At 33.5% G+C, this 119,774-nt stretch overlaps 3 protein-coding genes and 2 long non-coding RNA genes across 7 annotated transcripts; 3 read left to right on the top strand and 2 right to left on the bottom strand.

The window, feature by feature from the left end:
* Positions 1 to 17,872: 17,872 nt before the first annotated feature.
* Positions 17,873 to 18,752, bottom strand: LOC134237329 (uncharacterized). The gene is made up of 4 exons (XR_009985810.1): positions 18,653 to 18,752; positions 18,474 to 18,528; positions 18,108 to 18,224; positions 17,873 to 17,994 (listed from the first exon to the last, which is right to left on the bottom strand). It is a non-coding gene; the product is annotated as an uncharacterized LOC134237329 (long non-coding RNA).
* An 85-nt stretch (positions 18,753 to 18,837) lies between these two features.
* Positions 18,838 to 20,540, bottom strand: LOC134237334 (uncharacterized). The gene is made up of 4 exons (XM_062719440.1): positions 20,328 to 20,540; positions 19,571 to 19,612; positions 19,318 to 19,425; positions 18,838 to 19,206 (listed from the first exon to the last, which is right to left on the bottom strand). The coding sequence occupies exons 1-4, from the start codon at positions 20,343 to 20,345 to the stop codon at positions 18,838 to 18,840; spliced, it is 537 nt and encodes a 178-aa protein (XP_062575424.1). The 5' UTR covers positions 20,346 to 20,540.
* Positions 20,541 to 31,094: 10,554 nt separating this feature from the next.
* Positions 31,095 to 33,754, top strand: LOC134237317 (uncharacterized). 2 transcript variants are annotated; one of them, XR_009985803.1, is made up of 5 exons: positions 31,095 to 31,470; positions 32,982 to 33,087; positions 33,196 to 33,303; positions 33,408 to 33,513; positions 33,659 to 33,754. It is a non-coding gene; the product is annotated as an uncharacterized LOC134237317 (long non-coding RNA). The 2 variants fall into 2 exon arrangements; XR_009985804.1 differs by having other exon boundaries at positions 32,982 to 33,098; positions 33,209 to 33,303.
* Positions 33,755 to 38,381: 4,627 nt separating this feature from the next.
* LOC134237318 (roquin-2-like) lies at positions 38,382 to 80,877 on the top strand. 2 transcript variants are annotated; one of them, XM_062719422.1, is made up of 21 exons: positions 38,382 to 38,513; positions 49,009 to 49,068; positions 49,248 to 49,357; positions 49,572 to 49,875; positions 51,060 to 51,311; positions 51,628 to 51,803; positions 52,154 to 52,354; positions 52,661 to 52,793; positions 53,108 to 53,336; positions 53,895 to 54,062; positions 54,270 to 54,604; positions 54,799 to 55,088; positions 65,423 to 65,693; positions 66,205 to 66,329; positions 66,567 to 66,733; positions 74,547 to 74,688; positions 75,363 to 75,514; positions 76,347 to 76,476; positions 78,112 to 78,252; positions 78,845 to 79,484; positions 79,731 to 80,877. In XM_062719422.1, the coding sequence occupies exons 3-20, from the start codon at positions 49,283 to 49,285 to the stop codon at positions 78,923 to 78,925; spliced, it is 3,372 nt and encodes a 1,123-aa protein (XP_062575406.1). In that variant the 5' UTR covers positions 38,382 to 38,513; positions 49,009 to 49,068; positions 49,248 to 49,282; the 3' UTR covers positions 78,926 to 79,484; positions 79,731 to 80,877. The 2 variants fall into 2 exon arrangements, with proteins under 2 accessions (XP_062575406.1, XP_062575407.1); XM_062719423.1 differs by lacking the exons at positions 78,845 to 79,484; positions 79,731 to 80,877 and having other exon boundaries at positions 75,363 to 75,443; positions 78,112 to 78,251.
* A 17,752-nt stretch (positions 80,878 to 98,629) lies between these two features.
* LOC134237328 (LIM homeobox transcription factor 1-beta.1-like) lies at positions 98,630 to 108,502 on the top strand. The gene is made up of 8 exons (XM_062719434.1): positions 98,630 to 98,817; positions 106,590 to 106,810; positions 107,054 to 107,190; positions 107,278 to 107,355; positions 107,479 to 107,599; positions 107,797 to 107,832; positions 107,919 to 107,990; positions 108,295 to 108,502. Exons 1-8 carry the CDS (start codon positions 98,630 to 98,632, stop codon positions 108,471 to 108,473), a joined length of 1,032 nt encoding a protein of 343 aa, XP_062575418.1. The 3' UTR covers positions 108,474 to 108,502.
* Positions 108,503 to 119,774: the final 11,272 nt, after the last annotated feature.

The following is a 119,774-nucleotide window of genomic DNA, read 5'->3' as shown; positions in this document are numbered from 1 at the left end:
GCATGTATGGAAGCAAGGCGTCGCTATCTTTCAGAATAGTTACGCCATTTACATGTGTTTTTGTCAAAGGACCTGTTAAATGTATTCATGTTTAGTTCACATGAGCTAAAAAGCTCAGTTAAGCTTTTCTGATAACATTCTGTCCGTCCATCCGATTGTTAACGTTTCACATCTTCAACTTCTCAAGAATCACTGGGCTAATTTTGACAAAAATTGGTACAACGCACCCTTAGGTGAACGTTATTTAAATTAGTCAAATGAAGGACCAAGTTTCTTCACTTGGTGAGATAATGAAGAAAAGTTAAACAAGAGGCTTAGGGCCACATCGCTCACCTGAGTACTGTGGCTAGGAAAAAAACAAAAACCAGTTTAGTATTCAAAAGCTTCAATGCATGAGTGGTCCCAACCTACTCCTAAAAGACAGAAGGGATAAAGGGGAGGGGTTATGTTTTGAACAAACTTGAATTTACACTATCTGAGGGTACTTCCATGTAAATATCATAAAATCGTGGCTTTGCTGTTCTTGATAAGACGATTTTTAAAGATTTTACCTACATCTTCCTATGAGAAACTTTGATAGTCCATTGTGGCCCCACCCTACCCCTGGGGGTCATGTTTGAAAAAAATTTAATCTGCGCCACCTGAGGATGATTCCACACGAGTTTCATCTTTCCTGGTCCACTGGTTCTTCAGAAGAAGATTTTTAAATTTTTCCATGAATTTTTTACTTATTCATAATTATCTCCCCTTGGAAGAGGTTGTGGCCCTTCATTTGAACAAACTTGAATCCCCTTTTCCCAAGGAGACTTTGTGACAACTTTGGTTGAAATTGGCTCAGTGGTTCTTGAGAAGAAGATGAAATGTAAAAAGTTTACGACAACGACGACGCCAACGACGACAGACAACGGACAAATTTTGATCAGAAAAGCTTAATTGAGCCTTCGGTTCAGGTGAGGTAAAAATAAGGTGGGGTCATTAAAAATCTTCTCAAGAATCACTTGACCAGAAAAGCTGAAACTTAATAGGAAGCATCCTGTGTTATCATTTTTTTTTATTCATACACGATTTTTCGAACTTTTTTGACGGTTTGGTCTTTTGACATGTCAATATCGTGCATATTTCTCAATGATAGCTTGTTTGAAAATCGACTTTGCAAATCAGTTGTTATATTCTACAAAGCTTAAGACATCACATTTTATAGTAACTGTTATATTTTTAGAACAAGTTATAGTGCATGTCGTAATGCACCCTTATTTTAATGCCTTTAAGCGTTCTTCATAATTGTATTTAAAGATAAACTTTGTTTTTTAAACCAAAACTTGAGTTCTTATGAGGGACAGTCCTAAAGCCCAAGTTCTGTTTCGTATTTTGCAAACTCCCGGTCTCAAAAGGGATGCATCAATTCATTTTCATTTTCTGATCCCCCGGCCTCCACAATCAGTACTGATGTCCTTAAATCTTCAGAAAGTCTGTTAGCAAGACCACATCCCGCTGACCCTGCTCCAACTGAAATCAAAGTACTGAAAGTACTGTTAGACGGAGGCTTCATGTATGAGAGAACACAAAAGAAATATATTTGTCATACATAGCTGTAAATATATAGAATATTATGAGGAATAATGTGCATTTTTTTTTCAATTCAACATTTTTTAAAATGATACTCCAATATTCATGAGGTTGTTGGGATATTATAATTTCATCTTTGTAATGTAAACTTCACCTTGATTAAATCTCACTGTTATTTAGATCAAATACTTTCAATATTAAACACTTCAACGTAAGAAACAGTAATTGACTAGGCCTGGTTGACATAAAACTTTGACGGGCTCACGTTTTATCTCAGTCTCACTTAAGGAATATATAGTGGAAAAGTGAGACTGAGATCAAAAGTGAGCTTGTCTAAGTTTTATGCCCCCAGGCCCGGTTTGATGATTGTAGGTTTAGTATGTTCTAGTCATGAGCCCACTGGCAGATTTGGAAGGGGCCCCAGGCCCCCTCCCTTTTGAGTCCAAAAAATACACAATATTTGATAAATGAATGTTTTAATTGTGGCTGTGGGCCCCTCCCCGACCTCAAACTGGTTCCCCTTTTTCAGAATTTCTGGATTCAGCACTAGGCCTCAGCCAGTCAGGAGTTTCCATATTTCAAGATATCTTATTTATAGGTCACAGAGACCTGCTGTTAACATAATTATGACATGTAACAGATACCAAAATCAAAATTTCTCGGCCTTATTGTAATTATGTTATGATATGAGCCAACATGGAAAAAGAACAAGCCAGATAATTGGACATGAACAACATAATATAGTACAGTTTGTCTTAAACCTTTGTGAAACAAAATGGGGTGACCTAGCTTGAAAGCAACACACAATTTTTTTTAAGTAATACAACTTCATTAACATGCAATAAATGTTCGTGCCAGAACACAATTTTTGAGTGGAATAAAATATGCTTTCTTACTTTATGTAAACAGAACAATAAAATTCATAAGACTTGCTATTTCACAAGTTTTTGTTTTTGGAGAACTAGAGTATTGCTTACAATAACAAAGATATATCTTGACAAATTTGACAACTAATATTTCTGGAAGTATTTAATGTAGTATTTTATCATATGACAGATTTAACCCAAAAAATGTCTTTCTTTACTCGTATACCAGTGGAAATGGTTTTCCTTTTCAGTTTATCTGTTTAAAACAATCATTAACAATGAGACATGATTACAAATTATGTAGAGAAAAAGTTATAAATATATAACTATGATTTCTGCTTTTCAGTAACTCTGTTAAAACAATCACTTTACCAATGATGTAGGGTAAAAAAATTGACATGAATACCAATGATAAGAAATACATGTAATCTTGTATATAAAAAAATTATTAAAGTTTGAGATGTGAAAGAGGTAAAACACAAGTATCAAATGCAAATAAGGATAAACGAAATGACAATAAGACAACTTATTTCAGAAGATATAATTTTAAATTATTAATCAGGAGACAATGTGATAAATCATGTAAATCCTATGAACCAAGATTTGGGTTGTAACCAAGGGTCAAACGTAACAGATGCATATTGATCTCAATATCAGAGTTGCCGTTTGTTTCTCTCTTATCTTATGTGAGGGTACGCCAAACACTCAAACCGCTTGTAGAAAGTGTAAATTTATTTTTTATTTGTATTATTGTATAATTTCCTAAAATTAATTATACATATCAAATAAACAATTCAAAACTAGTCTGTAAATATTCCTAAAGATAAAAATACTATGCATTTGTTTATTCATCGATCCTTGTCAGATTACAAGCCTCACAAGAAACCTATTGACGCAAGCGTCAAAAATCGGCCGCAAACCAATTTATCGGTCCTTTCAAAAAGAAATTAGACAAGAAGCCCATGGGCCACATTGCTCACCTGAGAAGCTTTGACCATTCTGTTCTTTACCAGATATCCCCCTTGTAATACATAATGCATCCCCACCCTACCCTACTGATCATAATTTAGAGAATTTAAAATCTACACTACCCCAGGATCCTTCCATGTGCACGTAAGTTTCAGCTTTTCTGGCCCAGTGGTTCTTGAGAAGAAAATTTTCAAAGATTTTTCCTATATATTTCTATGTAAAAATTTGATTACAAACTGTGGCCCCGCCCTTCCCCCGGGGGTCATGATTTGAACAATTTAGAATCTACACTAGCCCAGAATGCTTCCACATAAGTTTCAGCTTTTCTGGCCCAGTGGTTCTTGAGAAGAAGACTTTCAAAGATTTTTCCTTTATATTTCTATATAAAAATTTGATTCCCAATTGTGGCCCTGCCCTTCCCCCGGGTGTCATGATTTTTACAATTTAGAATCTACACTACCCCAGAATGATTCCACGTAAGTTTCAGCTTTTCTGGCCCAGTGGTTCTTGAGAAGAAGATTTTCAAAGATTTTTCCTTTATATTTCTATGTAAAAATTTGATTCCCCATTGTGGCCTTGCCCTTCCCCCGGGGGTCATGATTTGAACAATTTAGAATCTACACTAGCCCAGAATGCTTCCACATAAGTTTCAGCTTTTCTGGCCCAGTGGTTCTTGAGAAGAAGACTTTCAAAGATTTTTCCTTTATATTTCTATGTTAAACTTTGATTCCCCATTGTGGCCCCGCCCTTCCCCCGGGGGTCATGATTTGAACAATTTAGAATCTACACTACCCCAGAATGCTTCCACATAAGTTTCAGCTTTTCTGGCCCAGTGGTTCTTGAGAAGAAGATTTTCAAAGATTTTTCCTATATATTTCTATGTAAAACTTTGATTCCCCACTGGGGCCCCATCCTTCTCCTGGGGGTCATGATTTGAACAATTTAGAATCTACACTACCCTAGGATGCTTCCACATAAGTTTCAGCTTTTCTGACCCAATGGTTCTTGAGAAGAAGACTTTTTAATGACTCCACCCTATTTTTGACTTTTCTTGATTATCTCCCCTTGTGAGGGGACTTGGCCCTTTATTTTAACAATTTAAATTTCCCTTTACCCAAGGATGCTTTGTACCAAGTTTGGTCAAAATTGGCCCAGTGGTTCTTGAGAAGAAGTCGAAAATGTGAAAAGTTTACAGACGGACAGACAGACGGACGGACAGACGGACGGACGACGGACAAAATGTGATCAGAAATGCTCACTTGAGCCTTCGGCTCAGGTGAGCTAAAAAGGAATGAAAAATAAGATTACAAACAGCAATCAAGCACAAAAAATTCCATTAAAACTGAAATGCTTGATCTATTATTAAAATATCTTATATTTATCCCTGTGACATAAAACATTTGCATGCAACATTGCAGGATTTTCTTCAATACATAATACAGGTACATTGCATAGTCATCTGCGTCTCCACACTTAGTTTGATACAGGCGAATTCTGGTGGAAGTTTTTACAATTAAATATAAAAGTAAAGTTTAAACTTATCTGTAACTAGAGAGAGTTTTTACTTTAATAAAAGAAGCAATTGATAAGTGGGGCTCCTCGATCACTCTCCGCGGATGTTAAAACCCCCCAAACTCCCTCTAGATCTGCCACTACATTTCTTCTCGTTCTTGTTTTGGTGTGAGAATCGGTGGGAAAAGGCTCGGCATATTGTAAAACGCGCTTTATCATCGTCTGTTGGAACAAAATCTCCCAATATTCTGTCTGATAAAAAATTAACATTAAATCACATTTTTTTTTACATATTCCGTAGGAAATGTATTTACATACACGTCATTTTAAATATATTCGACAAATCCTGTTTATTTAGAAAAAGTAGAACTGTTTGTTTATACTTGTATGTGACGCGATCTTTGCTTTAGACTATGCCTATCCTGGCGGCCTGTTACCAGTGAAACTCAGAGTCGCTCTAAAAATAGAATTCCTAAGGTATCCACTGATAGATGGTGCTTGGTGAATCCTCATTATTTACGTCATGGGCAAGACAATCCCTATACCCGGAGGCTGTCATACAGCCTCCGTCTAAAAACCAAAAACACTACCTTAATTTTGTTACTTAGTACTTCTTCTCGAAAAAGAATAGACACTGTCGTGATCCCGTGCCGGATTGGACAAAACAAGATGGCGGCGGGAACAAATCGAAAAAGGTAGGTACCTGAGATTTCGGTAAATATCCCCCGTTAACCGTCAGATATGCTTGATTCGAAAATACTGTCGAATTCCTAGTAAAATGCTTATTAGTGTGTTTAATTGCTACTTTTCCTATCGTCTCTTAAACTTGAACATTTAACGACTGAAGACTGCAGAATTTCTCCGATTGAGTTTGAAGCGGCGCGGAGTTGTTTTTTCTTCGATTTTGACAGTTTTATGCATCCAGCAGCAGGAGAGTGGCTAACAAATGATACTTTGGAGTAATTCTGAACCGTTGTTATATGTTTATTTGTTATAACCCATTTTATTACAAAAATATTTCGATTTAAAAATGTTGACATGTCCTGGATTGGAATCGGTTAATTTTAATGAAAATTGTGCCGGATAAGACTGCATTTTTGGTGCCGGATTGAATGATGTTCATTTACGTAATAACTTTTTTTCTCTTTTATTTTTTAAGCTATGGATGCATAGTTCAATGAAATACCAGGAGGAATTTAATAAAGCTTATCTAAGCATCAGCACTCAGGAGTTTTGTAGAGATGATACTTTACAAGCACATAAAAATTGACCATGAAGCAGCAGAGAGGTATCGATGCATTATCTACGGCAGCTGCTACAGGTGGAAGTACAACCTACAACGGTACATGTACATCAAAAACAGGCATAGAGAAATTCAGAAAGTCCGAGGAACAGACACTGACCAAAATATTTTTAGGATCTTAGATAGGTATATCTGTGATTATTTCAAATTCAAATAATTGTACTGATTTCTCTCATTCATATTGTTTCAAAGATTTTTTATATTATTTTTCTTTCACGCATTTTATTTTTTTTTTTTGTTTGTTTGTTATGGTTAGACACAAAAAATGTTCATGACTGTTATTTTATTAAATTTTAACAAAAAATGTCAGAAATTTTCGTCGTCTTTTTTGAATATCTCTTCCCCGTAGTAGATAAAGGAATGCATTTGTCCCCATTGACACTTTTTTCTAGCAAGTCACTATTTTACTAAAATTTATTGTTAACAATTTTACGGTAAGTTCATTTAATTTGCCGTAACAGAAGAAACATTTTGATTTTGTCTTCTGAAATACAACCAAATCAGAAATTCTACTCGATCATGTTCATGGTTTTGTACAGTACATCCACGAAGCATCGTTTTTGAAGGGGGGGGGGGGCAACCAGAGAAATTTCAATTTCAAAGCCAACTTCTTTCAGTAACAATTTTTTATACTACATTTACCTTATATCATAAAAAGTTGGGGTCATCCAGCCCTTCAATGAACATTTACTATAGCATAAGTAATGTTGTTTCAGACTGATCAATTTCAACTTAATTTTAATTCATCAAAAATTAAATTAATTGCATTACTTAAAATGTAATATTTTACACATTAACAACGAAACATTTGAAGTTAAATTACATCGATATCGGGATCAAGCGTTAAACTGTCATCTGAAATCAAAAATTAAAATAGGTCTAACTTCGAAAATAAAGAACACATACACATTTTATTTAAATGATTTGTTTATTATGTTAAACTAATTTAGAAAAACATACAGAAAGCAGTTTATTTGCATTAAATTATAAAATTGTACTAGCGTACCCTAAAGCACTCTTTTGTACTAGCGTACGTAGGTACGCTGTTAAGTAGGATTCCTCTGGCATAGTTACTAACGGTTCCTCCTTTCCTTTTTTCTGGCCCCACGAGCTCTTTGGGGTTTACCAAAACAGTGGTCTCTGTAAAAGAAATATGGGTACAATAAAATTTGAGATAAAAAGAAACGGGGGGGGGGGGGGGGATTTTTAATCGGGGGGGGGGGGGGGGGGGGTTGACCATAACTGATAACAATCTTACTTCGGCAAGATAAGCTATATTATTTAAATTCCTCCTTCTCGTATATTTCATTAAACGATGCATCCATATCTTAAAAATTAAAGAGAAAAAAGTTATTACATAAATGACCATAATGAACATCATCTAATCCGGCACCAAAAATGCAGTCTAATCCGGCACAATTTCCATTAAAATTAACCGATTCCAATCCCGCACATGTCAACATTTTTAAATCGAAATATTTTTGTAATAAAATGGGTTATAACAAATAAACATATACTGAAAGGAAAAAGAAACGCAGGGTAGCATAATGTTCGAAAAAAGTTTGACCACATGACCGAAAATTACAAAAATTGGTCAGAAGAGAAATTTAGTTACTGTGCACCAAAATCAGTATTCAGTATTACTCAACCGTAAAATTTATGACGTCACGTAGGGAAAACGCTAAAAAGCCCAAAGCACGTGCAATTTGAAAACGACGAGTTTGTCAACAATTCTTGTTTCATTATTTGATGCATATGAGGTATGCACATCGTTTTTCCATATTAAGAGACATTATGAATTCCTTGCAATCTTGGCACAGTTTACGGAAGGTCAATGGGGTCTTGTTTTCGAATTGCCGATTTAATGAAAAGGGCAACAACGGTTTACTAAGAAGTTTCTTGTAAATTTTTCCCCATTAAACTTGTTACCCGTTGTCAGAGAGGGTCTGGAATGGTTTTCAATCAACCGTGACGATGACGTTAATGCGAAACAGAGCCATGTTACGAGCGGGTTATTCGTCCTGCCATCTCTTAAATCGCCACCTTACTACCATAAAAACAGCCATTCATACAGTAGACGATTATAATCATTACATTCGTACGAAATTAAAAGAAAACAATTCCGCAACTTGATTTTATGAGCCAGTCAACTTACTGTTCTATTCCTCTCACTGGCGCATGCGCGCGCCGTTTGACTTATGTTTTTGCGTGGTTTCCCATGCCAAATATAGCCAGGGTCTGAGAGATAAACACTCTAATGAAATTCCATGCAAAGGAGAAATAAGGCTCTGACAGATGCACGGGAAAGACTTTGAAGATAATGAGAGTTTTCGATTTTCACTTTTGGGGGGTATCGTCATTTGAGCTTCAGTAACTCATGAATTATTAGACAAAATCAAATGGGAATTTGGTTATATCCTTTTGAAAGATTATATTAAAAGTTAGATATAAAAACTAAAACATATTTTAAGAAAAACAAATTTAATTCACCTCAAAAGTTTACCCTGCGTTTCTTTTTCCTTTCAGTATATAACAACGGTTCAGAATTACTCCAAAGTATCATTTGTTAGCCACTCTCCTGCTGCTGGATGCATAAAACTGTCAAAATCGAAGAAAAAACAACTCCGCGCCGCTTCAAACTCAATCGGAGAAATTCTGCAGTCTTCAGTCGTTAAGTGTTCAAGTTTAAGAGACGATAGGAAAAGTAGCAATTAAACACACTAATAAGCATTTTACTAGGAATTCGACAGTATTTTCGAATCAAGCATATCTGACGGTTAACGGGGGATATTTACCGAAATCTCAGGTACCTACCTTTTTCGATTTGTTCCCGCCGCCATCTTGTTTTGTCCAATCCGGCACGGGATCACGACAGTGATAGAGGTGAGCAAAAGCTCTTTAAATGATACCCCCGTTGAGTAGGGGCATTGAGGACATACGCAAAGTACTTAGTAGTTTTAAACTTGAATTTCTTTTTACCTGTATAAATTTAAAGTTTCGACCATTATTGAATACCCTTCTTGCATTTATCATGCCTAACAACACTGTATACCTCCTGTAAATCAAATTTATGGAAAATACCAGCTAAAACCAAATTTTTATAAATTGTTTTCAAAAAATAACAGGATGTTCGTCATTTTATATCAAATTTTTGTGTAAGAATATCTTATGCTTTTATGGTTAATATGATTTAAAATCGAGAATATCTAAGAAAATTATCAATGGGAAAGGTAAGTTGTACCGTTTATGTACATGTTGGTGGCGTATGTCCTATCTTAATAACAGTTTGAAACGTGGAATGTTTCAATAAAATAAGTTTAAATAAAATCAAATGAATATTGTATTATTAATTATGCAGACAGACTCTTCTATCTTACCTATTATATAGTCGTATGTGCTGTTGAAGTCAAAACTTGCCTGTTCATTTATTTGGTTCTTTGGGTACATGAAGTAGTATACAAAGACAGCAATTAATACAGCCAAAACATTCACTGACCGATCCATGCCTAATGTAATGAAAGAAGGTATGAGAACTCGATCTTTTTTCATTTCAATTATTGAATTTTAAACAGGAGTATGCTTTGCAATTTATGCATTATTTTACTTTTAAGATTAACGTAGATTGTTAAGAACTCTTTCGGATATTGAAATCAAAATCAGATAAAAAATTAAACCTGTGTTTGAGAATTTCCAAAACAAACATTCAAAAAGTTCTTGTTCTTTTATTTAGATAAATAATATTACATGTAAAGCTGCAGACTTTAATCATAGGGTATAGATACATTTACAGTCAACATTTTTTTATTGGAATAACATCAAGCAATAATGACTGTTTCTACGCTGGATGCATGCTTGCATCATTTAGAGGGTAATTTAAACTAGATGCTGTCATGAGACAGTAATACCCGCACTAAGGTGTTTGCCTCTAAATGCACACTCTTCTAAAATTAGGCTTTATCAAAGAAAAAGTCAATATAATTTAATAATTTACATAATAGGGCCTCCATGTACTCATCAAATTGAGCATAATATTCTCAAGTGAACATGTGACCCATGGGCCTCGATCTTATAGGTACATGTATTTCATATTCATAATTCATTACCAGTCTGAAATTAAACAACAGAATTCAATTAATGATGTAAATTAGGTTTGAAACAAGGGGGGGGGGGTTAAATTTTTGGCCCATAATTGGAACTTTTTAAATCTATTTTCTCATATAGATCAACAACAAATATTATTCAAATTAGTTTAAAGCGTTTTTGATGATTTTTTCCAAAATGTACAAACTTTTTTATACTTGATTAGGCAGAAACACCTTGAAAGCTGCCATATACCATGTATACCCAATCAATTTAGTCAACCCCCACCCTTCTCCCATCAACACACACACGCAAACACACCCTATTTTCCTGTTTTTGGAAATAGGCCTAGATGGCAAAGTTAAGATAAAACATCTTTTGTAAATAATAATTTTAAATTTGTTCTTATACTGTAAATGTATCTGAAGACTTGCATCACATTGGGCTTGCGTCACGTACCTAACTTAAGTACTAGTTTTACCATTATCATTTTTAGATCTATAGCACTGCACGTGCAGTACTAGGCGTAGTGTTGTGTACACATCATTGCATGTATGTCAGTTGGAATTATTTTGTGTTTAATTGGATTATATTTCATGAAGTTGGAGCTTTGGCAGTCGGTAAGTACACGTTTTGGTATAGATTTGGGTAAAATAGTCTGAAATGCAACTGGTTAGGTTAAAGTTTAAAGGATCAAAGGTCATCCGATGCTGCAATAAGACGAATTTCACATTCTAAAGAGTTATCGCCCGTTATCGACGTTACATTCAGTTACAAAATACAGAATTTTTTTCTGAGAGGGAGGGGGGACTTCCAGACCAGAATTTCCTGAGAAGCAAATAAAAGGAGAAGTTATGGTGGTGTCTGTTTTCTAGGGTGGAGGGCATCCAAAGTCTTTTTTATATTATAGTCCTGCAAATTCGGGGGGGGGGGGGGGGGGGGATCTCAAGATACACTTCCAGTCCCTGTAAACAGTAATGGCAAATGATCATGTGACTCCTAAATAGTGGGAAACTTTTTCCATTTTACCATACATAATTTGAGCTTTTTGTGTTATTATGTTATGTAAATTTAATGGTATAAAGGTTTTGAACCCCCTGGAGGTCATCCCCACTCTCCTAATGATTCTAACTGGAAATGTTCACAATATGACTGCATTAAATGAAATAAAAGTGCATCAATGATAAGATTGCTTGACATTTCATTCATCAACCTATCCTCCTAGAATTAGGAATGAAAATCATTCAAAAGAGATGGACCACATTAAAGTATTTGTATATAGGCTATTAACATATTTTTTTAAAAATGTAAAACAAGCAGTAGTTTGCATACATGTCATGAATATAAACAGGGGTCTGGGATGGGGTGAGGGGAAGGATCGAGTTCCTGTCTCTTTACGTCTTAATGGTTGAAAACTCATAAAATGAATGTTGACCTCAAATCCGACTTGTCCTCATTATTTTTCAAGTGGGGGTGTCTCCATTTGAGTGAAAAATTCCTGAGAGGGATGTTTAACAACAAACAAACAATTAAATGACATAAAAACACAATATTGATTTGCGTTAAGAAATATGCAGGGGATTTTTTCCATCATAAATCTTCTTCTCAAGAACAGCAAGGGCATTATTGTCCCCTGTTTTGGGGGAAAGGGAGGGAACATTAAATCTTATTTGTCTGTCAGTCTGGCCATCTTTGACAGTATGTGCATCCGTCACAATAAATTTAACCTTGATCATAACTTTTGAATAATATGAGATAGGGCTTTCATATTTCACATGTACATTACCACAAAACTTTCTAAATGTACTATGATTTTTTAACCCAAGTGAGACCTTGACCTCAAAATTTTACCTACTTTCCAAAAAATAACATTTTAAATTAATCATTTTGAAAGAGAAAAGATATGGCATTTAAATTATACATGTATATTACATGTGAAAAGACTTTTCTAAATATATCATGACTTTTGACTGTCTGATCTTGACCTAGAAGTTTAACCTACTTTTCAAAAATATTATATTATATATTTATATATATATATATAACTTTTGATTGAAAAGAGATGGGTCTTTCATATTTGACATGTACTTTACCTGCAACAAAATATTTCGAGCATGCGATGATTTCCCCCCTTTGACCTAATTTTCATAAAGTGACATATGATAGGGATGCATATTTGATACACAATCTGCCATAAATTATGGCATCCCATTCACTTAAACACAGAAAGCAAAGGACCACAATTCTTTGAATTTGCATGTATAATCTTGATATGGAAACATCCTCATATAATGTATATTCAAGTTTTTTATGCTACGCCATGATTAGGAATACATGTATTAGTTTTTGTCATGTCCGTCCTCCACCCTTCCATCTGTCTTTCCATCGAGCTCAAAGAAATTATTTTCTAGATATTTTATCAAAGTTCATATGCTGATGCATATACTGATGTAAACTATCCAACTGTGGCAATATTTTTTATGCGCCCGGATCGATAGATCCCGGGCATATATTGTTTTTGTCCTGTCTGTTTGTCTGTTTATCTGTTTGTCTGTTTGTCTGTTGTCAACTTTAACCTTGGCCATAACTTTTGAACAATAAGAGATAGAGACTTCATATTTGGTATGCATACTCCACTATTAAAGTCCTTTCAAATGACATCAAGGTCAATGACCTTGTGACCTTGACTGTGACCTATATGCTAAAAATAGCTTTTTCCACTGTTTGTCATAACTTTTTAACCATAGGAGATAGGGACTTGATATTTGGTATGCATACTCCTCTAATAAAGCCCTTTCAGTTGACAACAAGGTCAATGATCTTGTGACCTTGACTGTGACCTATATGCTAAAAATAGCTTTTTACACTTTTTGCCTTAACTTTTGAACCATAGGAGATAGGAACTTCATATTTGGGATGCAAACTCCACAGATTAAGTTCTTTCAAATGACACCATGGTCAATGACCTTGTGACCTTGACCGTGACCTAGATGCTAAAAATAGCTTTTTACACTTTTTGCCATAACTTTTTAACCATAGGAGATAGGAACTTCATATTTAGGATGCATACTCCACTGATTAAAGTCTTTCAAATGACACCATGGTCAATGACCTTGACTGTGACCTATATGCTAAAAATAGCTTTTTACACTTTTGGCCATAACTTTTAAACCATAGTAGATAGGGACTTCATATTTGGGATGCATACTCCACTGATTAAGTTCTTTCAAATGACACCACGGTCAGTGACCTTGTGACCTTGACTGTGACCAATATGCTAAAAATAGATTTTTTGAACTTTGTTTCCGCCGGGCGCATAGTGTTTCACAAACACATCTTGTTTACCTTTACTTTCCTTTGACCTTTACTTAACTTTTCTTAAAATTAGTGTTTAGCTTTATTTTAGAGAAACCATAATGATTCAAGTTGTGTAATGAAACTTCACATGATGATACATACTGATGTAAGCAATTAAAGCTTTACAATGCTTCACTCTTTTTTACCTTGACATTTCCTGTGATATTGACCTCACTGTCTTAGACTAGATCAGTTTTGAATAAACAGTTCAAGATATATTAATCAAACTTCATATGCTAATACATACTGATGAGAGCTATTATTGCATTAACTTATTTTGACCTTGAATTTTCTTTTGACCTTGACCTCACTTTTTAAAATATGTGTTTATCTAAGTTTCAAATAAACCATTAATTATATTTTTATCAAAATTCATATGATAATAGTAAATTCACACTGATGTAAGCTTTTCAGCTAGAACAACATTTTGACCACAACCTTTCCTTTGACTTCTCTTTTCTTAAAACAAAGTGTTAAGCTCAGTTTCATTAAATCATTCAAGATATTTTTATCAAACATAATAAGCTAATATGTATTAGTGAGAGCTATTCAGCTGCATCAAAAACTTCATCTTGCACATTCCTGTGACCTTGACCTCCCTCCTCTTTAATATGTATTTTGCTTAGTTTTTAAGAAATAATTTAAGACATTTTTATGTTTAACATGCACTTATACATAATTTGATGAGAATTTATTATCTATATCCAATTTATTTATATTTTAGTTTCAATTCTGAAAAAAAAACTGTTTAAGATATTTTCATCAAACTTTATACACAAATACAAATTTTAGTTTTTAGTTTTTAGCTCACCTGAGCCGAAGGCTCAAGTGAGCTTTTCTGATCATATTTTGTCCGGCATCCGTCTGTCTGTCTAGCTGTCTGTAAACTTTTCACATTTTCGACTTCTTCTCAAGAACCACTGGGCCATTTCAACCAAACTTGCCACAAAGCATCCTTGGGTGAAGGGGATTCAAGTTTTTTTCAAATGAAGGGCCATGCCCTCATTCAAGGGGAGATAATTGGGAATTAATGAAAATTTGGTGGCATGTTTTAAAAATCTTCTTCTCAAGAACCACTGTGCCAGGAAAGATGAAACTTATGGGTTAACATCCTCAGGTAGTGAATATTCAAATGTCTTCAAATCATGACCCCCGGGGGAGGGCAGGGCCAAAATGGCCGACCAAAGTTTTATATAGAAATATATTGGAAAATTCTTTAAAAATCTTCTTCTCAAGAACCACTGTGCCAGGAAAGATGAAACTTATGGAGTAACATCCTCAGATAGTGTAGATTCAAGTTTGTTCAAATCATGACCCCCGGGGGTAGGGCAGGGCCAAATTGGCTGACCAAAGTTTTACATAGAAATATATAGGAAAATTCTTTAAAAATCTTCTTCTCAAGAATGACAAAGCCATAATTCATCAAATTTATATGGAAGCATCCTCAGGTAGTGAAGATTCAAGTTTGTTCAAATCATGACCCTGGGGGTAGGGCGGGGCCAAAAAGGCCGACCAAAGTTTTACATAGAAATTTATGGGAAAATTCTTTAAAAATCTTCTTCTCAAGAATGACAAATCCATAATTCATCATATTTATATGGAAGCATCTTCAGGTCGTGTAGATTCAAATTTGTACAAATCATGACCCCAGGGGGTAGGGCGGGGCCAAAATGGCCGACCAAAGTTTTACATAGAAATATATGGGAAAATTCTTTGAAGAAAAGCAAATCCATGATTCATCATGGGATTACTTTTGGATTTTAACTTTTCAATAATAAACCAATTTCTACTTTTTCTTAGCTTCAGTACTCAGGTGAGCAATGTGGCCCATGGGCCTCTTGTTTAATGTACCATTAGTAATACACATCTGGCGGGACATTCATGTCCTATAGACATATTTCTAGTTTTTCAAATCATCACCTCAGGCTAGGGTCAGGCCACAATTAGGGATCAAAGTTTTATTAAGGAATAAAAGGAAACACATCTTTAAAGTTCTTTTCAGGAACACCAAGAGCATGATTAATATGGAAATATTCTCAAGAGGTGTAGATTCAAGTTTGTACAAATCATGACCACCAGGGTTAGGGAGGTGCCATATTTTTCCAGCCCCGTTTTGCCATCCATATGAAAATTCAAATTTTAAAACCATTTTACACATACACAAAACAAACCAATCATTTTCTAAATGATCATGGTTTAAAGCTATTGCAGCATAAGATATTAGGGAAGTTCTTGAATGCAGGGTGATTAAGCATGTCAAATATATGTAAAAAAATATATATATATAAAAATTCTACCTCGATTTGATCCCCATCCCCCCCACCCCCCGGGCAAAATGAAAATTCCGAAACCTTACTGCACATCTACATGACACCACCAACCATCTCTTAAAAGATGATAAGGCTGCTGAGTAAAATGTAGAAGGAGTTCAGGGAAGAAGGGGCTTTTTGTATAAAAAACGTCATTTTTCGACCCCCATTTGATCCCCCGGGGCAAAATCAAAATTCCGAAACCTTACTGCACATCTACATGACACCACCAACCATCTCTCAAAAGATGATTAGGCTGCTGAGTAAAATGTAGAAGGAGTTCAGGGAAGAAGGGGCTTTTTGTATAAAAAACGTCATTTTTCGACCCCCATTTGATCCCCTGGGGCAAAATCAAAATTCTGAAACCTTACTGCACATCTACATGACACCACCAACCATCTCTCAAAAGATGAATAGGCTGCTGAGTAAAATGTTGAAGGAGTTCAGGGAAAAAGGGGCTTTTTGTATAAAAAACATCATTTTTCGACCCCCATTTGATCCCCTGGGGCAAAATCAAAATTCCGAAACCTTACTGCACATCTACATGACACCACCAACCATCTCTCAAAAGATGATTAGGCTGCTGAGTAAAATGTAGAAGGAGTTCAGGGAAGAAGGGGCTTTTTGTATAAAAAACGTCATTTTTCGACCCCCATTTGATCCCCCGGGGCAAAATCAAAATTCCGAAACCTTACTGCACATCTACATGACACCACCAACCATCTCTCAAAAGTTGATTAGGCTGCTGAGTAAAATGTAGAAGGAGTTCAGGGAAGAAGGGGCTTTTTGTATAAAAAACGTCATTTTTCGACCCCCATTTGATCCCCCGGGGCAAAATCAAAATTCCGAAACCTTACTGCACATCTACATGACACCCCCAACCATCTCCCAAAGGATGATTAAGCTACTGTGAAAAATGTAGGAGGAGTTCAGGGAAGAAGGGGCTTTTTGTATAAAAAACGTCATTTTTCGACCCCCATTTGATCCCTCGGGGCAAAATCAAAATTCCGAAACCTTACTGCACATCTACATGACACCCCCAACCATCTCCCAAAGGATGATTAAGCTACTGTGAGAAATGTAGGAGGAGTTCAGGGAAGAAAAGTGTGACAGACGGACGGACGGACGGACGGACGGACGGACGGACGGACATGAGTAACAACAATATACCCGAACTTTCTTTCGAAAGTGCGGGTATAACAATAAAATACTTTCTTTGGTTGTTAGTACGGGAATGAATGACGCAGCGGTTGCAGAAAAAATACATAACCCGCTTACGCGGGTTATGTAAATTTTTTTCTGCAATATAGCTGCGACATTCATTACCGTACTAACAACCAAAGAAAGACATTTTATTGTTTATATTTGTATCTGTTTAAATAATCATTTAAAGTAGGATTAAAAAGATTAATTATTGTATTGATGATACGTCCGTCTTTGTATGTTTCATTGATGGAACAGCCACTGATCAAGAAATCTTTACAGGTGATATGCTTAGTGTTGTTCACGCACTGATTAACGGCAATGGGTTTTCTTAAGAAATAAAGAAAATATTCAGTGGATGTAAATATAGTGTTTTAAAAAATATTTCTCGACGAATCAGATTCAGCTTATATAATTTAATAATATACTAGCGTTTCCTTTTTTTTAATAAAGAATGGTGATCGTGAGAAAAACATAAAACAACAAAAGCCTGCAAATGCTATTTAATACCAAAAACTGCTATCCTGCAAGATTGGTGAATTCTAAATAAAATAACTGTATATTTATTATTTTATCTGTCATACCTGGCAGGAAAAATGAATTGCAGACTTTTGAAGAAATAGTCAATAAAACCTAAATAAACAACATAATGTAGGTACATGTATAAAGATAAAATTTAATAGATTTTCATACGAAAATATCACAGATTATAGCTTCTTCTTTTCAGATATATCAAACAATTAGGTAAGTTCATTCAATTCCTGCGGAAAAATTTCCTTATTCTCTGGCACAGTCCAACTTTCTCGGTTCTCTTGGTTTTCTCTTTTTTCTGGAAAAAAAAATGGAATATTATATTTCAGAAAGCAAGGCTGTATAAATTAACAGATAAGCCATTCAAATACAGAAGATTTATACTTCAAGTATTCAGAAACATGAACTCACTGGGCAGCAACATGCTCCACAAAGGAATAAGCGCATCAGTGGGTGTCTGGTGAAATAATCGTTTTCTGCATGTACAACACTCTAAGACTCTGGTTCGTGGGCGGGGGAACCAATTATCTGTTAAAAAACATAATTGAAAAATCTTCTATAACAAAATAATGATATCGGTGCAATTCATAATGAAGAAACGTGTTTTTCTTGAGGATTGTATTTTATAAAGTACAAACCAAAAAATAAATTTATAAATTAAAAAAAGAAACAAATAATCTGCACTTATGTTGTCTTTGGTCTTTTCTTCGTTTAAAACATTTTAAGAAATGAAGGGAAAATATTTTCAGAGATCATCTGACTAATTTCCCCCCTTACCTCCGTTGACAGAAGCGTTATTTCTGTATCAATGACTTCCAGGCCAAATATATTTCTGTAACAGATATCAATCGTGTTAATTTTATAATCAGAAATATCAATGCAAATTGTTGAATTATTCAAAGTGGATATTTAAAACCACGTCTTTTTAAGGTTTTGTTTTATTAACACATTCTTACTTTGTTCGATTCTCGGTGCTGCAAGAAGGAATATTTCCATCCTTCATGGTGGTTTGCGAACTTCCTGCGACATTTGAGCTCTGTAATTAGAATTAGACATAGGTAAGTAAAAAGGTAAGTAAATGATCATATTTTATTTGGTGGAATGATATTTTACATGTACCAAAACTTTTTTTTTTTAAATATTATCTAACCTGGGACTCATTGGGTTCTTTTGCACTAGTGTTTGTTCCACTGGTATGGGTTTCAGCTGTGTTTATCGCTGTTCTGTCGTCTTTGTCCAATACGCGGGGAAGGTACTGAGCGTGAATCTCTCCTATAACAATCCCAGATTTCGCATCAAAAATGGGCGTCAGTCTCTTCATATGTTGTATCACAGAGTCGTCGATTTGTGGTTCCTCTTCCAATATTCCAGGTAATTCATTGCAGCTTGTGCTGGCTCCAGCCCCTTGAATCTCTTCTCCCAGATCCAATAACTGACTTTGTAAGTCTTCCTTAGGTATCTTTGGCTCCATGAAGTGTTTGCCTTCATCACTCAACTGAAATGCAGAAATCTAAAAACAAGTGTAAGAAATATTAAGAATTCTTAGCTCGTAACGATGGTTAAAGACTCATTGTATCGATATACTATTTCTTGTAGCATTAATATTTTGTTTAATTTTTACCTTAGAATTGGTCACTTCTGATGTTGAGGATTCGGTTGCTACATCTGCAGCACCTTTGACCTCTGCCTGACCTACACGCTCTTGGGGCACAGGGACATCTTCCTTACTCTGAAATTCAATGAACTTTTTAAAAAAAGATTTTGTTTTTTTTGATGAAAAAGGAGAGAAATACATTTTCAAAAACAAAGTTAGCTGCGTGAAATAAAAAAAACCTAATAAATTCGTTTTAGTTTAATAAGTAAAATACACCAACCACACTAGTCACAGGGTCCTCTCCAAAATCCAAGATCTCGTTCTATAAAAATCATAACAATTAGTAGAAATGATTAAAACCTTAATAAAAAGCTTTATGTATCAAAGAATGCTTATTATTCTAGGTTTTCCTAAAATGTTTTCCCTATATATCCTTTTTTCAAACATTACAATAACCATTATCAAGCATTCTTTTTTGATGATTATGTAACTGACGTCACAGTTGCTATTATATCGCAATATTAATTTTATTACGGAAATGTCTGCTTTAAGTTATTCAACTGTACATTATATTTGCATGTTGAAACAAAAGCAGAATCACGTTCATAACATATTGAAAACGTACTGTTCTGCAAAAAATAATATATGATTAGTCGTAAAAATCGTAGGAAAAAAAAACATGTCCCCTATTTCCAAAGCAGCTAAGTTAAAATGTTTTGTTTGTTTGCTTGTTGTTGTTGTTGTTTTTTTTGTTGTTTTTTTTTTGTTGATGTACAAATCTTAAAGCGCATATTTTATGTAGATGATATTTTGATGACTTTATGAATATATTTTCTCTATTTATATTTTTTTACTAACACAATTAATATCCGACCACTGTTTCTTTCAAATAATTTTCTTATTTTGTAAAGTTGATGGTGGACTCTGCTTCTGCTTTCACTATAAAATTAAATGATGCAAAAGAAAATGCACTGGGTATAACTGCAACATTATACGCACCTGTTCTTTAACTAAGTCTGTACAAAGTTTCTACTCACCTGGTTATGGGTGTTCATTGTTTTCAAGTACAAGGCTTTGCTTCTGATCAGATGACAACACTATTCCGACATTCGTTGCTAATAGTCTAAGGTATAATGACGTCATAATTGCTATTGTGACGTTGCAGCTTTCTGTGACGAATAATTCTTTCGGAATTTTGTTAGGGCCTACTTTGGGTCTAGTAAAATAATACAAATACACAATTTAAAGAAGTAAAAATAGATTGTTTTTATAAGACCACTTTGACGCGAAATTTAAAATATTTTTAATAAATTAATAAAATCAGTTCAAGTGTGGACTTACGTAAAAATGTCCTCTTATAGGTATTGTTTTCCCAATTTTTTTATTAACATAAAAGATTTGGTTTATTTTCCTGTAGTAAACTTACATTTAGATGCCCCTCTGTGGCTCACGCCCTCGTTTCTGTTGCTGTAAGGTTGCGCAATTACAAGGTTGGGGGGGGGGGGGGGTACTTCGAAGAGAAATTGGAGTTTTGACAGATTACTCTTATTCATTTTGTGTGATTTTTTTTTTGGGGGGGGTAGCTTTCTTTTAATACTATTGCTTCTGATATGTTTTTTTTTTTCAAATAAAAGAAGGAGTAGGCATTTACTTTTTTTGTTCACCTGTCCCACCCTTATATTGAATATTACTTGGCAGAGCTGAATTTCCAAAAGCCAAAAAACATCAGGCCGATATGTTTTTATTTACAATTCTTTAAAAGACTTACAAGTATAAAAGTTACAAGAGGAACAACTCTTAAAGTTTAGGGAATGCCCCATCGAGTTCTCTCCCTTTGTTCTGTCATTCCACCATGCATCTTTTGATTTACAGTCGGGAATATTGTAGAAGTAGTTTTACTATAACTGTCTGTAGATTTAACTCATGCAAAGTAAGTACATGTACCAGTGTTTGAGAGTTTAACAATCTTTGAAACAGTTAGTCTCACTGCAAACCAATCCAATTTTCTGACATGGTCCTCGAAACAAAACATGATAGATTCTATTCAGGGCCGGGGCGATCATGAATCGAAATGAAATTGACAAGGAATGGATGAATTATAAGTATTTCTTTTCGTATTTGCACTATAATAATTGATATGTACAAGATTAACAAAGTGCGCGGGGACTCTCTCTCTCTCTCTCTCACGCTCTGCTTTGGATACATACTTCCAACTATATCTGTATAGGCCTATAGTGTAACATGCGTTGCAAAGATGTGTCCTGTATTTGAAACTTAGATTTACATGTTTGTTTGTTGTTTAACATCCCTCTCGAGATTTTTTCACTAATAAGGAGACTCCCACCATTGTCCTTTAATCCTCTACTCGGCATTCATGGCCATTGGACAGTGAGGGATCTTTTTCGTGTAGCACGTGCTGCGATACGGGATTTCGGTTAATACGGTCTCATGATTATGACTTTAGACTTATCTTTTTAAAAATCGAATTGGGTACCAATATCTACATTCATTCGTTGGTGTTCGACTGTTACGGAATTGACTGAATTAAATCTGCATTGCAGGTAAATGCAAATTTTGCCATCGGCATCCAGTGCAAACATGGATATCATAGGAAGATTTTTGAAGGGTGTTACAAAACATTTTGATACACGAACCCAGAAAAAAAATGGGATATTTGTGAGTTTTAAAACGGTTGTTTTTTTATATACGGGATTTCTTGGAGAAAAAACAAGTATGTGAATGCCATCGCAAAAAATCTGGGGTTAAGTACATTTGTATGTAAATAATAAATATATGCCGACATTTAAAGTCTATAAAAAATTATTAAAAATACAATTTTAATATAAAAGTCGTATATTTGAAAAAGAGAGAGAATGGGGGGGGGGGGTTAGATAGTGGGGGTGAACACAGCAATAAAGATTCATATTCTAGAAAAATTGAAAAAAAAAAAAAAAACATTTTTATCATTTTATGTCAGAGTTTGAAAAATTTTTCTTTATCTTTGATTTTTATGAACTTACATTTTTTGTGTGTGTATGAAACGTGTTTGTATAATTATACACTTCCGGTATCGTACGTGAACAGTATTCTCAGTACTGGTGAAATGGCGGTTAGACCTATACCATAAGTTTAACTGATCTTGAAGATTTCAAGATAAAAATCACCCTTAAAGAAGTGGAATATGGTTTAGTGTAAGTATTTTTAAAAGAGTAAAATTTGCATTTTAAATGAATTCTAACAAGGAGGTGGATTAATTTAAAGTTTAATGAACAAGCACTAACGGCTTGTTGAACAAGTGGAAAATTAAAAAGTAAGTTTTTCTTTGTGAAGACGGTTCAGTACGAAGGTACAGGGACGTAGCAACCGGGGGGGGGGGGGGGGCCAGGGGGGGCCTGCCCCCCCCCCCCTTTTTTGCCAACAATACTTTTACTATTGAAAATGTTCATTGAAAGGCTGGTTGGCCCCCCACTTTATACTAAAGTAAAGTATTATGAAGGAAATATAGTATTGTAAGCTTAAAAAATGGATATCGAAAGGAAATGATAGTGAAAAAAGTTTGCCTCTATCCCCCCGAAATAGGATTTTCGACAATGGGCAACTTTCAACTTTTCCCTTTTTTTTTTGCTTGTCAACTTTTTCAGGTAAGTAAAAAGAAAATTTCAGTGGCTGGCCCCCCACTTTCAAAATCGATGCTACGGTCCTGAGGTATGATTGATAATAATGGAGTAACCATGCAGGATCAAAGCATCGTTTTCGAGGGTGGGTGAGGATTAGCTGCAATAATGTAGCCCTCTCCCTTTTTTTTTTTTTTTGGGGGGGGGGGGAGAGGGCTACAACTCCTTAGGATCTTCCTAATGGTGCAGCTGCGGGTGTGATTCGCTCCCGCACGGATTTCGGCTCAAATTATCAGTAAATGGCTATTTAATTAACATTTCTTACCTTGACTCCAAATAAGTAGTCATCCAAGACGTAAATCAATGCAAAAATATACAGAAAGATCCCTATATCGCTTATTTTTCGTGTATGTCAACATCACAACTCGAATTTATCCGCCATGTTTACTGACCTTGATAGACTGTATTTTGGGACAGCCAATGAGAATTTAGGTTCTATAGGAGCGGATCTTTTTGGAATTCCCTTATTTTAAGCATAAATATCGCTGCTTGCATAAAAATAACACTTAAAATAGTTTTGTATACCTATGTTTTTGTGATGAAATTCAGCACAATCATTAATAAACACCGATAATTGCTTTATTCAGTTGTTCTAAATTTCAAGCGAAAGTCTCATTACGTCACTCGTGAACTGTCACGGCTGCTGAAGTAAACTACAAGGAAACTTGCAGAGTTATTTTACAAGTTTTTTGCATTTAACGGGATATGTTGTTGACAGTGAATAAAAATTTCGTCTTATTAGAAGTAAGTTGAATGTAAAAATAATTTATTTTGCCTGCAGTCGCTCATATTAAAAAAAAATATTTGCACCATTACGGAGATGCGATGGAATTGTAGCCCTCTCCAGAAAACATCAGATAAAAAAAAATCGGAGAGGGCTACATTATTGCGGCTAGGTGAGGATTAGCACTAAGAAGAGAAAAAAATTTTAACAAATGAAAAAGGTATCTTAAATAAATTTGACAAATTGATAAATTTATCATGTTTTTTATGCTATACCTCCTTGTCCATACTTATCCTAATGAACACAGATGTTGGACCAGTGTTAGATGAAAAAACAGAGGGTTTTATCCCTCGTACTGCTTTGCCTGTTGTCTAATCCATATTTGTTTTATTTCACAGTAGTAATTAAATATATTCAAATCAATTTTTGTGATTTTTGAAGACCGTCGTGATATCAGGAGTTTGGTTTCATTCATAGGATGAAAACCAAGTCAGTTCAAGATTATAAAAATGATCAGCATTTATTCAGATGTCGTTTATTGACCCATTTTCCTTGGTTATATTGGGGATTTAAAAAGATATTGTTATTTTTATAAAATTGTGAAATATTACGGCGATTTACGATGACCATGCAGCAGCAGTGTTTTCAGTACTATAAGCTTGCTAACGGTTTTCAATTTGATCTTTTACACTGTAACTGACGTCTGAATTCTGGTCATGAAATCACTCATGTGTGACGTTGCTATTCGCAGGGAAATCTGAGTTGATAATGCAAGGTAAGGGGGGGGGGGGAGCAAAGTTTTAGCTATTTATTGTTGATCTTTTTTCTCTATATTGATTTTATTACAGTAGGGTGATAAATATAAAATAGAATAGACGTTGGAATAAGAGTATAAGTGGGGGGGATGTAATATAGGCAATGAAAATTGTGGACTGGATACCCCCAAAAAAGAACGTTTAAAAAACTTTTTTGTTGGTTTGGTTGCCCCAAGTTTCAACTTGCTTCCGACGCCTAATAATAGATACCAGTATATAATTATTTCTCTCTCTCTCTCTCTCTCTCTCTCTCTCTCTCTCTCTCTCTCTCTCTCTCTCTCTCTCTCTCTCTCTCTCTCTCTCTCTCTCTCAAATCACCCTTTCTTCAAATTATTTTTATGATAAAACAGCAACAAGCATTTAAGAAAATAATAAAGTATTAAAACTTGTGATTTTAAGTTACATTGTGTTTTCTGTTTACTACTAAAAATGCGCATCTGACAACTTCCGGTATGGTGAACATTTATATTATCGGTGTAATCAGTAATGGTGTAAGTCCTTTTCCAACTATTTCTTTTATTCTGAAGATTTCAAGATAGGAATTGCTCATAAGAATAGATTCATGCATGTATAGGTTTTGGGTGAGCATTTGTAATTATAAATTATCCGGGGGGGGGGGGGGTAGTTCGCGTATAAATCAGTCAACCTAGCAGGCTTAATGGTAAAATAAACCGAACAATCATACGATCATACGACTGTACGAATCTTACGAGTGGCCATTGAAAATTGTGTAGATGATTTATATAGCTATAGGGCCTGTGATTTGTCCGCAGTTTTATATTAACACTATACGATGGTAAATTTTTGTGATTTCCCGGGACCTGTCTTGATTTTATGAGGATTTTGGTTCATGACTCAGCAAATCTCACGCCTCTCACTAATTAATAAAAATTATGTCCAAACAAAAAATAACGAAATTTTAACTCACATGAGCTGAAAGCTCGAGTGTGCCTTCCAGATCACAATTTCGTTCGCCCTTCTGTCCGTCTGTTAAACTTTACCTATTCTCGACTTCTTCAGAACCATTGGGACACTTTTAACCAAATTTGCCACATAGCATCCTTGAATGAAGTGAATAAAAGTTAATGGGTTTGAAGGTACACACCCTCTTTCTAGTGTAGATAATGAAGAATAATTAACCATTTGGTTGCGTAAGCCGTCATTGAAAAATATTTTCAAGATCCATTGGTATAAAAGGATGTAGTTTGTACATACTAGTAAGTATTTACGTTTGTACATATGCAGTATACATGTAGGTACATGAATATGTTAGTGAAAAAATTATGACTACCCCAGGTATAAGGCGGAGCGACAATGAGGATTAAAGTTTTAAACATGAAATTCATTGACTATGTAGGAAAATTTTTGAAATGTATTTTTCAATAACAGCAATGCCCTGTTTATTCACATTGCATTGAAAGTATCTTAAGGTTGTGTAGATTCAAGTTTGACCAAATCTTGTTCCCCATCTTGGGTTAGGTACTTTGAGGCCACAAGGGGCGGGGTCATTTGAAATTCTCTGTTACCCAGTAAAGAAATGGCAGATTCTAAATATATTTTGATAAGCAAAATAAAATACTTTGGATTCATGAATAGATCTTCATACCAATTCATAAGTGTTTTAGGATGCGTACTAATTAAATATTTTATTTATTTGTATAAACTCTCATACACCCTTAAATTACTAGTATTATGAGCCAAATACAGACAAAAGATACCTTATATTATATATTATAAATAAGCATTTAATAGCTTTGTGTTTACATAAGATGCTTTTACACTTGGGGATTATGGCATGGGTACCCAGTTTTCTATAATTATGCCCCACCATGAAAATGGCTGGGGCATATACAGAGTTTGTCATGTTTTTCTTCCTTCCCTCTATCCATTCTTCTGTCTCACTTTGTTTTTTAAGCACAGTTCAATGCTCAGTTTCAGCTCAGTTTCAAAGAAACCATTTAAGCTATTGCAATCAAACTTCATATGCTGACACATACAGATGTAAGATATTCAACTGCATTTATATTTTTTACCTTGACCTTTTCTTTGACCTTGATCTTTCATTTCTTAAATAAGTGTTTAGCTCAGTTTAAAGAAACAATTCAAGTGAATGTTATCAATCTTCATAAGCTTATACATATTATTATACTTTCATGTTAAATACTAAAATCTGATTGGTTTAGACGCAGTTAACAATCCGTTCGATTACCCTGAGCCTTAGCAACACACGTGGCAACGGGTAACACAACGGTAATGCCACATGCGTGGAAATTATGCGCGTACGGTTCACCGTAGAATTCTCAAAACGTCAGTTGCGCGTTTGAAAGAACCGGAATAAACTTGACGTCAATAGAAGCTTGCGTCCGATGTAGCTTACTTGAAAACAACAAACGACAGACGAAACATGCTTGCGAGTGCAGAAATAACGAAACTTTAGATGATAAAGGACTCGTAGAGTATCAAATAAACAATACAGAGGTCAGTAAATCTTTTCCGAAGTAGCGGGGAGTTTGAAAGCTTTCTAAACGTGAACGAAAAGGCTATCGACGATTTGTATTGCTGACATAGTAATTTAATCAAGAAGACATTCAGTATAATAAAATAAATGGTGCCTGTTTTGGAGGGTAACAGTTGAAATTGACACCCCTCGGAAAACCATTGTCAACCTCCGCTGACGCGTCGGTTGACAATGGTTTTCCTTGGGGTGTCAATTGCAACTGTTACCCTCCAAAACAGGCACCATTTATATACTGATATAAGGTATGAAACTACATCAAATTCTTTTTATACCCTCCGCAAACGAAGTCTGGGGGGTATATAGGAATCACCTTGTCCGTCTGTCCGTCTGTCTGTGCAATCGTGTCCGGTCCATATCTTTCTTACAGAGGGACATTAGAATCTACTACTCCACACTAAGATTGCCCATGACCCAAGGGTGTGTCATGACCTTGACCCAAGGTCATTTGGGGAAGTTCAAGGTCACTGGAAGAAAAATTTCATAATTCGTGTCCGGTCCATATCTTTCTTATGGATAAACTTGGTGGGTTCTCATTTCACACAAAGATTGCCCATGACCCAAGGGTGTGTCATGACCTTGACCCAAGGTCATTTGGGGAAGTTCAAGGTCACTGGAAGAAAAATTTCATAATTCGTGTTTGATACATATCTTTCTTATGGATAAACTTGGTAGGTTCTCATTTCACACAAAGATTGCCCATGACCCAAGGGTGTGTCATGACCTTGACCCAAGGTCATTTGGGGAAATTCAAGGTCACTGGAAGAAAAAAATTTCATAATTCCTGTCCGGTCATTTCTTTCTTATGGATAAACTTAGTAGGACTCATTTCACACAAAGATTGCCTATGACCCAAGAATGTGTCATGACCTTGACCCAAGGTCATTTGGGGAAGTTCAAGGTCACTGGAAGAAAAAAATTCATAATTCGTGTTTGATACATATCTTTCTTATGGATAAACTTGGTAGGTTCTTATTTCACACAATGATTGCCCATGACTTTGACCCAAGGTCATTTGGGGAAGTTTAAGGTCACTGGAAGAAAAATTTCATAATTCGTGTCCGGTCCATATCTTTCTTATGGATAAACTTGGTAGGTTCTCATTTCACTCAAAGATTGCCCATGACCCAATGGTGTGTCATGACCTTGACCCAAGGTCATTGGAAGATAAATTTCATAATTCGTGTTTGATACATATCTTTATTATGGAAAAACTTACTTCTGAAAAACCCAGCGGGGGGTATTTTGTCCCGTTTGGACAGTTCTAGTTTACCTTGACCTTTCCTTTGACATCTTTCCTTAAATTACTCCAAAGCTCAGTTTTAAGAAAAACCATTTAAGATAATATAACAAACTTAATAAGTGAGAGCTATTCAACTGTATATTTTTTTTAATCTTCCACTTTCCTGTGGACTTGACCTCTTTGGTTTTAATCTGCAGTTTGCTTAGTTTAAAAGAAACCATTTAAGATATTTTTATGTACTCTGTTGCACTACATAATTTGCTGAAAATTTATCTTTTATATCCATTTTTTTTTTTTTTGAGATTTCAATTTCAATTTTGAAGAGCCTGTTCAAGGTATTCACACAAACTTCATAAATTTATAAATTTTCTTGTTTCATTACTAATAAACACATTCATGTCCTATGGACACGTCTACTTTTTATAATCTGCCATGATAATTGCTGGGGCATGTTGTGTAAAATTGTCATGCACATCTTCTGTCCTTCCAAACTCAACTATTTTAACATTTTTAGCTCACCTCAATGAAGTTGGGGGAGCTTATGTAATACCCTCGGCATCGGTGTCGGCGTCACGGGTTAAGGTTAAGTTTTTTGGAGCAGTTTTCCTTTTAAGTACTTTTATGTCCTATATTGATTAGACATGCATGGAAGTTGTTCCTAGTGTGTTTCATTGTACTAGTCACAGTTTCAGATGCTGAAATTTCAGCAAAGGAATGACCAGGTTCATGTTTTTGGTGCAGGTTAACATTTTTGGTGCAGTTTTTGGTGTAGGTCTCATTCCCGAGTAACTATAAGCCCTATGTTGACCAAACTTGCATGGATGGTACATCTAAGGATGCATACTACCAGACTTGCTTCGGATGCTGAATCTGACCTGCATTTTCCGGTTGAGTGAACAGGTTAAAGTTTTTAGTGCAGGTTTTATTTCAAAGATACTATAAGCTCTATAATGACCAAACTTGCATGGATGGTACATGGTAGTATGCATCCTAAGATGTACCATCCATGCAAGTTTGTTCATTATAAGGCTTATAGTAACTTGGAAATGAAACCTACACCAAAAACTTTAACCTGTTCACTCAACCGGAAAATGTAGGTCAGATTCAGCATCCGAAGCAAGTCTGGTCTTATGCATCCTAAGAAGACTTGCTATGGATGCTGAATCTGACCCACATTTTCTGGATGAGTGAACAGGTTAAAGTTTTTGGTGCAGGATTCATTTCCAAGTAACTATGAGCCCTATATTGAGCAAACTTGCATGAATTATACATCTTAGGATGCACACTAATGGACTTGCTTTGGATGCTGAATTCGACTTACATTTTCCAGATAATGAACCAGGTAAAAGTTATGGGTGCAGGTCTATTACCAAGAAACTGTAAGGCTTATATAAACCAAACTTGTACAAATGATGCATCAAGGGATGAAAACTCTCAAACTTGCTTCAGATACTGGATTTTAATTATGTTTTCATGATAAAGAACTAGTTTGAAGTTTTATATACATGTAGGTCTATTCGAAAGAATCAGATCAAAAGTGCATAAATTTTGTATTTTTGGATGTACACCTTTTGTTAGTTTAAATTGTGTGACTTTGCCTTACTTAAAGACAACATTCGTTGAGGTGAGCTCTGTAATCTCTGATTACCTATGTTTCATTTGAGTGATCAGGTTCAAGATTTTGGAAGCAGGTATCATTTCTAAGTAACTATAAACCCCATGTTGACCAATCTTGCATATATGATACATCTGAGGATGCAAACTACCAAAGTCCCTTCAGAAGCTAGAGCAGACTTACTTTTTCTGGATGAGTGACTATTTTGAAGTTTTTTGAACAGTTTTATGCTTAATTAGGTAAACATAAGCCTTGTGTTGACCAGGCTTGCATGGATGATGTATCTGAGATGCTTACTACAAGAGATGCTTCAGATGCTGATGCTAAATCATTTTCTGGATCAGTAAACAGGTTTAAGTTTTTTAAGCAGGTTCATTAACTAACATTAAATCCTGTGTTGACCAAACTTTCATGGATGATACATCTATGGATGCATACTTGCAAAGTTGTTTCAGAGGCTGGCTCTTATCTGCATTTTCCAATCATTGGAGTAAGGGTAACATTCAAGTGTTGACACCTGTTCATTGTTGATTCAGTTTTTTTCTTGTTCTCACTTCATAAATGTTGTGATTACTCAGTTTGTGTGTTGAGGAAATATCTAAGTGTTACATTGTCTTTGACCTGTTGATGTCTTTGTTACCAGGCATGGGGTAGAAAAAGACTCATTCCAGGGAAAAAGGCAGACCATCACTGTCAGCAGGAGTTCAATGATGACTGTGGCCAGTTCCCAATGTAAAGGTAATTATAAGAGGCAGTGTGCAAGTACATGGTTCACTCTGTCCACTGTCTATTCTCAGTGTCTGTGTTAATTACTGAAATGTCTAAAGTTTAGTCTTCTTACTGAGTGAATACAGTGGACCCTCAGATATCCGGACGCCAGATATCCGGATGCTTCAGTATCCGGACGATTTTTCATCGGAACGAAATTTTTAAATGTCATTTTGTCTTGTTTAACTGGTGATTCAGATATCCGGATGCTTCACGGACAAATTTACTGGGAACCAAAGCGTCCGGATAAGTGAGGGTCCACTGTAGTTATAATTTAAGTTTTATTGATGTCTTGGTTTTTCTTTGTTCACAGATGGATGTGTATGCAACCATAATGAGAAGATGCGGTAGCATTCAGAATCTACTTACTTCTTGCACCATTTCATGATCATTCACTTGTTAATCCATGTTAACTGTATTGGTCCCTGACCTCTTGACTTCTCATTGACAGGAGGAACAGCAACTAGCAGAGCCCCGCAGACGTTGCAGCAACCAGGATCCAATTCCTCAGCCAGGAAGCCTAATAGAGAAGCATTTTGAACTTTCTTATCATCTTAATCTAACATAGCTAACCATTCCCCTCCCCCTCCCTCATGTCTTCTCTTGACCTAACCGTCTTCACTTGCTAACTTCTTTTTGTATTAATTTTCATGTCATGTCTCTGAATTTCTGTGATTTGTTTGATTGTTTTGAATTTGTACTAATTTTCTCTTAGTTGTGTACTTTCAGAGACTGGGAGGTGGTACGACGCTGGAGCAGCAAGGCCGGCCAACAGATGAAGATTCCATTGCCCAGTTATGTCCGTCGGCCAACATTGGCCAGAGCGGTAAGTTACATGCTTTCTTCATGAGATTTTTAGCTCACCTGAGCCGAAGGCTCAAGTGAGCTTTTCTGATCACATTTTGTCCGGCGTCCGTCCGTTCGTCTGTCTGTCCGTCTGTCTGTCTGTAAACTTTTCACATTTTCGACTTCTTCTCAAGAACCGCTGGGCCAATTTCAACCAAACTTGCCACAAAGTATCCTTGGGTGAAGGGAATTTTTTTTTATTCAAATGAAGGGCCACGCCCTTATTCAAGGGGAGATCATTGGGAATTAATGAAAATTTAGTGGTATATTTTAAAAATCTTCTTCTCAAGAACCACTGTGCCAGGAAAGATGAAACTTATGGGGAAACATCCTCAGGTAGTGTAGATTCAAGTTTGTTCAAATCATGACCCCTGGGGGTAGGGCGGGGCCAAAATGGCCAACCAAAGTTTTACATAGAAATATATAGGAAAATTCTTTAAAAATCTTCTCAAAAATGACAAAGCCATAATTCATCATATTTATATGGGAGCATGCTCATGTAGTGTAGATTCAATTTTGTTCAAATCATGACCCCCCGGGTAAGGGCAGGGCCAAAATGGCCGACCAAAGTTTTACATAGAAATATATAGGAAAATTCTTTAAAAATCTTCTTCTCAAGAATGACAAAGCCATAATTCATCATATTTTATATGGAAACATGCTCAGGTAGTGTAGATTCAAGTTTGTTCAAATCATGACCCCAGGGGGTAGGGCGGGGCCAAAATGGCCAACCAAAGTTTTACATAGAAATATACAGGAAAATTCTTTAAAAATCTTCTTCTCAAGAATGACAAAGCCATAATTCATCATATTTATATGGAAGCATGCTCAGGTAGTGTAGATTCAGCTTTGTTCAAATCATGACCCCCCGGGGTAGGGCGGGGCCAAAATGGCCGACCAATGTTTTACATAGAAATATATAGGAAAATTCTTTAAAAATCTTCTTCTCAAGAATGACAAAGCCATTATTCATCATATTTATATGGAAGCATGTTCAGGTAGTGTAGATTCAATTTTGTTCAAGTCATGACCCCCCGGGGGTAGGGCGGGGCCAAAATGGCCGACCAAAGTTTTACATAGAAATATATAGGAAAATTCTTTAAAAATCTTCTCAAGAATGACAAAGCCATAATTCATCATATTTATATGGAAGCATGCTCAGGTAGTGTAGATTCAAGTTTGTTCAAATCATGACCCCGGGGGGTAGGGCGGGGCCAAAATGGCCAACCAATGTTTTACATAGAAATATATAGGAAAATTCTTTAAAAATCTTCTTATCATTTTCTAAAAAATAGCAAATCCATGATTGGTCATGGGACTACTTTTGGATTTAAACTTTACAATAAAAAGCCATTTTATACTAGTCCTACCCTTGGTGCTCAGGTGAGCGATGTGGCCCATGGGCCTCTTGTTGAATTTCTGTTTTCCATTATGACATTATTTAAAGCAGCTTGGGTGCTCCTTTTCACTCCTTTCTTTCTGTATCATCAGGAAAATGGTCAAGCAAGCGTCGATCCCACTGTGACATGCAACTCCTTGGTCTGTCTGCAGCAGTCTGGAGAGAAGGGACCGACTGCAGCCAACCATTGAAGAGAGGGTAAGAATCAAGTCCTAACACCTGTCCTGTGCTGATTCCGTTTTATGTCTCATTCTCACTGAATGAAGATTGTGACAACTGTTGATGTCTTGTCTTCGTGCCTCAGAGATGCAGTGCAAAGTGCAGCCCTCTATCCCCAGCTCAGAAGGGGAGCCTGTCACCTGAAAAGCAAGAGTGCTGAAAGTTCCGGAGTCCACTGTGGCCACACCAAGGAGGGTAAGATGCTATGCTTGTGCCTCGCACTCTGTGGCTTTCTTTATTTCCACTCTTTCATTAGTCTTGACACACTTCTTTGACTTTTCCACCTTCGTTATTGACAGGTCAAGGTCAGACTATCCTCATTCTGGAGACAAAGTTCGGACCGTGGCCTGCTAGAAGGAGTGGAAAGCCTTCAGGGATATACTGCAGCCAACCCAAGCATCTGAGGTAATAAGACATGCACTGTATACATCTTGTCCTCTGTTAGCACATTTTGCACTCTCTACATCTTGCATTCTGTGTGCTTGTGTATCTGGTTTTGTGTTGAGTGTTGTTTTCTTAGCCTTTGACCAGTTGACGTCTCTGTTAACAGGCACAGGGTTGGACTGATCTCCTTCCGCACAGGTGGAGCAGACCCTCGCCCGCCAGCAGGAGTTCGGTGACTGCAGCCAATGCCCAGACATCAACAAAATTACAGAAGAAGAGGAGAGGATTACAGAAGAAGAGGAACAGAAGAAGAGGAGTCCATTGGCCGAAGCTGTATAACAACTAACTTTGACAAAAGTTGTAAGTAAAGACGCTCAGCAGCTTTTGTTGTACTTTTTAATTTCTTTTTATTTATTCTTACTTGATTAAAGGAGCTTCTGTCTTTTTGTGTTATAGAGATTCCATCAAACCCACTGTGACGTACAACTCCTTGGTCTGTCAGCAGCAGTCTTTTTAGCTGGGGTTGACTGCAGCCTGAACCATTGAAGAGAGGGTAAGATTCAAGTTAAAATACACTATAGTACCAAAGTACTGTGTTGATTTTTATTGTTTTCAAATTTTCACTTGGTATGAATTGCCACGTCTGTTGATCTTTGTTTTAGGGTTTCTACCATAGATATCCAGTGTAATTGCATCCCTGCATCCCCTTGTGAACAGTAGACGATCATTTAAAGCTGGAGCAATGCCTATAAGTAAGGTAAGAAAGAATAACAAGCAGGTTCATATACAATCTTATTTTGTTTATTCCTGATCATCTTTTTTCAAGTACTTTTGGACAACGTAGCATTATCCAATAAGCTTATTTTGCTTTATTTTATATTAAATATTTGGATCCTGTATAATGTTAAATTATATTCAGATTACCATTAAGGCTTTTGAATGTTTTGTTAAAGAATGCAAATATATTTGATTTCCTCTTTTGATTTCTATTAAATTGTAATCTGATTGACTTATTAACTGTTTTTCCTTCTTTGTTACATGTAGAAAACAGGATATCCCATAAATCATCTGAACCATCTAACAACATAGAACAAAGAAAGCTGTGCAATACAACTGAATAGATTTATACTAGGAATAGAGAGAATTTTTGCTAAAGAGATCAACAGTATTCTGTCGTAAAGATCTGTGTGTTAATCTGTGACCTTGTACTAAAGATCTATGACTCATCATTATGTGTGAGGGATCTGTGACCTTGTTTGAAGGATCTGTGACCTTTTGTAAAGGATCTGTGACCTTGTGGGAACGACCTCTTACCTTGTGGGAAGGATCTGTGACCTTGTGTGTGAAGGATATGTGACCCCTTCCTTCAATTTCTGTGTCCTCAATGTGTTGAGGATTTGTGATTTGATTTAAAATACAATTAAGTTTTTTATTTACAATCTGTGACCCTGAGTTGGGGATCTCTGTCATTGTGATAAGGATCCTTGCAGTATGTGTGAAGGATCTGTGACATTGTGTTAAATATCCATGGCCCTGCATTTTTATAAAGGATTTGTGACCTTGTTTTAAGGATCTGTGACCAATCAATAAGGATCAATGATCTTGTGTTATGGATTCATAACCCTGCAGTATGTGTGAAGGATCTGTGACCTTGTGTGAAGGATCTGTGACCTTGTGTTGCCTACTCAAATTAAATAATATGTTTTTACATTATCATTAAGATTTATACAATCATATAACTTACAATAAATTATGTCAGCTTTCTTAACCTTTTCTGAGTTTTGTATACAACTAATTGTCATGGAATATATTCTTTTTGATGTGAAATCCAGTTAACAATGAAATATAATTTTTCTGAGTTATGTATAGCTATTTTCAAGCATTCACCCAGTAAACAATAATTTCCACTAATGAATAGCTTCACAATGAGACTTAACAAATAAACCAAGATAATTATAAATCTGAGCATTTTGTTTGTATTATGCATCCATCTTAAGGAGAATAAAAGTAAAATGAAAGTGAAATTTAATGGTGTTTATTGGTATTTAACCTTATTTTTTAATATTATCTTTTAATTCTTCACAATATTAATGGAATAAACAGAATACAGCAATTAATTGACTTAATCTGATCAAGTCTCTTGTTATACTTTGGATTATATAGCCATCTACAAGAGTGTAATAGTGTAATGACTTTGAAACATACTGTATACTTATAACAAATCCGATATCTCTATTACTGTAAATGACTTCAAATAAACAATGGCATAATTATGAAATCTGAGTTTTATTCTTTCATGTCATCTGAGTCAGTTGACTATTGCTTATCATGTTTTCTGCCCCATGATCAAGGGTTCTGAAGGATGGTTGGGAATATGCTATATCAATTGATGATAATTAAAATTGTATGATGAAGGTGCCTCTTCCATAAATTAATTGTGAATTTCATGGCCCCTGGGTCTAAGGCAAGGGGCTCTTGTTTATAGAGTGAAAATGTCAATCAATTCTATAAAAATCTTATTCTCTGCCAATGGGTATTTAGCAGATAAAATTAGTGCATGGTTTTGATCTTCCAAATTACCAAATTATAAATGAGTAAAGAGACAGGAGTTCCTTGAAAAGGGGGGGGTCTATTGATTACATACTGGTAGTATTTAATATTTCTTTGAAAATCTTCACCATGCATGGGCGGATACAGAATTTGTGATTAGGAAGGACGTGGATAACTTAGTTCAGGCATACTTTGGTTTTATGACCAGAGTTTACTGTGATGTGGATCAGCACCAAGGTTAAAGTTTTTGTTTATTATAGTGGGTCCAGCTGTAAAGTCAAGGTTAAAAGGTCAAATATACATGTATCTATCTATATATATACTGGTTGAAAGGTTTTGTCACAATGAATACAAATGTGAAATATTAAAAGTCCAAGCTCCAACTGTTTAAATGTCATGGCCAGGATTAAAGTGTTGTATTTTTTTGTAAAAGTGTCACTGTGTGTCAAACTCCAAGATCAGTAGGTCAATTTTGGTGGTACCAGAAGAAAAGTCTTGTCACAAGGAATGCATATGTGAAATATGACAGCCATAATAGCCCCACCCACTAAAAAGTTATGGGCAAGATTAAAGTTTTTGCGGACAAACAAACAGACAGATAGATAGACAGACTGATGGACTGACAGAGCAAAAAATAATATTGGGGGCATAAAAAAACATTTGATGCATGGATTTATATAAATTTTTGGACTACCCCCCCCCCCCCCACTTTCAATACGCACAATTTGCAGTGTTTTCAAAAAAGGGTAAGTGGTGTGGTAGGGTTTTGATAAAAAAGGTACTGAAAGATATGGCACGCCAAATTCACAAAAATGAGATAAACCTAGTTTCACATTTGATAAACTAGGTTTATCGACTGTAAACTATAGTTTACAAACCGTAAACTATAGTTAACGATTCTTAAGCATAGTTTTCATCTGTAAAACTATATTTAACGGTTGTTAACTATAGTTTACGAATGCTAATCTAAGTTTATCTGTCTGTAATAAGCGTTAACAATAGATTTTGTTGATAAACATAGATTCACGTTTGTAAACTATAGTTTACAATCGTAAACTAAAGTTAAGAGTTGTTAATCAAAGTTTCACAAATCGTGAAACTATATTTATCAGATCATTAACTATAGTTAACGGTTTGTAAACTATAGTTTACAAATCGTGAAACTGTATTTATCAGATAATCTATGTTTTGCAATCGCAAATGATTGTTTTCGGTGATAAGTATAGTTTACGGTTGTGAAACATAGATTATCGCGTTAACTATGGTTTACAGATGTAAAATATAGATTAACGTTGTTAACTATAGTTTAAAGTCCGTAAACTATAGTTTACAACCGATAAACCTAGTTTATCGATTGTGAAACTATGATTTGCTCATTTTTGTGAATTTGGCGTGCCATAGAAAGAAGTTAGATCCTTAACCCCCCACCCTGGAAATAGGATGTTTGCGTTTTGTTTTCTTTGCTTGTCTATTTTTTCAGGTTTGATTTTTATTCTATGACACTATGTTAATTAACAGTAATTAGTGCATTATTTCTTTGAAAATCTTGATTGATTTCTGCTACTAATTAAGCATCTACTCACTGGAGACTGAAAGAATTATTAGTCGTTCCCCTTTGCTATTTACCTAGATGATAATTAATCACTAGCCTAAATAATAAAATTGATTAATGTCAATCAAATAATAGAATAATCAATTATAAATGTAACATTTTTGTAATATTAAATAAATACAAAAAAGTACCTTCCACAGGTTTTTTAAATGGTTAAGGTCAGACGACACGTTCCTCAAAAATATATAATTTTTCTTAAGAATTTGTCATTGAAGTATAGGCACTTAAACAAGTTATTTCACAAAAAATTAGGGTACCTTACCAGACGTTTGGTCAAGATACCATAGGGTCATATTTCTTATATAACCCTTATGGGTAATATTCTAAATGGCCTAAAACACAATTTTTGGTGTACTTATAATTAAAAACATTTTAAAAACAATGTAGAAATCAGGAGAGAATGACAAATATGAATTTTTTTATATAATACCATGAGATACAAAACATATATTTGAGGAACGTGTCGTCTGACCTTAAGTATATTACTTAGTAAGACTTGTAAATAAAAGATCAATAAAAATAATGGGACAAACTTACTTTATCTCAGACTCTGTACATTAAAAATTATTTAAAGACTAAATGAGACATATGAGAGATCAAATGAGATGAATTTAGTAACAGATTTTAAGAACCATTGTCTTCTTTAGTCCTTGAAAAGGGGGGGGGGGGGGTGCAAATGGAGGCACATTGGATCGGGATCGAGATTCAAGATTTTTTGCGCTTGCGTAGTAAGCATCACTAAAATTCAGGAGAAAGAAAATGGGGTGAACAGTCAACGTCGAATACTTTTAGAAAACTGTATAGTTTTGAACTATTATGCCCAACGCTTCGTTTTAGAAGCTTCATGATATAATATACGGTGAGTATGCAAGCATTAAGAGTGTCATGACATCGCTGCATGGCAATATTATACGGCAAGCGGTATATCTAGTCTTCCCGACTCCCGACGCCCGACTCCCGACGGTCCCGGATTTGGGATTTTTAGCGATTTCTTTTTTACAGGTGCACAGATTTTATTCAAACTTTTCAGGCACATTTTCTGGGTTTATATAAATTCATTACTGCATAAAAACTTTATGAAACTTGTCTTTTTATTACTGAATCAGCAGTATCACCTGCCAAAAAGCGGTAAATCTAGTACTCTGTTATAAATGTTAAAACCAAAAACGGACACCGATGTTTTCGTAGAATCGGGATTAAAACAACAAAATGAAGAATATATTTTTTAACAAATAACTGGAAAACCTCATTAAATTGTTGGATAATTTGTACGCACTGAAACTCAGATATTTTATTTTTGAACGCACTGAAACTCACGTATTTTTTTTTAAATTAAGGGCTATGCATTGCTTATTAATTATCGATACATAGCGATGAGCGGAGACGTGAGGTTTCGTAGATCTTAATATTGATATTATTTGGGAAGATATTTCTTCTTCTAAAAAGATAGAATCAGTGAAATTGAAGTTGTTAGAAAAGTATGAACAATTTAATTTTATAGATTCCAAACTCAAAATGACTTTTAAAGTCGGGTTCCTTTTAAACCTGTTAATGAAGATAATCTCTTATTATAAAAGCTTTATTAAAGCAGTGTTAGCTTTGGTAAAATAATTAATTTCCTTATCACCTGGCTGATACAATGAAAGTGGAGAAATATTCTGTCAAATTAAAAGAAATTAATTATGTATTGTAAACTCCTTCTAAATAAAAGCAATTAGCATGATTAGTATTAACCATGACTTGTTAACATAACATGTAACCGTGGACAATATACGATAAGTAGAATTAAGAGTATCTTAAAATCAGTCAACAAAAAGTAAAGTTAAAATAAAAATAAATTAATTAATAAAGGGGGGGCTCCGACGTATAAATGTCAATGTCGTACGTAGAGCCTGTGAACATAATGTGACAATGAACGATTTATACACGAAAAAAAGAAATTATATGGGTGTTTTTAGGCGTACAAATTATCTGGTATGTAAATGAGGTTTTCCGCTTATTTGTTGAAAAAAATATTATTCATTTTGTTGTTTTTAATCGCGATTCTACGAAAACATCGGTGTCCGTTTTTGGTTTTAACATTTATAACAGAGTACTAGATTTACCGCTTTTTGGCGAGTGAAACATCTGGTTTAGTAATAAAAAGACAAGTTTCATAAAGTTTTTATTCAGTAATGAATTTATATAAACCCAGAAAATGTGCCTGAAAAGTTTGAATAAAATCTGTGCACCTGTAAAAAAGAAATCGCTAAAAATCCTAAATCCGGGACCTTCGGGAGTCGGGCGTCGGGAGTCGGGAAGACTAGATATACCGCTTGCCGTATTATACAAAATCAAGGACTGGTCTAATCCAGTTCAGGGGTCTTGTACTCTAACAGTTGAACAGCGTAAATAAAGGTGAACAGGAGGGATCTGGATCCCTTACAGAGAAATTCAAATGAGACAATTGTAAAAATGTGACGAAATTCAAAAACGTAAGTAGGGATTGAATTTAATTAGCACTACTGAGGTCTGGTACAATCACTATCCTGGCGTATTGTATTTTCGACCTATTTAGATGTTCTTTATTAATTTATCGCAAACATTATAGAATCTAAAAAAACAGGGGCTTAAAATGTTAGCATATGTGTCGATAAATAAAATGATATAACCCAAATTGCAGTTTTGTGTTTATTTTACTTATATGCCATAATATGGATAAGGTACAATTTTCCTTACAAAAATATTAGCGTCTTGTGTTTTCGACCTAAATATAGTATCAACGCCAAATCAGTATTGGCTATAAATATCCATTGGATATTCCAAAAAATAAAAATACGATTGTCTGTCTCTCAAAAAAAAAATTGAACAAGTTGCATATTTTGGTTGCAAATAAATTTATTCGTTGGTTGAACCTATCTGTTAGTTGCTGTGCATTTCCAAAATAAATCAATAAAATTACGTTGCATTTTTCAGTAAAATTCTGTAAGAAAGTGCTGATATTTAAGGAAGAATAAAAATTGTTTGATCCATCCATTTATTTCAATATTCATGCGTCTCTTTGACAGAGATCTTAATTTTCTTTCGGAAAAATGTCATCAAAAAATCTTAGTAATGAACCGATTACGGCTTTGATTAATCAACAGATAAAATGTGCATTAGGAAAAAGACTAGAATTTCTGACATCGGTCTAAAATCGTCGGGGGAATTCCATTTAATTAATTATTTTGGGTATTTTCTCTACAGTTGTGCTTCAAAGACATTTTTCCAAGTGTAGCAACCGAAAATAATGTTCTACCGCGTAGAATCTGCATGGGAAGCCGATTGGGAAAAATAGGTCGAAAATACGAGGGTTGTTCGAAAAGTTCGTGGACGATGTCAATAGTCGTTATGCTACTCGCTAGAAATTTAAGATAAGCACATTATAATATGTAAAAATATTTGTTTTGTTGATGTGTAAAGTTTCATTCCATTCGATTTAACAGAAATCAATTTACTTCATTTAAAAATCCACATGTTTTGTACCCGCGGAGCACACTTAACGACAATATAACGTCAACGCATAGCGTCGAGAATTTCTTAAATATACTATCCTTATATATTTTGCACAGTGTAATCCAATGTCCATTAATTTAATCATTTTTCTTATACTTGAAATTCTTTTTTTATTGCTCTCGTTATATAATTTCCTGTGTTAAGGTTTTAATTTCTTTTATTACTTAAGTCTCAGGATACATACGCAACTCTGATTTCCTTTGTCTTTCCTTGACGTTCCAACTTTTTAAAGTTTTTGTTAAGAATGTTACAGTTAAATCGTAGCTTCACAGATTGTCTTCATCCGATACAGAGTCTATGTCACTCAAATACTGCCTGTACTATTTGTACACACACAGGCAACTCGCTTGTGACACATTTTCTTGATCCCTTCAACATTTTTAGAGTTTATTCAGGATTTTTCCTGAGTAAAATACAAAATTGCATTATTATCTGCTGCTCCGTGACGTTCTAAAACGTTATTATTTTTGTCGCTTTATATAAGGACAACTTATCTTCTCAAGGTGATTTCTTTTCAACAAAGCAAAATATTAAGCCAAAATTTGGTATACGAATAAATGTTACAATGTTTAACTTGAATTTCTAGGTTGGTTTTCGTTTTTGCTCTATTTTACAAAGAATATGACTTCAGACATTATATAGTGTATTCTCTGTAACTTACTAAATTTTGACCTTGCTCCGCGATCCGATTTTTGCATTTTTAAAATCTGGATAAGTTCTGAATAAATCATAATATTTTTAAAAAATTTAATACAAATCATTTGGATTTATTGAAAAAATATTTCTACCAAATTTGGATAGCATATGACGTCAAAGAAAAAAAGATATGACAGTTGTCCACGAACTTTTCGAACAACCCTCGTACAATACGGTCGAAAACAGGATACGAGACGATAGATTTAGCTACGTAACATGATTTACCTACTTAGCTTATTTACTCTGGGGTAGCTTTATTTAGCTACCAAATCAATGTATTTCTATAAAAATGCATTTTTCTCAGAGTGTGCAGAAAATCTCATTTTGATGCAGTGATCATTTTCAACTTTGAACACATCTGAAAACAGTTCATGAAAAAACCACTCTTGAAGAAATGTCTTTTTCTGCGCAATTGCAATCAAAGTTCTGAAAGTTTTGGGGCTATGTATGACTGTTAGAACAGTTACTCCTTGAATAAAATGACAAAGAAGTCCAGTTCCAATTAACATGATAATAGGTCGGTAATTATTCAGCACAATATAAGGTAATCATACTCAGTTATGCCTTACCGCACGCAAAAGAGAGGACAGTTGCCCAAACAATGGAATTACATGTTTTGCTCTTAATTGTTCAAACACAGCAATGTATAAACTCTCTCTGCTTTGGATTGTTTTTTTAAACCTCCCTAGTGATAAATATTAATAGTCATTTAATTGCGGTTTTTTGTCTCTTTTTAATGAAAAGAAAAAAATTGTAAAGCTGCATAGGTAATTCTTCCTACGTAGCTAAATTTAGTGATTGCACTAGGCCTGCTACTAATATTATTCCTACTTTTACAAAAGACACTACAATGTAGTTGATAGGGGGATGGAAGGGTGGGCAAAAGGGTGTGCTGTAGCAACATTTTTGAGAATATTAAGAAATTCCCTGAAATTGACCACCAAATTCATTTTATGAGCTCATGTATGCTTCGTACCACCTTAGAAATAATCCATTTCAAGAAAAAACTGAACAGATTGGGTTGACTTCATTTAATTTAATGATTGTCACAGATCAGTTGTCCTACATGTACATTATTATCAAGTGCTTCATAAAACACGAAGCCTTTTCTGATGGGTTTTAACCACTGATTGAGATTTATTTACATCTTAAAGAGAAAATTTTTCAAGAGAAAATAAAACAAAGTTGTACACAAATTTTAATAGAATTGAATACATTCTTGGGACTGCCTATAGTTGATTTAAAGTGTGCAAAATTTGGTTGTGTGGTGCTACTGGTGCACACCTTCCTCCCATAGGAATGCGCGATTTTATCAGCCGGTATATCGCGATTTTTTGTTGTGTGATACGTATCGTGATACGGAGACCTAAATACCGGTATTTAGGTGCATATTTATAAAGTCCAAAAATTATTCATTTATTTGTTCAATCTTTCAAATCACAATAACAGAAAGTCTGCAAAATGTTGTTGTAAAAGGTGAAAAAAAATGGCATCTTACCATCCAAATATGATTAGTTTTATTTACATAAAAAATTTTAAAAAGTGAAGTTATGTTTTTCTAGCATATTTTAAAGAAAAATAATGACTATTCATTTAAAATCATTGTAAAAATTGCTTGTAAAAATATCATATTATCTTGATATTTTGGGAAAAAATCGTGATATATCGCGATACGAAATTTTTAGCGATACCCATCCCTATCCTCCCAATCAATGTTTTAATAGACAATGTGTCTAGGTGAATTTCCCCTTAATGATCTGATGACCTGATGTTTGTTACATGTATTTATTTTGACATTATTTGTTTTAACTTCAAACCATTTCCATCAAATCCTCCTGGAAATCTTGATGTTGATTTCTGAACAAAGTTCATGTATTTTTCTCATTCATAAAATCAAACACATGAAAGAATATTCAGATTCTCATAGAACCAGGGTTCAACACTAACATATTTAGGCTTTAGTCCGGCTGGACTGGTGCTTGTTAACTTTTATTAGTCTGCACACAATTCAATGAGTCCATCCAAAAACAAAAAATCAATGTTTTAAAATGATATATTTAAAAATAATTATTACAATGTGCTTTTAAATTTTTTTTAGATAAACAAAGAATTTAGGTGAAGTGTTTTATCCACAGATTCTTTGAAAGATCGCGATAAGGAAGAATGATCATATTCTCTCTCTTTTTCTCTAGGCCTATACATTACATCCAAAACATCTGACATCTTACTAAAACATGTTCACAAAAATGTTTGAATTCATATCAATCAGTCCTAAAAGTAAGCGCTGAATTGACTCAGAATTATCTAACTACCCCAAGAAGCTAACAAAATACTTGTGGGTTTTTCCAGTAAAGTAGTCGGGAATCGCACATTTTTGTTTTCCAGAAATTTTTATTGGTCTGTTTGGACTAATTAGCCAAAGTTTTTTTTTAAGTCTGAATGAAAATGTATTGGTTTGAGACTAATGGACTGATGTTAATGTCTGACCCAGAACCCTGAGAATTTCGTTCAATTGCTCCCATGCTTCTTTGCAGAAAATTTGTTACTCTTGACCGACAGGTATTCAAAAATGATGAACAAGCTTTATATTGCATGTAATTTTGAAATGTTCACATCTGTCTTTGCACAAATAATCACATTACTCAATTAAGACAAAAATATTATTCAAATATGTAAGTGATAATGAACAGTGATGTTTTTCTCTTTCACTAGAGAGGTCATTTAATCAAATGTGAATAAACATCAAAGTAGTGAAGTACACATCTTATATATATGCTTTTTTTTCATGATTTAGATTTCGTGTACATATAAGGCCATCTTTTATAATGAATGTTTTTGTCCCTTTCCCGACTCGTAAAAAAATTGGTTGGTAGGTAGGTGGGAATTTTTTCCAAGATACTTTGTAAAAAAAACATACTTATTGACCAGATGAAAAACTTGTGAGAAAAAAGAATTTTAAAAAATATGATTTCTTGCAAGTTAAATAAATGTTTTGAGCTGTGCCATTTTTAACCAATCCACCGGGAGTGGACAAACAAGTTTTTAAAGTTGGTCTAATGACCAAAACTAGAATCAAAGGATTGCTTGTAAAATCCTTGTGTTCTCATCAACAAAACAAAGAAACAGTAAACACTCTCTCTGAAAGTGCCACTGACCTTGTATATCTTTTCAGTGCAAGAAGGGTAAACATGAAACAGGTGTACATACGTAATTGTTTTGTTTATTAAGAGAAGAAACTTGGGAAGTAATTAATTTTCATTTACAAATTTTTAAAATGCATAGGCCTGGAGAGATTTTTTTCTTGTAGCTGAATACAATTTTTGTAATTACATGTATCCTCAGAGGATAGTCTTAAAAGACAGAAATGAAATGAAAATCTATTAAATCTGATTATCATCCTTAGTTTGTTCCAATGTCTTTGAATACAGAAAGGGAACTACATGCAGTAATGTGTGTGTGTGTGTTATTTTAAAAAAGTGTCCTTTGAATAGTTGAATTAAAATGAGCAAACTGACAAATACATGTGATCAACCTTTTATGTAAGTGGGATAACAAATATCAGTAGACTTAAGTTTATTACCCCTATAAATATATGTAATGTATATAACCTTGGATTGTTTTACGTGTAGCTCACCTGAGCCAGTGATTTTCTTATCAGAGCTTGTCAATATAAGGAGGTGAATGTATGTAAGTCTTTATTTCCAGTGAAAATTTGTCATATTTTTATCAGTTTTCTCTTTAAAAATCTCTGGGTGAATTAGAACACCCCCACCCCCCAAAAAAAACATCTTTGGATGGATGGGATTTGAGATTACAAGTTTATAAGCATGAAAACGGTATATCATTACAAGGATGTTTACTTTGAATGAATTCCTTAGAGTTATTTCATATATCCCTTCCCTGCAGTCCTTCACATATGAATTATGGAATATAAATTCAAAAATAGCTGTGGTATGGGCCCACAATGAGGGTCAATTTTTTACATGGAAAAATATAGTGTTTTATCCAGATTTTTTTGTTGTTGTGTTTTTAGCTCACCTGAGCCGAAGGCTCAAGAGCTTTTCTGATCAAAATTTGTCCGTCGTCTGTCGTTGTCGTGAACTTTTCACATTTTCATCTTCTTCTCAAGAACCACTGAGCTGATTGCAACCAAACTTGCCACAAAGTATCCTTGGGTGAAGGGGATTCAAATTTGTTCAAATAAAGGGCGTAGCCCTTTTTCAAGGGGAGATAATTATGAATTAGAGAAAAATTAATGGCATTTTTTAAAAATCTTCTTCTCAAGAACCACTGGGCCAGGAAAGGTGAAAGTTTTACATAGGAATATATAGGAAAAATCTTTAAAAATCTTCTTTTCCTGAACCACTGGGCCAGGAATGATGAAACTCATGTGGAATCATCCTCAGGTAGTGGAGATTCAAGTTTGTTCAAATCCTGACCCCCGGGGGTAGGTTGGGGTCAAAATGGCCGATCAAATTTTAACATAGGAATATATAGGAAAAATCTTTAAAAATCGTCTTCTCCAGAAACACTGGGCCAGGAAAGATGAAACTCATATGGAATTATCTTCAGGTAGTGGGTAGTGTAGATTCAAGTTTATTCAAATCATGACCCCCGGGGGTAGGGTGGGGCCAAAATGGCCGATCAAAGTTTTACATAGGAATATATAGGAAAAATCTTTAAAAATCTTTTTTTCCTGAATCACGGGGCCAGGAAAGATGAAACTCATATGGAATCATCCTCAGGTAGTGTAGATTCACATTTGTTCAAATCATGACCTCCGGGGGTAGGGTGGGGCTAAAATGACTGATCAAAATTTAACATAGGAATATATAGGGCAACCTTTTAAAATTTTCTTTTCAAGTATTTCAAAACCATGATTAGTTAAATTTATATGGAAACATCCTCAGGTAGTGTAGATTCTAGTTCGTTAAATTAATGTTCCCCTGGGGGGTGCGGGGGTTTAACCAATCCCCCCCCCTCCCCCACCTCAGTAAACTTTTAGTTCTGATCTGATATGTGCTTTTTCCTAGCCGATGTGCTCAGGTGAGCGCTGTGGCCCCTGGGCCTCTTGTTATTGATATGCAAACATTTCCACATAGTGTAGATGATTTTCAAAGCATAGCTGTAAGTCTTAAGTGGTGCAACAATAAAAAGATTTTTTTAAAAAAAATTAAAAGCAGTAAAGAAAGCTTTTGTTTCTTGTTGATATCATAATGAGGCCCATTTTACGGTGTTATATTTAACATTTATCTACTTTACTGCTTGTCAGAAAAATAATTGAGATACAGGTGAACCACGTGTAAAAAACATGCTGACATTATTGTTGCTAGATTTCGGATAGAATGTTATTTTTATGATGTCATAACTGACTTGGTAATTGTCTATTCTCGGATTTCAATTAGCATGTCTTTTGTAACTGTTATCTCTACCTATTTTAATTGAAATTCAGTTTACCCACACTATTTTTCTCGTCCTTCTCTATTTTTTTTAAAACTTTGCATAAGTACGGGAAGGTGATTTTTAAATGTGGGGGTCAGAAGGTAAAAAATACTGGTATCCAAAGAAATGTCTTATCTCAAAAATAAACAGGTGAAATATGAAAGACCAAGCTCCAACCCTTCACAAGTTATGAGTATAATGTTAAAGTTTTGATGGGACACACAGATAGACAGGCAGATGGGCAGACCAAAAGCTCAATGTCCCCAAATCTTTAATAAAAAAAAACCCATGCAAATAAATTGTCTAATTATTAACTAATCTGAACATTACAAATTGTAAGAAATGGTTCATTTGAAAATTCATTATACCCCCCGCAAACGAAGTTTAGGGGGGGTATATTGGAATCACCATGTCCGTCTGTCCGTCTGTCTGTCCGTCTGTCTGTAGACGAGATTTTGTCCGGACCATTACTCAGAAACTATTGGAAGGATTTGTCTGAAAATTTGTACACATATTATTCACCATATGAAGTTGTGCACCTGATATTTTTAATTTTGATTGGATTATTATTTTGAATTTTACAGGTGTTTTTTCATTTTTATTTTGTGGTTTTGTCTGGACCGTTTCTCAAAAACTATTGCAAGGATTAATCTGAAAATTTGTACACTTATTATTCACCATATGAAGTTGTGCACCTGGAATTTTCAACTCTTTTTGTTCATTTTTCTGCATTTTACAGGTTTTAAAAAAATTCTATTTGACTTGTTCATTTTGGGCTCATGTATAATGTTTGAGACATAGAATCTAGAATATCTGTACAAAAACGTGAACTACAGCTTAAAACTACTCATAAAAACTTAAAAAAAGAAACATCATCAAGTGTTAAAAACAGTTTTTACATTGCACAGAAGCTAATGTAATTTCATTTGTCTCTTGGGAATAATGACTGGACATGCATCCAGTTAAAGATAAATTAATGAGTTTGGTGTTGGAAGTCTCTTATCAAGCGTGTGTGTGTTATCAAATCTCCAGGGAATAAGGCACAAGAATTAAAGATCTCTCTTCTCTTATTCTCTTAATTGTAATTTATTGTCTGTCAAAACACTTCATTACTGGATGAGCACACTATTTTTCAAGCTCTTTATTTTCAAAATGCATTTCAAATTGATATATCAAGATTAATTTGATTTTGTATAATGGTTTTTTTTTCAACAATCTGTTTGCAGAGTGACATAACACATAATTGCAATAATTTTTTTTAATGCAGTAATAAAAAAAAAATTAAATGAAAAGATTAAAAAAAAATGTTACAATGGAATTACAATGTATTATTATTGATGTTTCATTTGGTTGCACCTCCGTTTCATTCATTAAGAAACATGATGAGCAATTATATTTCACTGCAAATTTTTGTATTACTAAGTAAATTGTGAACATGTCTAGATCCATAAAGTATTTTTGAATTGGCACCTTCTCTGAAAAACCCAGCGGGGGGTATTTGTCCCTATTGGACAGTTCTAGTTTATTTTAAATGAAAGTTATTTTATTTTGGATCTAACAGTAGATCACTTTTATTGAACTCTTAAGTGTATTGTGAGGGTTCTGAGGAGGTACCCAGAATTACATGAATTCATTTTCAAATATGAATTCTTATGCTTATAATTTTGTATTTATTGTTTTAGTTGATGTTTAGCACTTGCTATTGAAGAAAATTGCAAAAAACCAAGATGATTTGCTTAAAGGTAATGTACACACCGAAGAACTATAATTTGACAGGATATTTAAAAATTCATGATTGATAAAAAAAAAACGAATTTATTTGCCCACTTCAGTACTGGTTTGATAATAAAATTGAATTTCTTTGCCCATTTTGGTACTAATTTTCAAACACAAGCCTAAGTGAGATTGCTATATATGACAGATTCTTCATTTTTGGTGCACTGTGGATCCCACTTCATGTCGGTAGCTCGGAGTGAGAGGGAGAAGATGCCAGCACAAGCCCCTCAGTGGACAGAGTTCCTATCCTGCCAGGTACAGTATAATGAATATTGATGATCCTTAATATTGGTTTTTTGACATGTTTAGAACAAACAAATTCTAGTCTTGAGATGTACAACAGTCTTAATTACAAGAACCTACTCTGTTTTATCAGCTCTGAAAAAAATTTCATTCTCATTGGTTCATGTATTTTACCATAGATAATTACAGGTAGAATCTAAATATTTTCCTTACATTTGTTGTTTAGGTGTGTTACAATGTCTTCAATGAGACTGACCGTCGACCAGTCAGCCTGGCATGTGGACACACTGTCTGCAGAACATGTCTGCTCAATCTCCCCCAGAAAAAGTGTCCGTTTGACCAGTGTGCCATTACGAGGGACGTCAGTGAGCTGCCTGTTAACTACGCCCTGCTCCAGTTGGTGGGAGCCGCAATACCAGCTGAGAGTGAACAGCCTGCTCCTATCCCTATTCCAGAGAAATCGAAACATTATGAGTCAGCAAAGCACTGTATAGAAGAAATAGCTCTCTATCTTAAACCAATATCTGAAGGTAGAACTTTAAGTTGTGATTAAATTTAAGGGGTGTTAAGAAAGTTCATTCCATGAAATATTTTCAAAATTTTCAAAGTGGTGCTTCACTAAAGAGATGAATTTTCAATTATGACACAATCACTAGACTGTGCTTTAGATTTATAGCAATTCATTTTTCTTTCATAAGAAAATATATATAACATATTTAAATCACCTTAATGATAGAAATGCTGCTCAATTTGGATGAAAATAAGGATAATTTACTTTTGTTTCTTCACAGCTTCATTTTCATTAGACAAGTTGATGAGCATAGGTATAGGAACAATAGATCACTTTTTAAAAGAATAGCTTTGTCATTTTGAAATTTTTCACTGACTTGATAATTTTTGCATGGTATTTGAAAGGATGTTTTGACCTTGTGGTTTATATACATGTATGTCACAAATATGTGTCATCCCTATTTTTTTTTGCAAAGACATCATCTGTTTTAATACTTGCCCTCCCCTTACCGATTCAACAAAAGACAGTTAAAACCATATCAGAAGCAAGAATTGACCATGTTAACATGAAATATCATCAATTGTAAATATGTTCTCATTGTATTTATTTTCGAAATAAAAGAAAAATGTGGAATGAACTTTCTTAACACCCTTTATATTCATACATCATTAATTTTGAAAAAAATCTTTGCTTAGGGAATGAAAATGAGAGTTCCGTTTTACAATATTTATGCCCCCCTTCGAAGAAGGGAGGGCTATTGCTTTGCTGCTGTCTGTCACTTAGTTTGTCGGTCCATTTAGTTTCCTTCATTTTCTTCACTTGAAATTTGGTATACAGATTTATCAGCTGAATATCTAGGTCAAGTTCTGTTTTGGGTACGATCGTGCCATTTTTGACAGAGTTATGCCCCTAGGACTTAGAAAAATTCCAATTATTTGCAGTTTCTGTTCATTTTCTTTGCAGAGATATTTTGGGTATGATCGAGCCATTTTTGTTAGAGTTATGCCCCTTGGACTTAGAAACAATTCCAGTTATATGCAGATCTGTTCATTTTCTTCACAGAAGCTGCACATACTGAAATGAAATTTGGTATACAGATTTATCACCTGAATACTGTTTTGGGTATGACACGGCCATTTTTGATAGAGTTATGCCGAGGATGGTGGCATTAGTGTTTTACAAACATCTCTTGTTTCTGCACAGGTTGTACAACAGCTGCAGCAATAAGTTCTGGAAGTAGCAGCATATTAAGCCGCCCAATGCAAAGAAAGGTTGTCTCCCTTGTGAGTTGTCAGCTAGTGGAGGAGGAGGGCAGAGCTCGTGCTGCTCGAGCAGCCCGCTCGCTCGGTGAGCGGACAGTTACAGAACTCATTCTTCAGCATCAAAATGCTCAACAGTTATCATCCAACTTGTGGGCCGCTGTGCGGGCTCGTGGATGTCAGTTCCTAGGTCCTGGTATGTATCTTAAGATAAAAATTAACATTGTGCCAAAAATGATTTATTTTGGATATTCACAGCCATTGCTATATCGGAGTTAAACATTCAGTTATAGGACACACTATTTAAAAAGGAGAAAAAGACAAACAAATTATTTCAAAAAAGTATCTTGTTATATGAATAAAAAATAAAAAAAGCTAGCATTTAAATGTTCTTGTTTGCCTATTAAGAATTATTGATATCTGTATCTCTCATTTGGACAACAGCATTTTTGAAAAAAAAAATATATAATGGGTGTCATGTTCCTAAAATAAGGATAATTGAACATTTTCAGCTATGCAGGAGGAAGTTCTTAAGCTAATTTTGTTGGCTCTGGAGGATGGTTCCTTACTGTCAAGGAAAGTCCTGGTGTTGTTTGTTGTCCAGCGTCTGGAACCTCAGTATCCCCAGGCCTCTAAGACAGCCATAGGTCACGTGGTGCAGCTGTTGTACAGAGCTTCCTGTTTTAAGGTGGGTCAGACGAACCAACTCATCATGATTATAATTTTTCAGCAATATTGCAAAGGAATGTATGTTTAATACATTTTTTATAGGTTTCATATTTTAGTCCTTGACAGACCTCAAAAAAGGAACTGTCTTTTACAATTCAAGAAAAAATAAAATTTTAAAAAATCTGAGCTACATGTAATTTATACTAGTCAATTATGTACCCTTTTTTCACCCCCCCCCCCCCTCCCCAAATTTTAAATTTTGAGTTAAATCTGGTAAGTGAATAGAGTTAAAAATCTAAAAAGTAGATTTTAAGGCAGTATTTGTGATATTCAATACAATAAGAAATCACAACCTCATTTATCTTATAGGTCACAAAGCGAGATGAGGAGTCCTCTTTGATGCAGCTGAAGGAGGAATTCCGATCTTATGAGGCCCTGAGACGAGAGCATGACTCCCAGATCATACAGATAGCCATGGAGTCTGGTCTGAGGATTGCGCCGGACCAGTGGTCATCGTTACTGTACGGAGACACCAACCACAAATCACACATGCAGTCTATCATTGACAAGGTAGGACAGGAAAACGGAAAAAAAATGCCACAGTGTATCTTTTATGTTTTGCATGTATTATCAACCCTTGTTCAGCTTGAAAAAAAAAATCTTTTTCTTTAAAACTGAAAGTTCTAATTAGCTTGTTCAGAGGAAAGCTTGCCCATGCATTGTTGATTTAGATATGATCAATGATCCTGGGAGATAAGGCTTGGTTGAATCATATGCATTAATATAAACAATATGAGAACTACTGTTTTTTAATCTGTCAGATTTCTACTTGTAGCTAAAATTAAATCTTACAAATCTGTATTTATTTATTTACAGCTTCAGACTCCCCAGTCCTTCACTCAGAGTACCAATGAACTAGTGGTGGCCCTACAGCGGAGTGGTGACCCGTTTAATCTACAGCGACTCCGCCCACATTTAGAGTTCCTGGCCAGCATTGATCCCAGTCCTGGTATGTCTAACAAACTGGTATTCTATAAGCCATAACCTGAATTCTATAATCCATAACCTGTATTCTATAATCCATAATTTTGAATTTGCATTTTTGATCAAAGGTACAATTTAGAGACCATTAATCTTCACATATTTTTGTAAATTTTTATTTTGTATATAATCACATCTGTGTATCACATTTATTCTTGGACTTGAATACTAAAAAAAAGGTGTGAATTGCTAATCTCTTAATACAGGAAAACAAACAAGATTTAAGGATCAAAAGTTAGATTTTTTAACCAGAAAACTAAAATGTATTATTATTGATAACAGAGGCCCCTACTCCATCTTGGGAGAATTTAGAAGCAGTGATGAAAGCTGTGAAGACAGTGGTCAAGGGTCTGGTGGACTTTATACAGAGTAACGGAGCAAAGAAAGTGGACAACTCAGCGTATGTTAATGTCCGTTACAAGACCAGCATGTGCAGAGATCTGTCTGAGAAAGGGCGCTGTCCAAGGGGAACTAACTGTACCTTTGCTCATTCGCAGGAGGAATTAGAAAAGTAAAGAATTGATTTATGTTAAAGGGAACAACGTTCTGAAAATGTAGATGACTTTTTCATTTCTGATGACAATTGAATAGATGAAAATGAAATTCAAAGAAATTTAATGTATAGTATGGGGGTAAATTTGAAACAGTAATAATTAACCAGTCGAGTTGTCTCTCTTTTGATCTTTTGAAAGGTTGATTTGTCCTTAAAATCAATTTTACTATCATTGATAAGAAGTCATTTTATTTTCAAATTTTGTGTATAGAAAATGTGCTACCTTAAAGATCAGCGAGGCTATTCTAAATTACAAGAAAGTTAAAGAATAAAATTTCCATATATCCTTGTATGCTTACATGATTGCTTGATAGTAAATAATATGTATGCTATTGCAATATTGATTCAATTAATGCTAAGTGTTGGCCAATTATTTTCTGAAGCTGTATTCTATCAATGCATGATTTGGTTTTAGAAAAGAGGAAGTGTGTTTTAATGTTATAGCATATGTTATACAAACCCTGATAATATTTTCACACATGTCATGTTTATATTGTCCATATCTTAAAAAAAAAGGTTCAGAGCAAGAAACAAAAGGTCTGGGAGAAATGCTTGTCCCGCTAGTGATACTTCGACCTTGACCTTAAAACAGAAAGTCCAGTTGGACCATATCACAAGAACATCTCTGGAAAAGCAGAGACAGTTGAGCAGCAGCAGTTCTGATCCGGCCATAAAAGACCAAAAGTAAGTGGATTTATCAAGTGGTAGAAAATTTATGAATAAACGTAAAACAGAAAACATCATTGGAGAAACATTTCTGAAATTATGTGTCATGACTGACACAGTAAAAACAACGATAACATAAGTAAAATGTATTCATTCCTTTAATGCACCTGAATGCTAGACATAAGTTATTTATATATATATATCATACTGTGCTTGTAAATGTAGTTCCATACCCCCTGTTGCTGGAGCCCAGGACCTGACCCACGGGATGAATTCTCTGTCTGTGATTGACCCAGTTAAGGTGGGGGACAACAATGCCATGTCAGCTGTTCATGTCCATCAGCCTCAAATCAACTTCCAGAATCTGCCTCCTCAGCCGCCTGTACAACCCAATGTAGGCTCAATGGTACCACCTCAGTTTCCAATGTATCCCAATCAGTACCACCCCAGCATGTTACAGTCAGGGATCTACCCCAGTGCTCCACAGGTGCCCGTGGGTAACGGAGGAGTCATGATGAATATGCAGGGAGTGGGGTACTCAGATATGTACCAAATGGAAGGTTAGTTTGAATCAATGTACTACATTTGTGTATAAGATCGTCAATAATGAGTTTGAAAAAGTTTTAATTTTATTTTTTTCTATAAGATACATAATTGAAAGTTTTGTGCTTTGAATTCATTGATTTATATGAAAGTAGATAATTATTTGTTGGCTAACAGCACTGTTTAAAATGGAACTTTCTTTGTTCTTCAGTCAATAGAGGTTGTGTACAGCACCCATCAATCCCTTCACCGTATCCCATGATGCAGCAGCCACAGTACCCCGGGGTCCAGTATCAGCAGTTTGTACCTGGATATTTCCCACCTGGATACATGCCTTACACACAGAATCCAGGTGGGATCCCACCTTACATGGACTCCCACAGTGGTGTACAGGGTCCTGTAGAAGTTTACCTTAATGACCAGACAGCGACTTCAACTTCTTCATCCATTGCCCAGGATATGGGAGCAAGAGCAGGAGGGGATGTGGCCCCTATAAATCAGGTAAGAAAAATTTTTTTTATTAAACTTTGGGTTTGTTGAAAAGATCAGTCTTTAAAATCACTTATTTTCAGGGGGGTGACAAGTTGTGTGGTTTGAGGATTTTAAAATTTATTGGTACATGGGGATTGGATTTCTTGGTTGAATAGGTGTAAAGTTTATATCAAGAATTTGAAATTTTAACCATTTAGTTAAGAATTTTAATTTGTGGGTCTTCTCATACCATAAAAGCAATGCAATTCAACCCCCACAAAATAAGTGATTTTATGGTCTGAAAAAAGGTAAGATTTCTTTCTTAAAAGGTGTAGGATAGAAGGTTTGAAAGTGATGACATGTACAAAATGTATTTAACAACCATGTTAACTTACAACCATGGTCACTTACGATGTTTGTCCAGTGTAATGTAATGACAATTGTTTTTTGGTTACTTATTATTGCTGTAATAGTTTTTTTATTTGTCCTTATACTGAATGTATTATGTCCTACCCCTCCTATCTCTATTTTTATTCTGTTCAAAATACACTGGTGTTTAAAATTGTACCAGTCATATAGGCCAGCCAAAAAGTACTTGATAAATCTTTGTAATAATCATTTTATTGGTATTTTAGAAAGAGGCATGTAGGTTTTGTTTTATAAGTGGTTTTATAAATACAGTTTTATAAACCTAAGAAAAATAATAGCTGCCTTTCGGCTGATTTATATGACTGAACTTGAAAACTTGATTCCCCTTGTAAATCCATTCACACTGCTAATGAGTTAAATTTTAGCAGAACATATATATCATTCTCATATGTCAGTCCATTAATTTCAGCATCATTCACCTATTTCACAGATTTCAAATATTTGACACATGGGCATCTGAAGTAACATATGTAAGATAATGCATTTTCCCCCCTGAAAATAATCTATTTGATGCAGTATATTTCATTTTTGCTTTTGGGCGAGTCAACCTGTATATGCCCATTTGTTGAATAAAAATCTTTTTAAAATTGGGAAGAAATAACAGTGTAGTCTCATAAAAGTGAGAATGATTTTTGTTCAAAAAAATTTACCTCGGCAGGAAATCAGAAACCAAAATGGGAACTGGCAAAGGAGGTTGGTAGAAGCCTGTGAGGACTGATGCACCAGTCACTATAAGCTTTGTGGGCTGTCTACTGGTTTATTCTGCAGGCTACAGGCTAATAGATGTACCTGTCATTGTGTTAAAGCAGGGGTTTTGTTGGAAGTCTACAGTGTATAAGCATTATATGTATCAACAGATTTAAAAGGAAGAAGTAAATATAAAGTCAGTAAAATTGAATCATGGGACATTTCAAATTAAGAAGTCCTAAAAGGGGGGATACAAGATTGTTTGGAATAATAAGGGCCATACTGAAAAGTTGATTAACTGCCAAAAATTTAAAAAAAAAAAAAAAAACATCAAGAAAAAAAATAAAAGTAAAAAAAGAATAGAAATGCTGCTTAAATGTTCTCTCCATGTAGTTCACATTTTTATTTTTTTAATTTATTTTTAAAAATGAAATTTTTATTATTGATTGGTTTTGTGTAAAAGAATTTGCCATAACAAAGCTTATTTTGACATGGTTCATTGGTTCATAGCTAATACACATCAGATTTACAACGGAATCCTGGGATAGGTCCGGCCTTCCGCTCGATTCTAGTCTGTCAGAACCAGCGTAAATCGGATTGGTAGTGGCTATCACCTGTCCATCTACTGGACCTTTGTAACGGGGTTAGCATTACATTCCATGATATTGTTTTGCAGGCTGTGCCAGCAGGCTTCGTGGGCAACGATTAGCTGAATGGCCATTTCAGCTTTTTAGATTTTTAGTTTTAGTCAGAGGATGAGTGAATTAAGTGTGACTTAATACGTGAATCATGCTCTTTAAAACAAGAAAACTTTTTATCTTCATGTATGTATTAGAAATCATGACAAGGCACTAGATTTTTTTTTTTTTGCATGTATATTGTAATTAATGGAGAAAAAAAGAGGAAAACAGCTTTATTTCATTTCAATGTATATCTATATAAGCTAGTATATCTGTAATCTTATTTGGTGATGATGTCCTAAGTCTGCATTGAACGATCAAGTATTGTATAGTCACTGTGAGTGAGATATGGCCGAGCCATGCATACACTTCGTATTTTATCCCCCGATTTATCATGTATCTGTGGAATTGGTATGTGTTCATGTTTATATTACCGGTATACCGGTGAACTATACAAAGGAGCATTGACTGATTTACCTCAATATGATTGTATGTGAGCGATGAGGCTTTCAATCAATTAGTCAAAGAAGGTGTCATAAAAACATTTGTTAAAAAGAAATTCCATATTTTGTCCATGACTTTGTTAGGTCACCTGAGTAAACTCAGGTGACCTATTGCCATCTGTTTTCGTCCGTCGTCGTGCGTTGTGCATTAACATTTGAACATTTTCATCTTCTTCTCTGCAACCACTGAACCAATTTCAACCAAATTTGGCACAAAGCATCTATGGGTGAAGGGGAACAAAAATTGTGAATTTCATGATCCCTGCCCCCCTGGGGCCTGAGGGTGGGGCCAAAACCACTAAAATTAGCGCAATCTTTGAAAATCTTCTTCTTTACTCCTGGACATCAAGCAGTCAAACTGTTGGCATGATTGTAAGCAGCATTGATTCTCTACCAAAATTGTGATTCATGGCCATGGGGTCAGGGGTTCTAGTGCTAGGACGGGGCTAAATTAGTATATAGGGAAAATGCATTATTTCTTTGAAAATCTTCTTCTCTGCTCCTGGGTATTAAATAAACCAACTAAGTGCATAGTTATAATGAGCAATAGTGCCTCTACCAAAATTGTGAATTTAATGGCCCCAGGGTCAGGGGTTCTGGTGTTAGGGCGGGGCTCTATAGATTATATAGAGAAAATACATGAATTCTTTGAAAATCTTCTTTTCTGCTCCTAGGTATTAAATGAATAAACTAAGTGCATAGTTATGATGAGCAAGAGTGCCTCTACCAAAATTGTGAAATTTATGGCCCCAGGGTCAGGGGTTCTGGTGTTAGGGTGGGGCTCTATAGATGATATAGTGAAAATACATGAATTCTTTGAAAATCTTATCCTTTGTTCCTAGGTATTAAATAAACTAACTAAGTGCATAGTTATGATGAGCAAGAGTGCCTCTACCAAAATTGTGAATTTTATGGCCCCAGGGTCAGGGGTTCTGGTGTTAGGGTGGGGCTCTATAGATGATATAGTGAAAATACATGAATTCTTTGAAAATCTTATCCTTTGTTCCTAGGTATTAAATAAACTAACTAAGTGCATAGTTATGATGAGCAAGAGTGCCTCTACCAAAATTGTGAATTTTATGGCCCCAGGGTCAGCGGTTCTGGTGTTAGGGCAGGGCCTCTATTGATTATATAGTAAAAATACATGAATTCTTTGAAAATCTTCTTCTCTGCCCCTAGGTATTAAATAAACTAACTAAGTGCATAGTTATGATGAGCAAGAGTGCCTCTACCAAAATTGTGAATTTTATGGCCCCAGGGTCAGGGGTTCTGGTGTTAGGGCAGGGCTCTATTGATTATATAGTGAAAATACATGGATTCTTTGATTTTTTTTCTCTCTGCTCCTAGGTATTAAATAAACTAACTAAGTATATAGTAATGATGAACAAGAATGCCTCTTCCAAAATTATGAATTTTATGGCCCCAGGGTCGAGTTTCTGGTGTTAAGGCGGGGCTCTATTGATTTTATAGTGAAATTCTAATAAATTCTTTGAAAATTTTCCTTTCTAGGTATTAAGCAGGTGAACATACCTATATATAGTTATGATGAGCAAGGGTCCTAATCTTCCAGAATTGTGAATTTCAAGGCCCCTGGGTCAGGGGTACCATAGGGGGGGGGCTATACTTATATACTAAAAATGAATGAATTGTTTGAAATCTGCTCCTTGGTATTAATCAAATATTTTTGAAAAGCAAGGTTTGCCTTTTTAAAAATTATGCAATGTTTGGATCTAGGCCTAAGGGTCATTCAGTAACCAAACTAAGCAACTGCTAAGTGTATTGTTATAATATGATCAATGGTGCCTCTTTCAAAAGAGCATAGCATCTGGCTTAAAACATGAATCAAATTCAGTCACTAGAAAGTTGTTCCATAATGCTCAGGTGACCTATAAGGCCCATGGGCCTCTTGTTATAAGTATGCTGGGATCTACCTGTGGGTGAGTGATACTGCATTGAAATAGTGTTTAACACTTTTAAGTGCAATATTTTGTCCATGGTAAGCTTCTGAAAGTTTGTTTGAAGGTTCATTTACCTAGCTTTTAACAGTGGAGTTTGGTCATTAATGACAGTATATTTAGTCTGTGTTGTACAAAAGCACACACAGAAGGAAAAGTTTAGACGAATAATTATCAGAGAAAAGAGGTTTTCTTCCAAAAGAAATACATTCTGTGCACAACAAACTCACCTGCTCAAAATTTGTTTTATTGTTGCTTAGTTATGATCAATAATTTTACAGAGGGTTAAGTAATGTAAACCCCACTGAGATCAGGACCTTATTAACTCCCTTGAATGGTGTAGATCCAGATAGCTGAGGTGAAGAGCAAGTCTGATTTCAGTGTTGTGACCATACGTTAGTATTTACAGTGAATTAGATTATTATATCTATTAAAACTTTTTACTCGATCAAAATGAAATATAGGTGCCCACAGTATTTATATATTGGTTGTCTGAGAACAGAATACAACAAAAATTATTTAGCAGTTAATATTTTTTAAATGTACATTTTAAATGTTACTGCATATTGTTTTGTAAGTGATTTATATTAGTATATACAATGAAACATGTTCTTATTGCAAACACGCTTACGAGTCATTGTTGCTTAAAGGATGTGTTTTGCATTCCAAATGGCTCTAAAAAATATTTTGAACATAATGGATATAATGAATTTCCTTTATAACAAAGAAAAATTGTTTTTTCTAAGCATTTCATTATAAGCATGTTTTACTGTAGATGGACTTTTTAGTGAGATGCAAATTTAGCAATTTATCTTTCAAAATCAGTATTTAATTTTAACGAAAAGTAATTTTAGCAATTTTATTGTAAACAGATCTTAAAAAATACAGATTTAATATTTAATGATAATTCTGGAAATCTCAATACTCTCACTAAATGTGCAAAAATTGAATCCTCACTAAAATTTTTCCTCCAATGATTTGCAGAGTGTCATATGACTGTCTAGTCGCTTAGTACGTACTTGTATAATCATAATAATTAAAATATTCTACATATGGTTCAAATTTGGCCAACCAACTTTTTTAAAGGCTAAACTTATTGTATTCTCTGCTTTTTCCATACATATGTATGAATAAGTATGTAAGTTATCATGAAAGTTTGAAAGGAAGGCTCTGTAATTGTTTTATTTTCTGGTCAAATGTACATTTGGATGATTGTTAAGTCAATGGCTCATACTTTACTCACAGAGTGCCACTGGTCAATGGATGTGCACTGACCTTGATTGAAGTTTTTAGGTCAGGGTCATGGTCAACACCCTTTTATCTACTTTACATTTTTATGTTCATTTCTGAAAGCGAAGCCCTTTGAGATGGCCACCATCTCTATGATGTCTAGTTTTTGTTTATCAAGCTTTCACAGTATCTGCAACAAAGACACCTTTAAAACACATACAATATGGTACAGGAATTACTTTCAAAGAGAGAAGAAATTGTGAATCATGACCCTGAACCTAGGTCATCTGGACAAGGTCATAGTTTTGGAAGTGTAAAATTATGCAGGTTGTAATAACTATGCAATAAGATGTCACTTTGTCCAGTACATAAAATTTATGATACAGAAATGGAGGAAGCTCATATTTGAGATCATTTGCTCTTAAAGGTCTTGACCCTTGATAGAGGCCAAGGTCTTGACCTGTGATAGAGGCCATTTGATAAAGGTCACAGAGTTCAGAAGAGAAGATAAGTCCAATTCATAAAAATAGCAAAAGATTTTTATGATTAGAGACTGGAAAAAAGACTAGCTTTCATTAATACTTGCAAAAGTGCAAGACTGGTGTTTTAATTACAGTGTAAATGTCTTGTAATGCTAAAGAATTAATTCAAATTTTCAAAAGGTGTATAGTTTGGGTGTGTTAAACCCATTTGGACAATTCTAGTTTTGTATTCCTTTTGAGGAAAGATCCATTTCCTTTTATTATTTTGTCGTTATTTATAGGCTGCTTAAAAGAAAAAAAAAGAGTTGAAATTAAAATCACACAAGTTGCCATAAATTTTATGATAACAAAGTACTCATTCCAATGCTATGGTTTCATTTTTTATGGCGATAAAATTTCATAATTTCCACAAAAATACATTTTCATTGATATTATCATGATTATTATAGTGAAATTTTTTTAATATTTCCTTGTCCTCTTCTATCATATTTATTCTAGTAAAATGTGTAATTTGTTGAACATTTCATTTCTTGGTCTGGCTTAAAATACCAAGATTGATGTTAAATGTAAACACCTAAGGGATCTATTAATATTGGTAAAATGGAACTTGGGTATTAAAATTATCTGTAAATAAAAGATCTTGAGAGAAAATGGAACTATTCTTTTATTTGTTTGATAGGAAAATGTTTGTCATTGTGGAAAATGTCATCAGTTTCAGAAGGTGATGAACCATACCATCATGATTTGAAAAGTCAAATAACGCTTGGTGAAATCAGCAGTATCTTTCCCCTCCCCCAACCCTCAAAGAAAATGATGGGTATACAATAAAATTGAGTAAAACCAGTTTTGAATTTTTTTAATTATTCTTATTTTTTTTGGTTTAATGTCCCTTTAGAGAATTTTTCTCGTTTGAAGACATCACCACTTACGCTGGGGAGGGGTGTGTGCAAATTTTGACCTGCATATGTATGCTTGGCACTCGGGCCACTCAGCAGTGAGGGGTCTTTTCTGTGCCAACACCTACATTGACACAGGACATACGTTTACCATATATACTCACCTATAAGTCGTTTTTTTTGGGAGTAAAATTGTAGTCCAGAAGTCTGTCTGACTTATAGGCGAGTCATAACACACTGGTATTTTTCTGGATGGCGAAACATAGAATTCTCTAAATATATTCAACAGTTATTGGTGAACAAAGTCTGGATTTATTATATCTCATTTTTATTCTCAGATTTTACATTAATTACAAGTATTAATATAGTACAAGTATTTAATAATTTTATTTTTTAGCTCACCTGAGCCTAAGGCTCAAGTGAGGTTTTCTGATCAAAATTTGTCCGTTGTCTGTCGTCGTCGTTGTAGTTAACTTTTCACATTTTTGAAGGGATTCTGTGTTGAAATGAACCGCCCTTTTTCAAGGGCCAATTTTAATGAAAATTTGCACAAAGTTTTAAAAATCTTCTTCTGAAGGGGACTGTGCCAGTTTATTCAAATTAAGGGCCACGCATCCTTTTTCAAGGGTGTAGATTCAAGTTTGTTCAAATCATGACCCCTGGGGGTAGGGCGGGGCCACTTCTCAGAAGAATGAAAGATTGAATGTTTAAAATCTTCTTCTCAAGAACCACTGTGCCAGGAAAGATGATACTTATAGGGAAGCATCCTCAGGTAGTGTAGATTCAAGTTTGTTCAAATCATGACCCCTGGGGGTAGGGCGGGGCCACAATGGCCGATCAAATTTTTACATAGAAATATATAGGAAATTCTTTAAAAATCTTCTTCTCAAGAACCACTGTGCCAGGAAAGATGAAACTTATAGGGAAGCATCCTCAGGTAGTGTGGATGCAGCTTTGTTTAAATCATGACCCCTGGGGGTAGGGCGGGGCCACAATGGCTGATCAAAATTTTACAATATAGAAAAATATAGGAAAATTCTTTTAAAAATTTCTTCTCAAGAACCACTGTGCCAGGAAAGATGAAACTTACAGGGAAGCATCCTCAGGTAGTGTAGATTCAGGTTTTTTCAAAGCATGACCCCTGAGGGTAGGGCGGGGCCACAATAGCCGATCATAGTTTTACATTGAAATATATAGGGAAAATCTTTAAAAATCTTCTTCTCAAGAATTGCAAAGACATGAATGTTCATATTTTTATGGAAGCATCCTCAGGTAGTGGAGATTCAATTTTGTTCAAATCATGACCCCTGGGGGTAGGGTGGGGCCACAACATGGAATCCAAGTTTTACATAGAAACATGTAGAAAAAATCTTTAAAATTCTTCTTTTCAAGAATAGCAAAGCCATGATTAGTTCTGTTCATATGGAAGCATTCTCAGGTAGTGTAGATTCAATTTTGTTCAAGTCATGACCCCTGGGGGTATAGGGTGAGCCACAAAGCAAGTTCAAATGTAAAGGGTAATAAAACCACAGGAAGTCAAAGAAATATGCAAGCATCCTAATAGTTAGTGAAGATTCAAGTTTGTTCAAATCATACCCTCTCCCTTTTAAGGATTGGTTGGGACCACTATTGGGTTTGATCTTTTCAATAATAAACTGATTTCTGCTTTTTTTTCTAGCCACATTGCTCAGGTGAGCGATGTGGCCCATGGGCCTCTTGTTTAATCTTAAGAGGGCATTTTCTATTTTTCAATTATTAAAAAGTTAAAAATTGACCTACATTTCTAAAAATATTAATAAAAACCATGTTAAAACATCACAGAATTTATTTGAAATTGTCTTCTGATTCTGGCAAAAAGTTGTACCGACTTATAAGCAGGTCAATGGCAAATCACTTCAGTATAACCTCAAAAAATACAACCGACTTATACGCAGAACGACTTATAGGCGAGTATATACGGTATATAATCTTATCCAAAGGAACAGTCTCTGCTTCCCACTGTGGGATTCAAACTTGCAATGTAAGGATCAAATCCTTACTACGTGACTCTATAGACCAGGCGCCCTAACCACTGTGCTACATGGGCCACTTGAATAGTATTCAGTTCATAGGCGTCGGAACTGGGGGGCTAGGTCTAAAAAAAAATTCTCTTACACTTAGCCCCCCCCCCCCCCCCCCCCCCCACTTTCAATTTGCTTCCAATGCCAATGCAGTTGGAATGGTAGAGGCCGATTTTTAACTTTTTCGAGAAGGAATACATGCACATGGAGAGAAAGTTAATGAAAAATTTATTTTCCCAGTAGACTAAGTAGCGTATCAGTCCATGAGATTATAATTAATTATCTTGGCTGCTGCAAAAGATCAACAACTTCATCTTGTTTTCCCTCTCATTTGAATAAATTAACACCCCTTACTGCAAGTAGTTTGAAAATTTTAAAATTTATTATCACCTCTTCCTGCAAAATTATGTTTTTGAGGATAAAAGCTTTGAAATAAATTAACACTGTTCATGAAAGTCATGTTTTTGAGGTTCAAAAGGTCTTGCGTGGGTTAAGTGGTTTCCACTGAGTGTTTGGCCTTTATTTATTGAATTTTTAGATTTGATTAAGGAGGCATATAAAATTGAAATATAATTTTTCAAATACCATGGTTTAATTATTTTCTGTTAAATGCCAATTTACATCATTAATGTGGTTGAGACAGACCACAAAATTACCTTAATGCCATTTAAAAAATAGGTCCAAGTAGCAGTCAACATATTGGGTGAGAATCCAGACATACATTGTATTAGGCAAGATTTCCGAATACACAGTATTTGAATTAGACAAGTTGCACTGTATATTGATGTTTGGTTTTGTGTTCACATTACATCACAGAATAATAAAATGCAATTTTAGTCCTATGACCATGGACTCTGCTGATTTTTTAGAATTTCCATCTTGATATGTTTTAGAAAAAAAAAATACGTTATTCTTTATGTGATTTGTCTGTAAAAAGCGTTTGTTAATCTTTCCATCACCAAAACGTGCACAATCAAGAGACAAGAAGGGGTGTGATGCACATGCTTGCCAGTACATTTAAAACACAAGGGAATTAAAGACATTACAGCATCAAGGGTAAGAAGGTGGAATAACTGCTGTTCAATACAGAAGATGCATGAAAAGTATGTAAGAGTCAGGCACATAAATGTGTTAAATGTTTCCTTGTTGTGATTTATGTATTTTGTACAATTGTTATACCATAAAGGAGATCATGTCTTTTATGAAGAAAAAGGGTGGTTTAAAGATTTCCTGTGTCAGAATTCAGATTTGGACAAATTCTTTTGTTATAAAATTGTACATGGAATGGGAGAGCATTGTTTAGAATTCTATCAAAATAATGCACTCTACCAAATAAAATTTATTTCAGTTACTAGTCAATGCTTATTGTTGAAAGTATACATGTAGGAAATCTAACTGAAAGTAATAATAAAGGTTTTTTTTTGCATTTTTTGTTCATTTAGACCAGAGTTCTTCACAATCTACGTAGCAGAAGGCAAGAGATTTTGGAAAAGATTCAGAATATCCCCGCGAGCTCTGGGGGAGGTACAGTGAGTAACCCCCTCCTGAAGGGATGCGCCTCAGTCACCCCAACAGTGAGGGAAATCATCAAGGACCCCTACAAGTCCTCCAATGACAAATTCATGCTGTCCACAAAGTCCACCTTGAACAAGGCTGTCAGCGATACACTGAATGCCAATCAGATCACTTCACTGGCAGAAGTGCAGAAATCTAGTGAGTTGTCTTGGCCATTTATCTTCTCACAGGAAGAATTTGGAGAATATGATATCTGAATAACTGTGTGTACAGAAAGTGTTCAAGACTTTTAGAAGAAACATTGAGATTTTCATTTCCTTTAATAAGTAGCAAATTTCAATTCTTTCAGCCTCATATCTTTGTGACAGATAAACATTAGGAACAAGTACTTCATATGCAGATTGTCATGATCTTGACCAAGCTCATCTGCACAAGTTCAAGGTCACTGAAAGAATTTGAAAAATTCCTTTCTGGATAATATGTTTGTAATGGACAAACATTGAAAGTCTGAAATAAGAAAAAAAAATAGAAAAAGGAATACACCTGTTTACTTTGAGTTTGAAATGTCAAGGTCACAGAGAATTTCCAATAAAAAGTTGAAAGAGTAGTAAGCAATATAAAGAAAAAGCAGCCTGATTTTATACTAAAATAAAATGTTTAAGTTAAACCTTTCTTTGATTGTACATGTATTTTTCTGTCTGTTTTGTAGGTTGGAATCAGGATTACATCCCCTGGTCCAGTGGCGACACAACTTTGTCCGTTTTTACGTCATCTTCCGACACTATGGCTTCGTCTTCTGACATACTAACAGACAGCGGGGACATCTGGAATGAGGTGAGTGGAAATAATTAAATTTAAATTTAAAAATTAGCTCCTGAAATTTTGATTGCATTCAAAGTTATTTGACAATGTCCGTGTACTAAGAATATCTATGTGGTGCATGTACAAACATTTTTCTTTGGAAAAATTGATGGCTGTTGCACAAAAAAATCTAGTTTATGAATTGATTGAGGTCTATATTGCTATAAAACATGACAGCAGGCCTAGATATGCTGTACATTGGTATTGTAGAGTAGTTCAGATAGCACAGAATTCATGTTAAACTGGCTGAAGGACATACCAGATGACCCTGTACCAGTAGAAAACAAAGAGGACACAAAATGGTGGCTGAACAACACAAGTATATCAGCATCATTAACAACCAGCACCGAAAGCAGAGCCATGGATTCATATCCAAGGTAACAAAAATGAACCAAATAGATATTTGATTATTTGCTTATTCAAACATGTCATTTTGAGGAAGAATTAGGAATTTCCATTTGTAAGTAAAATCTTGATAAAAAAAACCAGGCTATTGTGACATCTACTTCTCTCGGGAGTTTTCTTTCAACGAATGATAATAATAGTTTAGGAAAATGCACTTGGTATCCGAAGAGGTGGAATATGAGGAAAAGCATGTCGACAACTGTGAAATATGAAGTTTTATGGCCCGATCACTTGATAATCTGGAACCAATCAGATAACGCGTTGTGTAGAATAAGAAGAAGGTATGGTTTTAGCTTTCTTGCGCCCTAAAAATGTAATGACATCAAAAAGTTTTGAAACTGGCTTAAATATTAGTTAAATAAATGACTCTGATAAATCAGGAAATCTAATTTAGGATGTAATAGCACATAATTTGTGAAGAATTTCTCTATTTTCATTAAAAAAGCCTCAAAATGGCACATTTCAAGGGTGATTTTCCAATAAAAGTACAGCCGTTGCACTACATATTTTGAAAATATATAACAAATAAATATCTAAGATTTTGTGGGCGATTTAATAGTTTATTACAACAATTCCATTAAAAATTGGAAAACTTTTTAAGAAAATAGAAACCTTGTTTGACAAACAGCATTTAAAAACACATGTGAGAAAAATGACTTGTATGATTTTTCTGCATTGAATTTCAATTATTTAAAAAAATAACTTGTTACACCAGTTATTTTTTAGAAAATCACAGGGCAAAATTTGAACAAACCCGATATTTTTTTAATGAGGTATAATAATATCATATAGGGCTTAATATATCTTATAAAAATTAAGAAAGTAATTGAATATAATCCACAGTAATTTTTATATCAATATGCACATTTAAAAGAATAAAGGAAAATCAGATATTTTAAAGATTTTTTTAAAGGAAGTTTAATAACGAAGGCTAAAATATTTTCTATGTACAGGTATAAGTACTTCGTTGTGATAAAAAATGCTCAGGTTTGTTCTTCATAATGAGATATAAGCGATAAATTTAATTTTTCAAAGGTGATTTCAAACCATTGCAAATAGCGATATCGTCATGGGATTATTTTTGGTGTGACCCAATAAAAATTATTTTTTTAACTTTTGAATTTTGGTATCTTTTAAAAGAAAAAGACTTTGGGGATATAATTTGACAAAAGTTGAAACAATTCATGGACAATCATTTTTCAAGAAGAAAAACGAATATATATTTTTTTTGTGATTTGAATTGGAATAAGCGGCTTTAAGAAAAAAAAATTGGTTTGAGGGGATTTGATTTTGTGGATAAAAGAGAAATATCAATTCACAGTATAGGATTAAAAATTTCCTGGGGGATATGCATTAATTTGTGTCATGAAAATGATGAAAATTACTCATGAAAAAATTAGTACTGTAATTTACCATATATACTCACCAATAAGTCGGTTTTTTGGGAGTTAAATTTGGTCCAAAACTCTATGTCTAACTTCTAACAGTGAATTGTAGCATTTTATATATATTTCTGACGATTATTGAAGGACAAAGTTTGTATATGTATATTCATTTATGCATTCAAAATTACATAAGAAGCAGTTACTTATTTTAGTAGTTTTATTTTTATATTAAGTGTGCAATTATTATTTGCTTAATGATTTAAAATTAAATATCAGCATTATTTCAAAAGAATATTAATGGAAACCAGGCAAAAACATCAGTATATTGATTTAAAATGTCAAATGATTCTAGCAGAAAGTTGTACCGACTTCTAAGAAGAGAAGAAGGGCATAGAAAGCGTGGACAATACCCTGCTCTGAGATAATATGCTTCTCAGTTTTCAAAATTCACGGAAAGGTTATATTTTTCTTAAATCATGTTCTCAGTAATGTCATCTTCAAAACATTGTAATAATTATTTGAGGAAACGACTTATCATCATTTGACAGTCTTTTTTCAAAGTTGACAGTTAAGCATATTTAGTGGGAAATGAGTCTACTAGAGCCATAAAAAATGAATTTTGAACATGAATGGGTCAAGTCTCCATTCTTCGTTAATGCTTAAATGATGGAAACGTAAATGTGAAATCTATTTCATTTGTACATAAAATGGAATCTAAACCCATTCTATATGAAAATCAAACATTTCTGAAAAGATGTATGCATCTACAAACCTTTTCATTTAAATCACACTGACAGACATGTATAACACATATACTTCAATGCGTAGTGGTTAACACAGTTGGTCTTGTGCCAAACCCTGCGCTATGGAGAGAGTTCGAATCATACGTGACAATTTTTCTTTTTTGTTTTCATATACTGTAAAACGAGAATATTTAGCGCACTACTAATTGCGCCTTTGGCGCAAGAGCCCCTGAACGCTAAAATTAATTGTGCGCTAACGGAATTCTATAAGTATTATTTTGTTGTGTATGTTCAGAGCTTCCATATAAATACATGTAAACGGGAATGCGCAATTATGTAATGTCGAAGGGTCATTGGATTTTATATACACACTAGCAGTGTACATGGTAGGACCAATCAAGAAAGTTCTGCCAAAACAATTTATTTAATTAAACTATTGTTAGTTGTTACCCGATACTTATCATTAGCACCTTAAAATTTTGGCTTCTCGGCGTGTTAATCATCTATCGCCTCGAGGTGCAGACAATACCTGGCTGATTATGATTACCGTTTATCCAAGTAACTTTCCTTCGAAGCATGCATTATTTTTTTTTATGAATATTATGCGTGAATACTCGATTTCTTTTATTTAAAAAAAATTTAACATTGTGCCACGTCTATCATGTGATTGCAACACTGCGTTAAAGTTGACGATTGTTTACTTATATGTATGGGAGTGCTATAATTGTGTTTCCGTGCTTGACTAACCAAAAATCAAATACGGCGTTGATTAAAATAATATCACATTTATATATTTTAAAGACAAGTGCAAGCGCTAATATTTATTTGCGCCAATGTATTCCCAATTGCGTTTGCGCTAAAATACGTATGCGCCAAATTTTCTCGTTTTACAGTATCTTAAAAACATGAGTGAAAAAAAATTATTAATAAACTATTAAATAAATAAATACAGAATTAAATGTCTAAAGATGATATTAACCATATAATTTTGAAAAATATAACTTAATTTTCATAAACTTCTAGAATTGAGAAATGTTTATTTTCAGAGCGGTGGATTGTCCTCGCCATGTACGCCTCCATTCTTAACTTTAAAAAATACAGCAGACTTAGTAATTTATTCAAAGTTCAACTAAATCCCCTGTCTCAATTTTTCATTCTCTTTGCAACAAAATAGTTAAATTGAAATCATTTTTTATTGAATTATCACTTTTGAGTAGTGCCCTTATTTTGAACTGTGATTTATTTAAAAAAAAGAAATGTTGATTCCTATTGCTTCAGTAAATCTGAAATAGCCTTACAAGTGTATGAACAGGTAGGACACAGTTCTTTTTTGGGGGAAGTATTACTATAAAAGGGAACTATTACTCTTTTCAGTGATAAAAACATTACTGTGTTCGGGAATTTTCACTCGTTGAGCCTCTTATTTTCGTGTTTCTTTTGAATAAAAGTTAAAGTGCAAGAATATTTTCACATCCTCTAAATATTTATTGTTTTAAGTGTATGTATGCTCAAAACTACAATATTTATTGCTGCAAAAAGCTGGAAAAGAGTAATGAAATACTTCTATGATATACAGTAGATTTCTTACGGAAGCTTACATGTGTTAAAATTATGAGATTGAATACGTTCAGCACTTGCTAACTCGTTCATGAAATTATTCGTTCTAATTTTATTTTCTATTACAATTTATTTAAATGACATCGTAAAAATAATTTTAAATATCACTGCTTCTTTTACAAACAATATTCTTTTAAAATGGTTTTAGAATGAATGCCCTTATTAGATTCCATACTTTACGTACCATTTGTCAACAAGGAAAATGAAAGTAAAAGTCTTGGATTAATGCTGCATGTGAGTTTAAATTCGCGGTCTGTCAGCCATTTAGTTTCCGTTCAATTTCTTCACTACCGTAGCACATATACTGAAATGAAATTTGGTATACACATTTATCAGATAAATATCTAGGCCAAGTTCTGTTTTGTGCTAAAATTTATTCACCTGAGCCCTCAAGTGAGCTTTTCTGATCCCGTTGCGTTTGTCGTCTGTCTGTCTGTACTGTATGTCTGTCTGTCCGTCCGTCTGTAAACTTTTCACATTTTCGACTTCTTAAGAACCACTGGGCCAATTTTGACCAAACTTAACAAAGCATCCTTGGGTGAAAAAAAATTATTGTTAATAAACCAAGTCCCCTCACAATAGATAAAATACAGACAAAAATATGGGGTCATAAAAAATCTTCTTTAACCACTGGGCCATAATTTTGTGGAGAAATATAACTTTAAATTGTTCAAATCATGAACTGGGGCATCAAAGTTTTACATAGAAATATATAGGAAAAATCTTTAAAAATCTTCTTCTCAAGAACCATTGGGCCAGAAAAGCTGAAACTGATGTGGAAGCACCCTGAGGTATTGTAGATTCTAAATTGTTCAAATCATGACCCCCGAGGGTAGGGCGGGGCCACAATGGTGAATCAAAGTTTTACATAGAAATATATAGGAAAAATCTTTGAAAATCTTCTTCTCAAGAACCACTGGGCCAGAAAAGCTGAAACTGATGTGGAAGCACCCTGGGGTAGTGTAGATTCTAAATTGTTCAAATCATGACCCCCGGGGGTAGGGCGGGGCCACAATGGGGCATCAAAGTTTTACATTGAAATATATAGGAAAAATCTTTGAAAATCTTCTTCTCAAGAACCACTGGGCCAGAAAAGCTGAAACTGATGTGGAAGCACCCTAGGGTAGTGTTAATTCTAAATTGTTCAAATCATGACCCCCTGGGGTAGGGCGGGGCCACAATGGGGCATCAAAGTTTTACATAGAAATATATAGGAAAAATCTTTGAAAATCTTCTTCTCAAGAACCACTGGGCCAGAAAAGCTGAAACTGATGTGGAAGCACCCTAGGGTAGTGTAGATTCTAAATTGTTCAAATCATGACCCCCGGGGGTTGGGCAGGACCACAATGGTGAATCAAAGTTTTACATAGAAATATTTAGGAAAAATCTTTGAAAATCTTCTTCTTAAGAACCACTGGGCCATAAAAGCTGAAACTCGTGTGGAAGCATCCTGGGGTAGTGTAGATTCTAAATTGTTCAAATTGAGCCCCGGGGGTATTTTCGGGGCCACAATATGTATTACAAGGGGGAAATCTGGAAAAGAACAATATGACAAAAGATTCTCAGGTGAGCGATGTGGCCCATGGGCCTCTTGTTGTCAGAGTTATGCCCCTTGGACTTAGAATTTTTTTTAAATTTTTGCAGTTTCCGTTCATTTTCTTTGCAGAGGTTGCACATATTAAAATGAAATTTGATATACAGATTTATCAGCTTTATATCTAGGTCAAGTTTCGTTTTGGGTACAATTGCACCATTTTTGTCAGAGTTATTCCCCTTGGACGTAGAAAATTTTTAAAATTTTTGCAGTTTCTGTTCATTTTCTTTGCAGAGGTTGCACATATTGAAATGAAATTTAATATACAGATTTATCAGCTTTATATCTAGGTCAAGTTTTGTTCTGGGTACAATCGCACCATTTTTGTCAGAGTTATTCCCCTTGGACTTATAAATATTCCAATTATTTGCAGTTTCTGTTCATTTTCTTTGCAGAGGTTGCACATATTGAAATGAAATTTGGTATAAAGATTTATTTGAAATATTAAAAGTTCTGTTTACAATGATCGCACCATTTTTGATAAAATGCCCCTTTTTGAAAAAATTCCAATTTGGGAGAGGGGGGCATAAGTGTTTTACATACATCTCTTGTTTATGCACTTTTTATTTTAAAAAATGGAAAATTGAAAAGATATGACAAAAATTCCTGAATTCAGTAATGTTTACTATTACTGAAGAGAGGAATAATCCCGTTTTATAGTAATACTTCCCCGAAAAAGAAACTGTGCCCAACCTGATAAAGGACAAGTGCACTTAAGCAATACTTAATGGGCCCTTTTTCTGTGCTGATTTTCTTAGGAATATATTACCGAATCGTTCTCTTTTGGTAATAGTTAAACACTAGTGGATATTTCTAATTAAACAGTGTGTTAAGCATCACCCAAATCAGCATAGATTTGAAACAATTGAATATCTTTGGATGCCTCTATATACCCAAATCCGGAATGTCGTACCGAACCTACTTTGAGTTTCATTTATTTAAATCAAGGGTGGAGACATTTAAATCGACACTTGTACAATCTGATGGCGAATCATCGATGGATATTTCTAATTGTTCAAAAAATCAAATGTGTGTTGCGTGAAGCCATCAAACTAAGAAAATTGCACGCTTGCATTTGAAAAAAATACAATAAGCATTGATATTAGTTTCTTTGAATTTTGAAATTAAAAAAGAGTATTTCGGTGGACTTCAATACTGTCTCATTGTCTTGCATGAATGATAAAAATGTTAACACTTTTATGAACGACACTTAACTCTCTTTACCATTTAGTGTTTCTAAAACCAAATGCATACAAACATCTCTAAGTGACACAACTTTCATGATACAAAGTCTGGCTATACAGTGAGCACCTTTGAGGAATGTTTACTTGAGTAGAACTCACGTGACTATCAGTATTTTAAATAATTTATTCCACAGGTGGCTTCTACATTGGTCATAAAAGTAAATAGCTGTCGTTTCCTATAAGAGAATTTTTATACATTTTTGATATTTTAGGTACCAGCCTAATCTTGTGCAGACTTCCTACTTTCACACAAGTTGTATTATATTAATATTGCATGTAGTTGAGTGTAACATTGAAAATTTTCACCCCAAGAAAACCATTGTCAACCGAGGTGCAGCCGAGGTTGACAATGGTTTTCGAGGGGTGAAAATTTTCAATGTTACACTCAACTACATGCAATATTTATTATATTATACTGAATGTTTTATACAAATACATATAACAGTGAACAGTGCGCGCATAAATTCTGTGCAGTCGCTATTTTTTGGAATATCACCCGTTGTCAAGCACTGTTGACTGTTGCTACGCTGGAGGGCATAGCTTCATTATTCAGTGGGTAATATTGTTTTTTAACAAATGTTTATCAACCAATCAGATTCAACTAATTTACATGAAAGTATAATATAAATATATAATGCCTCTTTTGTCATTTGCACAAGTTTGCACAATGTTAGGCTCATAGTAAACAAAAGCTTAGAAATGAATGACTGTTCTCGATTTACTATAGAAAATCACAAATGTCGGCTGACCCCTACAACATTGTATGGCTTTGCTCTTGGTATATTCATGAATTTCTGTGGTAAAATTTGTTAAATCATATGGTTTAGATATCAATTAAGTATTTGAGATGAAAAATTTTCCTTTATTTGATTCTTTATTTTTTCACATTTTACTGGGGCCCATAAGTGCACTCATTCTTTGATCATGTAATTTATACTGGTTAAAGAAACGTGTATAAGAAAATGGTGGGCATATTCTATCTTTTTCCTGTAGTTCTCCTACCCACCCTTAGATAATTTTTTAATGGAATAATTTCCATAAACATTTCGTTTTCCATTAAATTTCTGTGATTTTTATCAAGCAATCTGACAGCAAAGCTAGCATCTGATACAGAAAATTATTGTTACTTTCGAAAAATAATGGCATGGTTGTTGATTCCTAGCATTCGTTCAACTGCATTATATGTGTGTAATTTGTTATAGGAGCAGTATGTCTGTGTGCTCTGACAAGACAGATGAAGAGATTCCTTTTGATCCTCCTATTGTCTCCAAGTTTGGACCAATTTCCAGGTCCTGTAAGACAAAGTACAAATTCTCTGATCCCGTACAGGCTACAGCCAATCAGGTAAGTGTTAACAATTTTCATTTGATGTACCCTGTACAGGTTACAGCCAATCAGGTAAGTGTTAACATTTTTCATTTGATGTACCCTGTACAGGCTACAGCCAATCAGGTAAGTGTTAACATTTTTCATTCGATGTAAGCTGTACAGGCTACAGCCAATCAGGTAAATGTTAACATTTTTCATTTGATGTACTCTGTACAGGTTACAGCCAATCAGGTAAGTGTTAACATTTTTCATTTGATGTACTCTGTACAGGCTACAGCCAATCAGGTAAGTGTTAACATTTTTCATTTGATGTACCCTGTACAGGCTACAGCCAATCAGGTAAGTGTTAGGATTTTTCATTTGATGTACCCTGTACAGGTTGAGCCAATTAAATAAGTGTTTAATTTTTCAGTTTTTCGAACCTGTGAATGTTTGTTTGAATGTATAACATACATTTTATGTTTATATATGTAATATAAGAGGCAAATTGGATTGGATTGATTAATGATAAAATTAGAAAATATATAGTTTTAAACTTCCATCAGATTAAAGGAGCTAGTGAGGTTTGATTTTAATCAGACAGTTTTTAATATAGCAGTGTACTGGTAGATAGGTTAGGTACAGGCTTGTTACCAAGTTGAGGTTTTGACAACTTAAAATCTAAGCATCCCTTTGGAACTTTATTTCAGGGTCATTCCACGATGACCCCAGTGACAGCCATTACACCTGTGAGGCGGCCTCAGACGACTGCTTTCCCACAGGAAACTAAGGTGAAGAAATCAAACGAGGTCCATATGCATGGTTACAATCTCCATGCCATCTCCACGGGATGTTACGACAAGTAAAGCATTATTTTATTGTTTCTTGGTTGGTGTTGTGGGCCTAGTGGTTGAGTGAAAATACAAACAAGTAAAATCCACCTGTGATGTCATTCTTTTGTTTGAGCGCTCCATTACTTTTAAGGAATGGAGAGTTGCAAATTACATTGAAAACAGAATTTGTTATGGTCTTATTCTCCTTTCTGTGCCTCTTCCAAGGAAGGAACGTAGAAAATTTTAGAGAAGAGTTTTAGAAAATTGTAAAGGTTACTTTTACATTAAGAAAATTAGATCACCCATGATGAGAATCGAACCCGGTACCCTCACCATAGCAGTCCGATGCTCATTTCACTGAGCTAACGAAGCTGTTGAGAGACTTGTGTTTAGATTAACTTCAGTACACTTTTTCTAGTTTTTCTTTCTATATTATATATAAATAATACTACTAATATGTAAAAAATATTTTCAATGTATCATATAAATATTCTTTATTATATATTAACAAACAATAAAAACAAGCATTCAGAAAGGCGGATTTTACGCTGGTTAATATACTCGTAGTGCTCCATGCCTTAAAAGTAATGGGCCTCGGCCCCTTTGGGGCCTCGGCTCCATTTCTTTTAAGGAATGGAGCGCTACTCGTACATTAACCCTTAATACGTAATGCATATCATCTCTATAAGCACAGTCATCTGAGTTAGTGTTGGTTGGACTTGTTTTACAATTTGTTTTAAAAGAAGCTTGACAGCAGAGATCAAACACATTTTCTTGGCTATGTATGTAGTCAAAAAGAATTTTTAAAATGGACTACAAGAATTTTTCTGAAATTAATCATGTACCATCTTTGAATTTAAGGTCCGAGATGGGGCTACAGGACTACGTTAGACATGAGCTGTCACGTCTGGAGAAGAAGGCACAGAACGCCTACACAGAGGGGGAGGCTCTTAACTGTGAACTACAGGCCGTAGAACTCCAGATCTCACTGGTAACACTTACACTGTACATGTAGAACAAGTACTTAGGCCAAAGTTTTTATTTTTTTTGGTTTACGATTTTTTGACACAAAAATATGCATTGGGTGGTCGAAAAATAAAAATATAAATAATTTGGAACCTTGTATTTTTTCTCGGTTGAAATGTATTCAAATAAAAATAATAAACACACAAGAATTTTCAACTTTTAGAATTATTTTTTCTTATCACTCGTTTTAAGTCAAGAAAAATGAATCACATTCAAATGACTCAAGAACAGAAATGGGAGTATCAACTGTTGACATTCATTACAAGTCTCCATGATAGACACATATATTGCACTGGGACAAATATGGGTAAAATTAAGCAAATTGGCTTTTCTCTGGTCAGCCTTTCCACTTACGAAATTTTTTTTTGGAAACTCCAAAAGTGATTGCTTTCACAATTTTACCTTAAGATATGTGTGTCCAGGGACCAACCTAGACCCATCCTAGAAGGAGACTTCACTTCTCCCTCAAAGAAATTTAAGGAGAAGTATTGAAATTTAGAGAGACTTATTGGTGCGTATACGTGGCACACTTTAATCGTTATAAAACTATTTCATTGTTTAAAACTAAGATTACATTTCAAAAAAAATTCTGTATAAACAATATTGTATTTAAAATGATTAAAAAAGATAAAAAGAATCTTAGAAGATATTTCCCCAATTACAAGGTATATAAATATCTAGTAAAAATAATAAAACAGCATTGACATTACATAAAATTTACTACTACTACTATTAAATTGTAAAAGTTTCTTGTTGTCAGATTAATTGTTTACTAAACATTTTTTTTCATATCTTATATAGTAGTAAAATCTTAAACTTCTAAAATTTCTCTTCTCATTAGATTTCCAGGCTTTTGGCAATCCAGGCATAGTCATAATTTTGTTAATTTCTCTTCAAAATTGTTTTCAATATAAAATTCTCTTTCTAATAAAAGTTTTGATGCACACCTGCATGCCGATTGAACAGCTACTTATGTTTATCGAAACTGTCTTCTGATGTGTAACTTCTTAGAAAGCTAATAACTTTACAATTTATCAGTAAAATTATGTCTGTATTCACAGCATGAATTAATTATTTGACAGTAATAAAGATCTAAAATCTTCTCCATCATCTTTGGCATGACATCAATAGCTGTCCAGCTGTTTTGCGTCTTGTTCAGTTGTGTATAACTTGTAAAGATGGACTTTTTCATACCCGGAAGTGTAAAATCTAGAGGAGTTCACGGAGTATTCGACATTGGTCATTGGCAATGTGGTTTGACAATTATTGAATTTGTGAGATTTTGGGTTAATGATTAAGATGTGTTGTATATCTTGGTTTGGTCAAGAAAATTTCGATTATTTTTATTTTCGTAAATAGGGAAAAATAGGGTCGGCGGAATCGTAAACCAAGAGAAAAAAAAACTTTGGCCTTAAAAGAAATAACAAGAGATGTTAATTCAAACTCTATCAATAATTTGTCAACATGTTGATATATATGTCAAACAGCAGATGGAAGTTGCACTTCGCAAATCTGTTTTCTTTTAGTTGAATGAAATTAAAAATGTATTTTTTGCATAATTAGACATAATTGTACCTTTTCTCACTGTTGTGGTTCACAGGAAGATGGATCCATGCTAGAAGCTCCACCAAACAAACCTGAGAAGACAATATTTGGGTGGGAGTTGGAATCTAAGTTAGAGAGACCCCCAGGAGCATGGAGCAGCTTTGAGTTATTAGCTGCAGCCACTACCAAAGGAATGGTAATTATTATTCAGCTGTTATTATTATCTGACATTTTGGCAGAAAATTGGGAGGAATTCACAATACATTGTACTCATACCATTAAATCAAGAGAAATCAACGATGAAGAGGTGCCTTTTTAAGATAATATTTTGAAAACAATATTGTATTCCATAGAGTGGATTGAAGTTTAGGTTGATGGAACGAGGCAGTCTGACTAAAGCCAGCCCCTACTATTTCACTTCGCTCTACAAACAAAGTGAAATAGTAGGGGCTGGCTTTAGTCAGACTAGAATCAAGCAGAAGTGATGTACTACCGGTATAGTTCACTAAATTTTCATGATGCCTTTCTTTCACAAAAAATGCATTTCAATTCAATTTTGGGGATCATGATGTGCTGAAAATTTTATAAGATGTTGACTTCAAATCAGTGTCCAAGTCTCTTTAAGACTAGGTACATGTAATTATGTGTAAAAGAAATTTATATGTATTAAAAGAAGGCATTAGAAAGAATAAGAAATGAATTCTTTTTTCTTAGACCTGTCAATAGAGAAGCGCATGTAATTGCATCATTTATTTGACTTGCTTTATGTTTTCATGTCTGTATTACAGAAATTGGATGACATCCACATGGCATTAGATGCCCAGAAAAAGGCAACACAGTCTTTACGCAGCAAGCAACAAGAAGATTAGAGGGCAAAGAAAGGTGTTAAAAGTGCTTTTTCAAGCTCTGAACATATCACTGTCTTTTTTTCACAGGACAGGGGAGTGTTTTTTTACATTGTATTGTGTTTTAAATATACTGAGTGTTTTATTTTTAGTCTTATCTGGCAATAACCACTTGTTAAACAAAGTCTGACATTTGGACATATTCTCTACAATGTAGGGTGAAGGAAATACTATGTATCTTCTGAAGTTTGAATTCATTACAAAGAGCTTATTATTCACTGTCTACCATGTGGACTCAATATGTCAAGTTTTAGATTGTTTGGAATTTCTGTTCTTAAGTGGTACATATTGTGCACTTCTGTATTATTAACCTGTTCTATTAGAGCTACATTATACCTCATTTTCTCATTTTCATGTTTTTCTGTAGTATTGTTGTTGATATGGCTTGAATTTTTTTCAAAAATATAATGACATTATATCCCTGATGTATATAGGGATTAGGGACTGAGGGAACATCACTGTCTAACATGTGTGTTTTGTTTATTACACTGTAATTCACTGTTAAATCAGTCATCATCTAATTGTCATTTTTTATACCCCCCGCTTGAAAAGTGGGAGGGTATATAGTAATCGTTAATTCCGTCCGTCCGTCTGTACGTCTGTCCGTCTGTCCGTCCGTCCGTCTGTTACGCTTTGGGGTACCCATCTCTTATCCGCAACTCCTCTAATACCACTGAATTTTGATAACTTTTCTTTATTACATATTGCCATTGTGCACCTCCTATTTTATTGAAGCAAAAAGAGATAACCATGCTTTGGCTCATCACAGTACCTCTAGTTTTTAATTGAAGCAAAAAGAGATATGCTTTGGCTTCAGGTCAAGATCTATCAAATGAGTTTATTCCTTTTGGTACTAAATTCATCATGATGGAAGAAATTTAAAGTTACTTTTCCCACGCTTAATGGCTACAATTGAATTACATGTATGTAGTTGATCAGAATTGACAGTGAAACTGTGTCAGATTAGATAGTTTTGACTGGACCTTTACATAGTTTAATAGTTGTGTAAAGAGGTTAAGAACTTGATGTAAAGTACAATTTTCTGAGAGACTATAAGCAATCGGGGTAAATTTCCTTTGACTGTGAAGCCTATTTTATCTAGTTTTCTTAGTTTTTCAGTAAAAAAGAAATTATCATCAATGAGGTTTTTTCCTTTGAGTTAATTTACTTTAAAATGTCCAGATATATTGTAATTTACTGAACTATAGTTTTAAAGCATCATTAAAGAAATTTCTTTCACTTGCAGGCACCATTCATTTCCTAGATATTGACTTCGAAACAAATGTCAACAAATTTATCAGTTTGAAAAACAGGCACCTTTCATTTGCGAGATCTTGACCTTAAAACAAATACCACTGCAGTTTTTGATCTTTGATCTTTATTGGAAAAACCATGGAATATGAATTAAATTTTGAAAACCAGAAAAATATTTTTGTTTTTCAAATAAAATTGATTACATTTTCATATATTTTTTTTACACATTTTTATAAAAATCTGATTTGCAAAGCCATGTAATTTATGTTGATGTGAAATATTTCAGTACATGTCGATACTTTGTACAAGGTACAATGCATGCCTAATTTTGTCGGAATTTTAATGACATTTTATCTTGAGTGAGTATATATTAGATATATACAAAATTTTCTGATAGTCTGACAGAATGTATTTTTTATGAAATACTGGGTCAGCTGTTTTACTTATGTGACACATATGTACTGTAAACATTGGACTCAGCTCTGAGTCTGGTAGGATGGGTTTTATTTGATTGAATGGTAACTGTTCTGTACTCTGTACCAAAAAAAATTCTGTGAATTTCTTGAGAAGACAGCTATTTTTATCATTGTCATTCATACTTTTCTTTTCAAAAGTATCGGAGAGGGCTTGATTGGAACCTTATTTTTTTTTTTTTTTTTTTTTCAAAGAAAAGTGCTTGTAAATTCTATGGCAAGAAATATTTTTGCTGAATATTTATGTAAAAGGAATGAAATGGGCATACTCTGAATTAAATTTTTTTTAAATTGAATTGTAGATAATATTTTAAATTCCTTTATACAAAAGAAAAAGAAATTAAATTTACATGAACAAATACTTTTTTATACCCCCTGCAAACGAAGTTTGGGGGGTATATAGGAATCACCTTGTCCGTCTGTCTGTGCAAACGTATGCGGTCCATATCTTTCTTACGGAGGGACATTAGAATCTACTACTCCACACAAAGATTGCCCATGACCTTAGGGTGTGTCATGACCTTGACCCAAGGTCATTTGGGGAAGTTCAAGGTCACTGGAAGAAAAACTTCATAATTCGTGTCCGGTCTACATCTTTCTTACGGATAAAGTTGGTAGGTTCTCATTTCACACAAAGATTGCCCATGACCCAAGGGGGTGTCATGACCTTGACCCAGGTCATTTGGGGAAGTTCAAGGTCACTGGAAGAAAAAGTTCATAATTCGTGTCCGGTCTACATCTTTTTTATGGATAAACTTGGTAGGTTCTCATTTCAGGCAAAGATTGCCCATGACCTAGGGGTGTGTCGTGACCTTGACCCAAGGTCATTTGGGGAAGTTCAAGGTCACTGGAAGAAATTTTCATAATTTGTGTCTGGTCAATATCTTTCTTATGGATAAACTTGGTAGGTTCTCATTTCACCCAAAGATTGCCCATGACCTAAGGGTTTGTCATGACCTTGATTCAAGATCATTTGGGGAAGTTCAAGGTCACTTGAAAAAGTTCAAAATTCATATCCGGTCCATATCTTTCTTATTGATAAACTTGGTAGGTTGTCATTTCACACAAAGATTGCCCATGACCCAAGGGTGTGTCATGACCTTGACCTAAGGTCATTTTGGGAACTTCAAGGTCAATGGAAGAAAAATTTCATAATTCATGTGTGATACATATCTTTATTATGGAAAAACTCACTTCTGAAAAACCCGGCGGGGGGTATTTTGTCCCGTTTGGACAGTTCTAGTTAATACCTAGAAATGCATGAAATAATTCCTTCTGTTATGATAAGCAGTTTCCAATAAGAAAGTTTACTCACTTCAAAGTGCAGTAAAGAACACTGATTTCTTTCTCCATGTTATTTTAAAAGGTTAGGAAATTGTCCCAAATTTTTAGTTCTGTTTGTCAAATAACTGAGGTTCTTGTAAGATGGTAATATGTCTGTTGTCTGTCTGTTAATCTTAATATTCAAAATTGCTACTCTTACTACAGAATGTACATTTTTGGCTCAGTTTCAATAAAAATTGGCACATATGTAGACTACACAGGTACAACAAATTAGATATATACATGTAAATAAAATTATAGGTTTTAAATTGTTTGAGGAAAAGTGTTGTGCTGTTCAGTAAATTGAAAATTTGGTGAAAAGTTTTCCAAATGCTACACCTTTAGTTTTGTTTTGGTTAGATTTCAATAAGGGAATCAAGATTATGTTGGTATCTAAGGAACGTTTTAAGGAAATTTTATTTTTCTAGAAAAGAATTTAATTGGTTTTGTAATGTTATGGGTTGTAGATGTAAACTTATTAAAGGGTTATTTCAAAGAACTCTGATTCTTATTGAAATGCAAGAATTTAAAATTGTTGGCAATGCATGAAAAATTAAAATTAATAATTTTAAGAGTTACTGTTCCTAGCTGAGGAGCAGATATTCTGAATTTCTTTTGTAACATGTAATTTTCATTATTTGAAAACCAAATATTGTGTGTGATGCCACCTGTAATGGAAGATGGAGTTGTCTTTTTATGAATGTACAACTATTTAACATTGTCAAACACCATCTTTTGGAAGTACTTTTAATTACAAAAAAATGCCTATGAACATTTTGGTTCAACAAAGCAAAGTTTTGTAATTGCAGACCCATTTTGGACTATACTAAGTTTTTTTTCTGCTATGTATTAGTATTTTTTTTAGAACAAGAATATAATATTTGAATAGTCTGGCATATTTAAAGTGTTTTGTTTGATTTAAACAGGTATTTTGTACCCTCATTCTTGGAGGGAAAAAATCAACAAGTACTGTTAAGATCTGAGCAATTTCATAATTTACTGAATACTTTTTTCAATTGAATTTCTAAAGACATATGCCCAGTCACATTATTAAATAATGTTTGTTTGCTTTTTTATTAAAGATAAATGGCAAGACTAACTTTTTTTCCTTTGGTTGTCTTTGTAAAAAATGTGAGAAGGTTAATACTTGGGACATTCATCAAACAAAAAATGTACAATGAAAGAATATGATTGCGACGTGATATTCTTTTGAGTTGGTATTTCAACTTTAATCTTGGCTTTTCAACCTTTAAAGTATGAAACCTTGGGGGATCAAAATTCAACTATCAGTCTACTCGTCTTGATATCTACCAAGTTGAGGCTATCTTGTACAACTTGCAAAGTCGCAGTCGCAGACGGGAGTTACTTGCTCCTACTTGTAGAGTTATTTGTCCCTTAATGTCTTACCCAAGACATATCGCAGGCTTGGACGTTTGGGCTAGTTTAGGTGGGGTTTTTCCCTGCTCAACAAATTTCTGCGATGGATTTTTTTGACTGGGATGGAACCCCCCCCCCCCTCCCTTGCTCCCTACCTTGGAAAACAATTCTGGATCCGCGCCTGGCAATGACGAATCAAATTTTATAAATGGAAGAATTTTAAGATAATGTAAAATCAGGATTGTTTTTAAAAATCGTGACAATGGGATTATAAGGAGAAGCCATTGTTGGCGATCAAAAATTTACATAGGAATATGAAGGAGAAAAATCTGTATTGAATTTTTTTTTTTTAAGTCACAATTAGTTATATTAATTTAGAAGAATCCTCACTTGGTGTACCAATTATGCCCCCTCTCCTGTCCTTCCCAGGGAGGGGTAAGGTGGGACCACATATATTTAAATCTTTACCAGTGTTTACTCTTCAAACTGGGAAGGGAAAACTTACGAAAACTTTTTTTCTCAAACTGCGGCAACCTGTATGCAATGCCTGCGTAGAGAGTATTAGCCTGCATTTGTGCATAGGTGTCGTAAGGAAAGTGAAAAAAATGACAGGCAGGCAAACACATATACGCAATACTTTTGGTCAACCAGCATCTTAGAGGGATGGTCGTTTTTTTTTTTCTGTGTAAAACGTATAAGTAATAAAGTTCTATCCTTATGACCCGTATCGGGCTATGATTGGGGGAAATTTTCCGAGTCAGACTATGATTATTTATTTTCATGTCGGTGATGAAGGACAGATTAAATCAAGGACAGATTATTTAGTTTATTTCCTCTCAGGAAAAAGTCTGACAAGCAAAAAAAAATTCTAAGAGATCTATCTCACTATCTCTCAATAAACATTTTTAAATAATTGCTAAAGAAAGTTATGCATCATATGCATCGTTTTCTTTTTAAAGAAAGATAACTCCTGTACCTGGAAAGATAACTGTTGTAGATCTATGGAAAGTAACTTGTCGATACATTTTTCACATGTACAGAAAACAACATGATATTAAAAGGCAACACTTCATTTTGTTTCCTATTTATGAATTAAATACCTGGTATATATGACAGTAAATATTATTTCATATCTACCTCATATTTTTAATTGTATGTTAAAAATTTGATCTTAAATGATTTAGACATAATATTTATTTCTATGAAAAAAATATTTTACACTTTTTTTCATTCAAATCTAATGCTATTGAATTAATGAAAATCAATGTAGGGATTTGGAAAAAAAGTGAAATTTAGAGCAGATGGATATTTCACCTGAACGGGTGCTTGAAGTGTCGGAAAGAGAGAGAGAGAGAGAGAGAGAGATCAGGCAAAAGTAAAAGAGACTTTTCTTTCTATATAGAATTATTGAAGAGAAATAAACATCCTATGACACGATAGAGATATTTATTTGAACGCAATTTTAAAAGATATACTTGAAATGCCGGGGCGTACCTTTTGAAAGGGGATGGGGAGGGGGATAGCCAGAGAAAAAAATCAGCGTACTGTAAAATTTTGACATGGAAAAAAATGGAAAATTGTCCAAACTCGAAAGTCCTATATGCGGGGTGGGGAATAGGATCAAACTTCTTTCAGTACCATTTTTTTTTACTCATACTTACTTCATTACCCTTATTTGATTCTACTGCCACAAAACTTGGGGGAGAGGTCAACCAGACTGTATAGTCTATAGTCTATAGTCTATAGTCTATAGTATAAAAATGTCTTGTGAAAGACCCAATGCTAATTGCCTGAATTAAACAGGGGTATCTTAATAAACTGTGTCGTTTATGATTGTGTTCCCTTTCTTTTTTTAAATGTGATGTTTTTTAATGTCTCAACTCCCGAGAATAAAAAAACTAAGAACAACAAATTAAACCCAGTATTTCACCCTTTTATTTAGAATGTACATTGAAAATTTTAAACAAAACACAAAAGTAACAGAACCTCTCGCCCCCTAGCTTGAACAAATTGATTGTCCCCCGCTTGAAAGGTGGGGGATATTAATTTGGGTCTGTCCGTCCGTCCGTCTTTCTGTCTGTCTGTAACGCTTTCGTTTCCACACGATATCTCGAGAACCCTTTGAGCTTTCGCAATGAAATTTTGCATAGCAACTCCCTATGGTCAAAGGTCAAGGTCATAAATTCGCAAATTCTGTCTGTTTTAACACTTTCGTTTCCGCGCGATATCTCAAGAACCCTTTGAGCTTTTGCAATGAAATTTTACATAACAACTCCCTGTGGCCTAAGGAAGACCCCTATTGATTTAGAGGTCAAAAGGTCAAAGTTCAAGGTCGTAAATTTATACATTCTGTCTTCGTGTAACACTATCGTTTCCGGGCGATATTTCAGGAAGATTTTGAGCTTTTGCAATGTAATTTTATGCCAATATCGTGAATATATACATGTATGTGACTTAATCTTTGCATATAATTTTCATCAATTAAAAGCGGTTTCGTGGTCTAGTGGTATGTCTCTCTCTTCATGTGTTAGAGGTCCCGGGTTCGATTCTCGGACGTTCCTTTTTCTTTTTTCCCGAAATACTTTTTTTTTTACTAAATGATAGTATTCAGCATGTGAAATGAAAAATTTATGAGGCCTGGCTTGTACAAAATTAAGTGTGATAAATATTCCATATAAAAAGTATCTTCTATACATATTATAAAGAATAAGCAATCAAATCTTTATATCCATACTGGCATATTTTATTTGTTTCATTATACATGTATACATTTAATAATTCTACAAATTCAGCCACAGGAATCCGCCCCCCCCCCCTTCCACCGAACTGCGCATGGTTTACTTTTTCCCTAAAGCGGGGGACACAAATTCTCTGAATTAGCTTGTTTAGTTATTATAATCATTCATAATAGATTACGTCGACTTGCTCTTTTTTTTCCTCAAACGGAACCAAAAACTTTTTTTCCGGAAATGTTCCCTCAAATTATATATACAAAATAATGATCAGCAGTTCCTTGTTGCTAGAAATTAGCCGAGAGATGAAACAATCATGGAGCAGATAACGAGCTATCTTTTATATTTACCAAGTCTTTGTGGTACATGACAATATATTAAATTCCGAAGCAATTGGTCGCATTGTTTGTCATGGCTGGCTCTCTGTCAACAACACGTGATAACCACTATTCGGTTCCACATGCGCCTTCTTAACAATCAGGAATTGTGGTTACGTCAACATTTATCCGGAGTCTTGGTTCGGATTTATCAGAGAATGTAAACTGTGGGGTAGTTGACACCTCGCTAAAACCGTTAGGACTAGATAAACCCCCATCAAAGAGGCGATTAAACCACAGTACCTCAAATATTTTGAACAGACTTTTGCCGCTGATGTTAACGTTGACACAACGCTTACCAATAGCCGGCGTCCACTTTGTAGACAATTTGTACAGGATTAATTAGGGATTGTTCCTATTCACTATTTCTAAAATATCGTTTTGAAATAAATGCATTTTTAGGGAGAGTTTCCTTAAAACTGCTAAAATTATATATTTTTTAAAACATATTATTTAACTAAAAGTGATATTTAATGTTTTAATTATCGTAAAAATATTTTTGTTGATTTCTTTCCAGTAAGAAACTTTAAAGCTGGTGTTTTTCGCATTTTCGAAAATATATTTGAGATTTTTGTAATAGCGAGAGCAGCGAAGCGACGTCAGGCAAACTTCTCCCAGAATTCTTTTACTACCCAATGTCCTTTGCACGAATAAATAAATAAATAATAAAGTAAAACATAAAATTTGAGGCTTTCAGTTTGTAGAAATCTTTTAGGGAAACAAAAAATAGCTCTGCAATGTTTTTCGATCAAAATTGCACTAGATTTATAGTTTCAACCAGACGCTCGGTTGTCTCCGTAAGCTCCGACGAGCTCTGTGACGTCGTGTGACGTCACAGCTAGTCGAGTTGTCTCGTGCGGCTTGATGTTTGAAGTGTCTATTCAATTTTTCAAGTGTTTTTTTCTCACTTTTTGATGGTACAACTGCGCTCGCCCCAACAGTCACACCGTAAAACATATTATAAGAAAGATGTTTAAATTTTTAGTTTATAATTTATATTTTTTTATCGAATTCATTAATAAGATCTTTATTTTATTCAGTGTCCATATTTTTGATTTTTTTAAATACAAAGAACGAGTTCATTCAGGGTCTTTTTTTTTAGCCCTGTGAATTTCCGAAAAAGGAAACTGCTAAATTTTAGCTAACAATGCATAAAACATAATCTAATCCTTGAATCTAATCCTTGAAGACTGTATATTTAAAAAAAAAGGCGATTATAAAAAGTCACGTTATTTTCCAGCTAGTGAATTCAATACTGGTATGACGTCATGGATTGTGTCATCTTAAAAAACAGTCCATCTTTTAGTAATGCCAAGTATAATTCGAGTTTTTGTCTTCTTTACGCATTGTTTAATTTCTTTTTTTGGATCGAGGAGTGCATTCATATTTTATTCTCCACTGAAACATGTTTTTCTTTAATTTTTAAGAATACCAAAAACACGTGTAGTAGAGTTCAATAAATTCATCAAAATCACTAATGCTTCGAAACTTCATGTGTACTTTTTTAATAAAATAAAATGAATTTTTAAAGCTTTATTTATCCACGTTTGTGAACATCAACAATCTGTCCAACATCAATACACTCATATGGGTACTGTTTGCGCCTCTGTCTCTGGAGAGTTACAATCTCGACACTTGCGCATTTCAAAGGCTGTTTTCCAATACCTGCACTTTCACAGAAAAAAATGATACGTATTTTATAATTGTATAAACATGTGAACTAACATCAGTTTTATACGCCGTAAAGCTAGAAGGGATTTTGATACGTTGATGTGTATTGAAATAAACCAGGAAATAAAATACTTTAATGAAATTTTCTACTTTCATTACATATACAAATATAGTTTATTACAGTGATCAGTGTTAAACACTATACAGTGCAAAACAAACAAAATATGTGTGTTACATGTTTTATGTAAACTGTCATTAAAATTAATATGATAACCAATGATCATATTCATCATTGCATGGTCAAAGAGGAGGAAGTGTGATATATCTACCCCATTTCTTTGACTACAAACGTGCGCTATTTTTTGTCCTTGGCCCTGTCTTTATTCCGTCTTTGGCTTAGTGGTGACATTTCGATTAGGCCAAATGACACCCAAATGACCACATACAGTCGGCTGGCGACAATTTTTGACACGATGCTGGCCAGGCAGCAGAAGACGATTAATGAATCTCAAGGCATTACCCGGGAGTTTCTTTACTCTAATTTTGCCTTCGTCTGCTCTCTCCATCTTATTAGCAGTAAAGAGGTTCACTAAATGCCACGATATAGTTCCGTGGGAGTGTGATAAACCCGTGCTTTAGTTTCGGCTGCAGAGGCGAAGTGTTGTTCGCACATGCTGAATATTCGCGTAATTATACGGGTACTCGCCGATTTCTATTCGTTGCCATAATAATAAATATTATCATAACCAATTTACGTCGGCCTTTTAGAGTGTGTATTGGATGTGTTGGAATTGTGTAATGTAGATTTGCCATTCGCCCGAACCAGCTACCGAACTCTTAGACAAGTGCATCAAATACCTGGTATAATCCAACCTGAATGTAAATTTCACCAAGCCAAAGACCAGGAACTAATAAACAAATCTCGCATGGCTGTCTTTGTGTCTGACGTCATTGGGCGGGGAATACTATATACTAGTATTGAAACGACATGGGAGGCCTTTCGTAATTTAAATCTATTAGACTAATTTTTTTAAATATCTAATTTACAATTTTATTTCACGATGCAATGAAAATAAAATGAATCACTGTCCAGTTTGTTTTGGTATGTGAAGGACATCAACGATTGTTGGAAACGCCCGTTACGCAAGTTACCTGGGGTATCTCACGTTTCCAACTATCGTTGATGCCCTGGGATACTCAGCAGACTAGATGTAGTGATTCCTTAAATCATAGAAATCAAAATAGCATATGATTACAACAATTACAATTACAACAAGCAAATTCAAAGAATTGTGGTCCCCCGCTTTCGGTGTCTTTGTGGGTGAGATGTCATTTTTTATGACATATTGTCTCAAATATGAACGCCCTATCATACATATCACGGATTATCCGCGGGTTTATGTAATGTACATTAACGTTATTGTTACGTCACAATACTGTACGTTATGTTTCTACAGTTAATAACAGAGTCTAAAATAAACCACTATACGATCAAAAAAAAAAAAAAAAAAAAAAAACCACTATACGATCGTCACGGATTATCCGCGGGTTTATGTAATGTACGTTAACGTTATTGTTACGTCACAATACTGAACGTTATGTTTCTATAGTTAATAACAGAGTCTAAAATAAACCACTATACGATCAAGACGCATTTCTATTCTTTCCACAACAATACATGTATGTCATTTAGAAATTAAATTATCACTGAAATAGAATTTTAAAAAAAGGTCAGTCGTGAAGGTCAAGGTCACAAATCATAGCATGTTTGGAAATATTTTGTCACAGGTAATGCACATGTCAAATATGAAAGTCATTTCTCTTCTCAAGATAAGAAACAAAATGTGTTTGTGAAACGCTGATGACCCCGTATGGCAACATAGCGAAGATTAAGCTTTTCTTAATTGCAAATTAAATATACTATTACCTTAAGTTTTTTTTTAATTAAAAGTAGGTCAACCCCCAAGATCAAGGTCATTCTTGATATCCGATGAAACTCAGGTCCGGTCACAAGGATTAAATATTTGAAACATGAAAGCCTTAGCCCTAACCCTTTAAAAGTTATGATCAAGGTTTTTTTTTTTAAAAGTAAGTTAAACTCCAAGGTCAAGGTCAAAGGGTCGTAGTTCTTTGTATCCAATGAAAGGTCTTCTCACAAGGATCAAAGTTATGGCTAATTTTTAAGTTTTTTCACAAGTACAGAAATCTCCAAGGTCAAGGTTAATAGGTCAATGTTGTTGGTATCCAATGAGAGGCCTTGCCACAAAGAATACATATGTGAAATATGAAAGTCCTAGCATCTACCATTCAAAAGTTATGGCCAAAAGTAAAAGTTCGAAATTTTTGTGTAAAAGTGGGTCAAACTTTCAAGGTCAAGGTCAAATTTGGTGGTACCCAAAGAAAGGTCTTATCACAAGGAATACACATGTGAAATATAAAAGTCATAGCTCCATTGCATCAAAAGTTATGGACAAGGTTAAAGTTTTTGTGACGGACGGCCAGACGAATGAAAAATGTCCCCTCGCTTTCGCGAAAGCGGGGAAAATTATAACATTAATATAACCATTTAAACTGCTCATAAAGATAGCTGTTTCGATCTGCAATGAATTATTTTTTAAAAAATGTTCAAAAATACGGACATCTCAAGCAGAAGTGCACAGTTTTTTCAGATTTTTTCTTCAAGATCTAAATTTTCTTCATATCTGCAAAATACAAGGCTATAATCTGATATTCTTCTGCATTTTGGGTCTCTTGTAGAAAATATTTGCAGACCTTCAATTTCCAGATGAGGAAGAACGGGATTTCAACACCACTAATTATAACTTTAGAAGTGTGTATTGCCAGCTTATTGAAATACCCATAAAGACAAATATTCAATTACGTCAGAACTACCATGAGCTACCAGTTCACTTGGTAAAACTTTCTTCAGCAATTCTCAAATCATACCAAATTTTCTACACTGATGACTAGAAATGTATTCTTTCCTTGCCCGAATGTATCACCTTGTATATTTTCGTATTGTTTAAAATTTATTTCTGCACATATAAGGAATAACTGAGAACTCTCACTTTATGTATATTATCTATTTTATCATAATTTGTTGTGATGTATTTTCTTTTTCTGTATTGACACTAATTAATAGACAGACGATTCAAAATACTTGTATATGTATTTTGAACTATTCTCGATTCAAGCCCCGTTATTCTTCTCTATTTTCCTTAAGGTTAGCTTATATTTTATTAGTAAAGTATGGGTCAGATGATTTTTTTTTTCTAATTTGGGGAGGGAGGGGGGGGGGGCTTGTTCTCATGTCTTGAACTCCGAAGAAATAAAAATAGTTTATCAAAACAATTCTTTGTAAAAAACATCAATTTGTTGAAGGAAATGAAGTATTGTAAATGTATTTATGTAAATATTTGTATTTATTTTTTCATATTTTGTTGTCTCTGTATTTTTGATATTTTAACTCAAAGTTAAAACTTTTGTAAAGGATACTGGAGGGAGAATCTCTCTCTCTCTCTCTCTCTCAAACTTAATGAACTAAACATTGTATCAATTCATTTTGCGAAGATCTTGTGGAAAAAAAGGTTTCTTTCAGAGGTCGTCCATGGCTGCTTTGAAATAGCAGTTTCCCCACGACTGTCCATTAACAGTATCAAAAGAACAGCGACAAACGGAAGAAAACTGAATTAGAATTGGACGCAAACCCAGGACTGTTTTCGCAACTCAATCCATTTGTAATGTATTAGTAAATCGAATGAACAAAAGTAGATATTGATTTTTCATAAGGATCTGTGACAACTAAGGAGTTACGATTATTATATTGTTTAGGTCCATCGGGGTGGTGATAAATCTACCGATATTAAGCATCTCTCTATAGGTGCACCTGTGCTAGGTAGGAACTCAGAAAGGTGTTGAAACGGAAACACAGCCACGTGGCTCCGTCAGATAACAAATAAAGTGGTTTTATTTTAAGAGGGAAGAAATGTAAAGAATTAATCTTTTTTCTCCTTTTTCAGAATTTCATCTTTACTGATTTAAAGAAATGTTGAAGAAACAAGAATAAATAAGAGAGAGAAAGAGAAAGAAGGAGAGAGAGAAAAAAAGAGGGAGAGAATATCATTATCAAAAGAACTCCTTCATGAAGTTTGCTTAACTATTAAAATGATAAGATTTCCGTTTTTTCTGATAGTTTTTCTATTTGATATGTAATACATGTACTTATATTTTATTTGAAAGTGGGTATTTACTTTGCAATATCAGAAAAAAAATATAAAATTGATATAGTTAGAAAATCCTTTGACTTTATCAGTTTTGTTTGTTTTTCATTTTTAGATAAAAGTACCAAAATGGTGAAAGCATAGGCGTTTTTCCTTACGTTTATCCAAGAATAAGACTGGGAAAAAAATCTTCGTTTCATTACGGGTTAACCTGATATCGGCACTAATTGCAGGGGTGGGTGTATTTTGTTATGCTAAGACACGCCCACGTTTTCCATGTGAAGGTCCTCAGTAATTCCTAGCGATTGATTGACAGGAGAAAAAGACTTCGTTTACGACCAGAATAGGAGAATTACTATCTCCCAGAAGAATACCCCAAATTCGTCCATTTGACAGATACAACCGTATTTGGAATATTTACTCACCCAGTAGGCTGAAATCAAAGTGACAAACAACAGGTATTTCAATTTAAGTACTTTGATTTTATATAATTTTACATGTGTGCAAATTTTGAACATGCATGCTTATTTGAAATCAGGAATGATAGTTTTGATTCATTTTTATTAAATTTCATGTGGTCAAGAGTGTGATATTTGAAAATGACATAAAAATACTTTGAGCCTGAATAAATGTGTTTGCATAAAGATAATTCAAACTGACATTATTATTGCTATGGAAATCTAAATATGATAAGACGACATTTGATTATCTTTACAAATTTTGTTTTAAGTACTTATTTGCACATTTTTATACTTGAAAGTCAATGTATGTGCAATGTTTATGCAAAATTCTTGAAGTTTAGAATGCTTTATTTTATCAAACACCTCTACATCCTTCCAAGAATGGCAAGAATTTCCCAGTTATCATTCACTGTTAACATTAGTTCAATTCATTTATTCACTCAAAAAAATTCATAAATTACAAAAAAAAGACATGAAAATGACATTTAAAAGACACAATTTTTGTTTTAAAAAATTGAACATGGAACAAACGAGATTAGAAGATAAAGAAAAAAAGTTTAGAGATACACAATATACAGGGGCGTAGTATCAGGGGGGGCCAGGGGGGGCCAGGCCCCCCCATTTTTCACATTACCTTTACTATAGAAAATGTTTACTGAAAGGAAGGTTGGCCCCCCCACATTTCAGCAAAGGGTAGTTTTATGAAGAAAATTTACCCCAAAAAGTTTGAATTGAAAGATAGTTGGTCTTGAAAAAAGTTAGCCACTACCCCCCCCCCACCCCCCCACCCCCCACTACCCCCACGAAATAGGATTTTCGACTTCGGGGAAGTTTTAATTTTTCGCTTTTTTTTTTTTTTTTTTTTTTTTTTTTTGCTTGTCAACTTTTTCATAAGTAAAAAAAAATTTTCAACGCGCCTGATATATCAAATAAGTCAACAGTCAGGAGAATTTTAATTATTGCATTCGGATTGAATTAATATTTTTACATCTCCAATATTTTCATTTAAAAAAAATATGTTCATAGTTACATTGATCAGATTTTTTTCTTATTTGGAATAACTTTACATCTCTAGGATTCAAATGGTAGATGCTGGTTAGTTGTTCTTGATTTGAATAGTATGTTTCTGAAGTAAAGAGGTGAAATTCATAGTAGGATATGTTCACATTCGTATTTGATATTTAAAATTTCAAAAATTAAGTCTGGGCGATTCCTATGTATTGCTAGTTTGCTACACTATTTTTGAATATCCTTATCCTTGAATTTTTCCTTGACTCTGGCAAATACCTGTAGTTTGTCAATTCCAGATAGTAGAAAACCAGGGGCTTTGGCTAATTTTTACGGATACATGGAATCCAGGTTATTATTTTTTCTTCCCTATAAAGACATATAAAACGGTATAACTGTTTGAGAGATACTTATTCCTTTCGGATCTGATATTTACGTTAAATTCATTTCGTGAATTGTCATATATGTGCATCACATTATTCTTTTTATTCACTGGTAAAACTAAATGTGCTTTGTATGTATAAGGTCGCAAAACTTTTACAACATAAACATTAACGCTAAATGAATGTATTAAGGATTGAAACTGTAACTTTATATGGACACAAATGATTACTAAAATGATTTATATAAATAATTCATTTTTAAAGACAAATAAATGCCAAAAAGCTTTGAGAAGAACTGTTACACCATTCCGTACTTTTGAAATTGTAATTTTTCACTTTAATAGAAGATAAAACTACATAAATATAATTACTCTTAATGCTGAGCTTTTCATTTCTTTTTAAAATAAAAATTTTCAGATCATACGTCATATCATTTATCATATCTAAGAAAACAACCCTTGTGTTTACAGTTTTTATGTCAATGACATTTAAATTTCAAATAATTTTTTTTTTTTTAAATTATGAATATGCAATATAAAAACTTAAAATATATAATTATATTATTGACAAGTAGAGAACTAAAAAAAAAAAACCACAATGGTATATGCATAGTTACCTTACGAAACATTTCAAGTTCAAGTTCTTTATTTCTTTGCGTCATAAGACACATCAGATTACATATAATAATGCTAAACTTAGAAAATACATATTTTTGGCGGGAAAATAATTACAAACTGATTATAGAGAAGGACTGAAAACAAAAACAAAAGCTTATACCTAAAATAGAACAATATCATCTTGAAATATTTATTTTATATTAGAGATTATAATTGGAAAATTGTAAACGTATTTTATCAACTGTTTCTGTTTGAGCTTTGAAAAAGGAAGGAAAATATTTGTTTCATTGTTGATACTTACATGTATGTATCATTTCAAAACAAAAGTTCATTTTTTTTTTAATTATACTAAAGATTCACTCAAATTTTGAAGAGGAAAAGAACATGATAGAGAAATATTGCGTCATCAACTGTCTAAAGTATGTACGACACAGCAAAAAATCTGTTTTGAATTTTTCGTATTTTTTTTCCTTTTTGACATTCCATTACAATAAAAGTATTTATTTTTTATAATAAGCATACTTATTTTAAGAAGAAAAAAAGGGTGGGGTTAGTTTTCGGTGGCCACTTGATACTATCAGTATTGTACCCCTCAATTACAATTACAGGCGAGTTATCCAAGATAAGAACTTGTCCACAATCTGATCTAGAAACCAGTTATAAATATGCCACTGTCTCTGTCAATTCACACTGACGTGGCTAAGATAATCGACTTTCTTCGATTAAAGGATTTTGGTTGTAAGATAAATAGATCAAACCCGTGTTTTCATTGGCTAGTATATTCCATGATCAGACCTGCAACAGATGCGCAATAGGCAATCCCGGACAACCAGCGAAAGTCTCTCCAGTTTCCCCATAACGACAGACTGATTCAGGGCCGAATTCCTGCCACAAAAATGCCGTCAATACCCGGGCCTTAGTCAGTGCCATTAATATGTAATTTAAAACATCATTAAGTTAACAGATTTGAACACCTTTTCCCAATAAGGATCTGCTTAGAATGTTATTTAGATACTTGCAACACCCCACAAAGCTAAGTACATGTACATCTGCCCTTATTGGACACTGGTATTTACATTTTAGAAGTAAACGTACATATGCATGTTATTGTTGTTTTATTCATAAAGTCTGAATTATCTTTTTAAACCTAAAGCATATATAAGGGTACTGTTGTTTCATTCATATATAATCTTGATTATCCCAAAACAAATTAATGCAACAAGTGGTTAAAATGTTTTTAAGGGTATCTTAAAGAATTATATTCATCATGACACCAACTTTCATGTTGTCAATGTAATTTATTTTCCCAATATCCTTTCACTGGACTGAAGAATATAATACGTTCTAAAGACTCTTGAATTTAATCATGTAAAACCATATCCATAAAACTATTGACATAATGATCCTTTTAAAACGATATTGAGGAAAACATAATAAATGTAGACTTCTGAAGGTACATATGAAGATCTTTTTTTTTTAATTTGATATTCTGGAGAGTTTCTGCCAGAAGAATGCAGTTTTTAAAATTGTTATTTTTTTAACCCTTCAAACACTATTTGAAATGTCTTTCCATGAGTACTTTCACTTTAATTTTTAGCTGCAATAATGTAGCTCTCTCCGATTTTTTTTATCTTATATTTTCTGGAGCCACCCCCCCCCCCCAAAAAAAAATGGAGAGGACTACATTATTGCAGCTATTTCAATTTACATTATATACGTAGATATAATAACTCAGGAAGAACAGAATAAATTCACTTTGATCCTCTAAAGTATAAACACATACAGCAGTTTAAGATAGTGTAAATATTCTTTTCATATTTATCTTTCAATAATTGAAAAAAAATTAATGACATTGATTTTGGTTTTATATGTACATCTATATAACTGATACGTAAATTCTATCACATGCTTGCTCTGTCCCTGTTCTCAATCATTTTGAATTTGCTCTTTGATGATGGAGGATTTCTTAAATGACAATTGGACAGATTTCACGCCCGAAGTTCACTCCAAAAGACACGGCCTGGGGGCACGCCCATCCGTATTTCAAGCTACCCCGTTTCCAAGGTGTCGCCATACTAAAATGAAAGCACGCGCACAGTGATGGGGACCTATATGTATTTTCACACTTCTTAACCCCGAACACTGATTGAGCATTTATTCACAAATCATGAACTCTCTTTGAAAATTTTGTGCCCACACAAGACGATTAAGATCCCCTCTCAGGCTCAGAATAAAGATCCATGTAGCACTGATTTAGAATTTTATCCCCTCTGATCAAAATTCAGACAAGGTACAGAGTTGTGTGGTCAAAATGAACAAGGCTTTAAACAAAAATTTTTTTTTTCCTTTGGTTGTGCTATTATTGATCAGTAATTTTTATCAAAAGAAAACAATTGAATTTTTACTAAAGTTTTGATTTTCAGAAGTACCCCGGTATTAAGTCTAGAGATTAAAGAGGGGAAAACCATGTCTTCTTCTTCTGTATATGTAATTTTGGGATGAAAAAGTTGCAACAAACCATAAAGAATTATTTTTATTTTTAAAAAAAAATGCTATAAAACATTTTATCTACATGTATTTAACTTATTTCGCCTATTTTTGACACCAGTAATATACTTGTTAGCAACGAAGAGTTGCAATACATAGGTGAATAAGTCTCTTTTGGACAGCACACATCATGATTTTTTTTAAAACACCATTATACATTTGACACTTTTAACTAGCAAGGCATGTTACACAGAAACATGACTAAGAAGGATTTGTTACGGTAAAAAAATTACTTTACGATAATGATATAGATAAGAAAGTTTCCACAGATATTTTCCTGGATAAAAATTTGATCACTCATAGTGACTCCACCTTACCCAGGGGGACACGGTTTGAACAAATTTGAATTTACACTACACTTGAGGATCCTTGAAACTAATAAATATGACAAATCATAACCTTGCCTAGATGTAGAGTTCTAGCGTTTATTGTTTTACATGCATTACATGTATATTAATTTAAGCATTTTTAGAAGGAAAAACATGGAGATAAAGAACAGTATTTAAGCTCAAAAGTCCATTAAACAATACAAAATAGCAGCAGAGTATAAACACGAATCTCTAAAACATCAAGGTAGGATCAGATCCCATGAAGAATTGAGCATCCGCACCCGCAGGAATACTCGAAGTATATCATGTTTTAACAGTATAACAGACATTTTTGTTCCGCGTTGGGGCACCCATCACTTATCTGCAATTCCTCTTATACCGTTGAATGAAATTTATCGAGACTTTCACAGAACCTTTGTTACACACACGTATTTCCTTCCATTGTGCACCTTCTATAATTTTACTTTTTAATCTGACACCTTTTTCGGGTCTTCCAGAGCAAAACATGAACTTTGTCATTAAAATCATATGGGAGACCGGTTAATCATTGTACCCCACTTGAAAAAAGGGAGTATATACATGTATAGTGATCTTGATGTCCGTATGTCCGTCTGTTACGCTCTTGGGTACCGATCTCTTATCCGCAACTCCTCTTATACCACTGAACAAAATTTGATGGTACTTTCACAGATTCTTTATGACATAATGCCATTGTGCACCTCCTATTAAACTTTTTGATCCGAGACTTATTTCGGGTCTCCCAGATCAAAACATTGTCTTTGCCTTTATAAAAATATGGGAGGCGGGGGTATTAGCTAGTGAGCTCATTTCTCACAGTACATCTATTTTTCTTTTTTGCTGATGACTACCATTGTTTCTTTTTTTTCAGTGGCTCAATGCCCAGCCAACAGCACAAAGAAATTTGTACATCTTGCCAGTGTCCCATTGAGGACCGCTTCCTTCTGCGGGTCATGGATCTTCCCTGGCACGAACAATGTGTCGTCTGCTCTGTGTGCCAAATACAACTCACACGGACGTGTTTTCATCGCAATAGACAATTCTTCTGCAAAAACGATTATGATAAGTATGTTAATTGAAAATTTCAAAAATAGTTGTCCTGTGGATTATTTATCATCTTATTAGGGTATATTTGGTTTTCTGGATAACGACAAAGCTGTTTATTAAATGCGTATACGTATATAGGTATGTACTCCTGTATATCTAAAAAAAAAAAAAAAAGAGGCTGAAATGCGTACACACATACCTATTTGAAAAATATCACCATTGTAAAATCAGTTGTAAATGTTAATATTTTGCAATATTTTTGACATTTAAAACTTTTGAGAAATTTGGAATATTCTAGGTTTTAAAAAAGTTAGCGAAAATTTAAATATTCAAGAATTCGCTTCCTTTACGTTTACGGAACTAGACCGAGGTCACATTTGTGATGGGATTGCCTTTCTAAGATTGAGCGGCTTTTGTTGTTCGTTTGGACTGTCAGTGTTTATAAAACTCCGCAATAAGAACTAATATAATGAGCAATATCGAAGACAGCCCGCAGCAACCTCGACTTCAATATTTCTTGTTACCTTAGTTTCCAGAAAGAAGCTGACACTTCGATGTTTATTAGAAACTTGTAATCGATTTTGGAGAGCCACCATTAATCCTGACTTGTTACAATGTGCACCATAACCGTTCATTTTTTTGTACTGCACTGATATATTAGGAATTTGTCAACATGTTTTTGAGGGGGAAAACATAATTTTGAATATGATTATTTGAAACAATGAAAGAAGAAGGTACAGTTTGAGCTTTATTGTGCCCTAAAAATTTAATGTTCTTAAAAAGTTATGAAATTGGCTTTAACAATAGTTTAGAAGATGAATATGATAAATCAATAAAGAATATGGCATAAGGGAGGACCTTTCTGGAAATATGACGTCATTAATTTGGTAATTTGGTATGGCGAGTTTAATGCAGAAAAGCTTCAAAATGACTCATTTCTGTCTGCCACCGTCGCCCACTTTAATTTTTGGATATATTATGTAAACTGCTATGAAAAATCACATATCTCAAAATCTTTCTGGGCGACAGAGCAACTTTTTAAGAAACTACAGGAAAATGCTCACGTTAATGACGTCACAATTAGCATTTACGAGGTCATATGAGAATTCTTACTGCAGGGAATTCCTATGATTCAGAAAGAATGGATTTTGATTTCTTATATCACTTTCATATTTTAGAAAAATATAGGGCTTAATTTGTATTGAAACTGTACCCTGTTCTTTAAAAGTTTATTTATTTATTTTTATTATTTTTTTTTTTTTGCTTTAATTTTTTTTCTGTCATTTTTACGACAAACAAAAACTTTGCAAACATTTAACTGAAAAGAATCTTTTTTTTTGGCATTTTTCGTAAGATTCGCAAAAAGGTTGGCGTTACAAAAATATTGTTACTTTACTTAACATCATAGACCTAAAGCGAAGTGTTGATTGCGTAAGTTGAAATCTATAGCCAAATATGTAAATAAATTACAGTATATGAAATTAATTCATCGAAATGTTGCCAATTTATCGGCACAAACACAATCACATTCAAAATAAATTTGGATAAATATTTTTAAGTTTGTCATATAGCATGTAGTTTAGGATTCTATTATGGCAAAATAATAGTATCCTTTATGACCCCTTAAAAATCATCCTGACGTTGTCCTAAATGCAGACATATACCTAAATGATATATTTTGATATAAGATATTAGTGTGTGTGGAGAAAATAACAGGATCCATTTAAAGCGTGCCATTATATTTATAACCCACCTCTCCCCGATTGGAATTAAAGTGGAAGAGTGTAGTGATCAGGATGTTTGTCCGTCCGTATGTTACGCTTTGGGGGTACCAATCTCTTATCCGCAACTTCTATTTTACCACTGAATGAAATTTAACGAGATTTTCAAAAAAATCATTGTTACATAGTGTCATTATGCACAACTATTTTACATTTTGATTGGACACATATTTTGGGTTTCCCAGAGCAAAACATAGACACGGCAATTCTTTTTATATATTGAAGAATAACCATCTCTTCCTATACCACCGAATAAAATTTAATACTTTTACAGATTTTTAAAAACATAACGCCATTGTGCACCTCCTATTTTACATTATGATCTGACTTTTATTTCGGGTCTTTTGGAGCAAAACTTTGCCAATATAACTGTATAGGAGACAAGGGGTATATTTAGTGAGCTCATCGCTCACAGGACGTCTAGTTTTGTGTTAGATTTTGCTTTTTACTAGAAAGATCGCTAAAAAGAATATCCTATCTTTTAAATTTTGAATTAAGTGCAAAATTTACATGATAACTGAAACAGTATAAATGTTTTCGTGAGTGCACAATATAATTCATTTATCCTTAAAAAAAATACCAGCGATGGCATAAAAACACCATGACGAATCCATATAACTGATTTACATGTAATTAATTGTTTATTGTCAAAGAAATACAAGGAGAAAATATATTTGTTAAGACTAGGAAAAACAAAAACGAATCACAATCATAAAATGGATTACATTGCATATTTTGAAAAGAAAAAAAACATCAAATCATATAAAGAGTTTCTAGGAGAGACAGACAATAATATTATGTTTAAACATACCTATATTTACTCAAAAAATTTGGAAAAACAGCCCTTTTATCGATTTGACATTTGTATAATTATGTGTTAAAATAAAAATTACGAAGAAGGACGTTTTCATTTTTAAGTCTGAAATACTTTGAAAATATTTACATTTATTTTTCTGTCTGTTAACCTAACTTTTAACTAAGAGTGCTATGAAATTATCACTGTTCGTGGGGGACCATTGTTCTTGGTTTTGTTGATGGACTCTTTTTCAGGAAAAACATCCCCAGGAACGATATTTTTGTTCAGTAGAAAGCAAATAATGTGAGCTAAAGCAGATATTTTTAGAGAAATGGTCGAACAAAGGGTATTTTTGAGGGATTGGGATTGATGTCTGGGTTGGCGACCCATACTCCAGTCATGATGTTGAGAAATCTAAAGTACATTTTTTACAGAAAGCTTAGGTACTCTAAAGTGTATTGTGGAATCTATTGTAGAATCTATAATTTATTCAGTTGTGTGGTTTTCAGTATTTTTTTTCTTCTCAATTTAACCAATTCGTGTGTTCTAAAGATTGTTTAACAACACTCTTGTAACTTTACACATTCATCTATATATATTTTATATAGATATAAATATCTATATCTATACAGATATAAAGCCATATATAATTTATATAGATTAATAAATTTACACCAATTGTTATCTATAGACAAAGAGAGATCGATGTTAGCTGGAATAAGATTGGTGTACTAATAGTGTTCAAGTACTATAATTGTTTAGTTAAATTTAAAATATAATAGTCACAAATGGAGAAGAAGCAGGCAAGTAAATAGATCTAGATTACGATTAATTGATCCCTAATTAATATATTTTTCTTGATTAGGAAAAACATAATTTATCTTTCAGTTTAAATTTATTTTCAATCATTCTATGGCTCCTTTTCAGTGTTGTATTTTTTTTTACTCAAGTGACCATTAAGGCCCTTGTGACCTTGTATTGCAGTGTGCTAACTATAAAGAAGAAATTTTAATTACTGAGTATATAATTTAAAAAAATTATTCCTTATTCCTTGACCAGATTCGATTGAATTCTAGTAAAAGAAATTTTGTCTTTTGTTGAAATAATGGAAAAAGAATGTTGCATGAGTTACTGAAAGCTGGGGTTTTTCTCCCTTAAAATCTTAAAATATATGATGTACAACATACCTGTACCAAAGTTTGGTTTTTTTCTTTAACTAAATAAAAAAGTCAGTGGAAAAGTACTACATTGCTAAATGTTAAATCAATCATATAAATTTGCAATTTACTTGGTGGAGGTAATTGCAAAATGTTCATCATAGTAAATCTCTTCTTTTGATGTTTAATTTGATTCAGGATTTGTACTAAAGCATATCCTCAAACAAAAATAAAAAGCCAGCGACGGATAGAAGTATATTATTCCATATAATAAACTGATTTACTATACTGATAGAATTATATAGAATACATATATCTATTTATGGGGTCATTTTATAAAATAATTACGAAACAAGTTGAAAATTAAGGATAAACCAGTATTTTTTTTTACAGAATGCAGATAAATTGATGTTACATTTTGATAGATCTAAAAAATGTTATTTCTTGTTATGATTCAACTGAATTCTAGTAATTAACTTTGGTTATTTAGAAGAGATTTCCGACACTGGTTTAAGTCGAATTTGTTTTCTTAAGATTTTGTCTTTTGTTGAAATAATTGGAAAAGAATGCTTTATGTTCAATAAAAGCCTACGTTTTCATTCCTTAAATTACGATGTGATGTAAAACATACCACAGTTTGGTTTTTAATTTTTCTTTAATTCAAAAATTCAGCCAGTGGACAAGTAACTGCAGTTTACTTAGTTGGGATGAGTGCAAAATTTTCATTATGACAAATGATTCCTTCTGATGTTTCCTAAGATTTGGGATTTGTTCAAAATTTTAAAAACATACTTACCCTTAAAAAATGCGACGAATAGAAGCACATTGTACTATTCCATATATTAAAACTGATTTATATGTCGCAAATTGTTTTTGTCAAAGAAATAAAAGAAAAACATACGTGTTAAAAAGGGTTGAAACAAAAATAAATTATTACAATCATAAAAACATTTATTATATGATTGAATAAAATCTCTATTTCCAACTATGTTATGATTCAACGTTCCAGGTCAATACAAGGATTTATTTCCTCTACATTGATCTAAAAATAGATTGGGAAATTCCAAATTGATACAAATTGTTTTAGAAAGCTATTTATATGACTATGATTTTTTTCATGTCAACAAAACATAAGCGGATACATATTTTAGAGTGAGGGTGGTAGATTTTTACTGAATAATTTTTTTTTTACTTTTTGGCAGTCACTTTTCCCTGAATTTTTTTATATTCTATGAAAAAGACTGACATCATATATTTCTTTCATGGCAACTAAAATTGATTTAAAAAAACATTTCAAATTGATATGACTGGTAAGGTTTATTTACTGTACTAGGTTTATTTACATTTTAATTCTGCCTCTCTCTTGTATTTGGCTAGGACTTAATAAAATGCAAACAAGTAATGGGCTGTATCAATTTATCAGTGAGTCATATAATAAAACAATTATTGCTGTTTTTAATTTTTTTTTAGCCATCTCAAAAATTCAGCTCGGTGAATATTGTACTCCTCAGGGCTAAATCATTGTAACTGCAATTTTATTATTATATGATTGAATAATTTCCATCTCTCTGATTGGCTGAGATCCAACTATGTTAAAAAATTCGTTTATGACCTGCACGTGACGTTCCAGGTCAATACAAGGATTTATTTCGCCTACATTGATCTAAAAATACATCGGGATATTCCAAATTGATACAAATTGATTTGGAAAGATATTTAAACTACTATAACTTTTTTTCATGTGAAGAAAACATAAGCGAATATATATTTTCGGGTGAGGGTGGTAAGAGGGGATGCAGGGACACTCCTCCAACACTTTTACTGAACAACAATTTTTCCTTTTTGGCAGTCATATAAAAATCTATCCTATAAAAAAAACCGAGATAATTTTTTTTTCATGGCAACTAAAATTAATAAAAAAAAAAAAAAAAAAAATAAATACGACATGTAAGGTTAATTAACATTTTAATTCTGCTTCTCTCTTGATTGTATTTGGATTGGACTTAATTAAATTCAAACAAGTAATGGGTTTTATCATTTTATTAGTGAATCATATAATAAAACAATTATTGCTGTTTTTTTTTCGGTCAAAAAGATTTAGCCATCTTCGAAGTACAAAAATAAATTATTACAATCATAAAAACACAGCAATAATTGTATTATATTACATATTAATTGAAATTATGAAAAACATATTTTAAAAATAAAACATAGAGTACAACTATCTAATATGAGGACATTTTTATCTACATGAATATTTACTAAATTACTTGAAAAATAAGAAAAAACAGTAAATTAATACAGGATGCAGATAAATTGATTTGACATTTGCATAAATATATATGAAACTTTTTTTAACGAAATTATATCCCCAAGAACGATAATTTTGTCAACATATCAATTTAGTGTGAATCCTCTTTATTTACGAGTTGATACGAAATTACATCCTCACAAACCAATAAATTTCAGCTACCCATGAATATTGACCACGCGAATTAATAAACATGTACTAGTATGATTCCACTGTTAATGTTAAGTTGAGCAAATAAGAGTTAGTTTTAATAAAAAATAACTGATAGTGGACTTGGCAGAGATTTTGAAAGAAATGGCCGAGCAAAGGGTAGAATGGAAGGATATGGTTGAGGTAGCAATATATGCCATGATATTAAACAATGCAATGTTTATTTTTGAAGTGCATTGTAGAGTTAATTGTAGAATACTCCGTTGTATAGTTTAGAGTATTTTTTAGCATATTTTCTCAGCTTTGTCAGTTTGTTTTTTTCCATTTTTCAAACTATGTGCAACAGAATTCTAATGATTTTACACGATCACGTGGACATTAACAATACAACTTGTATTTCATATAGAATAAAAGTCATAAGAAAAATGAAAGCCAAATCGCTCTTTTTTCTCGTTCCGTTTGAAAGTGTTTGTAGGTTCATACTCTAATGTTATTAAACATTTTAAGTACATCAAACTAATGCTAACATGAATTTCCAATATTTAGTTAAGGCATCCCCATACTCTTACATCATTTCAAACAATAAAAGCATAACATCAAAAACCTGCAACAGCGGGGATTAAAGCATTACCCATTTACTATTGAATAAAATGTCTTCGATTTCCATTTTTAGATCATTCGTCAATTTAAAACAGACGATTTATATCGCAAATTTACAATAAGTCGAGATAAAATGCCTTGTTCGACCTGCAAACGAACTGCTTCTGCCATCACTTAAACCATGGGTTCTCCAATGGATGCGGCAAAGATATTCTTTAAACATGGCGGAGCTTAATGGTCTGATTTCCGTGTCTTTTGCTTCTGCGGAGTGATATCTCGTGTCCGGACCATTTGGCGTGAATTCAAATCCGTCTTCACTTCTGCAACAATTTAAGTAGCGATTGAGGATGCCTAATTTGGCAGAAGATGTTCACACTTCGTTAGCAACGCAGGCGGTGTCACTTCATGTTCAGTTTTGTTTTGTCGTGGGGCTACTTTTTGTTTCTTTTGCATGAATTCTTTTCTGTCGTATGTGAAAATAATTAATGTAGATCTATACTCAGTTGACTGCAAAAAGATCTTAAAAGCGAAAAATCATCCTTGCTTTTGGTATCGATCTTCTTTTTATATATCTATGTAGGTGAATGCACAGTCCAACAAAAATTATGAAAAACTACCCCTTTATTCCAATATTGGAAGAAATTGTTTTACTTTATCATTATAATTAAGACAATTTGTAGTATACACCAATGTTTTTTCTGTATTTTGAAGAAATTATATTTCACACAATACATGTCGTATAATATCATATCATACAAGTATTTGTTTAATTTTCAAATAGGGTAACTGCCGTTTACATTTCCCAATCAACATGAAACAGAAAATGTTTTGAATGCTTGAATTTATTAAAAATTCAGTAATAAACTGTAGATTTCAATTAGTTTCACTTAAAATATATAGAATCTTCCCATAAAAAAATACCAATGGAATTAGAATTCTTTAGTGTGTAATGTAAGCCACTATAGAGGGTTCTTAAACTTTAAAATTCTTTTTAAGGTTGTTCCGACGGGCGTCTTGCAATGGCTGCGGTATGTTTGTCATCCCCACAGAGTTTGTGATGCGGGCGAAGGGTTATGTGTATCACCAACAATGCTTCAATTGTATAGAATGTGGACAACAACTCCGCCAAGGAGATCATTGTGCAATAAAGGACGGACAACTCCTTTGTGGCCTCGATTTCGAGAAGGAAATCAGCATGATGGCTTTAAGTCCAAGAAGTAAGAAACTTAGTTTTGTCAGATCAATCTTAATCTACAACAATTGATGTTGGTTGTGCTGAAATTTGATGATAGTGAAAAGTAATCAAGCTTAAAAGTTCATCAAAACATAAAATAAAATATCTCTAAATGACTCAAAGGTAAAGAAACCATATACATGTATATAGAAGTGTCCTTTTTGTTCTAAAAATGTTATTTTCCATACACGCAATCTTGAATTTTTTAATTTTGATTTGTGTTAAGGTGATGGTTCAGATAGTTATGAAGACGGAGAAAGCGATTGTGGAAAACATCCTAAGCGGCCACGTACTATCCTCACAACCAGTCAAAGACGGAAATTCAAATCAGCATTCGAACTGAACCCAAAACCTTGCAGGAAGGTAAATATAATCTTCTAAAATATATATGAAAAGCAAAAGCGTCATTTTGCTGTCTTCAATTTGATAACATCTACCTCTCTCACAAAGGTACGTGAACAATTGGCTGCTGAAACCGGACTAAGTGTAAGAGTTGTGCAGGTGTGGTTCCAGAACCAGAGGGCAAAGGTTAGACAGTATTCATGTCTTTTGCTGAAAATATGAAAAGTCACAATTTGAATTAGCTCAACCAGATCACGAAATCAATGTCGTTTAAGACTGTGATAAATTTTAAAGTTTATTCGTTTTTAGGTGAAAAAATTGGCACGTCGTCAAAATCAAGATGGTAGCAATTCTAAGTCAGGGGCACAAACAAAGGGTAAAACTGAGGGTAAAGAATGCAAGTATGAACAGGATGAAGATATAGATCAAGGTAAATGAAACGTTTAAAATCTAATATTTTTCATTAAGGTCATAAGTTTCATAACATATTTAAAAATATATAAATGATTTTTAAATATCTATTCATGATAGTGACTTTTACCTCAGAAGTTGGCCAAAATATATAATACAAATTAAAGTTTATTTGAAAAACTTTGTGACTTCATTTTCATTTTGTTTTTTATCTAGATTGTCTGCAGAAATCAAGAGATGACGAATCTATAAGTAAGGAAAGCGTTGCTGTTTGTGCTCATTTGTTCTCCTTGGAAATATTTTTCTTAAAACTGATTTCTCATTTTCACTCTTTTCAGGCTCACTGATTTCGGAGCCTCACCATAACAATGTGGAACAAATATCCCCTCTTCCAGCGAGTGAATACCATGGTACGTTTATTCTCTCTCTCTCTCATTCTCTCCCTGCCCCCACCCCACAAAAAATCAAGCAAGGAAAAAGACATAATTGTTGAAAAAAATTAAATGATAAGAAAAATAAAATGAGTATGTCTATATCTTGGTATATATGACCTATTGTTACATGTAGCAATAATTCACAAATAATTTTTTTCCAAAGTTTACAATTACCGGGGTTTTAATTTTCTTTTTGCAATGTAATTTAATTTTTTTTTCAATTATAAAATATTTTATATAGAACAAAAATGTCTCAAATATTTTTATTTTTCATTCTTAGAGCCATTTCGAAGTTCCATGGACCTGGGTCGAAAGGGAATGGATGACGGTATGACTTGTGTGGATACAATGTTTATGAACGGAGGCACGACTCCTCATTCACATTTAGACAATTCAGGGGTGCCGAATCCAATTGACAAACTCTATTCAATGCAAAACTCCTATTTCAGTGTTGAATAAAGGATTGTTCAAAATGACTTCAGAGTGTGGCTGACAGTACATTATTACACTTCAATTCAGATTTCTTGTAGACTTGCTGGAAAGGAGAACATTTTTAGGAAAAATAATAATTTATTCAATGTAAAATGTGTGTTCACTTTATATGGTACAACATGGAAAAGAGTTTGCGAACTAAAGTGCTACATCATTTTACAGTAATCAAATGAAACTCTAATAGACTGCAGGGATATGACAAGGAGACGTCCTAAGTATGATCAATTTTTTATTAAAGCATTATTTAGTGATATTTAGTTGTAATGCTATGTGTATTTACTTTGTTTATCTGTGATATTGATTAGTTTTTTTAAATCATATTCTTTGTTAAGCATTAATATATACTACTAAATATTTATCGTATTTGTTTAAGTACAACTTGATGAAAATTCAAAAGGTATACATGATGGAAATATACTAGTAGTCCATTCAATTTCATTACTCCCTATAATTTAACTTACAGCATGTACTACTTTAAAAGGTAAAGTAAAATCTTCTGTGAGCAGAAATTAATTTTTTCAAATTTTTTGTCTGAATCATGACAAAATAGAATTTCTTATCTCGATTTGCATTTATTTTTTTTAATTTTCTTCTTTCCAGTAGAACAAAAAATAATGAAGAATCTCCCTTGTAAGAAAGCTATAGATCATTTCATATACTTTTACATTATCCCGAATTCATACTTTCTGCGAATACTTTTCTGAGATTTTATTCGGGGTAGTCAATGCAGACAAACGTTTATTTTCTAAGCAATAGCATTTTATACAAAAGCATGATTATATCAACTTTCTAGTGTAATGTTTTTTGAAATCTACATGTATATTACAAAAAAGTATGCAGTTCTTGTAGTTACTCTTTCCTAACTTGTATGTCATACAACAATGTTACTCTGTATAAAAGTGATTCTCATATGTATTTATTGAAAATAAAGTCTGAAAATAAGAAAATTAAAGGAAAAGGTCACAAAACAGCGATATCAAAATTCAATTGCCATTGAAGTGTTGATTGTTTCTCACAACGAAATTAAATATAACATCACAGACTAAAACATTTGAATAAGCAAGGTAATGTCCTTTTTTTTTCATTCTTTTTTTTTCATAGCTGTAAAATGAATTTATTTCTATGTCACGTGATTATGTTATTTATATATGTATTTGTTGTATTTTCAGAGAACCATTAAAATCTTAACAGTCGTGTACATTTTTCTTTTTACTCCGATTTTTTAAAAAATTTAACTTTTTGAAACGTAGACAATAAAGAGAGTTAAATCACATCGCCGATTCTTAGGACAACAAACTATCAAATGAAATTTTTCAGACAAATTTATACATATTTTTATTATGCAATTCGCAATTAAAGATGCCGAACTACCGGTTTTTGCAAATTTTAACATTGTCAGCCCTTCTAACACCAACTTAATCCAAAAACGCTGTAAATTTTGAACATTCTATCCCTCGAAATCGAGAAGGAAGATCTTTAAGTATCGCGATCTTAATATTTCAGTGAAAGATTCGTTATTATTAAAATTTCCCATTCATAAAATTATCACAGGTTGATAAGAGGTATTTGGGTGGCCGGGATATTTGTGTTGTCCGTGGGTTTATGTCTCTTTGGATAGCCGGGGGCTTACAAAAGGTGTTAAAGCACAATAAAACAGACATCGATGCGGTGTTACGAATTATGTGACCACGACAAATGAAGTTATAACCAATTGTGTCTGACAACAAATAAGAATAAATCCTGTACGATTTGTCTGTGTCAGTTGCCAGCATTTCTTCGCGATAGAACTATGTCGAAGAAACTATGTTGGAAAACTGTTTAAATTTTGTGATAAACGACACAGTTTTTCTCGTGATCGTTGTCAATTTTTTTTATAGATATATTTACTACCAGCTCTTAAGGGTCATTTGTAATAGTTTCAAGACATCGCAAGAAGCAACCGCTACACATTTTTGCTATGTTGTTGACCAAACATATTTATTCCTACAAGAAGTATTTCTAGTAAGCTTCATTTTGTACTTTTCACTAAGAAAACAAAAATTAAAATAAAATTTATAAGTACCTGTATTCTGTTTTGCTTCAGTAAATAGAATAACATTGTATTTTATTTATTGCTTAGGATAAACATCCTATGCATATTACAAATAGTTCAATTATATATACATAGAAAATAAACAGTTGTACATATATTTTAAAGTGATGAAAGAAAAAAATAATAATAATATTGCATGACAGGGATATTACAACAATGATAATACATAAAATAGTTTTACAAATGTAACAAATACATATTGCATAGAATGTTTTTGCAAAATTTTCTGTATTAAATATAGTAGACAGTATATTGCATTTAGGGCTACGGTAGGGAGAGAATTCCCACTTTTTTCTACAATGAAGTCAGTATTTTAAGTATGGGGGATTCATAAAACACTTTGATCCAGGAATTTATTTCCAGGTAAAGGGACAGATATTTGTTCTGATGAGTTTTATGGACTTCGTATCAGTTTTAGGTCCATGAGGATGATAAGAATATACCTAAATCAGCGCACTTCAAACAGGGTGTCGCTTTCACATCCCTGTTTAGGACCGATCGCACAGTGACGTCGTGTTATATTCTGTCAGGGCCCTGATATATGGGGATCTATTGGATGGCAGCTTTTCTACCCCCCTTACCTGTTGCCATGATAGGTAAGACAGGGACAGAATCGACGCACCTTTATTACAGATGTACATCTAGACCTCTAACTTAATGTTTACAATAAACAAATACTGATCAGGTAAAAACTTGAGATGTTTGTCACTATAATATACTTTTACCCAAAAAAGAATTTCATAATATACCAAGATTATTGTTGAAAGAAAAAAAATAAACAAAAGAATTTTTATAAGGAAAAGAAAGAAAATACATGTACAATGTACTGGATTGCCAAATAAATATAAACTCAAAAATTTATATCTATGTTCAAATGATTCTACCTATCTTCAAATAAATTTTACCTATCTCCAGATGAAATGAGGTTAAGCTTACATGTACTTCAATCATACCTCTCATTATTTGGAGATAGGTAAAGATTTTTTATGTAAAAAATTTGAACTATTAATAAAGAATTTAAAAATAAAATTGCAATTGAATTGATGATTTATAAGAATTTTTGTTTTCAAACTTAAAATAGGTGCAATTGAATTGAACCTAGGTATAAGTGATTTATACCTATCTTCAATTTCTTTGTTTATAAGAATTTAAAAAATACATGTAGGTACAATTGAATTGAACCTAGGTATTAATAATTGATTTATACCTAGACAGGTGTAATTCATTTGAACCTAGGTTTAATTATTTCAGACAGGTTGAATGATTACTGCTATTTTTAAGTCATTTAGACATTTTTGCAATTCATGTGTACCTACCTTTAATTTTTTAGAGACATGTTCAATTATTTGAAATTAGGTACAATTGTTTGATTTGTTCCTATCTTCAAATCAATTGCATCTCTCTAAATGAATTGAAGATTTATTTAATTTAATGATATCTATCTTTAATTTATTTGGAGATAGATTCAATTGATTTGAAGATAGGTTAAACAGAATTGATGGTAGGTACAAATTCTAAGAATTAAAGATTAGGTATAAATTAATTAAAGATTGATGCAACTTAATTGAACTTAGGTATGATTAATAAGTACATGTGTACCTTTTTTGTAAATATGTTTTATTGTACCTTTTCTCAAATCAATAGTACATATCTTCAAATGATTTGAAGATATATGTTTAATAAACATTTCTTTAATGGCATTAAAGACAGATGTAATTCATTTTAAGCTAAGTTAAATTAAACAAAGGTTGAATGATTACACTTATCTTTAATTCATTTAGACCTTTTTGCAATTCATTTGTACCTACCTTTAATTTATTTGGAGATAGGTTCGATTGATTTGAAGTTAGGTACAATTGTTTGAATTATACCTATCTTTAAATCAAATGTATCTTTCTCTAAATGAAATGAAGATTGGTTTAATTCAATTTTACATGTCTTTAATTCATTTGGAGATAGATAACATTCATTTGAAGATACATGAAGGGTTAACAGAATGAAGGTAGATACAAATTCGAAAAATTAAAGATTAGGTATAATTGAATTAAAGATAGATATAATTGAATTAAGCTTATGTATTAATGATAAGTACCTTTTTTCTTAATAAAATTAAATATTTCTTCAAATGATATATATTATAGAAAAATTGAACATATGTAATTAAATTGGATGCAAATTTTTCAATTCATTTAAATGTATGTTCAATTATTTTAAGATAGTTTTAATTTAGATTTGTTTTTAATTCAATTATACCAACCTTTAATTATTCAAAGATGTGTTCAACTATTTGAATATATAATTTGTTGTTCAATATGGAAGAAAGTAATACGCAAATGTTTGCATGTACTTTTTTGTACCTAGGCAGTGAAGTAATATCTTTTGCATAAATATTGGCTACTGCGTAATACATTGATATATAAAAGAACTTCTGGGAATAAATTTGCAGTCAAAATGAAAATGAAAACTCTGAAACCATACTGAACATCTACAAGACACCATCCATCACATTCCATGAAATGGCTGTTGCTTTAAATATAAGAGTTGTTTAAGAAATAAGTGTGACAGACGGTTGGAGCCAGGTTATGTTATATCAGAGCTTTCTTTAGAACCCACGGGTATATTAAGAAAATAAAAACATATAACACACCAGAAAACTTACAAGCAAATCCCACGAGCAAGTGTAAGTTATGAAATGTATTTAAAAACTTATAGTATATTATTTCAAGATGATGCAATATTTCAGTGATATCAATGGTGTATATGGATGTCTCTCAGCGCCCGTGGAATCTTGAACAGAGAAATTATAACCACTGTTCTCTGTAGGATTATGTTGCTCCTAACTTTCATATTTTAATTTGATTCTGGATTGTTATTAAAATACAACTTTTGCCAATATCGAAATTGTTATCATTCTGACATAGGGACTCAGGTGTTGTCGATATAGTTTCGAAAGTATTGTCCCCCATAAAAATCGAAGATTAATTACAGAAATAATCTGCAGTTGTAGCCTATAATCTCCGTCCTACACCTAGGGTGTCAGCTGCGATTTAAGTTTAATCTATAAGCATTGTAAAATTAACTTTTAATCGCATTTAACTATGCTTGTGACGAACGGATTCTTTCAGGAAAGTTTTTTTCTCTCGGAGTTTCACCTTCACTAGGACAAAATGAAGTAGTCTGTCCATATAACTGTTATTAATAATCTGGTATCAGATTCCTGCGTGTCGCAGTATTTTTGTGATTTTCTGGATTATTTTTCTGATATAAAGCACATTTCTCGCCATGCTGTTGGATTTATATATGAAATTATGACCTGCAAAATATTTGTGCAATTAGATATTTCCAACAATATGTCAGTTTATTGCTAGTAGTAACATTTCTGATACTCATAAATACACATACATATCAGAAAAAAAAATTGAAAACTTGAATGAATAAGCTACACAATTGCAAATATTCGAGATCATAGCAGAATTAATTGAATTAAAATTATACAAATGAAAACTACCTGGAACAAATAAGAGAAAAATTTGTCTTAACATGAATGCCAAAGGTAGGGCAACCGTCAATTCTAATATGAATTTCTTTAATCTATTTTTTATCTTTGATAATGTTTTCATTCTGCTGATAGATCTTGTTTCTTACAAAATATCTAGATTCCAATATTTGTTTTACTTTTAACTAAAAAAAGGGTTTTTTTCCTCTTTGTTTCCTTGCTTTTTATTTGTAATCTTTTATATACAGAATTATATTTGCAGATTTTGGAGATATCAACTTTCATTTCCTAGATATTTGTGATGAGGTATGAATTTCACAATTTTACAGTTTTTTTCCCTTCAATTAAAAATTTATATTTCTCTATATCAAAATTATAACAACAACAACAACAGAGATAAACAATTGTACAAGAAAATTTCATTGGCAACAATCAGAAAAACGTCAGAACTGGTTCGCTTTAAGACCCGTATCTTGTCTAGCTATTTCTGATTTTCAATCATGTAGTAATCCTCCTTTCCCCCGAATCACATGGGTAATTTACATCTCGCCCTGTGGTGGCTCTTTAATATCCGCTTCTTCTTTTTAAAAACCACGCGGAGGTTTGCAGAGAATTCAAAGATTTTCTCCCTGACTTTTTGTTTTACCATGACGTTGAAAAGCTATAGAAATACAATTGAAGTACTTATGAAAATGATACAACTCCCTTCAAAAACATTTCACTTATCGACTTTTGAGTTTTAATTCTAACCTTTGAGTTTCTTCTTGGGCCAGCTGCAGAGTTCGCTGGGAAAGGATTAAAGAGTGAATGAACGTCAGGTCTCATCGGGGAAAACCAAAAGGGAGGAAAAGATACCTTTTCAGCCAAATAAAAGTTCATTATCAAAAGATCATTGGAGAATGTCCAATTTTTGTAATCATTGCATTAAACAAGAATAAGAATTGAAGCAAATATTATCATCTATCAAGCATAAAAATATTACATTTTTGAAATACTGTTTTTTATTCGTTAAAATAAAATTGATATTTTAACAGACACATGTTATTGCACAATTTAAAAATTACAACTAGAACTCCGTTTCTAATATCATCAGACGAAAAAACATAGAATATAAAAACAAATGTTTTATGGCTCGAAATGGAAATAAATGAGCATCATTATATCTACTGCTATTGTAAAGACAAGACGGCCAAACATTTGCTTATTATTATTTTTGGGGGGGATTACCCACCTCCATCCCCAAACAAACCTTTACTGTCTTGTGTTATTTGGCAAAAACCAAGCTCAATGTTGTCAGAGGAGTGTTTAATTCAAGGAATGAAAGCTGAACTTAAAAATCATGAGAAATGATTTTTTTTTTCATTACTTCTTCGCATCTCTGAAAATATTGAAAAATACTATTCAACTCGTGAAAGAAACTTCACACCCAACTATCAATCACGGAACATTCTACCTTATTTAATTTACAAAGATTGTACTGAAATCTTTCTATCAAGTAAAAGTTATATCATCGAAAGTTCTATTTTCACTGCATAAAAATATCGTTTTTGATATTTTTACTTTAAAAATACAAGAAATGCAGCAAAATTATTGACTTTCATTACATTTACGAAAATTGTTCAAAAGGAAATATCCCATGTCATATTATAAGAGTGAGTAAACCATCAAGACACAGACTAAAAATGTCCATGCAGTTTACACTATTTTACAAAAAAGACAGAGGCAAGTGGAAAATAAAATTTCGTGTAATGAAGACAACATTCAATATTTTGTTGTTGATGATGAAATTTATTTCACAGTCGTGAAAATAAAACAAAGTCCCGTACAATAAGTAAATTACATATCCAAATACAAAGTGTGAATTCCTCTGTTTGAAAACTAGAGGTTTGTTTATCTAAAGAGTAACTTTTACCCTTTAGATATAAGTCAAGCTCCTACTATAAACATTCATGCATGTATTATCCTTATTAAATAAGAGATACTGAGTAAATAGATAAATACTATTCCAAGGAATTATTATGAATCTTTTCTTAATATGTTTTTGTTTTCAAAATATTTTGAAAATAATATACATTATAAATGTATTAAACGTTTGAAATCAGTGTTTTATCAAATGACTACTTGCTACTTTTTTTTATCTTATGTGCAGGTTCCATAAATAACTTACCATTTTCTTTGTTTACTTACGGTCGATTGCCAATGTTCAAAATGAAAAAGAAATCCTTTTATAGATATTTATCATCAAAGAATTGCAAAAACTATCGATACTTCTGAAACACTGAGTATTCCGCTGTTTCCTTTTGATATACATGGGACAAAATATTTTCTTAAACTGAATTTCTCTTTTTATATAACAATTTGTACCACACAACACACAATACACAATACTCAGTGTTTCAGAAATAAACTAGTAACCAGATTTAACAATCACTTTCTACGAGGGCTGTTCAATGAATGATGTCCTGAAGTCTATGACATACACTATGGCAATCATATGTCATTAAGCTTGACTTTCTCTTATGATTTAATCTTAAAAGAATTGATAACAGTTAATATGACCACTTTTCATTGCATAGTTTCATTGTGAGAAGCTGGAAAACAAGGGCTATTCGAGACACTGCATTAAAAATGAATGGTAAAGAATAAGTAAACTAAAGTGAAATTAAACGCTTCATTAAAGCTGCTCAAACTTGTTCAGAATCTCAAAGAAATATTCACCGAAATATGGGAAATTTACAGCAACCAATATCTGTTTTATAGACATATGATTAAGTGGATTTCAATTAACAGAAATGATATAATGGGTATCAAAATGGGTTCCGTCCTTGGCGACAAGGATTTACAACAACCAATGTATTGCTTGCCAAAATACAACGAATTATCACCGATGATGTTTTATTGACTTACAGACACATAGCAAATTTAATAGGCATCATTTTGGGGGTAATTCACACTGTTTTAAGGAAACATTTGACAGTTAAAAAGCTTAGTACTCAATTGTCACCATATGTTTTGAAGAATGAGTGAAAACGACGACGTAACAGAATATCTAAACATATTTTTAAAAATCAGAAATTTTTATTTTTACACGTTTGTCTTAAATTCAAAGAGATAAAGAAACTTGAATCCATAAACCCTCAAATCAAATTTAAAATAAGATGCATTTGACAAAAACAGCAAAGGCCAGAGAAGAGCAAAGAACTGCAAGAGCACAAAGACAGTTTTATATGCCTTTTTCTTAGATATTAGTGTTCTTCTTGTTCAAATTCTTATTTCGGGAATTTCTGGAGGAGTCTAGAAAGCAAACTTTTGCAGAATAATCGAAAGCTTTTTGAGAGGAAGGAACCAGATTCAGGAATCCACTACATTAAATTTCTTGACGACAGCGTCCAAACCCACACTCCCTTACGAGTGAAGGAAATTGAGGGATAAACAGAAAGAAGATGGGGGGATAAGGCGGACGAAGTGCCTATAGTGCGACAAATAAGAAGTGAAAAATTAAATCTCAATTATATCCAAATTTTATTTGATATTTCATCTATTATTAAAGTATACATATTGTAAAATCTCTACAATTTACAAAAAATCCCACAAAGACTGAAAATAATTGCCTATGAAAAAGCATATACACACTAAAAGGAACAAACACGAGCATTTTCTCATACTTCAACAATTTTTTTCAATATGAGTCGGTCTTCGCTCCATTTTTTTTTAAGATAATCCTAAAAGTTTGCAATAAAATATACATTTTTTGGTTTACAAAAACATGGAGAGAAGATCCACTATACCTTAAAAGTACACTTTTATGGCAAAACATTCGCATCTTTTTGAGAATTACTTCAAGTCCATAAATTAAAGGGTCATATCACAAACATGATTAAAATGCCCAAATTTATCAGCCGTGTAGCATAGTGGTTAGCGCGTTAGTCTCAAACAGAAAGAAAATTCGGATTTTTATTGTTAGGGTTCGAATCCCACGAATACCATCTAATATTTTTATAAAAGAAAAATTTTTAAGATATTTTTTTTCTCAGAAAAGTTTTTTTTTTTTTTCATTTTTTCATCTTTCAGTAAAACATCCAAAATAGAAACAGACATGGTAGACCCTGGTGCCGTGTCTTTTATTTCACGTTCACTGGGATATATCGAGTAGACATAAGATTGAAAATAACAATTATTGTTTATAGATTAAATATCGACAGTGACGTAGCATCGTTTTTGAAAGGGGGCAGCCAGAGAAATTTGCTTTTTACTTACCTGGAAAAATTGACAAGAAAAAAAAATTAAATTAAATTAGAAAAAAAGAACATTGCCCAAACTCGAAAATCCTATTTCTTGGGGGGGGGGGGGGGGGGGGGGGGGGGTGCTGGTAGTGGTGGCCAACTTTTTCAGATGCCGAATTCTTTCAGTACCAATATTTTTGCATTCAATACTACATTTCTCTTATATCACTTTACTGTTGTAAAAAAAAGGGGGGGGGGCAACCAGCCTTTCAATTAACATTTTCAATAGTAAAAGTAATGTTTGGAAAAAAAGCGAGTTCAGATACTTGGACTCCCCCCCCCCCCCCCAAAAAAAAATACTGCTACGTGCCTGATCGATATATCTGAATGTCAAATTGAAGGCCATAGCAAGTGCTTTCTTCTTCTGATATAGAAGTTTTTGAAAATGAATTTTGCTTCATATTAATATAAAAAAAAGGTCAGCTAATTGATAAATTGATAGAGGAACACGATCAGTGCACAGCGAAATTCCAACACTTGATTCGAAAAACTTATTCTCCGAAGTTTACATGAATTATAGGTAATTCTACTTATGATCAATCACAAGATGTGAAAATTTTTGAGTTTCGTTTTATGATATTCGAAAGGTCTAGATTTTAATTTATCGTGAGGAATTGTAGTATCAAGTGTTGGGAATTCGTTTTGATATAAAAGACTTTTGAAAACTATGTGATTTTTAAGTTTAATTTTTTTTTTAAACTTTGAAAGAGTTTCGAGGATCCACATCTAATTTTCACCATTTCAAGAATATGCTGCAATAATGGTATAAATTTTGAGCACAGCACAAACCCTAATTTGACATAATTACGACAGAGAGAAAGAAAGAAAAAAATAGATAGAGCATCTTATTTTTAGATTTTCCTTCCTGAAAATGTCTGTAAATGATAATAAGTGTAACTGTACTCCGCTCTATCAGACGTTCTCGTTAAGACCCAACGGCCCCCGACCCTGTAATCCATTTCCAGCAAACATTGCATCCGACAAAAGCAGTTTTAGCCAGTAGAAAGTCAGGGATAAGAATCTAGAACGAAAACATTGTATAATATGTAATAAAAATTATCACTTCTATGTCTTGAAAGTGGGAAAAAGTCTATTCCGTTTACGTCAAAATCTTGTATATATTTTTTTTCATTTCAGGATTTGTGAAATTTTGTACGGGGTATCCTGAAAGAAAAAAAATTAAAAAGCATACTGCTAGCATTTTACACGCACTTTACCATCAGTCAAAATCAACTGTACTCAACTGTACTGGAAAAAAGTCAAAAATTCATGATTAATAATTTAACAATTTAACATACAGATGTACCATAACAAATGGCTTTTTCCATTTGGCCTAAATAATTCATTAACAAAATGTTTGACAACCAAACAAATCAGTGGATAATTTCAAATAGCAT

Source organism: Saccostrea cucullata, unplaced genomic scaffold (genome assembly GCF_032062105.1).
Source record: "Saccostrea cucullata isolate Sc308-1 unplaced genomic scaffold, CSIRO_AGI_Scuc_v1 ctg16, whole genome shotgun sequence".
Taxonomy (NCBI): domain Eukaryota; kingdom Metazoa; phylum Mollusca; class Bivalvia; order Ostreida; family Ostreidae; genus Saccostrea; species Saccostrea cuccullata.
Note: the sequence above shows the minus strand (reverse complement) of the source record. Positions and strands in the feature narration are given on the sequence as shown.

Coding starts and splice junctions, on each gene's coding strand:
- LOC134237334 (XM_062719440.1), bottom strand. Junction 19,426..19,570: donor AGGACCCTGTGACTAGTGTG/GTTGGTGTATTT, acceptor ATTGAATTTCAG/AGTAAGGAAGATGTCCCTGT. Junction 19,207..19,317: donor CAGAAGTGACCAATTCTAAG/GTAAAAATTAAA, acceptor ACTTGTTTTTAG/ATTTCTGCATTTCAGTTGAG.
- LOC134237318 (XM_062719422.1), top strand. CDS start 49,283: ATGTCGGTAGCTCGGAGTGAGAGGGAGAAGATGCCAGCACAAGCCCCT. Junction 52,794..53,107: donor CAGCATTGATCCCAGTCCTG/GTATGTCTAACA, acceptor TATTGATAACAG/AGGCCCCTACTCCATCTTGG. Junction 55,089..65,422: donor ATGTGGCCCCTATAAATCAG/GTAAGAAAAATT, acceptor TTGTTCATTTAG/ACCAGAGTTCTTCACAATCT.
- LOC134237328 (XM_062719434.1), top strand. CDS start 98,630: ATGCCCAGCCAACAGCACAAAGAAATTTGTACATCTTGCCAGTGTCCC. Junction 98,818..106,589: donor TGCAAAAACGATTATGATAA/GTATGTTAATTG, acceptor ATTCTTTTTAAG/GTTGTTCCGACGGGCGTCTT. Junction 107,356..107,478: donor TCCAGAACCAGAGGGCAAAG/GTTAGACAGTAT, acceptor ATTCGTTTTTAG/GTGAAAAAATTGGCACGTCG.